The following is a 144,179-nucleotide window of genomic DNA, read 5'->3' as shown; positions in this document are numbered from 1 at the left end:
CAGCCGCAGCCAGTAAGCCCACAGCCTTCCAGCAAGCCCACAGACTGCCAGCCAGCAACAGTAATTAAGGTAAGAGGAGCCAACTTGGCCTAGGTATCAGCGAGCTATGTTGTGTTGCTATATTGTGAATAGGAACCAGAGTGTTGGAGAGACCCCCCTCCAGGCCCCATTAGACTCCATTGTAGTCTCTAATGGGACCTGGAGGAAATTCTTTCTAACACACTCTCTAAAGGACACTGAGATAGCGTCTGCTAGAATGCTCCCCCCCTCCATGGCCCATTAGCCCTCAATTGTAGTCTCTACTGGGGCCTGGAGGCGACTGTTTCCAGCAGGGACACTGAGATGGCCTCTGTTAGAAAGACCCCCTTCCAAGCCTATTAGACTCCATTGTAGTCTCTAATAGGGCCTGGAGGGGATTCTTTCTAACACACTCTCTAAAGGACACTGAGATAGCCTCTGCTAGAAAGACCCCCCTCCATGGCCCATTAGCACTCAATTGTAGTCTCTACTGGGGCCTTGAAGGGATTATTGCACTTTTGTTCCTTGTGTCTAAAGATTGTGTAGGGTGTGGCTGTAGGCGGTGCATGGAGGCGGGACATGGGTGGCGCTTGCTGCGGAGTATGGGTGGGGCCTGTAAGGGGGCCCTTGATTTATTTTGCCCGGGGGCCCTGAGGGTTCTCAGTCCGCCCCTGGATAATTGGGAAGTAATCCAATTATCTCCAAGGACAGAGGCAAAACTCCATTAACCACATGGTTACAGTAAAACAGTAAAATACAATAAAATACATAATATTACATTTGTCACATAAAATATAAACATATAACCCACCCCAGATAGCTGGGATCTGAGCGCACAAAAGTACCGAATAGCGCTTAGATCCTATGCACACAGTCCAATCGCCGTGGAGTTAAAGTGTTCACAAAGTCTGTTCTCCATACGAATAGACTCCACGGGATGGCAATCTGGGGAAATGCTGTTCATCCGGTTTAAACTACCGAATGAACAGGCATCTGGTTAAATGACCGACTGTAGAAGCAAGGAGGCTGACGGCTCAGCAGTGTTCGCGCAAATAAGTGTCCATTTCCAGTTCCATGGTTTGGGCGCTGAACACCGCTGGCCGTTCGGGACTTTAAAATGGCCGCCGCCATGTGTTCGGCAAACGAACAAAGGCCACCCAGTATTCGTCAATTAAGCTGCGGTTAACAGCAGCTTCTGGGGGGTCAATTGATGGCACACTCCAGCTCCCAGGTGGCCCAGTCATTCGTGCGTTAGTTTTAGATTGAATCTACCGACCGCCGGGCAGAAAGGCATGAACAAGCCTTTTCTGCAGGGGAAAAGAAGGCTTTTTAACATGGGGCCATAGTTCAGAGGCAACAGGCGGGCAACCAGGCTCCTCCAATGCAATGTGGCGAGATTGGTCTTGTCACAACATGGTGGGAAGGATGGGGGTGACATGGTGGGAAGGAGGGGCATAACATGGTGGGAAGGAGGAGGGTGACATGGTGGGACGAAGGGGCTTTGACATGTTGGAAAGGATGGGGGTGGCATGGAGAGAAGGAGGGGTGACATGGTGGGAAGGAGGGGGGGTGAAATGATGGGAAGGATGGGGTGACATGATGGGAAGGAGGGGGTGTGACATGATGTAAAGGAGGGGCTGGCATGGTGGATAGGGGGGGTTGAGATGGTGGAAATAAGAGGGGTGACATAATGGAAAGAAGGGGAGATGACATGATGGGAAGGAGGGGGATGACATGATGGGAAGGAGGGGGGTGATGGGATGGAGGGGGTTGTGCGACATGGTGTGAAGGAGGGTGGTGGCATGGTGGGAGAGATAGGGTGACATGGTGGGAAGGAGGGTGGGTGACATTGTGTGAAGGAGGGGGTGGCATGGTGGGAAGGAGGGGCATAACATGGTGGGAAGGAGGAGGGTGACATGGTGTGGAGTAGGGGGTGACATAGTGGGACGAAGGGGCTTTGACATGTTGGAAAGGATGGGGGTGGCATGGAGGGAAGGAGGGGGGTCAAATTATGGGAAGGATGGGGTGACATGATGGGAAGGAGGGGGGGTGACATGATGTAAAGGAGGGGCTGGTATGGTGGATAGGAGGGGGGTGAGATGGTGGAAATAAGGGGGGTGACATAATGGAAAGAAGGGGGGATGACATGATGGGAAGGAGGGGGATGACATGATGGGAAGGAGGGGGGGTGATGGGATGGAGGGGCTTGTGTGACATGGTGTGAAGGAGGGTGGAGGCATGGTGGGAAAGAGAGGGTGACATGTGGGAAGGAGGGTGGGTGACATGATGGGAATGAGGGGGGTGAAATGTTGGGAAGAAGGGGTGGCATAATGGAAACGGGGGGTGTGACATGGTGTGAAGTAAGGGGGTGTGACATGGTGGAAAGGAGGGGGTGCATGGTGGGAAGGAGGGGGTGACATGGTGTGAAGGAGGAGGGCGACATGGTGGGAAGAAGGGGGTGACATGATGGGAAGGAGGGGGGGTGACATGATGGGAAGGAGGGGGGTGACATGGTGTGGGGATCCTGTTCCTTCAAATACCTTTTTTTTCTTTTAATAAATTCCCTGGTGGTCCAGTGGATTATCTCCCCGGTGGGCTCCCTATCCGGTCTGCAGAGCTGCAGAGCTGCTGACCACATGGTAAGTTTTGCGAGATCTGGCCAGTCAGAGCATTGCCGTGGCAATGAGCTCTCCCCGAGCAGACTGTATGGAAGGGCCTCCCAGTGTTGGGTCTTCGGTCATGGACTTGTCAGTCTGCCGGATGGTGATTTAGACGGCCGCAAGGCCCCAGTCAGCACGAGGCCTTAGGCGGCCACCTAAATCGTCTAATTAGATAGCCGCCACTGCACGTAATATAAGCCCTACCCTGAAAATAAGCCCTAGTTGCCGATCACCAGTTTGCTAATCTACGTTCGGGGATTTTTCCCCGAACGTAGATTCGCGGGATTCCATTCGCGAGTAAGCTAATCTACATTCGGGAAAGATTTCCTGAACATAGATTCACTGGATTCCATGCACTATTGAACTGGTCTATGTTCGGGGGAATTCTCCCAAACGTAGACCTGCTTTCTAGTGAATGTTTGAAATAGTTTTCCCCCGAAATAAGACATCCCCTGAAAATAAACCCTAGTGTGTTTTTCAGGGGAAAAATTAACATAAGACCCTGTCTTATTTTCGGGGAAACACGGTAGTATTATACTATATGCTCTTTATGTTTTTGTTGTTTTGTTTTTTTATTGCATTTTATGACACTACCTGGTCAAGTACTATTAGTTGCTTATTGCACTTTACACGTATTTTATTTTGCATAATTAGCTTGCACATTATATGCACGGTCATATTTTTTGCACAAATACAAGTAAGCACTTTTTTTGGATGTATTTTGCTCAATACAATTTGTTGAATAAGCACTTTATCTTGTTTAATATATCTTTGTTATCCATATTCTTGCACATCATTTTTTAAAGGCACAGCACACCTTATTTTTGGGTTATAAAAAAGGAAAATCAAGACATAAGGAATATGAGGTAAAATGTACCCTTACTTGGGGGATATTCTGACACCTGGTTTATTAAACGAACAATAAAGAAACCCAGACCACTTCATCTCAATAAAATGACCTAGATACAGTGGACCTTTAGTTTTGTAGAAACTGAAATGGTCAAACACATTTAGTGTCTGTCTTCCTGGCAGTCACTAGATGAGCTTCCATGTGAGAACCAAGAAAAATTCTGTTCTTAATCAAATTCTGCCCTTAGAACAGCATTTGATTGGCGCACTAGGAATACTATAGTGTTCTAGGAATACTATAATGTTATGAATACATGTTTGTATTGCTAAAGCTATTATGTTCCTTTAACTTATTAATTATTTATTAGAAAAGCAGGAAGCAGTAACCTACACAGCCTGTATCACACCTCGCTAAAACCTGGGCACACCTATTTCTTAGGTTTTCTTTGTTGTTGTTAGGATTATAATTATTAATAATTAGCATATCAGAGCCAATTACTGAATGGATACATACTAAGCTGATCAGTTTTTGGCATGTAAGAGTTGCTTAGTGAATGAATCATTACGTTTCTGCACTAGCTTGATACAGTGAGGTACTTTTATCAAGACAAAAACATAAGCTATTCTTGGTTAAAGCTCAAAATAAGATCAGTGACCATGGAATCCAAATTAGAAACACTCAACATTTTGCACTTGGAATCAGTGGAGGAACTAAAGTAGAGAAGGTCCTGCTGCAAGAATTCCCTGCTCCCCCACCCCCCCAACCCCGACAGTTTTTTTTTTTTTTTTTTTTTTTTTTATATTTAAATTTTTATTGTTTTTTCATAATAGTCACAAATAACAATCATGAAAATAGAAAATGCAAACAGTACATACATAGATATTTTGATTGGAGAATTCGTACTTGAACAATTCTGTACTCTTTGTTTGGTGATTTCCATAATCCACGGTTTGATCAGATTAGGTTAAACAAAATGACAAGTTAAGTATAGAAATCTGGTATATAACATTATAAAACTTAATATGTAAAGTATAAAAGCGGTTGCACATTTAAGCAAGTTGCCTGCAAATACTTGTGAGGTCATAGAGGTATAGATAACTTTACCCCGACAGTTTTTTTTTGTTTTTTGTTTTTGTTTTTTTGTTTTTACATTTAGAGCACCAACCCACCCACTCCCCTATTTTCCTGTAGTGCCCCTACCTGCCGCTCATTGGTGGGGTCCAGGGGTGGGGTGGGGGGACGGACAATAGGTCCCCCCCCCCACATCGCAAGGATGGACAAAAGATAGATACCCATCTGCCATACAACTCCCACAATGCTTTGCCAGCTGGGGATCTACCATTTGTTAGCAGTGCACTAAGCATTGTCTGTTGTTTGAATGTAAGCAGGTTTTTGTATGGAGTATGTCAGTGTGAATGTAAGGGTGTACATGTGTGTAGTGTTGTGTGTTTTTATGTACAGTTGCCATTTGAAAGAAGTGGTTTACTTGTGTGTAGTGTTTTCCTTTTAAATGTTTGGGTGTGTCTGCATGTAGTGTTGGCTTTTTAATGCAGGAGTGTATTAATGTGTAGTGTTGGCATTTGTATGCTGAAATGTATGCACAGATACACATTGACACCCATGCAAAGACACAGGCACACACAGCGCTGTATTTAGTGTTCTTGTTCATTTTGAAGTCCTATGGGTGCGCTCTTCACTTTGAATATGTTATTGTGCTGGAGCATGCAACTACCAACAAGACTGGGCCAATACGTGCTCATTACATATATGTATATATTAATGACATTTATGTGTGTAATATGTATATATAAATGTATGTTAATATATGTGTAAATATTATAGGCATAATTATGTATGTTACTAATATACACATCAATATACATACATATATATATGTGTGTATTACTGTCAGGATCACATCAATTACGTCTATCTGTACATTGTGTTAGCAAGTTTGTTAGCAAAATGCATATATTGGAAGGAAAATCTATTTAATAAGAGGTCTTTCTCTCACCTGTCAATTAGCTCTTCTGCATAAACGCCCATGCTGAAGAACTGAGTTACAGGGAGAGCAGGAGACACAGGCGAAAATGCATCCCCCCCAAACACACAAAAAAAATGCATCTTCTATTGTGTTTGTTTTAACTCCCTTATGAATTTCTTGCCTTTTTTTTGTGTTTCTTATTCCCTCCTTTGATTTTCTTTTACCTCGTTTAGTGTATCTTGTCTCCAATTGTCTCCTTTTTGTCTCTTACAGCCACCCTAGTAATTCTCTTTTAGCTCCCCTTGTGTATCTTTTACTTCATCCCAGCCCCCGTGTCAGTGGCGTACATACCAGGGTCGCAGGGGTCGCGGCATACCAGGGTCGCAGGGTGTTGGGGATAAAATCAGCCCGGACCCTTTGTGGATGATGGATATTTGCCAACTCATTCAGAGCTCTGGAAATTGGAAATGAATAGCAGAGACTTGTTCAATAACCAATTCAAAGTTTATTATACAGTCATATGCATTTATACCCCATTTTCATGTCGGTGGGGGCCATGAGCATTAGTGACATCATTTGTTTTTCACAAGTTATAAACAGCTGTTTCTAGTTATAATCTTTCGTCATATAACGTATCACATATTTGATTAAAACCAGATATTTACAAATACCGATATATTGGACAATTAACAAGAACATTTCGAAATCAGTATTTTTCCAGCAAAAAGGATTTTATACAAATCCATTTTCCGAGAAATAAAGATGAAATGCCAAATTCATTCTTTGTTCAAATTAACTCTTATATGGACAGCTAGGATAGATATCAAAATGGATATTTGCATCTACAGTTCCCCTCTTAGATCATATCATGATCTATCTTACGGTAAATATCCATGGGAGGCCTGCGGCAGAGAAACAAGAGGAGGTATATTCAGACGTGCTAATCACGTCTGCGGGACTTTCATTATTTCTTCACCTCGATTTCCCCCATTTGCTCTGTGCCATAGGTTTTCCCTTAAAGAGGAGTTCGAGCTGTTGATTTCAGCTTTTTCAATTATCTGCTGATCTTTTAAGTGTACATCATGTTATCTGTATCTTGAGTCTTGGGTCAATATAGGCAAAGTGTATTTGTGAAGGCAAAGTGTTATTCCCAACAACGGGAATATTATTATTATTACAATTCAAAATGTAAGCTCGTATAGTCAAAACGGGAATAAGATCCATCCCCTCTTTGGACCAGGGTCCTGGATTACCATTCCACCCGGTGATCTGGGGCCAGGTCAAAAAACCCAGTGGCAAAAACTCATATTTGAGGAAAAAAGCACATCTGGGGAAACTCTGAGTGAGGGCCATCCCCTCACGTTGACAGCATTAGTGACTTATAAAACCCTGCATTTGTAAGTAAATAGCTGGGTATCGGGATTGGGAAACATTTCTTGATTCGTTTCAAAAGGCCCATTTACATATTAAATCATGAGATAACTTATAATCAGTTTGTAATTCTAACAATAATCCCAATCATGACCTTGCATCCTATGTCTCCTAATTACATCCCTATTTCGATGGTCCAGTCATATCCACACTTAAAAAATGGGAATCCATCCTTGGTACACTCAACATACATCAATGACACACATAGTACATCCATGCCTGAGTAAGTAAACACTTCCTCTCTCTCCGGCTAACTCTACAAAAATAAAAATAACAAAATAGTTCAATAGTCCAGCATAGTCCAGCATAGTCCTAAAAATAGTCTTTCAAGGAGAATAAAGAATGTTAGACACCATAAACTTTGTTCCATAATCTTAGACACCATAACATAGCTAAGGGTAGCAATATGGCTGACAACAAGACAATGTCAGCTTCCACATAGTTCTTAATTCTTCTGTTTGCTGGATGTTCACCACAATGCTCTTTGCAACACCCCAATTGTTGAAAGGGTTAATACAGACATAGCGGCATTAGACAGCACTGCACCTTCAGGACTTTCCAAGTCAGTCTATGTACTCATAAGTAAGCATTTTAGTTTCTTCGGCCAGCATGGATTTTGACCAAACAGATTTAATTGCAAAAAAAGGTAGGTAGGTAGGCAGGTAGGTCAGCCAGAGAGATTGGTGTGTAGTCCCAAATATCAGGCGGCACAAATACTCCAGTATGGTCTCTATAATCATACAAACACAAGGATCAGTACGACATCAATAACTTCATTATCTAGGCTAAACTCAAATTAGAGACTAAAGTTAAACCCTTAACTTGTGTAACATGTACTTCTCTTAGCTTTGCTTATATTTCATTGCATTGTCCTTTATACAATTGTAATACATAATTTCCCTTTAGAATGCCTTTGCATGGATGAGAGAAGCACTCATTCTATATAAATGCTTGTTGAGTACTAAAACACTAACATATACATATTGGAATAATTCCTAATAAAATACTGTTCTTAAACTTAAACCTTAATTTGATAATCCCAATTAATTACTTTAATAGAATTGGAATGCTGAATTCTGTCAAAAATGTTGTGGACCCAGGTAACATTTTTTTAAACCAAAGCCTTTTATATATCCCGATGTCCAAAAAGCCACCAATTCTGTATGTGTGTGATCATGTTTAATACATGCTGGAACCTCCATAGAGTTATCCCACTTAAACAATATTTTTTTTTCAGAACAACTAGGAATGAAATAGGAGAAACAAAATGAATTACTGTTGTTGCAAAGTGCTTTGTTTAATACAGAGTTGTCTTGCTTTGCTAAAATTGCAAGTGGCCTCTGATAAGGAAGGGGCAGCAAACTGTAGACATGTGTTATATTAAGTTGCCCTCACTTGTCAGGTCTTGTAAACTCACTTATTTTATTGCAGATGCCTCTATGATACCACGTTACAAATTGACTAAGCATACTTATTATTATCCTATTTTATTTTAGTTATTTCACATTGCGCAGCCTATGCAAACAATGTCTACATCTCAACTTCAGCTTGTACTTTCCCTAAGAGCCATTAATACGGTTTCCATAAGAGCCAGCATTAATACTGTTTTATCTATATATAAAACATTAAGAACATGAACCATCTGTGTATTAGGCTGAGGTTGTTGAGTGTGGGTATAGGTTTGAATCTGTGGTTGGTATTGAGGAACCTGCCAGGGTGGGTCCAGGAGCACCACAGGCACCAGGGAAGCCAGGGGCACCAGCAATACCAGGAGTACCAGTGGGGCCAGCTTGATCAGGTTCACCACGAGTACCTTGGGGTGAACCCCTGCTCTCCACAATTAAAACAATTAAAACAGTGCTGAAGTTGCCACCTCTACAAAAGTTAGACCCTTTGATAAAATTCTCTACCTCTGCCTCCAAAACTTGTCTGATTCAATCTCCTATCACCTCCCAAATGTCCTCGTCTCCCCTGCTTAAGATCACAATCCTTTGTGACCGATCCAACATACTTTTCCCTCTTTCTTTATATCAAAACAACCTGCTGTATCTTTCTCATGAAGCATATTCCATATGCAGGTCGAGATTACCTAACTCACCTAACTCACACCCCCTCTTTGTGTACACTTCTTAGTGTACCACACAGATATAATATTAATAAGCTTTTGAAGAATTAGTACATAAACAGTGAAAGCAGAGTCTTCCTACAGGGTTTGCAATACTGACAGTCTGGGTCATAGGTGTAATGCAGTTAGTTACTTTTCTATTGTTAGAATACATTGAAAACATATATTGCAAATATTAAAATCATATTGCATATCAAATATATTGCAAATATTGCAAATATTAAAATCATATTGCAGCCGTTTCCTACACCTATAAGGATATGGTTGTTATACTTCAATTGAGTTCAAATTGAGTATCAAAAGACTAACCACAAAAACTAAACTTTATATGCTTATCAAAAATGAGTTTAACCCCTTAGAGAGTTAATAGGGTGACCTCTTCCCATAGTATGGTTCCTTTTAGAATTATTATATTATTTATTCTCTTCTGGGTCTGCAAAATGCTTTCAATATACCAATACAAATATAATACAGTAGTTTAGAATTGCCTCAAAATAAATTGTCTGATCTCTATTAAAAATACCATTTCATCATTTTGCTATAATCAATGAGGCATATTAGATGAATCTTAATCTGGGAAAAAACGTATCCACTTCTGGTCATCCATTAATTTTGTACTTGTTAAATATATAATATAACAATTGTTTATGTTAAAGATAACGCTAAATACTCCCCTAATAATATGAAGAATGAGAGATCCACGATTTTGAAAAGCAGATTTTTTCCAGGGGCCCCTTTTTCGTGAGCTGATCAGCATTTAATCTGTTGTAAAAAGACACTAAAAGCTTGCGTTAATGACATGCAAATATTCTTTAAATAGTCTTCATACTCATTGTAATATCACACATGTCCTCTTATAACACAGAACACAACGAATGTAGCAGATATCCAGCAGACATCCCAACACAAAAACCCATTAATGGACAGGCAATTAACTCAATCCAAAATACATTATTAAATGTCACACCCAAAAGAAACACAGACATAATGTAGGTTTCCCTTGTTTGTGCATTCTGCAACTATGCAAGCAGTACTGCTTTAAGATCAGAAAACCTGGCAGCTGCACTGGAAAGTCGAATTTTGGCAAGAAGTCCATTATTACAACAGAATTTTGGAAAACAGCTAAAACTTAGCGTGTTTTTTTTTTTTTTTTTTCTTTAAGGATTACAACTCATATTGCTCTTGGACTAGTATTCAATAATAAATCAGTTATTTAATAGATTATTAGATTATTACGCTACCATTTCCAGCTGTATCAATACTGAGACAAATTTATTCAAATATAATTTAGAATAGCACAGCAAATTACCCATTAACATACATGACAATCAAACTGCATACTTTAAAATGAGTAACCAAAACACATTTATCACAATCACCATTTACACAGAATAAACTTTTAACAGCTGTATTCAGAACATATTATTGTATATTTTCTTTATTTTTATTTGATTTTATTATTTAGGAGTTCTGGTACCAATGGTTTTCTTATTAAAGAAGGGATCCCGTATGGCCATATAACGCGTTTAACTTAAACATTTGTATAACACTTGCATTAACCAGTTGCAACATATGTACCTTATCAATAGAATTTCTCTCCTATACGCTTATAGAACATTTGGACCAGATTACACAGACATGGTATCACCTGCATTTGTCAGAACTCTCAAACACTCAAAATATTTATACTACTCCATGTTAAAAGCATGGGTCAATTTGAGTTCCCAAAAGTCATAAAAACACAGGTAAAAACCTTTGTCCATGGTTTCTGATCCTACATTCTATGACCAAAATTTCAAACCCACTTCTGCACAGGGGGTCCACCATTTGGGTCACAATCAATAAAATCTCTGCATCCCCAGACAACAATTTACAGATTTTCACAATTCTACAGAATACATACAATTTAAAGCATTTACAACATGTCAGGTACCTGTAGCAAGCAAGTTAGTTTACAGCACGAAATGAAGCATGTGCTGAAAATATAAATTTCATATTAATTTATAATCATCTACATTTACAACATGAATTTGTAGACCCCCTTAATGAACCTCTATTTTTTTCTTTTATTTATCATCACCTTTACATGTACTTTTGACATTCCCTCAATTATTTTATTCCCTTAATTCTCATACCTGGTTTGGACACCCTCAGGGCTTCAGAGGAGCTGCCAATCCTTTCTTCCTGGGCAGGTGGTAAAAGGGAGCTTTATGGAGCAGTGGGAACCCCTTGTTCCTGCTTGGGTAGGTCTAACTTATCACAGCAAGGATAGCACCCAAATCATTATTGTCTTTAGGGGACAGGCTGGGTATAATCAGGAGGGAGTAATGGTTTGGAGTTGTTAAAAACAGCCTCATTCCCATTTTATTTATCTTAACCCCCTTATCACAGACTTCATGCTTAAAATCAAAGTTGCACAGTCAAATAAAACAGCACATAAAGTAGCAAGCTTGAGTAATGCCAAACATCCATCATACAGGGTTAAAACCACTTTTTTTTTTTTTTTTTTTTTTTTTTTTATCGTTAATAAACTTTCTTTGCAAAAGTGACATGTACATAAACATGTACATAAACTGTTTGCAAAAGTTACATGTACATATACAACAACTCAGTCTGCCAAGACTGAAAACCAGTTTTACAACCTACAAAAGGCAACCCTTACAAAGAGGGACCATGGGACGTCTCCCATACACACTTTTACCACCTGCCAAAGGTGAACCCCTAACAAAGAGGAAAAGTCCAGATAATTGTGCACAAAACCGCCTGCCAAAGGCACACCTCCTACCAAAGGAGTTAAACAAGTCTACCTGAGACTTAAAAAAACCATGTCTACTAAAGACATTATGCATCGAAAATCCCCTTTAAAAAATTAAAATAGTAAGAAACCCCAATAAATAACAAAGCAATGTGTGGGTGATAGGAGATGCAGGTAAAGAAGGTCTTCAAAGAACCCCTTACCTGACATCTCCGCTCCGACCAATTGCCCCCAAAACTTCTGACACCAGTTTGTTGGGGATAAAATCAGCCCGGACCCTTTGTGGATGATGGATATTTGCCAACTCATTCAGAGCTCTGGAAATTGGAAATGAATAGCAGAGACTTGTTCAATAACCAATTCAAAGTTTATTATACAGTCATATGCATTTATACCCCATTTTCATGTCGGTGGGGGCCATGAGCATTAGTGACATCATTTGTTTTTCACAAGTTATAAACAGCTGTTTCTAGTTATAATCTTTCGTCATATAACGTATCACATATTTGATTAAAACCAGATATTTACAAATACCGATATATTGGACAATTAACAAGAACATTTCGAAATCAGTATTTTTCCAGCAAAAAGGATTTTATACAAATCCATTTTCCGAGAAATAAAGATGAAATGCCAAATTCATTCTTTGTTCAAATTAACTCTTATATGGACAGCTAGGATAGATATCAAAATGGATATTTGCATCTACACAGGGGTCGCGGCCCACCAGGGGGCCTGGCCGCCCTGCGACCCAGGTATGTACCCACAGGGCCAGCCTCTTCTGCTGGGGGGCCCAGGAGCCGGCCACCTCCGGGCCCCCGAGGCTGGCCCTGCTGTCACCCGGCTGGCTGGCGGGCGCGCGAGGGAGCACTGTCCCCTGGGTGCTCCCTCTTCAGCTCCCACGCACCGCACTGAAACCGGAGCCGGAAGATGACGTCATCTTCCGGCTCCGGCATCAGTACGCGGCGCGCGAGGGAGCTGAAGAGGGAGCACCCAGGGGACAGTGCTCCCTCGCGCGCCCGCCAGCCAACTGGGTGACAGCAGGGCCAGCAACACCACTGGACCCCAGGGAATCCCCCCCAGATCTCCCACAGGTAAGGAGGCTGGGGGGATTAAATAAAAAAAAAACACGTTTGTGTGTGTTAGTGTTAGTGAGTGTGTTAGTGTTAGTGAGTGTGTTAGTGTTAGTGAGTGTGTTAGTGTTAGTGAGTGTATGTTAGTGAGTGTGTTAGTGTTAGTGAGTGTGTTAGTGTTAGTGAGTGTGTGTGTTAGTGAGTGTGTGTGTTAGTGAGTGTGTGTGTTAGTGTTAGTGAGTGTGTGTGTTAGTGAGTGTGTGTGTTAGTGTTAGTGAGTGTGTGTGTTAGTGTTAGTGAGTGTGTGTGTTAGTGAGTGTGTGTGTTAGTGAGTGTGTGTGTTAGTGAGTGTGTGTGTTAGTGAGTGTGTGTGTTAGAGTGTGTTAGTGTTAGAGTGTGTTAGTGTTAGTGTGTGTGTTAGTGAGTGTGTTAGTGTTAGTGAGTGTGTTAGTGTTAGTGAGTGTGTGTGTTAGTGTTAGTGAGTGTGTGTGTTAGTGTTAGTGAGTGTGTGTGTTAGTGTTAGAGTGTGTGTGTTAGTGTTAGAGTGTGTGTGTTAGTGAGTGTGTTAGTGTTAGTGAGTGTGTGTGTGTTAGTGTTAGTGAGTGTGTGTTAGTGTTAGTGAGTGTGTGGTAGTGAGTGTGTTAGTGTTAGTGAGTGTGTGTTAGTGAGTGTGCTAGTGAGTGTGTGTGTGTTAGTGAGTGTGTGTGTTAGTGTTAGTGAGTGTGTGTGTTAGTGAGTGTGTGTGTTAGTGAGTGTGTGTGTGTTAGTGAGTGTGTGTGTGTTAGTGAGTGTGTGTGTTAGTGTTAGAGTGTGTGTGTTAGTGTTAGTGAGTGTGTGTGTTGGTGAGTGTGTTAGTGTTAGAGTGTGTTAGTGTTAGTGAGTGTGTTAGTGTTAGTGAGTGTGTGTGTTAGTGTTAGAGTGTGTGTGTTAGTGTGTGTGTGTCTGTTACTGAGTATGTTTGTGTGCGTCTGTCACTGAGTGTGTGTCTGTCAGTAAATGTGTGCGTCTGTTCATGAGAGTGTGTGTGTGTGTGTCTTAAGCACTTACCTTTCTCCAGCGCCGGACTCCCTTAACGCTGGGGATCTCTCCGTCCCCATCCGCCTCTCAGCTCCGAATGCACATGCGTGGCAAGAGCCACGCGCGCATTCAAACCGCCCATAGGAAAGCATTACTCAATGCTTTCCTATGGACGTTCAGCGTCTTCTCACTGTGATTTTCACAGTGAGAATCGCAGAAAATCCTCTAGCGGCTGTCAATGAGACAGCCACTAGAGGCTGGATTAACCCTCAGTGAAACATAGCAGTTTCTCTGAAACTGCTATGTTTTCAGCTGCAGGGTTAAAACTAGAGAGACCTGGCACCCAGACCACTTCATTGAGCTGATGTGATCTGGGTGTCTGTAGTGGTCCTTTAAGTGTATGTGTTTATGCATGCACTGGCATACATACCGCAGTCGCACGGGTCACAGCCCTGCGACCAGGTGCCCGCCGCCATGTGTTGCGGCCCCAGCCTGCGCAGAGTAAGCGCTCGCGCGGGGGGGGAGGGGGGGCCCCGGATCAGTTTTCGCACCGGGGCCCCATGGGTTGTGTGTACGCCACTGCCCCGTGTGTTTCTTTTTACCCTTCTCCAGCCTCTGTATGTCTCTTTCCCCCCAGCCCCTTTTGTGTATGTGTTAGCCCCAGCCCCTTTGTCTCTTTCTTCCCTTCCAAATCCGACCTGTGTGTCTCTTTCTAACTCCAGATTCTGTGTGCCTCTTTCTCTTCTCCCAGCCACTCTTTGTCTCTTTTTTCCCCCAGCCCAGCTTTGCCTCCCACAAACCTTGTGTGTCACTTTGTTCCCCTTCCCTTCTGTATGTCTCTTTGTCCCCACAACAAACATCTGTGTATCTGTCTCCCCTCTCCTCCCTGTGTCTCTCTCTTACCCTTCTGTCTCTTTGTCCCCCTTTCCTTGTGTCTCTCTATTACCCCTCTGTCTCTTTGTCCCCCTTTCCCTGTGTCTCTCTATTACCCCTCTGTCTCTTTGTCCCCCCTTCCCTGGTGTCTCTCTATTACCCCTCTGTCTCTTTGTCTCCCCTTCCGCTGTGTTTCTCTATTACCCCTCTCTTTGTCCCCCCCATCCTCTGTGTCTCTCTATTACCACTCTGTCTCTTTGTCCCCCCTTTCATGGTGTCTCTATTTTACCCCTCTGTCTCTTTGTCCCCCTTTCCCCTGTGTCTCTCTATTACTCCTCTGTCTCTTTGTCCCCCTTCCCCTGTGTCTCTCTATTACCCCTCCATCTCTTTGCCCCCCTTGCCCTGTGTCTCTCTGCACCCCCTTCCCTGGTGTCTCTCTATTACCCCTCTGTCTATTTGTCCCATCTTCCCCTGTGTTTCTCTATTACCCCTCTCTTTGCCCCCCCCCCCTCCCCGGTGTCTCTCTATTACCCCTCTGTCTCTTTGTCACTGATACATTCAAAGCTCCCTCATACAGAGCTCCCTGCACTATACATACAGAGCTCCCTCATACAGAGTTCCCTGCACTATACATACAGAGCTCCCTCATACAGAGCTCCCTGCACTATAGAGCTTCCTCATACAGAGCTCCCTGCACCCTACATACAGAGCTCCCTGCACTATATATACAGAGCTCCATCATTCAGAGCTTCCTGTATTATACACAAAAAGCTCCTTGAAGTATATATACAGAGCTCCGTCATACAGCGCTCCCTTCACAATACATACAGAGCACCCTGCACTATACACACAGAGCTCCTTCATTCAGAGCTATCTGCACTGTACATACAGAGAGCTCCCTGCACTAAATATATATATATAGCTCCCTCATACAGTGTTCCCTTCACTATACATACAGAGCTCCCTGCACTATACATACAGAGTTCCCTGCACTATATATATATATACAGACCTTCCTCATACAGAGCTCCCTGCACCATACATACAGAGCTCCCTGCACTATACATACAGAGCTTCCTACTATATATAAGGCATGTCTCATTAACGGACACACGCATTCACTGACAGATACACATACACACTCACTGACAGATAAACACTCACTCAGTGTCAGATACACACACACACTTACTGACAGACACACACTGACAAACACACATACACACTCACTGACAGACACATATACACTCAGTGTAACAGACACACATTCACTAACAGACATAAACATTGACTGAAAGATACACACTCTCAGTGACAGACACACATACACACACTGCCAGACATACACATTCACTAACAGACATACACACTCTCACTGACACACACTTCTTGAAAGACACACATTCACTAACAGACAAACACACTCACCAACAGGCATACGCACACTAACACTCTCATTAATAGACCCAGACACTCTCGCTAACAGATACCCACTCTCACTAACAGACACACACTCTCACTAACAGACATACTAACACACTCACCAACAGACACACACACTAACTCTCACTAACAGACACACTCTCACTAACAGACATACTAACACACTCAAAAACAGACACACACACACTAACACACTAACAAACACACACACACACTCTGACTAACAGACATACTAATACTCACCAACAGACACACACACACTAACACATTAACCAACAGACTGTAACGAGAATATACCCCTACACGCAGGATCCAGCTAAACAGAAGGCAGAACAGAGGAGAGATACGTCTACCGGACCTTAGAATGGCCGGACTCGACGTATATAGGAGAAGTACAGAGTCAGGAACAATCCGAGGTCAAGGGCACAAAGAGACAGCGTAAACGAGGACAAGCCGGGGTCTGGTACACAGGAAACAGCAAGCCGGCAAACAGAACAGACAAGGATAAAGCGAAAACGAAGTCAGAATACAAAGCCAAGGTCAAGTACGGAGGAACACAACTGAACACAACAAGCGCTAAAGGGAACTGTAGCAGAAACCACGATAGGGCAAGGAACTAAGGGAAAAGGGTAAGTATAAATAGGTTCAAAACTAATGTGATTGGCTCCTGTCACTTCCACACCCCCAAAAGGTAAGTGTATGGGGTGTGTGGGATCACAGGGGCCAATGGGAGCCTTTTGGCAATTTAGGCTCCCACTGTCTCTTTAAGAGCGCGCCCGAGACTCGCGGCGCGCTCTTAGATTCAGGCGGCCCTTAGATTCACTGCCCGCCTTCCTGTCTGAAGCGTCGGATGAGCCGCGTGCGGCTCGTGCAGCCGCAGGACCGCGCGCGGCTTGAAGAGAGGACCGCGGCCGGCCCCTGGGAAAGGTGAGTACCGCTACACAGACACACTAACACACACACTCACTAACAAACACAGACACTCTCACTGATACACACACACACTCTCATTATCAGACACACACTAACACTTACACTAACAGACACACTAACAAACACACACACTAACACACTCACAATTATTATTTTCTTATTTTCTTACCTCTTGGTGGCAGTCCAGTGGGGCTGCTGCTGGCTGGGCTGGCAGGCACACCAGCAGGTGGTCGGGCAGGCAGACAGGCTCATAGTAAAGGGTGACATCATATTCCGGCTCAGGCATCACTGAGGTGCATGCGAGGGAGCTGAGCAGGGAAGATCTCAGAGTGCTCCCTCGCCGCCCGCCTCCCACATCAGCCCATGCCAGCCTCGGGGGGCCCAGAGGTGGCCACCCAGCCATCTCCTGAGCCCCAAGGACAAGACGCTGGCAAGACATTTGCCAGGGCAATTGGGGTTCGGATTTTTTTGCCGCCCCCCCCGTAAGTGCAGCCCAAGTGAGGGTGCTATGTGTGTGTGAGGGTGCAGTGTGTGTGTGAGAGTGAGGGTGCAGGTTGTAGAGTGTGTGTGAGAGTGAGAGTGCAGGTTGTAGAGTGTGTGTGAGAGTGAGAGTGAGGTTGTAGTGTGTGTGCATGTGTGTGAGTGAGGGTGCTGTGAGTGTCAGGGGTGCAGTGTATGTGTGTGAGTGAGGGTGCTGTGAGTGTCAGGGGTGCAGTGTGTGAGTGAGGGTGCTGTGAGTGTCAGGGGTGCAGTGTGTGTGTGTGAGGGTGGGTGCTGTGAGTGTCAGGGGTGCAGTGTGTGTGAGTGAGGGTGCTGTGAGTGTCAGGGGTGTAGTGTGTGTGTGAGTGAGGGTGCTGTGAGTGTCAGGGGTGCAGTGTGTGTGTGAGGGTGCTGTGAGTGTCAGGGGTACAGTGTGTGTGTGTGTGAGTGAGGGTGCTGTGAGTTTCAGGGGTGCAGTGGGTGTGTGTGAGTGAGGTGTGTGAGTGCCAGGGGTGCAGTGTGTGTGTGTGAGGGTGCTGTGAGTGTCAGGGGTGCAGTGTATGTGTGTGAGTGAGGGTGCTGTGAGTGTCAGGGGTGCAGTGTGTGTGAGTGAGGGTGCTGTGAGTGTCAGGGGTGCAGTGTGTGTGTGTGTGTGTGAGGGTGCTGTGAGTGTCAGGGGTGCAGTGTGTGTGTGTGTGTGTGTGAGTGAGGGTGCTGTGAGTGCCAGGGGTGCAGTGTATGTGTGTGTGTGTGAGGGTGCTGTGGGTGTCAGGGGTGCAGTGTGTGTGGGTGCTGTGAGTGTCAGGGGTGCAGTGTGTGTGTGTGTGAGTGAGGGTGCTGTGAGTGTCAGGGGTACAGTGTGTGTGTGTGTTTGTGTGTGTGAGTGAGGGTGCTCTGAGTGTCAGGGGTGCAGTGTGTGTGTGTGTTTGTGTGTGTGTGTGAGTGAGGGTGCTGTGAGCGTTGCCATGGCAATGCTCCGAATCTCGCAAGAGGAACCCGGGGGAGCTGCATGATAGAGCTCCTCCGAGGTCCTCTCCTGTCTCTCTCCCTTTCTCCCCTGCCGGCAGCTGCAATAAACTACATGTGGGCCGGTGAGGGAGATCTTTGATCTCCCCACCGGTCCGTCATGGAATGCAGCAGGGCCGGCGCTCGGACAGTGCTCGCCCTGCATAGATCGGTAGGGGAGATCCTGTGATCTTCCCTGTCGGCCTCGGTCCATGGCCACCGCGGCCCACCGGGAAATTGTGGGACGACTGCGGGGAGGGCTCCTGGGGCCCAGACCTTGAGCTATGTCAGAGGTGCCAAAATATATGATTGCCGCCCTGCACACAGCTTCTCCAGCAGCCTCGACAAACACAACATCAATGATAACCCAACTACAAACCACCACATGTCACATCCCAAGCACCCCCAACATACACACATCACACACCATACATATAACATAGAACCCACACACAATCCCACAGGCACTCCACATTCATACACATCATGAGTAAAAACCCACCTATGCATAACACACAATACCACAAACTGCTCTTGGACAGCCCATGTGCGTGCAAATAAAATCCCTACAACATCACTAAATTCCATTAATCTACTAACAGTGGTGCTTAAAAGATAAAACATGAGTTGTTGTACAGCTACAGCTCTCAGAATGCTACGTTTGTACAAATTCAGTTTAGTGCGGAATCCAGAATTATTTGGATGTGTTTATAGGGGATGTAGTGTGTGTTTGCGTGTAAGGAATGCATTGTGTTTCTGTGTGTGTGTGTGTGTGTAAGGGGTGCATGGTTTGTTTCTGTGTATGTAATTGAATGCAGTGTGTGTCTGTAAGGGGTGCATTAATTATGTAAGAGAACGTAAGGGATGCATAGTGTGTTTCGGGTGTGTCTGTGTGTGAGTAGGAATGCATTGTATGTTTCTGTGTGTGTGTGTGTGGGGGGTGCATTGTGTATGTGTGTAGTGTAAAAGAGAGGGCTCTTTATTTTTTTAAAAAAAAATTCATAGTGCTCTCCCCTCCGGTCAATTATTGATTTCCCCTTCCCTTCTGTCCCTCCGTGTTCTCCCCTTCTGTCACTTAGTGCTCTCCCTTGGCCCCCTGTCCCTCTGCAGTCCCCCTTTGGTGGTCTTCTCACTCCCCCTCCCCCCCTTAGTGGTTCTCCCTCTCCCAAACCCCTTAGTGGTCCTCCCTCTCCCAAACCCCTTAGTAGACCTTCCCCTACTCCCCCCACCCCCTTAGTGGTAATCTCCCCTCCCTTAGTGGTCCTTACCCTCCTCCCCTCTCCTTAGTAGACCTCCCTCCTTACCCCCCTTTGGTGGTCCTTCCCCCCCTTAGTGGTCCTCCCTCTCCCAAACCCCTAGTGGACCTCCCCACCCCTGTTCCCCCTGTGTTCCTTCACCCCCTCCCCCAGTGGCCCTGGCTCACCCCTCCCCTAGTGGTCCTTACCTTCCCCTCCCCTAGTGGTCCTTACTCCCCCCTTCCTCCCTCCCCTAGTGGTCCTTATCCCCCCTCCCTCCCTCCCTCCCTCCCTCCCCTAGTGGTCCTTATCCCCCTCCCCTAGTGGTCCTTATCCCCCCTCCCCTAGTGGTCCTTAACCCCCCCCCCTCCCTCCCCTAGTGGTCCTTAACCCCCCCTCCCCTAGTGGTCCTTAACCCCCCCTCCCTCCCCTAGTGGTCCTTAACCCCCCTCCCTCCCCAAATAGTGGCCCTTAACCCCCCTACCTCCCATAGTGGTCCTTAACCCCCCCCCTCCCATAGTGGTCCTTAACCCCCCCTCCCTCCCATAGTGGTCCTTAACCCCCCCTCCCTCCCCTAGTGGTCCTTAACCCCCCCTCTCTCCCCTAGTGGTCCTTAACCCCCCTCCCTCCCCTAGTGGTCCTTACCCCCCCCCCTCCCATAGTGGTCCTCCCTCTCCCAAACCCCTAGTGGACCTCCCCACCCCTGTTCCCCCTGTGTTCCTTCACCCCCTCCCCCAGTGGCCCTGACTCACCCCTCCCCTAGTGGTCCTTACCATCCCCTCCCCTAGTGGTCCTTACTTCCCCCTCCCCTCCCCTAGTGGTCCTTACCCTCCCCTCCCCTAGTGGTCCTTGCTCCCCCCTCCCCACCCCTACTGGTCCTTACCTTCCCCTCCCCTAGTGGTCCTTACTCCCCCCTCCCCTCCCCTAGTGGTCCTTGCTCCCCCTCCCCACCCCTACTGGTCCTTACCTTCCCCTCCCCTAGTGGTCCTTACTCCCCCCTTCCTCCCTCCCCTAGTGGTCCTTATCCCCCCTCCCTCCCTCCCCTAGTGGTCCTTATCCCCCTCCCCTAGTGGTCCTTATCCCCCTCCCCTAGTGGTCCTTAACCCCCCCCTCCCTCCCCTAGTGGTCCTTAACCCCCCCCTCCCCTAGTGGTCCTTAACCCCCTCCCTCCCCTAGTGGTCCTTAACCCCCCTCCCTCCCCCCATAGTGGTCCTTAACCCCCCTCCTTCCCATAGTGGTTCTTAACCCCCCCTCCCTCCCCTAGTGGTCCTTGCCCCCCTCCCTCCCATAGTGGTCCTTACCCCCCCTCCCTCCCATAGTGGTCATTATCCCCCTCCCTCCCCTAGTGGTCCTTATACCCCCCCCTCCCCTAGTGGTCCTTATACCCCCCTCCCTCCCCTAGTGGTCCTTATACCCCCCTCCCTCCCCTAGTGGTCCTTATACCCCCCCTCCCTCCCTCCCTCCCCTAGTGGTCCTTATACCCCCCTCCCTCCCCCTAGTGGTCCTTATACCCCCCCTCCCTCCCCTAGTGGTCCTTATACCCCCCCCCCTCCCTCCCCTAGTGGTCCTTATACCCCCCTCCCTCCCCTAGTGGTCCTTATACCCCCCTCCCCTCCCTCCCTCCCCCCCTAGTGGTCCTTACCCTCCCCTCCTGCACATGTGGTGTGGCCGGGCGGCGCGGAACGCGGGACAGGAACCTCTGTCTGTGTGTATGTGTGTCTGTCTGTGTGTATGTCTGTCTGTGTGTGTGTATGTCTGTCGGTATGTCTGTCTGTGTGTATGTATGTCTGTCTGTGTGTCTGTATGTCTGTCTGTATGTATGTCTGTCTGTGTATGTATGTCTGTCTGTGTGTATGTTTGTCTGTATGTATGTCTGTCTGTGTGTATGTATGTCTGTGTGTATGTCTGTCTGTGTGTATGTCTGTCTGTCTGTTTGTATGTATGTCTGTCTGTGTGTATGTATGTCTGTCTGTGTGTATGTCTGTCTGTCTGTGTGTATGTCTGTCTGTGTGTCTGTATGTCTGTCTGTGTGTATGTCTGTCTGTGTATGTATGTCTGTCTGTATGTTTGTCTGTATGTATGTATGTATGTCTGTCTGTGTGTATGTTTGTCTGTATGTCTGTCTGTGTATGTATGTCTGTCTGTATGTTTGTCTGTATGTATGTCTGTCTGTGTGTATGTCTGTCTGTGTATGTATGTCTGTCTGTATGTTTGTCTGTATGTATGTCTGTCTGTGTGTATGTATGTCTGTGTGTATGTCTGTCTGTGTGTATGTCTGTCTGTGTATGTATGTCTGTCTGTGTGTATGTTTGTCTGTATGTATGTCTGTCTGTGTGTATGTATGTCTGTCTGTGTGTATGTCTGTCTGTCTGTTTGTATGTATGTCTGTCTGTGTGTATGTATGTCTGTCTGTGTGTATGTATGTCTGTCTGTGTGTATGTCTGTCTGTCTGTGTGTATGTCTGTCTGTGTGTCTGTATGTCTGTCTGTGTGTATGTCTGTCTGTGTATGTATGTCTGTCTGTATGTTTGTCTGTATGTATGTCTGCATGTATGTATGTCTGTCTGTGTGTATGTTTGTCTGTATGTCTGTCTGTGTATGTATGTCTGTCTGTATGTTTGTCTGTATGTATGTCTGTCTGTGTGTATGTCTGTCTGTGTATGTATGTCTGTCTGTATGTTTGTCTGTATGTATGTCTGCATGTATGTATGTCTGTCTGTGTGTATGTCTGTATGTCTGTGTGTATGTCTGTCTGTGTGTCTGTATGTCTGCCTGTATGTCTGTGTGTATGTCTGTCTGTCTGTATGTCTGTCTGTGTGTATGTTTGTCTGTGTGTATGTTTGTCTGTATGTATGTCTGTCTGTGTGTGTGTATGTATGTATGTATGTCTGTGTGTCTGTCTGTCTGTATGTCTGTCTGTCTGTGTGTATGTCTGTCTGTGTGTATGTATGTCTGTCTGTGTGTATGTCTGTCTGTATGTATGTCTGTATGTATGTATGTCTGTCTGTGTGTATGTGTGTATGTCTGTCTGTATGTTTGTATGTCTGTCTGTATGTATGTCTGTCTGTGTGTATGTGTGTATGTCTGTCTGTATGTATGTCTGTCTGTGTGTATGTGTGTATGTCTGTCTGTGTGTGTGTGTGTGTATGGATGTCTGTGTGTGTGTCTGTCTGTGTGTATGTCTGTCTGTGTGTATGTATGCATGTCATTATGTGTGTATGAATGTCAGTGTATGTATGTCTACATGTCATTATGAATGTGTGTATGTCTGTTTGTATGAATGTATGTATGAATGTATGTATGTATGTCATTATGAATGTGTGTATGTCTGTTAGTATGAATGTATGTATGAATGTATGTCTGTATCTCATTATGAATGTGTGTATGTATGGATGTCAGTGGCTGTATGTATGTATGTCTGTATGCATGTATGTATGCATGTATGTCTATCTGTATGCATGTCATTATGTGTGTCTGTATGTATGTGTCTGTCACTATGTACGCCTGTGTGTCTGTATATGTGTGTATGTCTCAGTATGTGTGTGTCAGTATGTATGCCTATATGCGTATCAGTATGTGTGTCTGTTAGTATGTATCAGTGTGTGTGTGTGTGTATCTGTGTCCTTTTGTATCAGTGAATGTGTTTGTGTCTGTGTGTGTATTCCTGTGGGCGGGATTTGGAGGCGGTCTCTGTGGGCGGTTTTGGAGGCGGGCCCCCCTGGGGCCCAGACCCTGAGCTCAGTTAGGGGCCCCAAAATTTTTGGTGGCGGCCCTGGGTCTATATAAGAGTTACTGTGAGTACACCGCCTCAGTATAAGTATCCTCTATATGATATATATGAGTTTCTATTGAGACACAGCCTCAGTATATGTATCCACTATCCACTATATGCTCTATGTGTGAGTTTCTATGGGGATAGCCTCAGTATATGTATTTATTATAGGCACTATGTATGAGTTACTATGAGGACACAACCTATATTGTCTATGTATGAGTTGATCGTAAGTATTTGCCTCAGTTTGTGTTCTTTATTTGCTCTGAAAACAGAGCCTCAGTATATGTCCTCTACATGCTCTATATGTAAGTTGGTGTGGACATTGCTTCAGTGGATCTGTTCACTATATGCTTGATATATTAGTGGAAACACAATATATGTGAATGATATAAGACACATCCTCTACTACTGGGAATGTGCCCTACAGTGTGTCAAAATACTTTCATAGTGCAAGATAATTGCACATTTATAAATTCATACGTTTAAAAATTGCAGAAAACCTTATGTGCTAGTGAAGTCACTGTAATAGAATATAAATGAAAAAAGCGCTGCTGCTGCTGCCTATACAAACAGCACAGAGTGGAGATCATGAACCTCTGAATGACCTTAACACCAAAAAAAATCAAGGTGAAAGTGCGTTTTAATGAAGATTGTCCGTCACCGCAGCCCGTATTGTGCCGGTTGGAACATCAAGAGATTGGATGGAACGTTGTGTTGACATAGAATCCGATCTCATTGGCTGGCTATCTGACAGCGCCTTCTCTGATTGGCTGAACCTATCTCTTTGGCATCGGATAGGAGCGGCTGGTGTATTCCAGGCATGGAGACCGGTGGCAAGGCTGGCGGCGGAGGCTCGGCGGTCAGGAGAGCGAGGCATGTCACCCCGGGCTCCGCACCGCCAGGCGGACACAGTCACCGGGGCAAGCATCCCCCCGACAACGGCAGGAAGACCCCAAGCCGGGCTCTCACCTTTGGAGCCGCCGTACTGCCGGTGCTGGCGCTCTATGTGTTGGCTGTGCGGGGCTTAGTGCAGCTCTCACTGCGGCAACTAGTGACCCCCGGTACCCGGAGCATGGACTTCAATGACAGCACTGCCAGGTGACGAGAGAGAGAGAGAGAGAGAGAGAGAGAACCACAGATAGTAAATACTGTGTGCATGGACAGCGCTGCCACCGCAGATAGTAAATACTGTGTGCATGGACAGCGCTGCCAGCGCAGATAGTAAATACTGTGTGCATGGACAGCGCTGCCGCCGCAGATAGTAAATACTGTGTGCATGGACAGCGCTGCCGCCGCAGATAGTAAATACTGTGTGCATGGACAGCGCTGCCACCGCAGATAGTAAATACTGTGTGCATGGACAGCGCTGCCGCCGCAGATAGTAAATACTGTGTGCATGGACAGCGCTGCCGCCGCAGATAGTATATACTGTGTGCATGGACAGCGCTGCCGCCGCAGATAGTAAATACTGTGTGCATGGACAGCGCTGCCGCCGCAGATAGTAAATACTGTGTGCATGGACAGCGCTGCCAGCGCAGATAGTAAATACTGTGTGCATGGACAGCGCTGCCAGCGCAGATAGTAAATACTGTGTGCATGGACAGCGCTGCCAGCGCAGATAGTAAATACTGTGTGCATGGACAGCGCTGCCAGCGCAGATAGTAAATACTGTGTGCATGGACAGCGCTGCCAGCGCAGATAGTATATACTGTGTGCATGGACAGCGCTGCCAGCGCAGATAGTATATACTGTGTGCATGGACAGCGCTGCCAGCGCAGATAGTATATACTGTGTGCATGGACAGCGCTGCCACCGCAGATAGTATATACTGTGTGCATGGACAGCGCTGCCACCGCAGATAGTATATACTGTGTGCATGGACAGCGCTGCCACCGCAGATAGTATATACTGTGTGCATGGACAGCGCTGCCACCGCAGATAGTATATACTGTGTGCATGGACAGCGCTGCCACCGCAGATAGTATATACTGTGTGCATGGACAGCGCTGCCACCGCAGATAGTATATACTGTGTGCATGGACAGCGCTGCCACCGCAGATAGTATATACTGTGTGCATGGACAGCGCTGCCACCGCAGATAGTATATACTGTGTGCATGGACAGCGCTGCCACCGCAGATAGTAAATACTGTGTGCATGGACAGCGCTGCCACCGCAGATAGTAAATACTGTGTGCATGGACAGCGCTGCCACCGCAGATAGTATATACTGTGTGCATGGACAGCGCTGCCACCGCAGATAGTATATACTGTGTGCATGGACAGCGCTGCCACCGCAGATAGTAAATACTGTGTGCATGGACAGCGCTGCCAGCGCAGATAGTAAATACTGTGTGCATGGACAGCGCTGCCAGCGCAGATAGTAAATACTGTGTGCATGGACAGCGCTGCCAGCGCAGATAGTAAATACTGTGTGCATGGACAGCGCTGCCAGCGCAGATAGTAAATACTGTGTGCATGGACAGCGCTGCCAGCGCAGATAGTATATACTGTGTGCATGGACAGCGCTGCCACCGCAGATAGTATATACTGTGTGCATGGACAGCGCTGCCACCGCAGATAGTATATACTGTGTGCATGGACAGCGCTGCCACCGCAGATAGTATATACTGTGTGCATGGACAGCGCTGCCACCGCAGATAGTAAATACTATGTGCATGGACAGCGCTGCCACCGCAGATAGTATATACTGTGTGCATGGACAGCGCTGCCACCGCAGATAGTAAATACTGTGTGCATGGACAGCGCTGCCACCGCAGATAGTATATACTGTGTGCATGGACAGCGCTGCCACCGCAGATAGTATATACTGTGTGCATGGACAGCGCTGCCACCGCAGATAGTATATACTGTGTGCATGGACAGCGCTGCCACCGCAGATAGTATATACTGTGTGCATGGACAGCGCTGCCACCGCAGATAGTATATACTGTGTGCATGGACTGCGCTGCCACCGCAGATAGTATATACTGTGTGCATGGACAGCGCTGCCACCGCAGATAGTATATACTGTGTGCATGGACAGCGCTGCCACCGCAGATAGTATATACTGTGTGCATGGACAGCGCTGCCACCGCAGATAGTATATACTGTGTGCATGGACAGCGCTGCCACCGCAGATAGTATATACTGTGTGCATGGACAGCGCTGCCACCGCAGATAGTATATACTGTGTGCTGCCACCACAGATAGTGTATATACTGTGTGCTGCCACCACAGATAGTAGTATATACCGTGTGCAGGGACAGCGCTGCCAGGTGTGAGCCCTGGGGCAGAGACAACACTGCATGAGGAGCAGCTAAATAATGCATGTAATGTAACCCTATACTGTGTCAGGCATTCAATCAACCAGCTGCTCAATTCATGGATTATTTCCTAGAAAAGCAGCAACCTACACACTCTGTCACACAACCTAGTTAAAACCTGTGCACACCGATTTCTTAGAATTCCTTTGCAGTTTTTAAAATTATTAATATTAATAGTAGACTCCAATTTCAAATAACAAAACCACTATTTATCAGCAAAACATGCATACATGTATTTCTGCATTTTTATTTCCTTTGAGGTATATCTAATAACAGCTTGCAAAAACTGCAGATCTCTTGTGTTCAGCCTTCCCCCCCCCAGAAGAGACACTGTGTCAGGGTAATTACCTGTCGGATGCTTCTTAGTGAGAAGTCTCTGATTTTGAGTCGCGTGCAATTTATAAAAAAATCAGGAGACAGCAGACTGGAAGGACGCAGGGATACAATGAGGTGCTTGGTTGAGCATGCTCACAGGCCCAATGTGACTTCAGGGAGAATGCAGGTTCAGTCTAGCAGACGACACTTGCTACTTGCTTTAGCTCTGTGATACTAACCGAAGCTGAAGATAACCTCCCCGGCTGTCTGACAGACAGGGCGGTGTTTCTGCAATTATTTATAAAAGTGCCAACTTCAAATAGAAATCAGAACTTAAACTGCAGATCAAATAAGATCCTGGCCCATTACTGAAGTGGTCATCAGAACCAAATGACCGCTATATCCACTTGAGTCAGTTCATCTCAGTGAGGTGGCATGGATGCAGTGGCCTTGTCGTTTTAATCGTTCAGTGCAAAACATGGCCCATTTGTAGATACGACAATGTTTTCATTGCAGGGCTAAACACACCATTAGGGGCTGTCTTACTGACAACTAGTGGGTGCTTCCACTACTACAACCCAGTCAGATCCAGTTATGTGACTTTCAACATTGAGCACCCCCATTGCTCATCATAAGGCTTAAATACTTCCCTATGAGAAGCATTTGTTTGGACGAGCCTGGTGCTTGCTGCAAGTGCACTTTCTTCTAAGATTAGATTGGGTGAGAAGATGAAGAGCAGGTTTCCTGTGGGCCGACATCACCATAGGTGGAGCAACAGCTGTTTTTTTATTTCATTTAGTAGGGCCTCTGAATTTAAAAAGGGAGTAGAACACTATAGTAATCGTTATCAATGCTTTTCTATGAGCGCCTGTGTCATGTGACCACACTTTACTCTGTCAGTTTTACACTGCAGGGATAAAAGGACAGGGCTATTGCACCCAGACTACCTATTTAGGACCCTCCTCACCAAGCCTGTGAGGGTTTAGAAGGTGAGATTTACTTACCTTTCAGCTCATAAAACTGTAATGTTTTACATTGCAGGGTTAAAATCAAAAGGACCACTGCACCCAAAACACTACTTTGAGATGAAGTGTCCTAGGTGTCTTTAAGTCACCTGAACAACTTTAGCTTAATGAAGCAGTTTTGGTGTATAGAACATGCCCCTGCAGCCTCAGTGCTCAATCCTCTGCCATTTAGGAGTTAAATCCCTTTGTTTATGAACCTTAGTCACACCTCCCTGCATGTGACTTGCACAGCCTTCCATAAACACTTCCTGTAAAGAGAGCCCTATTTAGGCTTTCTTTATTGCAAGTTCTGTTTAATTAAGATTTTCTTATCCCCTGCTATGTTAATAGCTTGCTAGACCCTGCAAGAGCCTCCTGTATGTGATTAAAGTTCAATTTAGAGATTGAGATACAATTATTTAAGGTAAATTACATCTGTTTGAAAGTTAAACCAGTTTTTTTTTCATGCAGGCTGTCAATCATAGCCAGGGGAAGTGTGGCTAGGGCTGCATAAACAGAAACAAAGTGATTTAACTCCTAAATGACAGTGAATTGAGCAGTGAAATTGCAGGGGAATGATCTATACACTAAAACTGCTTTATTTAGCTAAAGTAATTTAGGTGACTATAGTGTTCCTTTAAACCTTTTAGGGGTAGATGTGAATACATTTTACCAGGCAAGTCTGACAAGACGCGAGACTTGCTCTTACTTGCTCTTGTGTTATGATGCTGAACGCTGACAATTCTTCTCACAGAGAAGCTTTGAGATAATGCAGACATTGACAAGCATTTGCTGTAGGTCCCTTTTTAGTTCTTTATGAAAAGCAGTGAATTGGCCTAAAAATCAGTGGGTGGAGTGGTGCTGTGGCTAAACAAACTCACAAAAGGTGAGTTAAACTTTTTTTACGTTGTCAACGGGGAGCCTAATAATCTGCTTTACATGAAGACATCCAGTGTCCACAAAATCCTGTTAGGAAAGCATTACAGCATGCGCTTTAGGTTTCCCCGATCGGCGTGACGTTGTGGGAGGAAATCGATCCAGGAAAGAGGTGTTATACTTTTATTTATTTATTATTTATTCATTGTGGGGGGACACTATAAAGTTAGGCATACAAAACTGTATTCCTAACACTATAGTTTTTCTTTAAAATAAATATTCTAAGATAATGAATTATTGTTATTAATAAAGTGAGTATTCTCCTATTTTGATACTCCAGGCTGGAGTAGTCCAATATTAAAGAGGAAAATCAAAAAAGACCGTGCCTATAATTGTCATTCCCTCCCCTCCTCCCCCCACACACACTTGACCAGCTTTTAGCTTGTGTGGTTATTGAGCACATTAATCATATTGTAGGCACTGCCCTTGTTAGATGTTCTTTGCTCCCTGATAACATACATACAGATAGATAACTAGGTGAAGGGTGTTCTTTTAGTAACATGAGTGATATGTGCAATACTTATTGTCTTTATTGCTATGTTACAGTAATAGTTCATAGTGCTATTACTAATTCACCTAAAAATATGAGCACAGAAAAAAAAAGATAAAACATTTCAGTTTATCAAAACTACATTTACTTTTATTGCTAAAGAACATTGAGAAATGCGTATTGTAGCGGAGTAGCAAGGGTTAAGGCACAAACTCTCCGCTGGTAACCAAAATTCAGCATGCAGAACACAGGTAGCATAGTATAATCCCTTTCCCAATGACTAGACGACCCATAGTCTGGGAGTCAACTTGATTTTGATTGAAAAGTCACCAAATGTATACTATTTTCCCTGCACAGGGTTTCCAGACTGAAATAGCAGGGGTTTTAATCAGGTGGACTGTGTGGGGAAACTGACCATGCAAGGTCGTTTCCCAGCATCCCCTGCTGTACAGGGACAGTGTTGACATCAGCAGGCACAGATAATTATATTAACAGTTAGTACAGAAAAATATAGGATTTTACATTAAAATCCCTAACTTGTACAATTTCCCACAGATTTTACTGAATGACCTCTCATTAGATTGCAGGGATCTGAATGTACAATCTCATGAATTACCGCTCAGATCCCTTCAGAAATAACCGAACTCCATACAGAATACTGTTTGAATTGAACCTGGTCTCAATGAGAGAGATTACACGAAATGGAGCATTTTGGCGAAAGAGCGGATCTCCCGAACGGCCTGGAAGTCCAGCGGTGTTTGGAAGCCAAGTGACCGATTTTAGTTACAGGCACTCGACAACCAAACCCCGCTGAACTTTTAGCGAACAAAGATGGCCGCCGCCATGTGTTCGGCATATGAACGGCGGCCCCCCACGAAAACCATTAACATCAATTGAAACAATGTTGCATTCCGTTAATAAGCGACACACGACCTCATCGGTGTGGTCTCTCATTCGGTAGTTAGGGAGTTTCCCGAACAGTGTTACAGATTACTGTTCGGGAAACGGATGCTATATCCCCATAGCTTAACAATAGGGGATATGGCCATTTTAAAGTCCCGAACACAGTTTATGATAAAGTCTTTTACAGTCCCAAGTGGTGAGGTTTGCCACACGTATATAATACAGAAATTGTTGTTTTTTTTAGTGAGTAAACCTCCAATTATTACGGGAAGAGAATATTAACGAAACACATAGTAGTTTAACTTAAGGACGGCCATGCAATTGTAATTAAAAAGGGACAATCCAGGCACCCAGACCACTTCTGCCCATTGGAGTAGTCTGGGTGCCAACTTCTATCACCCTTAAAGGACCACTATAGTGCCAGGAAAACATACCTTTCTCCAGCGCCGGGCGGGGAGCTCTCCTCCTCCTCTCCTCCCATTCGGCTGAATGCGCACGCGCGGCAAGAGCTACGCGCGCATTCAGCCGGTCTCATAGGAAAGCATTATCAATGCTTTCCTATGGACGCTTGCGTGCTCTCACTGTGATTTTCACAGTGAGAATCACGCAAGCGCCTCTAGCGGCTGTCAATGAGACAGCCAGTAGAGGCTTTGAGGGCTGGATTAACCCATTTATAAACACAGCAGTTTCTCTGAAAATGCTATGTTTATAAAAAAAAATGGGTTAACCCTAGCTGGACCTGGCACCCAGACCACTTCATTATGCTGAAGTGGTCTGGGTGCCTAGAGTGGTCCTTTAACCCTGCAAGTGTAATTATTGCAGTTTTTTATAAACTGCAATAATTACCTTGCAGGGTTAAGTCCTCCTCTAGTGGCTGTCTATCAGACAGCCCCTAGAGGGACTTCCAGGTTCCTAAAACACGAACAGTGTTTTAAACGACGCTGGACGTCCTCACGTAATGCATGAGACCTCCAGCGTCGCCTGGAATCCCCATAGGAAAGCATTAGATAATGCTTTCCTATGGGGAGGTCTAATGCGCGCGTGTGACCATTGCGGCGCATGCGCATTAGGTCTCCCACGCCGGCTGACGTTGGCGTGGGCGGAGCCTGACCCAGCGCCGAGGGATATTGGCGCTGGATTTAGGTAAGTGTCTGAAGGGGTTTTAACCCCTTCAGCAAAATGGGATGGGGTGAGAGGGAGGGGATCACTGCAGGATTCTGCAGTGCCAGGAAAACGGGTTTGTTTTCCTGGCACTGGAGAGTCCCTTTAATCCGTTTTCTAAAAGTGTTATCATGTAATTAATCAGTTTTATAATGTGAAATATCCTATATGTGATTTTAAAAAAATAATTGTTTTTCTGTTTTGTACTGTAATGCATATAATGCAGGGATTAAGCAAACAAATGTTTGAAATATTTAATGTGCATGTCCCCATTGTGCTATTATATAATATGAAAGGCTTTCAAGCACAGCATTGCTTTGTGAAATAGGCCCATACAGCATCGTAGGAGGAATGCCTAAGCACCTGAGCTTAAACAACATTATGTAAGAAGATAGCTGTGTAAAATCTTGGGAAGCTTTTTCTGTGTACGAGTCCATTTTATTCTAACCTCACACCTCACCCAAGTAGATACTATAGACACATTACATGTTTGCTGCTTGTATGAATTGCTTCCACTTGAATTGTTAAGATTATACTTTTACACAGTGTATAATAATATATTTGTATATCTTGTGCTGTATGTTCCAGGGGCTATTTAGAGGGCCTGACAGCTATCAACTCCAGGACAGTGGGAAGCCCTGCTAATGAAATCCTTGCTGTGAACTACATTTTGGAAAAGCTCAAGTTTGTTCAAGAGAAGAGAAATGCCGTTCACAACATAGTGGTGGACATACAACGGCCCACAGGATCATTTAGCATTGATTTTCTTGGAGGCTTCAGCAGTTACTATGATAACATAACTAACATTGCTGTGAAATTGGAGCCAGATCATGGAGCAGAGCATGCGGTGCTTGCAAACTGCCATTTTGACTCCGTAGCTAACACACCAGGTAAAACAGTGCTTTGTTTGAATGGGAACTTGGATTACGTTTCAGATGTATTTAATGCTTAATCAATTCTTATTGGGGGGGGGGGGGGGGGGGGGGGGGTTGGTTTAATGGTTGTCTAACCAGTTTCACAAGGTGTTCTAGTCAGAAAAAAATTATTTGTTTACAACATTCTTCACCAGGAGACAAAAGGGAGAAAACTTTCAAGACAAAACCGGTATTATTCATAGGCATTCTAACCAAAGGAAAGAAGAAGGTGGAGAAATGATAGAAACTAAAAACCTTTTTAAAAACGCACAAAACCACGTGAACATTTTGTTGCATGAACAGCTCCCAAAGTGGAAGATTATATTGCATTTTGGCTTCCATTATTTGTTTGTGACTATGTGCAGACCTTGTGTACGGCAGACTTATTTATAACACCCCAATTTTTTTCATATTTTTTGCTGTTCTATATTGTTTCTGTAGGTGCCAGTGATGACGCAGTAAGCTGTGCAGTCTTGCTTGAAATCCTGAGTGCCCTGTCCAGTTTGTCTAAGCCCTTGAACCATGCCATTATATTCCTCTTCAATGGTGCTGAAGAAAACATCCTACAGGTAAAATGATAACATACTACTGTATAATGTGCATGCTGTTACTACATACTGTGAAACAAAGGATGGCAACAAATAATGTCAAGGTATCGTGTGTTTGTTGGTTGAGTTTTCTCATACCACGTTGATTTTTTATTTATTTTTTAGAGGTAAGCTGTAATCCATCCTTCCATCTATATGTGTTGGCTTTAATAGGTAGCTTACATGTTACAGGATATGGATGTGCCCAGTGCCCTACTACTCCCCTAAGCTAAGAAGTAGATTTGCAGCTTTAGCAAATCTTCAGTTCCCATATTGCTTTGCTAGCCATATAATTTGTAAAACAATGTGGGAGTTATGGTACTGTAGCTGGGGATCTACGTTTTATCCCAAGTTGAAAAAAAAGTAAAAATACATTTAAAAAAATAAATATATTTTTTTTATCTTCATTGAAAATATATGTGTATATATATATATATGTTTATATATACATATATCCCCTCCCCCCCCCCCCCCCCCCACATACATACAGAGGATAAAAGGATAGCACCCTTCACCCGAATGTACTTAAACAAAAATGTCTTGTTTCTTGCTACCTTTACTATTTAAACAAACCTCTAAAAAGTGCAGTATACCTACAGTGCTGACCTACTGTACGGTTATCTATGTTATGCTTTCTCTTGTGACAATATGTGCCGTTGGGGACACCACGCACGGCTATGTTATTTCTCTGCAAGACAACAACAAAGATTTGCAAAGAAATAAAAATAAAAATTGAGACTTGCACGTCTCACATGTTACTTACATGTTCATGGAACCTGCGCATTCCACAGTTTCACATCTAATTGATACAGACCTGCGAGTTTAGTACTACTCTGTGATATGCTATATTCTATACAAAATTAACAAACGGATTCTCTTATCTAAATAAAAAGATATTCAACAAAAAAAAAATGATAGCAATTACATCAACTATCATATCATGCCATGCAACCTGCGCTATATAACTCTAAAATTTTATCCTCCCCAATCATACACACTTTCACCTGGGCCAACTGTTTACTTAATATACTTTATCAATGTACTAAAAGGAAAATTAAATACATGACTCACATTTTAAATCCATTAAATTATTAATTTTCATATTAAGAGTTCAAAAATACTTTCTTAACATAGCTTGCAACAATCTTCCATAATGCAGAATTTAGAGTATGGTTTCTGTGTTTTTTTGTTTTTTTTTCTCTTCATCTAGGGCAGCCATGGCTTTATTACCCAGCATCCATGGGCAAAGATGGTTCGAGCATTTATCAACTTGGAGGCTGCTGGCGTAGGAGGGAAAGAGCTGGTGTTTCAGACAGGTTTGAAATTTAAATAGTGTTTTCATACTTCAAGGGGAATATTTAACTTGTTTGTGCCAAAGCATTCAGAGTTTGTTACTAAACACTGGATTTTGCCCAAATGGCATTGATAATTCTCACATTTACTAAAGCCAAATGCGGTCAAGAGTCAATTTGTCCAACCAATTCTGTAACAGTGTTTTGGAGGATTTGGGAAAATCAGTGATTTTCGCATGAGAACCAGTCTACAGCACTGGAATTGGAGATTTAGTGGAGTGATTAGTGGATTGGGAACACCTAGTCACAGAAGGGGGTAACTGTTTTGGGGGATTGACAATGTCGTGTCCACCCCTCCTTTACTATAAGTATTAGCACCCACATGGGTGGGGACCAGGAGAAGGGGATACTAGGTTCCTCCCTGTTATAGCACTGGCCGGCTGGGGCCTTTTCTTTAGTGATGCAGCTGCAAAAACTGAAATTCTGGTCTTTCCTCCCTCAAGTGTTGCTACTCCTGTGTCTGTCTCACTCCAAGTCAACGGTGCTATCATCAGCTCCACCACGCAGGCTCGCTGCCTAGGTGTTCTTTTTGACTCCGACCTCTCCTTCACGCCTCATGTTCAGTCTATTGCCAAATCCTGCCGCTTCCATCTCAAAATCATTGCTTGCATCCGACCCTAATTAACGCCAGATGCGACTAAGGGCCTGGTCCATTCCACTGTTCTTTCTTGCCTTGACTACTGTAATCCACTTCTTTGTGGTCTTACGTGCTCCCAACTTGCCCTGTTACAGTCTATAATGAATGCGGCGGCAAGGCTCATCTTCCTGTCTGCCCGCACCTCCCATGCCTCACCCTTCTGTCAGTCCCTACATTGGCTTCATGTAAGATATAGGGCTCAATTTAAAATTCTGGTTCTTGCTTTCAAATCTCTACATAATGCTGCACCCACCTATCTATCCTCCCTAATACACAAGTATGTCCCGTCTAGGCCCTTACGCTCTGCTGAAGACTTGCGTCTATCTTCTGCCCTACTCCCACCTCTGATGCTCGCCTTCAAGACTTCTCGGAGGCTGCACCATTTCTGTGGAACTCACTTCCCTCCTCCGTTAGATGCTCACCCAGTCTCCGCTCATTTAAAAAATTATTAAAAACCCACTTCTTCATAAAAGCGTATCAATTAAACTGTTAATAGCTCCCAACTTATTCCTCTCTTGCAACTGTCATTAGTCTAATACTATCCTTACCTTTTGTGTCACTGTACCCCACTACCTCTAGCATGTAAGCTCCTTGAGCAGGACCCTCAACCCCTCTGTCCTGTATCTACAACTTGTCTAGTTACAACTACATGTTTGTTCATCCTCCCACTGTAAAGCGCTGCGGAAGTTGTAATTCGCCCTGCCAGCGCAGAGGGTTTTTAACTATTTGTCCAGCTCAGAGCTGAATTCTGTAAGCCTGGATTTGCTGCATTGGCCCCGGATTTCAGCCATCTGCCAGAGTTCGGCCTGGCTGAAATACAGACCATTTTCAGGTCCATTCTGGGCCTGTATTACAAAATCTGGGCATTAACGAATTCCATCATCAACATCCGGATTTTTCAGTCTGAATAGCCTGAATGCATCTGGATATATTTGCCACATTCGGTCCAGGGCATTTTGGACTCTAGTGAATAATCCTCATAAGATATTTACTTTTTGACTGTAATTTTTGCATTTTAAAGCTCTTAATCCCTACAAGGCCACCGATTGACTAACTGAAGCACAAAGCCATAGTAAATGGATGAGAGATAATGGTCTGTCTTTTATGCTAACGATGGTTCTGGCATCTACTAAGCGGAAAACTACAGAACCAACATCAAGGGAAAGGCAGTTGGCAAGCCATGAAACACTACAATGATCGTTGAAGCTACTGTCCTTACCTGAAAGAAATAAAAAAAATATATTTCATGATGACCAGGGGAAAAGGAACATGAATATCTGTATATTTCCCAATAATAGGCCCAGCAAATGGACCTGCTCTGAGATACAGGGAATATGTAGGCATTACTTGATTTAAAATATTTTTTTATTTAAAAATTTTCATGCCCCTGTTTTCCTGGAGAAAAGTTTGCTGCTGAGTATTGCCTGATGTTACATAGTTACATAGCTGAAAAGAGACTTGCGTCCATCAAGTTCAGCCTTCCTCACATATGCTTTTTTGCTGTTGATCCAAAAGAAGGCAAAAAAAAACCCAGTTTGAAGCACTTCCAATTTTGCAACAAGCTAGGAAATAAAATTCCTTCTTGACCCCAGAATGGCAGTCAGATTTATCCTTGGATGAAGCAGTTATTACCCTACATTGAAAGATTATATCCTTGAATATTCTGTTTTTGCAAGTATGCATCTAGTAGCTTGGAACAAAAAAAGGGAGAAAAGTCTGTCCTATAGGATATAGATCGCAGTGGATGCAATAGGTAATGAACAGTTAAAATACCCTTTAATAGAGTGGGGTAAATACAGTGAAACTAATATAACGAAAAAGGTAAAGAGTGAAGTGCAGAGACACACACAGAAAGTAAAAAGTAGTGTGTCAAAAAACAACTAAATACTACGTATACCTATTACCGGTGCCCTACTGTCATAAACTGGGCAAGTACTGTGAGTGCCGCAGTTAATCTATATGCTGGTAATTAGTACCATAGTGGTAACTATGATCGGTATGGTAACAGGTAACCCAACAGTAGATGAGGCAGATAACAGTAAGGGATATCAAATATCACGGGGTAGCGGTAGTAGTATACGTATATTTATTTTAAATAAAACAGTACCGATGTCCTACATGGAGTCAATACATCCCCAAAGATATCTCAATTGGAGAGTAGGAAAGCCATGTATTGACATGGAGAGTACCACCGACCAATCTAAAGCTCAAACCACCGGTCCCTAGCTGGAACCATATACTAGGGTATACAATCCTAGTGGGCAGTGTGAGAGAAGAGAGTAGCCGGGTATCGGTTTAGTGGAGGGGGTGAGCCGTATACCGACTAGAAAGATGTCGGATTACAGTGTGCCTCCCTCCGGGTTAAGCATGCATACCCATAACAATTATGGTCAATGAAAGAAAAGGTCGAGGTTATCACAGGTTAGTCGTGTTTCTTAGACTAACTTGTTTTGACCTATGGTTGCCAGTGTCGGACAAACCAAGGTGGTGACCCGATAATAAAATCGAGACAAGAAGTATCCTTACTCGACTACCTTACTATAGTTGGCTATCATTGCTGGTGTTTTATATACAATAGACGCTACCAAGTAGCCCTCTGTTAAGTGTACAAATGTCTGTATAATAAGCAGAAAGTTTAAGTACAGGGAGGGAAGAATGGTGCCTACCGTACAGACTCCCATTGCGAATTTCGCAATTAGCACTAGTTTGTGCTCCATGGACCACCGTATTTTGGCCCCTCCCTCTCTTATCTACAGCAACCAATCAGATTTGTGAGCGGGCTTTTTAAACCTGACGAATCAGGGAAGACTTTTCCCCCTGATGAGCCTCTTCACACAGGCGAAACGCGCGTCGGGCTGAAGTGTGGCACCTACTATCGGCCTCGGGTTTGACACTAACCCGTCCACCTCAAGGTTACCCTGACTCCTCGGACATTATCACGAAAATCTCTTGGTTGACCAAAACCTTGTACTCGAGCGATACTGTTACTATCATCCAGCATCCCGGTTTACTACCTCACACATACGGGTTGCCTAATTAAGCTCCGGATGAACAGTAACCTTCAGTATCAACCAGGATACTACTTTATTACAACTAAATTAACTTTACCTTTGAAAAAGAACTATTAGGGCAAACATTTATTACATACCCTTCCCTCTTCCTTGTCTCCTACCACTTTACTATACCTGGTACCCACGAAGGCACCATTCTTCCCTCCCTGTACTTAAACTTTCTGCTTATTATACAGACATTTGTACACTTAACAGAGGGCTACTTGGTAGCGTCTATTGTATATAAAACACCAGCAATGATAGCCAACTATAGTAAGGTAGTCGAGTAAGGATACTTCTTGTCTCGATTTTATTATCGGGTCACCACCTTGGTTTGTCCGACACTGGCAACCATAGGTCAAAACAAGTTAGTCTAAGAAACACGACTAACCTGTGATAACCTCGACCTTTTCTTTCATTGACCATAATTGTTATGGGTATGCATGCTTAACCCGGAGGGAGGCACACTGTAATCCGACATCTTTCTAGTCGGTATACGGCTCACCCCCTCCACTAAACCGATACCCGGCTACTCTCTTCTCTCACACTGCCCACTAGGATTGTATACCCTAGTATATGGTTCCAGCTAGGGACCGGTGGTTTGAGCTTTAGATTGGTCGGTGGTACTCTCCATGTCAATACATGGCTTTCCTACTCTCCAATTGAGATATCTTTGGGGATGTATTGACTCCATGTAGGACATCGGTACTGTTTTATTTAAAATAAATATACGTATACTACTACCGCTACCCCGTGATATTTGATATCCCTTACTGTTATCTGCCTCATCTACTGTTGGGTTACCTGTTACCATACCGATCATAGTTACCACTATGGTACTAATTACCAGCATATAGATTAACTGCGGCACTCACAGTACTTGCCCAGTTTATGACAGTAGGGCACCGGTAATAGGTATACGTAGTATTTAGTTGTTTTTTGACACACTACTTTTTACTTTCTGTGTGTGTCTCTGCACTTCACTCTTTACCTTTTTCGTTATATTAGTTTCACTGTATTTACCCCACTCTATTAAAGGGTATTTTAACTGTTCATTACCTATTGCATCCACTGCGATCTATATCCTATAGGACAGACTTTTCTCCCTTTTTTTGTTCCAATTTATTATTAGGGTTACCCCCTGCTCTGTCCGCATTATCGATTGGCCACTCCTATTTCTTTTCATGCATCTAGTAGCTGTTTGAACATCTGTATGGATTCTGATAAAACCACTTCTTCAGGCAGAGAATTCCACATCCTGATTGTTCTTACAGTAAAAAAACCTTTCCTTTGCCTTAGACAAAATCTTCTTTCTTCTAGTCTAAACGCATGACTTCGTGTCCTATGTAAAGTCCGGTTTGTGAATAGATTTCCACACAATGGTTTGCATTGGCCTCGAATATATTTGTATAATGTTATCATATCCCCTCTCAGGCGACGTTTTTCTAAACTAAATAGGTTTAAATTTGTAAACCTTTCTTCATAGCTGATTTGTTCCATTACTTTTATTAATTTTGTAGCCCGCCTCTGCACTTTTTCTAGTGCCATAATATCCTTCTTTAGAACAGGTGCCCAAAATTGCACAGCATATTCAATGTGTGGTCTTACCAGTGATTTATAAAGAGGCAAAATGATATTCTCGTCCCGAGAATGAATGCCCTTTTTCATGCATGACAATACCCTACTGGCCTTGGCCACTGCTGATTGACATTGCACATTGTTGCATAGTTTGTTGTCTATAACAATTCCCAAGTCCTTTTCGTGTGTTGTTATCCCTAATTCGCTTCCATTAAGGGTATACGTTGCTTGTGTATTCTTGACGCCGAAGTGCATAACTTTGCATTTTTCAACATTAAATTTCATCTGCCATTTGAGTGCCCAGTCCCCCAATCTATCCAAATCCCTCTGCAGCAAAGTAATATCTTGCTCACATTGTATTATTTTACAAAGTTTTGTGTCATCTGCAAACACTGAAACATGACTTTCAATGCTGTCTTCAAGATCATTTATAAACATGTTAAATAGAAGGGGTCCCAGAACAGACCCCTGAGGTACACCACTTGCCACCTCTGTCCAGCTTGAAAAGTTACCATTAACGACAACTCTTTGTACTCTGTTTTTAAGCCAATGTTCTACCCAAAAACAAGCATTTTCATCTAGACCGATTTCCTTGAGTTTGAACACTAATCTTCTGTGTGGAACTGTATCAAATGCCTTGGCAAAGTCCAAATAGATCACATCCACTGCAACACCCTGATCTATACTTCTACTTACTTCTTCGTAGAATGCAATCAAGTTAGTTTGACACGACCTGTGCTTCATAAAACCGTGCTGATTTTTGCTGATAACCATGTTCTTCTCAAGAAATTCTTGAATATAATCCCTTAATAACCTTTCAAATATTTTACCAGCCACAGAAGTTAAGCTCACAGGTCTATAATTTCCAGGCAAGGATTTTGAACCCTTTTTGAATATAGGAACCACATCTGCCTTCCTCCAATCCTCCGGAACACTTCCTGAAATAAAAGAATCTTGAAAGATTAAAAACAGAGGTTCACTTATTTCTACACTTAGTTCCTTAAGTACACGTGGATGGATACCGTCAGGCCCTGGAGCTTTGTTTATATTAACTTTCTTTAGTTGCTGCAGCACCTTGTCTTGAGTTAACCAATTACAATTATTCTGCAAGTTTTTAGTAGCAATCATTTGCACATCTATTGCCATGGGTTCTTCCTTAACATATACAAAGGAGAAATAGTTATTTAAAATTGCCTTTTCCTGGTCTTCATTGACTAACACCCCCGTTTCAGTTTTTAGTGTAGCTACACTTTCATTTTTGGGTTTTTTAGAATTTATGTACTTAAAAAAATGCTTTAGGGTTGGTTTTGCTCTCTTTAGCTATCATTTTTTCATTTTGAAGTTTAGCAAGTCTAATTGCCTGTTTGCACGCATTATTTGCTTCCTTATATCTTTTATAAGATGCATCTGATTTGTCCGATTTAAATGCTTTAAATGCCCTTTTATGTTGATGGTTTTTTTTTGTCATGGAGAACAAAAGAATGTCCTTTACTGATCTCTCATTGCTCCAATGGGGACATCCTTTGGAGAACTGCCTTTCAACCTTTAGTAGTGATTCAGCCTTGCTAGAGGTTTGTGGTGGTCCAGTAGAAGCAAACAATACATTTAAATAAAAATAATAAATATCTCCCAACTCTTTGCTGTATGGTTGAGTATAATGTGTGGCATTGGAAAAATGCATAGTAACCTATACCTGTGGTAAGATTGTTGTTTATTAACACAAATATTTCTCCTCTTTACCTTTAAAATAAGTATTACGTTGAGACAAATTTCTATAAAATAACAATGGCATGTTAGTTCATGTAAGTTTGAATAATTGTTTATTTTAAAGTAAAACTATTAGTTTTTTTTGTGGTGGTGGTGTATTATTGGTTTGGTTTTTGTTTTGTTTTTTTAAAATTTGATTTCCTCCTTGTGAAAGTTTTTAAAATTGCATATCGCCCCCAACTTTGGCAGTTGATGTTATTTGATTGTCCGTAAGGCAGATCACTTGATCGTGTCACTGGACACAAATCTGCACATGTTCTGATTAGAAAGCTTTATAGAGGCTGGAGTATAGACAGAAAAGAACATATTCCATGTATTGTTTGTAAACACAAGGGAAAATAAGAGAAGCTACAAATAATTTTGCTGGCAGGGCTTAAAATGTAAATTCCTCTGATACCAGCCAGAATTGCCACTTGTCTAGAAATTGCATGACATACTCACTATGGGTGATGTGATACATTTTCACTCACCAGTGGTTAATGTATGCCTCCCAATAGTCAAGCTTTCAGTAGGACAGTCAACAATTTCCAACTTTAGCTTGGTGTCCCACATCCAACAGGCAGCAATGCCTGCAATGTCCTGTTAGTAAGGGGCCAGCCAGAAAGGCTCTTTCGCCCCTTTAGTGGGATGTTTGATATTTGTAATTTTTTAATTTTTTTGTCATTGTATTTATTTAATATAACTGCTCTGACAGGTCCAGAAAACCCATGGTTAGTGCAGGCTTATGCTTCTGCTGCGGTACATCCATTCGCCTCGGTGGTGGCACAGGAAGTTTTCCAGAGTGGCATTATTCCTTCAGATACCGACTTTCGCATATACCGGGATTTTGGCAATATTCCAGGTTAGTTATGTCCGTACTAAAATCTATAAATCTACTATTGTTTTCAGATAACTAGGTGACGTTCCTTTTCACATGCTGTAATCTGTTTCTTTTCAATAATGAGATTTATTCTAGCACAATTTACAATTTGTGTTCTCTAAGAAGATAGGACTGATCCTATAATACTGATAATGTGTTCCATAAGGGAAAGTTCTAAAAACAATGTTTTGACATCATGTATATGCTTTATGCCCATATGAGGGACATTGATTACCAAACTTTTTACTGTTTTTGTTCTTTGTAGCTGTTTTTACCCAAGGAGTTTTAACCCCTTAAGACCGCAGCCAAATGTACAAGTTGTGAACCAAAAAAAATGTAAACAAACCACAGATTTTGACTATATGTCTGTTCAACAATAATTTACCTCTTTCATATTAAATGCACCCACACTTATTATATATCATTTTGTTCAGGGGAAACAGGGCTTTCATTTAACATCCAATATTTAGGTATGGAACATAACGTAATATGAATAAAATATAAAAAAATTAGAGAAAATATGATTTTTTTTAAATTTTCTTAGTTCTATGTGACATTCTAACTGTGAATGTCATAATACTGTTTGCTTTTACTGCAATAAAATACACATATTTGTATTCAGCGATGTCTCACGTGTAAAACAGTACCCCCTATGTACAGGTTTTATGGTGTTTTGGGAAGTTACAGGGTCAAATATAGCATGTTACACTTTTCAGTTTTTTCACATTGAAATTTGCCAGTTTGGTTATGTTGCCTTTGAGACTGTATGGTAGCCCAGGAATGAAAATTACCCCCATGATGGCATACCATTTGCAAAAGTAGACAACCCAAGGTATTGCAAATGGGGTATGTCCAGTCTTTTTTAGTAGCCACTTGGTCACAAACACTAGCCAAAGTTAACGTTAATATTTGTTTGTGTGTGAAAAATGCAAAAAACTAATTTGAAAGCCAATTTTGGCCAGTGTTTGTGACTAAGTGGCTACTAAAAAAGACTGAACATACCCCATTTGCAATACCTTGGGTTGTCTACTTTTGCAAATGGTATGCCATTATGGAGGTAATTCTTATTTCTGGGCTACTATACGGTCTCAAAGCCAACGTAACCAATCTGGCGAATTTCATTGTGAAAAAACTGAAACGCAAGCCTTATATTTGACTCTGTAACTTTTGAAAACACCATAAAACCTGTACATGAGGGGTACTGTTATACTCAGGAGACTTTGCTGAACACAAATATTTGTGTTTCAAAACAGTAAAAAGTATGACAGCAAAAATATCGTCAGTGTAAGTGCCGTTTGTGTGCGAAAAAGGCAATAAATTTCACTTTCCCTGACGATATCATTGTTGTAATAAATTTTACGGTTTTGAAACACAAATATTTGTATTCAGCGATGTCTCCCGAGTAAAACAGTACCCCCCATGTACAGGTTTTATAGTGTCTTGGAAAGTTATAGGGTTAAATATAGTGCTAGCAAATTAAATTCCCTATACTTTCGGCCTGGGTTGTTAGGCAGGTCCCGCTAATTGTAATTAATTAGGATACCTAATTATGTAAAATTATTACATAAATATATATGTAAAATTATTATATATACACGTGTGTGTATATATATATATATATATATATATATATGTATATATATGTATATAATTTTTTTACTATTATTTTTATTTATATATAGGTATACATATAGTGATGTATACGTATATACTTGGGTATATTATTTCGTTCTACGTGTATTTTGATCTATATATATATATATATATATATATATATATATATATATATATATATATATATATATATAGATAGATATATATATATATATATTATCAAAATACAGTTAGAACGAAATTACACACATATATATATTTTTAATTATTTATTTTTTTATTTTAATTTTTTTTACGTATTTACATGTTTTTTTATTATAATATATATATATATATATATATATAATTATGTATATATTTAATCAATATCCTTCTACGTGTATTTTGATATTAATATATATATATAATTATATATATAAATATTAAAATACACTTAGTGTATGTGTAAATGTGTGCTTATATATATATATATATTATATATAGATCATATATATAATATATATATAAATGATGTAAGTGTATTTTATTTTTAACTCTAATTTTTTTTTTTTTTTACATTAAGGGGTTAATAGGGGAGGAGAGGGGCAGAGACAGTGTCAGCCAGTGATTTTACATCACTGGCTGACACACAGGATCAGTGATCACAGTGACAGGCTGTCACTGTGATCACCTCCTGCAGATCGCGGTAATTGGCCACAGGGGGAGTGCCTGGGTGGCCAGGCATGCCCCCCACCGCGATCTGCAGGGGGATCCTGCCTGCAGTTACTATGTGTCAGCCAATAGGCTGACACATAGTAACTCTGATCGCAGTGACAGGCTGTCACTGCGATCAGATCGCAGGGAGAGGCTGTCTCTGCATTCAGATCGCAGAGACAGCCTCTCCCTGCGATCATACTCTGCAGATCGCGGTCACTGACCGCAGGGGGACTGCCTGGGGGGCCAGGCATGTCCCCTGACCGCGATCTGCTGCAGAGAATTCCGCCGGCTCCATGTGTCAGCCGATTTTAAAATCGGCTGACACATGGTAAATACCGATCGCAGTGACAGCCTGTCACTGCGATCGGAAGCTGCAGACCGCGGTCCCCAGGCACAGGGGGGCTGCCTGGGGGGCCAGGCATGCCCCCCGACCGCGATCTGCAGCGGCCATGTTCCGCCGGCCACGTGGGGCTGAAGACCGCCCAGGACGTACTATGCCGTCCTGCGGCGTTTAGAGCCACCAAAATAAGGACGGCATAGTACGTCCTGCGGTCTTAAGGGGTTAATAAACCTACAGAACATCGTACATGATTGATTTGTTTATTACTTGTGGCCTAGCCACCTATCTCTTATGCTTTCCCTTACGTTGGAATTGTGAACCCCATTTCCTATGCTCTCCCATGTTAATTTGTGTGTTTATCCCCTTTGCCGTTCGGGAGGTGGCCTACGAACAGAATCCATTAATCTCTCAAATGAGGAACACCCCTGTACCCCATTAGAACGTTGACACCAACCCTGTAAGTGCGAAACCGCAAGGGAAACAATCAATGAGTGCTTCCCCTGGGTGGCTTCCATTTCATAAAACCTAACACGTGGCAGAGAGAGAATGGAGGCCATCTTGTCTACCGAACTAGGACAGCGTTACTTGGTCGTCGAGTGCCTGGAATTCTTTTTGGCTAGGCACTTACACTGGTAAACCTTCAACCACTGCCCATTCCCAACCATCTACACAAACGGTGTTAAGGAAATATAAACTACCGAACAGGGGGAGCATTCGTATCCTGAAAACAAGAGATTCCCTTGCATGGTGTTTGCACTGGAACCCCACGAACAGAGACTGGCCAAGACAATTATTTCCCTGAAACCGTTTTGGGCTAGCGCCTCGTGTCTGGCCGCTGAAAACTTTACCTCTATGGCATTTCCGCTTCACCGAACCGATCTGAGTGACTTTTGGATATTTAGTACCCTCAGATCATGGCCATCGGGGAATGTACTTTTTGTGGAGTTCCTGTGGACGGTGGGGACACTTTTTGGGTACAGTCGATTTTGTGGGAGTTTCTGTACCTGAGAGATAATTAAATTAAATGAGTTTTCTCATGCTATTATCTCTCAGGCACAGAGAATTCTGGGCTTGGAATCCTCGTTTTCCTATTTTGTAAACCCCATGTAGGGGACTGGGCATAAAAGCCAGCTGTGACTTCATAAAAATCAGTTGACTCCCAGAACTGTGTGTCGTCCGGTTACGGGGGGAATTGGTTATATCTGCTGAACAATGCTTTCCTGCTATATAGAACACCAGTGGAGACTTGTGGATTTTATTATTCTAGCTCTGTTACATTACTTTTGTGTTTATGTATATTACTGTGTTATATAATAGCTATCTGTAGCATACACTCTTGTTTTAATATTCTTATAGTAAGTCTAGATCATGGCACATGGCTTGTTTTAGCCATTGACTGTGCAATAGTTCTATGTGTACTGATTTGTTGGATTATGAATCTAAAAATGGTCTGGTCCTCTTAAGAAGCTTTAGTTGTTTTCTGCCAGTCCTGATAAAGTTCTCTAAGATCTAGCCTTAATATATATATTTTCTTAGTTCTCAATAGCTTCACATACATTTACTTGTAAAATGTATACAACCTGCTATTTTAAAAAATTTTTTAAAAGTTTTTGCTGCTTGCATCTAAGGAGCTTTTGGTTTCCTGCAGCATAACTTTTTTTTATTTTTTTTTAACTGAAACTGGAGAACCATCACATCTCTGGAAATGACACTGTCTGTCTGAGTAACTTTTTTGATGGGTGTTTTTTTGAACAAACTTTGACAAACTTTGAAGAGTTCTATCTAGGACAGGGGTAGGTGACCTTTGGCACTCCAGATGTTGCATCAGGGGAGATGTAGATCAGAACATCTGGAGTGCCATAGGTTGCCAACAACTGATATAGGATAATGATTGGGAAGAGAAGAGGAAAGCAAAAATAGAAAAAAAAAAGTAAAAGGAAGGAAGAGAAAAGAGGGGAATGAGAAAAAGAGAGGGAAATAATATCAGGGAAAGGAGAGAGCAGAGAGGAAAAGAAAGAGAAACATTATCTTCACTCTTATTCTAATTGTATCTCTTCCCTACACACCTTTTCTTGTTGTTTTTATTTGAAGCTGTGGTTTGTTTTTATAAATAAAAAGTTTTGTATTGTTTGTGGTGTAATTATAACTTTTAAAATGAAAAACAAAATATGTGAATTCTAAAAAAATTTGCTTTGTGTATTGGTGTCTGGGTAATGTGTGATGTATACTATTGAAAGACTACTGAGTTATATTAATTTATAATGACTGACTGGTATGGTGTGTGTCAGTCTTTCTGTCTGTCTGGTTATTTTGGTGGCCATTGGGTTTTATGAATGCGCTGGGGGTGAATAATTCACATGTCAAAAGAAAGATCTACTTTGTAATGGAGCTAGTCTTCTATTATTTATTTTTTGCTGGCTCCTAGGCTTGCATTTCTAATTCGTGAAGAAGAACAAAATAAGTTTTTTTTTTTTTTTTTCTTGGTCTTCAGGATTCCAGTATTAACAGAGGGGACCTGCATTTGGCCATCCCTTAAAAATATCAAGCAGGGATCCTAAGGACTTATTGATGTCCACGGAGATCGTGATGTGACTGCCCGTTAATTGTATGCATGCAAGCAACAAACCTACACTGTTTTTGCTTTAAAATGCAATGCTTGACTCCTGCTTTGTTATTAAAGGACAACACCTAAATATAATAATCCTTTCATCAAGTTTTGAAAGGAAATAGATTTTTAATTTTCTTTTTTTAAATGAAGTACAGTATATGTAAAATAAATTTAAATCCCTCTAGTGTGGTTTGAAAACTGACAGTCTCTATGGTCTTTCCAGGTTAGTTGCCTGCATAGTAGTGACATCATCAGACCAATGATGTCCTCTACTAAAATAAGGGATGCATTTCTATCTAATTATTTTTGATGTTTTGACAGAAAAACAAGCCTCTTCCAGGCACTATTAGCCTGCCCATCCATCTAAGTTGTGTATGTGGAATTTACACTTCCGAATTACCACTACCAATTCTTTAAAATTACCCTACCCTTAGTGCTCTTAGCTCTGTCATCTTACAAATTAAGCTATCCTAAATTATTGTGTTTGAAGGAACTATTGCTACCTTCTCTTCTAATGCAATGTTTTTTTTGTATAATTTATAGGTATAGACTTGGCTTTTATTGAGAATGGCTACATTTATCATACAAAGTATGACACAGCAGACAGAATTCATACAGACTCCATACAGAGAGCAGGTTTGTATTATATTTTGATAAGAAGCTTTGTGCTTACTGTAGCAATATGTCATTTTACCAAGTAAATGCACTATGTCACTTTATTAATTGAAGACCACTCTTTCTTTTGGATTTATCTTAATCTTTAATTTTATTGTTTAAAACCGTTGTTAACAATAACAGAAATAAATTAATACTATTTTAATCTAAAAATGCAATTGTATGTTTGTCTGGACTTACCTTGGAAAGTTTCAAACCCTCATTAAAGGGTTCTAAAAACCAAAACAACTTTAGCTTAATTACCGTATATACTCGAGTATAAGCCGAGGCCCCTAATTTTACCCCAAAAAACTGGGAAAACTTATTGACTCGAGTATAAGACTAGGGTGGGAAATGCAGCAGCTACTGGTAAATTTCTAAATAAAATTAGATCCTAAAAAAAATATATTAATTGAATATTTATTTACAGTGTGTGTGTGTATATAATGAATGCAGCGTGTGTGTATGAGTGCAGCGTGTGTGTATGAGTGCAGCGTGTGTGTATGAGTGCAGTGTGTGTGTGAGTGCAGCGTGTGTAAGTGCAGCGTGTGTGTGTGAGTGCAGCGTGTGTGTGTGAGTGCAGCGTGTGTTATTAATATTTTATTTTGATTTTTTTTTTTTTTCCGGCCCCCCTCCCTGCTTGATACATGGCAGGGAGGGGGGCTCTCCTTCCCTGGTGGTCCAGTGGCATTGGTAGTTCAGTGGGGGGGGGGGCTGTGGGGGCTGCAGAGAGTTTACTTACCTCTCCTGCAGCTCCTGTCAGCGCTCTCCTCCTCCGCGCCGTCCGTGCAGCTCTTCTGTCAGCTCCCACTGTAAGTCTCGCGAGAGCCGCGGCTCTCGCGAGACTTACACTGGGAGCTGAGAGGAAGTGGGGTAGCCAGGAAGAAAAGTGTTTAATGAATAGGTTGTGTTGATAAATTATGGCAATTCTTAAGAGTGGGGTTAAATAGGAAGGCCGTGTGAATTTCAAACAAAGGAAAAGATAAGGCAGGGAAGATTGGTTGAAAGGTACACTGGGAGGAGAGAAGGGTGCCTATACCGCCTACTTTATAGTTGAGTCTGGGAGTGTGGGAGAATAGTAGGCCACTGAATCAAGAAGCAGGAGTTATCAGAATAGAACAGCCAGGTCTCAGTGAGTGCTAGTAGAGTGAGAGATTTTGAAATTAAGAGGTTGTGTACAGTTTTCGATATTTTGCTGCAGACGTTCCACAGTGTACACGGACCATTGGAAGATGATGAAAAACTACATGGTACTGGGATTATGTTTATGTGGTTTCTGGTATGCCTAGTGTGAGAAGAGGAGGTGATGGGTCCTGGGTTGGGAGAGACATCGCCAACTGCTAGAAGCAGGAGTAGAGACAATGACAAGAGGTCAGAGTGGGTTTCGTATAGATGAGGTCTTAGATGAGATTGTTTGGGAGTAGCAGAGAGAGAAGAGGAAAAAAAGAGTGCAGGACTTAAGATGAGAGAAGGGCTGAATTGTAGCAGAGAGGAGTAAAAGTGGAGGATGATGGAAGTGGGGTTGATTACTGATTTTGATACGATAGAAGGAGAGGGGAAAAGAACAGGAGGAAAAGATGGCGCATTGCTCAGATAAGCATGCAAACTATCAGGCTTGGAGGTGTTGGGGTAGGTCGAGTGGTGAGGAGAGGAGATAGAGGGCTGTACAATGTTTGGAAAAAAAGTATATAGGATTGGAATATACAACTAGGAGTAAGGACACTGTTACATTCATGACAGATTGCTAGATATAAATAGCGAGGCTTTATTGAACTAACCTATGGGGATTATGAAATTTCCTGTGAAAATTAAAAACAGAAATGAAAGTATAACCACTAAATGTGGCCAGCATTCGTGATAAAGTGACTACACCAAACAACTCAAAATAGCCCATAAAGAATATCCTGTATATTGTGGAAATTTTCATTCCTATGCTGCCATATTGTCTCAATAGCGACGTAGACCTAGTAAACCATTCGGTCAAATTTCCATGAATGAAAACTGAAATGGGCAGACCCCCAAATTTGTCCCTGAAAGGTCCAAAAAACAAGAACACCTGTACATGGAGGTATTGCTGTAATCACGAGACATCACTGAACAGAAATATGGATGTTTTGTTGTAGTAAAATGAATAAGGATGATGATCTAAACAGTGAACGTTGGGTTCTATATCTGGCACTGTAACTTTCAAAAAAACTGTATATTGTGTAATAGTTGTTCTCATGTGTCTTTGCAGAATAGAATTTTTTTTTTTGGGCAGTATTTTATTCTAATGATTTATTTATTTTTTAAATGTATTTCAGACTTGTACCTGCCTTGTATTATTTTTGCTGATGCTTCTATAATTCAGGCCTTGGTACTCTTGTCATCATAAATATCTCCTGGTTAATTTATTTAATTTTTCCACATTTCTTATTAAACTCCCCATATCCCACCCATATCCCACCCATATCCCACCCATATCCCACCCATATCCCACCCATATCCCACCCATATCCCACCCATATCCCACCCATATCCCACCCATATCCCACCCTAGCCTATTTATTAAATCCTATTGTGAGTTCCTATCTATCAATCTGCTTTCCCTGCTTACTTTTGGAGAGAGAGAGAGCACATCTTGCATCCATTATATTACAATAAATTGTTTTACTCTGTTTAGCTGCTCGTTTTGGGGAGTTCTATACGTTCATCCCATCTCCTCCTCTCCTCATCCCTGTCACGTCCCCTCTCTGAAACTGAATATCAGTTATGCCCAACTTGATTATTACATTCTAAGGTTAGGAGAGAGGAGAAATACGATATTACTTCCAGCTCCAGTTTGTAGTTATTTAACCCCATCCTCCCCCCCCCCCCCCCCAAAAAAATACTTTTTAGCTCTATGGGATTTTATCCATGTATCCCAGTCTTCTATTTGAGTATATCTATTTCCTAAGTTCACCAGGATACCCCTTTCCATTTTTTGCCTGCCACATGACTTGTGTAATTAGTTCTTGGGTGCATGGGATTGTCACCATTTTCCAATTTCGTGCTAAAAGTAATTTAGCTGCCGTAATAATATGTAGCGTTAACCTTGGTGTCATTTTTGGCCAGTTCAGGTTTAACAGGACCACTTCAGGCTTGAAGACTAATTTCATTTCTGTTATTTGGTATATTACATTGATTACATCTTTGCAGAATTTGTTTATGGGTGCACATTGCCACCATGTATGAATCAGACTGCCTTCATTAACATTACATTTCCAGCATCTGTCTGATGACACCGTTTCGGTGTTAGGTACCATCTGTTTGAGAGTTTGAATTGCGTTTCAGTAAGATTTAAGCAATGTATATATTTATATAATTTGTTTAGGGAACCTATCTACTCTTCTTCTGCTATATGTACTTGCAATTCTTTTTCCCATTTATTAATCAATTCTATTGGTTTGTCGTGTCTTCATCTGTATATGACTTTGGCGCATTTTGCCAACAGATGTTTGTAATTCTTCCGTTTGAGTAGGTGTGTGAGATTTATAATATTCTCCCCCTTGTTTTTAATGAGGTATTCTGCCATGGAGCCCTTAATTCGCAAATAATTAAAGGCTTCCCTGAGGGAAATATTAAATTCCTCCATAATTTGACTGAAGGACTTGACTTTATGTTCCCTTTTTGTCTATCTATTTTAATATTGCCTAGCATATCTGAGATGAAAATGGAAGCACATCTATTATTCTATATCAAAGTCCTTTGTTAGTTATAAATTTGTCCCCCCAGCTTGTTAATTCTTTAAGTATCTGTGATTTGGTTCATGCCTCTTCAATACATTTTTTTATTCACATCTAAGACCCAAAATAGTGAAGATAGGTTTCCTACCCCAGTTTTATCTTTTTCCATTTTGTACCATGTTTCTTGAGTTGCCGCATTGTTTTGTGTGAGCAGTATACGAAGAAGTCTACTAGCTATGTAACATTGCAAAATATCTGGGCATACCAATCCTCCATCCTGCCTTGATCTGACCAAAACTTTCATTTTAACCCTTGCTTTCTTGCCTCCCCATACAAACGTAAAAAAGGATGAGTGTCATAAAGATAACCGTTTTCTGGGAAATCTAGAGGGATCATTCTCCATAAATACAGCCATTTTGGTAGAATGTATAATTTTAAGATGTTGATCCTGCCCAACCAAGAAAAGCCCAGACCTTTAAATCCCTTAAATTTGTATTTATTTTTGTTGAGATAAGTTGGCTTCTATTCGGTCTTTCAGATCTGAAGTTAGGGTTATGCCTAGATACTTTAGCCTATCCTTATTTTTAGGGAGCCCGATATTTGTACAAGAAAGTTTGTTAACTTTTTTTTTAAATATTTTTAGCAATAAATATTGATTTCTCCAGAGTCATTTTGTATCCTGAAACTTTAAAGTATTTATTTATCTCTTTTAGAAGCTCTGGGACCGAAATGTTTGGTTCTTCTAATGTTAGTAAGATATTGTTTGCATAAATATTAAATTTTATTTGTCCTACCGCATTAGTCAAACATTTAAATTTTTTGGTTTTGTCTTATTGAAATTGCAAGGGGTTCTAGCACCATTATATACAATAAAGGGGAAAGAGGACACTATTGTCTAGTCCCGTTCTTAATATTGAAATTTTGTGATGTAAAACCTGACCCTGTTACCTTTGCTGATGGAGAGCTGTAGAGAGCGGACATGGTTTGTAATATTGGTCCAGTGATTCCAAATTGTTTTAAGGTAGCGTTAGAGGGGTTCCATTGTTCTGTTTCTTCTAGTATGTTTATTATTTTTGAGATTGATTGAGGACCTCCCTGGTATAAAACCTACTTGGTCATTATTAATTAACTGTGGTATAACTATTTTAATTCTGTCAGCAAGAATAAAGCATCAAAAGTGATTGAACTGCTAAATGGCAATAAATTGAGCAGTGAAATTTCAGAGGCATGGCCTATACACCAAAACTGCTTAATGAAGCTAAAGTTGTTTTGGTGACTATAGTATCCCTTTAACAAATTGATATATAATTAGCATGTGTGTGCACTTAATATGAAAGAGGTAAATTATGGTTGAGGAAACATGTAGCTCAAATTCTAGGTTTTCTTGTGGTTCAGACCTTGGACAATTGCCTCCGTCCTTAAGGAATTAAACTACTTTGCTTATGCAGCTCTAGCAAACCTCCCTTGGCTGAGACTCACATGACCTTCCTACACACTTCCTGAAAAAGAGTATACATTTTTCGGGCCTCTTACACAGTGTGTTTAATTTAGAATTGTTTTTGTCTCTTGTTCTATTAGCTGCCCACTAGAGCCTTCAAAAGCCTCATGTATGTTTAAAATTAATTTAGCAGAGCAGTAGATACAAACTTCTAAAGTAAACACGCTGTACTGTAAGATCTGATTGAAAATAAAAACATTTTTCTTCATGAAGGCTATGTGAGTCACAGCCAGGGGAAGTTAGGATTACATAAGCAGAAACAAAAGTGAATTAACTGCTTAACGGCAGAGAATTGAACCATGAGATTGCAATAGAATGATCTATAGACTCAAACTGCTTCATTAAGATAAAGTTGTTTTGGTGCTTACTAGGGATCGACCGATATTGATTTTTTAGAGCCGATACCGATAACCTGTGAATTTTCAGGCCGATAGCCGATAACTTACCGATATTCTGTACATTTACCATTTTGAAAAAATAAACTATTTCTAAAGGTAAATGCACAAAATATACATGCCACATGTAGTGGATGCAGTGTGTTTAGACAGGGTAGCTGTGTGTGGTTGTGTAGTGTGTGTGTATTTGTGTAGTGTGTATATAATGCATGCAGAGTGTGTGTGTTTGTGTAGTGTGTGTATAGTGAATGCAGTGTGTGCGTAAAGTGAATGAAGTGTGTGTGTGTGTATATATATGTGTGTGTGTGTGTGTTTGTGTATGTATATATATATATATATATATATATATGTGTGTGTGTATAGTGAATGCAGTGTGTTTGTGTAGTGTGTGTATATATATATATATATATATATATATATATACACTGAATGCAGAGTGTGTGTGTAGTGGTTGCAGTTTGTGTAGTGTGTGTGTGTATAGTAGGATAGCTGTGTGTGGTTGTGTAGTGTGTGTGTATTTGTGTAGTGTGTATAGTGAATGCAGTGTGTGTGTATATAATGAATTCAGACTGTGTGTATGTTTGTGTAGTGTGTGTGTATATATAATGAATTCAGAGTGTGTTTGTGTAGTGTGTTTCTATAAGGCAGTTTGTGTGTGTGTGTGTGTGTGTGTGTTTCTGAAGGTTTTTTAGTCCCCTCTCCCTGCTTCTTACTTGACCAGGGAGGGGGGATATGGCATTCCTTGGTGGTCCGGTGGCATGGTCTGTGCAGTGGGGACCCGCAGCAATCTCTGCGGATTGTGTTGTCAATAGCCCATCAAAATCTGTTATTTAAGAACAAAGCGGTACTTTAGACTGTTAGAAAAAAAACTGCAGATTGTGTTGTCAATAGCCCATAAAAATCTGTTATTTAAGAACAAAGCGGTACTTTAGATCATTTAATGCTCTGTATTGCACATGTCCAAAGTAGCTAACCTTTATTTGTGTGTAATCATAAGCAAGAGCAAGATTTTAGTTACTTGTATGTATGTCTCATAAGTGCAAAATTTCACATGATATTTTTCAACTATGTCATAACTTAATATAAGAATGTTATACTTAAAGGAACACTGTGCAAACCTATACTCCTAATGCTATAGTGCCGCTGTCCCCAGTTAGATATATAATATTAGATGTTAAATAATTTATTCACTCTGGCATCAAGACTCCCTCAGTGCTGTTCACCTCTCCTCCTTCCGCAACATGATGGAGGAGGCTATGGCCTCCTCTGTGATGGTCCGATCCAATGCACCTCTTAAAAGTGTATTGATGACCTAATGGGCATGCGTCATGAGTTCTGCATGCTTATTGGGTTCCTCACACAAAAGAGTTGTTTTCAATGCATTGCAATGGGTGTCCATGTCACATGATTGAGTTTTACTTGGTCAATATTGTGGAAATGCCTCTAGTGGCAGACAGTGTGACATTGAATGTTTTACCTTGCAGGGTTAAAAGGACAGGATTACAGCACTCAGACCACTTAATTGAAATTAAGTGGCTTTGGTGACTATAGATCCATGTAATTCACTTGTTAAAAGGTCATTATTTATTTTAAATTTGACAATTTTTATTGGAGACACGTACATCAAACACATTACATCATGGTGTACAGTGCAATACAACTGATGTTGTCCATATATCTTGGCAAACAATCAGTTTTGTATATGGGTATGTTAGCAATACATGGTACATGACATTACCAAGTATCCATTACGCTTTATCTCCATCTTTTTATTGAACAATAAGTGATAAACAAAACAAAGTAAGCATGATAAATGGGTGGAGGAAGAAGGTGGATGGTGGTGTTTTTGCTATTGATGAAATTAAAAGATTATTGTTACTGCTTTTGGTGGGTCTATGGTAAGTCCCTCTTTGGTCCCTCAGGCTATGCCCAGACCTTACATATGGTTAAAAAAAAAAAAGAAGTTACCTGTGCTCTCTTCTTAATCCCTATGTATTTTTAGACAAATGGAGGTCATTTAGTTACTCCTGGCAAAGATATCTCTAATGAGACAGAGAGGGGTAATTTTTATATGCACCCATATATACTTATTAACTCTTAATAGGGAACACATGGGATGGGCGGCAGCATTTTAATAAAGCTGTGTGATAAAAAAAAAAAAAGTTACCTGCGCTCTCTCCTTAATTCCTATGTATATTTAGACAAATGGAGGTCATTTAGTTACTCCTTACACCTTACATATGCCTCCAACCCTGCATGGGTGAGTAGAACATTTCTCTAGTGTTAATTATTAATTTGCTTTTCCCCTGTGCCTCCCTACCATCTGGTCCCACCCCTGCCATGTGACCATCATCTTACGTTTTCTCCCCTCTAGCTCGGAAAGTACCAGTTCGCATGTTTTCATTTTATGTACAGGGGAGATTATATCTGTTAATGTGCTTGGGTTTGTCCTTTTCCAATGCCTTGCCATTAAGGATAGGGTTGCCAGAAGGACGTGTATGATCACCACTTTATTGTCCCAGTGTATCTGGGTTGGCAAGCTCAACAATAGTAGGCCCAGGGGTTGTTTAGGGATATTCGTCCTCGCGACCTCACACACCAAACAGTGCACCTCCGTCCACATTTTTTTAAATAACTGGATATGTCCACCATATGTGGATCATTGTACAGTTTGTGTCCCGCATGTCCAGCATCTCGAGGAGCTCCCAGGAAATATGCGCACTAGCCTGGCTGGGACCATATACCACCTGAGCACTATTTTTCTGAGTAGTTTCAGATGTGAAGAACAGTGTGTGACCCCTTTTAGTGCCTGAAGGGTTCTGGCCCATAGGGAAACTGAAATGCTCTCCCCACAGTCTCGAGCCCATTCTGCTGTGTACCGGCGCCTCCCGAAGGGTTGGTGTTTGTTTAGTGCCATGTAGCACATTGAGAATTGCCCTCTAGCTGTTAGGGCACCCACACACATCTTCTCAAATGGAGACATGGTTTTATTTGAAAGATCATTATTTTTAATGATTTATTTCCTTTTTTTTCAGGTGACAATATATTGGGTGTGCTGAGATACCTGGCTACCTCTCACCTATTAGGTGACTCCTCGGAATTTCGCCATGGGAACATGATCTTTTTTGATGTTTGCGGACTGTTTGTCCTGTGTTACCCAGCCCGCATTGGAACAATGATAAACTACATTGTAGCAGCAATAACTTTTTTTTACCTGAGCAAAAAAATCAGAAAATACAAACTTATTGGTGAGTGGCATACATTACTTTATTTTAGATATGTATTGAGAGAGAATTCTATCTGACACGTACTTAAAATCATTTTATCTTTCTCTATCTCACATTTTGGCATTCTGGTAATTTTATATATGTCATGTATGGATTTATTATTGAGACCGATTTCTCAAAGCAATGCCGAGTGAAAATAATACCTCGGGCCAATTTCCCTTTCATTTGCTCCACACTGCATTCTAGCAGTCATTCAGCAGATACCTAGAATTGCAGATTATACTGCAGGTGTCATCTGAGAACTGCAGCAGCAACCAGCAATGCCCTGTTTAGTACAGATACTCTGTATAACTGTACATACCATATATGGGGAATTGTGGTCATATAAAAATAAAACTTTTCTTTTCTTTGTAATTTTAGTAGGCTGCATTCTTGGTAATGCCAATATTCTCCTGACTAATACTCATAAGCATTGTATTGAATGGTAGTTCTGCTTTTATGCTAACGTTTCAGACCCCAAAACACAATATAACTGTAGGAGTGCCGCAAATAGATGAGCTGCAAACACTTGCTCGATAGGTAACCCACTATCTTTCAACATCTATTAAACAAAACAAAAAACAATAAAAGAGCAATTGGTGCTAAAATTATCTATGGTTATCTAATTATTATAAATGGTATAAACCAATCCCAGCAAAAAAGGGGCAAAGTATGCTCACACTGAGACACAGAGCTGTACATTAGGTACAACAAGACAAACAACTCTAACAAAACACATTTGACATATAGGAATAGTAGGTGAAAAGGGCAAGAAACCAGGAAAATGAACCCCAGTAAAAACAGTTAAAAATATTATAGAAGTTCTTCATTCTTTATTTTACAATATGAAGTTATAAACATCCAAAAATAACCTCTAACCATGAACAAATACACCCTATAATGTCATAATTAATTGGAAACGATTGCTATGGTTATAGGTATCATTAAGAGAGTCACTATTGCTATATTAATGGGACACTACGCAGCCCAAATACAGTTGCAAGAAAAAGTATGTGAACCCTTTGGAATGATATGTATTTCTGCACAAATTGGTCATAAAATGTGATCTGATCATCATCTAAGTCACAACAATAGACAATAACAGTCTGGTTAAACTAATAACACACAAAGAATGAAATGTTGCCATGTTTTTATTGAACACACCATGTAAACATTCACAGTGAAGGTGGAAAAAGTATGTGAACCCCTAGACTAATGACATCTCCAAGAGCTAATTGGAGTGAGATGTCAGCCAACTGGAGTCCAATCAATGAGATGAAAGTGGAGGTGTTGGTTACAGCTGCCCTGCCCTATAAAAAACACACACCAGTTCTGGGTTTACTTTTCACAAGAAGCATTGCCTGATGTGAATGATGCCTCGCACAAAAGAGCGCTCAGAAGACCTACGATTAAGAATTGTTGACTTGCATAAAGCTGGAAAGGGTTATAAAAGTATCTCCAAAAGCCTTGCTGTTCATCAGTCCACGGTAAGACAAATTGTCTATAAATGGAGAAAGTTCAGCACTGCTGCTACTCTCCCTAGGAGTGGCCGTCCTGTAAAGATGACTGCAAGAGCACAGCGCAGACTGCTCAATGAGGTGAAGAAGAATCCTAGAGTGTCAGCTAAAGACTTACAAAAGTCACTGGCAATGCTAACATCCCTGTTAGCGAATCTACAACACGTAAAACACTAAACAAGAATGGATTTCATGGGAGGATACCACAGAGGAAGCCACTGCTGTACAAACAAAACATTGCTGCACGTTTACAGTTTGCACAAGAGCACCTGGATGTTCCACAGCAGTACTGGCAAAATATTCTGTGGACAGATGAAACCAAAGTTGAGTTGTTTGGAAGAAACACACAACACTATGTGTGGCGAAAAAGAGCCACAGCACACCAACATCAAAACCTCATCCCAACTGTAAAGTATGGTGGTGGGGGCATCATGGTTTCGGGCTGCTTTGCTGCGTCAGGGCCTGGACGGATTGCTATCATCGAAGGAAAAATGAATTTCCAAGTTTATCAAAACATTTTGCAGGAGAACTTAAGGCCATCTGTCTACCAGCTGAAGCTCAACAGAAGATGGGTGTTGCAACAGGACAATGACCCAAAGCATAGAAGTAAATCAACAACAGAATGGCTTAAACAGAAGAAAATACGCCTTCTGAAGTGGCCCAGTCAGAGTCCTGACCCCACCCCGATTGAGATGCTGTGGGATGACCTCAAGAAAGCGATTCACACCAGACATCACAAGAATATTGCTGAACTGAAACAGTTCTGTAAAGAGGAATGGTCAAGAATTACTCCTGACCGTTGTGCACGTTTGATCTGCAACTACAGGAAACGTTTGGTTTAAGTTATTGCTGCCAAAGGAGGTTCAACCAGTTATTAAATCCAAGGGTTCACATACTTTTTCCACCTGCACTGTGAATGTTTACATGGTGTGTTCAATAAAAAACATGGCAACATTTCATTCGTTGTGTGTTATTAGTTTAAGCAGACTGTGATTGTCTATTGTTGTGACTTAGATGATGATCAGATCACATTTTATGACCAATTTGTGCAGAAATCCATATCATTCCAAAGGGTTCACATACTTTTTCTTGCAACTGTGCAAATAAAAAAAAAAATCACAGTTCTGTAGATATACCCTCAATGAAAACATGAATGCATTTAATTATTGGGAGTCTATTTAAAAACAAACCTGCCTTTGCAAGCCACCCCCTTCTAACCCAGCCCAGACTTTCTGTGACTGTCCAATCAGACTTCCTAATGAGAAGTCTTTGCAAGGCAGGTGCTCTGGGTAATTGCTGCCTCTTGAGTTTAGCTCCACTGAGCTAAGCAGCCATGTGGTAACAGGACCGGTTGTCTTTACTGACCGTCGAGGGATGTAGCAAGGTTAATTTATAAAAATGCCAATTTCTAATTAAATCAGCATTTTTTTTTTTTTTTTTTTTTTTTTTGAGGACACGCTCTTCATACATAAAGTGCTTTAGGGCTCTGGAGTGTTCCTTTATATTTCAGCGTATGCCCCATCCTCCCCTCAATAAAAAAAAATGTATTTAATTTTTATTAGAAATTAGTCTCCTGGTCCTTATTGTTGTCTCCATATTCTATTAAAGTCACATTTTTAAATACATATTGCTAACTTTGATCTCCCTTAAATTATTTAGGTGTGCACTATTCATGGGACCTGATGTGTGGGCTGTTTATTACTATAGTGAGTTGGATCTCTGCTCTGGTATCTGTCCTCATAATAGCAGTGTTAATATCACTTGCTGGAAAAGCTCTGTCTTGGTACACACATTTCTATGTTTCTGTGTGTCTTTATGGATCTGCAGCTTTAGCCAAGATAATACTGGTGAATTATCTGGCCAAGAACCTCTATTATACAGTAAGTAGCAAACCAGTTTACAATTTCTGTTTAAATGGAAAGCACTTATTTGATTTACAGTGTTAGATATTTCATCAAATTGTTGCTGTGTCATACTAAGAAATATACCAGGGAAAAAAGGTTACTAAAATATAACAGAGTATATGTAAAAATATAAATTAATAGTATTATAATGGAAGCGTGAAAGGATATATAGGTTCCCAGGCTCAATATTTCAATATTGGAAATGTAACCCTGGTGAGTAGAAATTCACCCTTGGATCAGTATGCTGTTGACTCTCAAGGCTTTCACTAGCAAGTAACTTTTAAGGCCCGGCTAGTAGCGTAACACTTACATTTTTAAAGCAACACTATAGTGATACCGGAGAAACTGACGGAAGCCAAGCACAGAGAGATGGACACAGGTTTCTTCAGGAAGGAAGAGATTCTTTATTGGATCACCGATCGGGACTCAGAGGGACTAACGTCACCAAAATACAGCAAGTTCTGAGCCCCGGACAATAGTGCAGGCTCCTTATATAGGCACATAACTCCTCCCATATTAAGCTCCACCCGCACATTCTCTTAACCAATCAACACAAATAAGAATTAACTTCCTGTTTGACCGCATGGCTTGTCCAGCACAATGGAGGAGGGGGAATACTACATCCTGTATTCTTGCACATGCTCCGTACACTACTGATCGTATCTTGCCTCGTGCAACCAACTGATCGATACGTCAGCATATGCACGTACACATGCCACGTGGTAATCTCGGCCTACTAAATTTATTTTTACCGAGATTCCACCACATTCCCCCCTTTGATGCCTCTTGATATTTCACAATTACTTGAGGCATCACTTAACCTTGGTTTGCATACACCGCAAGTTACCTTGAACCAGACCAGACTTATCTTATGATGTGAATCTTTTAACACTCATCTTCCTGCATTGGTTCTCCCTGATCTAGAGCCTTATATTTATAAATCGCCATTATCTGTGCAGCAGCCTTCCTCTCTGCTATATTTCCTATCAGGCTTTGCACAGACCTAACTACTAAGGGTATAAGACACGGCAGGACTAGACACAACATTAAAATCAGTAGGACTCCACCTACCACTGCCTTAAGCCCTCCAAACCACTCATACCAGCTACCAAACCAACTACTTGGATTATACCCTTTCCATACCTGAGTAGGCACATGCGCTAGTTTAACCATATGGCTAGTAAGCTCAGCTATCGCTTGCCCTTCGTCATCTATTTGAAGACAGCAATTGCTCAGGTTAAACTTCCCACATACACCTCCCTCTACTGCCAAAAGGTAATCCAAGGCTAATCTATTTTGGTAGACTGCCGTCCTCATCCTGGTGTTATGCTTCGCTAGAAGATTGAGCGCTTGTGATGTCTCGTTGGTGATAATCTCAACCACCGCCTGTAATCTTATAATACGGTTGAGCATATAAATAGGGGTTCTGTAACCAAAGGTACCATCCTCAGCCCACGTGGCTGGCCCATAATAATCTATAATACGCTGGGGAGGCCATTCATCATCTTCCCAGGCGCCTATCTCTATGGGTCCCCTTTTCTTCCTATGATTCACATCATACACTTTAACACCTAAAGTCTCACCTGTTTCAATCGGTAACAAGAAGAAGGATGGTTTGAGCATACCCAACACACATGCCCCTTCCCAGTCCTGTGGCAACTCCGAATAGGCTTTCTTACCACAGATCCAGTACAAATTTGCTGGGGCTCTCCAGGTAGATGTGATGGATAAATCAAACCACACATCCTTTAAATTGGCGTATCTAGCAAACGGGTTAGATGGTTCTGAGACATTTGAAGCCGACCACCAAGTTGTATTCTTTGTATCATCATCATAAGCTTTTTGCCCTAGACAAGTTAATTCTCCTACAGAAGTATTATACATTATTCCTTTCCTTGCTATGCAAACATAACCTATGATGGAGGTCTTTAATCTCCACTCAGATTTACCTCTAACACTCATATGATAATCGGCTTGTGTAGATATTAGTTGGTCAACTGCCTCAGAACCGGACATTACCTCCTTTGCTTCCCAAGGCCATTGGTCTCCCATGTTAGTACCTCCACACACATAGCAGTTGGTAACATTAAGACTACCGGCAATACTTTCGGCTAAATCGATGAACAGGTTTTTAGCATTATGGGGGATCTTATTATCTATACTCATCTCTTCATAAAAGGAATGGTATACTTGATGAGTTTGGGAGGATACCGTATCAGTCTCTATCCCTATAAACAATAATGTCCCAGGATCTAAACCCGTCCCGTATATCTGAAACCCAAATAAATTGCCATATTTGTCTAAGAACTTATCGGGGTTATTTATAAATATATGGATGGGATTACATTCCATAGACTTACAATATGGGCTAGTCGGCAACTTAGTCACTATCATGTCTTTGTCTACTGTCTGTCCCCAAGTCGCCCACCCCACACAAGACCAATATGGGCAAAAGTTATAGTCTTTATTTGGGCATCTAGGACTCACATATTTATTTTTACTACTGGGACAAATATATTTATCATTAGACCCATACGTCCTCTCCCATCTAAGATCCCCACATACATTCCATGGCTTTCTACCACTCGATATCGCTTTACACGCATCAAATAGCAGAACACCCGAAGAATGTACGGATTCTAACACCGTCTTATTAATTAGGGTCCCCTGAGGATCTCCATTCCTGAGAGTCAACCAAATTGTACGAGGTTGATACTCTGGACTGAAGCACTTAGGTTCTCCTACTCCTAAATGGCACACACTATAGTCTATATTTAAGTATCTACATCTCGATACATCTCCTTTACACTCGTATTGTGAATGCCAAATTAGGGTTTGGGAAATATGGTTACCTGTTCTCGTAGTCTTAATGCATACCTCACAGCTAGGAGTGTCGGTACCTCTACCTTCCTGAATATAAAAACACATATAAATAAACACTATCAAAAGCACATCTTTCGCCGTCATCCTCAGTCTTCGTCCGTGCGAAGGCACCTCAGCTTCCAGGATGTGAGGGCTGCAGGGAATGGAGTTCTGCTCGTCTTCACAGGTGTCCCTTCGAGACTTTCCTGGCTTATATACTATGTGTTGGTAAGCGGACAGGCTTTATTATGGCCTTCTCACTCACGCACCAAATCCCTGTAACAATAAAATTTGTAATCCACACGATTCCTCGTTACTCCGACTGAGTAGTGCGTTTTAACCGGATCTTGCAGGGATTCTCTGTATTTGCTGTAACTTGCCAAGAATCGACTGCTGCTGGTTTAACCCTGGAGTGATGTATCCACGGAGTCACTTCGGCTACTTTTATCGCAGAACTCTGGGGTCTATATGCAGTATGAAGCCTCCACTTTATACCAAGCATATGAGTCAGTTGTTGTAGGCACTGATGAACAAAAGCTGGACCATTGTCCGATCCTATAGAACAGGGTAGTCCATATCGGGGTATTATTTCTCGTAGCAGGAATCTCACAACTTCTCCTGCTTTCTCTGTACGAGTAGGACATGCTTCTACCCAGCCTGAATAGGTGCACACAATTACCAACAGGTAACGATGTCCACCCGATTTAGGCATCACTGTAAAGTCTATTTGTAGATCGGACATGGGGAGTCCCCCCATAAACTGGACTCCTGGTGGCTTTACTGGTCCTTGTCTTGCATTATTTTTAGCACACGTTACACATCTTCGTACAATGGCCTGAGTCAAGTTGGACAATCTTGGTATGTAGAAATGTTTTCTGAGAGATTCTTCAGTACTGTCTCTCCCAGAATGTGTCCCGTTATGATAATTTTGGACAATTTCTACCGCTAGTGATGCTGGTATGACTATTCTTCCATCTTCTAGCTGATACCACTTGTTCTCTAAATACTTTCCCGGTTCAGTCTTTAACCACTCCTCTTCTTGAGCTGTATAAACTGGAGTCCATTGGGACAGTGGGGTTGGTATAAGAGCAGCTATATGCCCCACATATTCCTGTCTTCCTGATTCAGCAGCACGCTTAGCTGCACTATCTGCCATCCGATTTCCCTTGGTTACATCACCATCTCCTCTCAGATGCGCTCGACAATGTATGATACCGACTTCTTTCGGCTCCCACACTGCTTCCAATAGTTGTAGGATTTCAGCTGCGTATTTGATTTCTTTGCCTTCTGAATTCAGTAGTCCTCTTTCTTTATACAAAGCTCCATGGGCATGAGTGGTTAAAAACGCATACTTAGAGTCCGTATAGATATTCACTCTTAAACCTTCAGCCAATTGTAACGCTCGTGTTAGTGCTATTAATTCTGCCTTTTGTGCTGATGTTCCTTTCGCCAGTGGCCGAGCTTCTATCACCTTGTCTATTGTTGTCACTGCATATCCTGCATAGCGGATCCCTTCTTTCACATAACTACTGCCGTCGGTATAATATTGAACATCGGGGTTCTGGATGGGAAAATCACGAAGATCTGGTCTACTTGAGAATACTTCATCCATTACTTCCAAACAATCATGTTGACTTTCAGTAGGTTGTGGCAAAAGGGTAGCTGGATTTAAGGTGTTTACAGTCTCTAAATGCACTCTTGGGTTTTCACACAACATTGCTTGATACTTGGTCATACGGCTGTTACTAAACCAATGATTTCCTTTGTAATCCAACAACGTCTGTACTGCATGTGGGACTCGTACATAAAGTTCTTGACCCAGAGTGAGTTTATCGGCTTCAGCTACTAGCAGGGCGGCTGCAGCTACGGCTCTTAGACAAGGTGGAAGTCCGCTGGCCACTGCATCCAATTGCTTAGACATGTAGGCAACAGGTCTTTGCCATGATCCCAAGTACTGTGTCAATACTCCCACAGCCATTCTTCTTTGCTCGTGTACATACAGGTAGAATGGTCGTGTGTGATCAGGTAGACCTAATGCTGGGGCACTCATCAAAGCCTTCTTCACATCTTCAAATGCCGTTTGCTGTTCTTGGGTCCATAAGAAGGGGTCGTGCTCTGTACCTTTGATAGCTGCGTACAGAGGTTTTGCCAGTATCGCATAGCTGGGAATCCATATCCTACAGAAGCCTGCTGCCCCCAAGAATTCTCGCACTTGTCTTCTATTCTTGGGTATTGGTATTTGGCAGACAGCCTCTTTTCTCTCTGGCCCCATAATTCTTTGACCTTCAGAGATATGGAATCCCAGATATTTGACAGTTGGCAAACACAACTGAGCCTTCTTTCTAGACACCTTGTATCCTGCCTTCCAGAGAATGTGTAGTAGATCGTGCGTTGCTTGCTGACAGATTTCTTTTGTAACTGCTGCTATCAACAAGTCATCTACATATTGTAACAATACACACTCTCCTGGGATGGACTCGAAATCCAGTAGATCTTGACTTAGGGCTGAACCAAATAGGGTAGGTGAATTTTTAAACCCTTGGGGCAGTCTTGTCCAAGTCATCTGGCGTTTTGAGCCCGTTACAGCGTTCTCCCATTGGAAAGCGAAAATACATTGACTTTCTGCGGCAATTCGGAGGCAAAAGAAGGCATCTTTGAGGTCTAAGACTGTAAAGTAGGTAGCCCCGCCCGGAATTAAAGCAAGCAGGTTATATGGATTGGGTACAACTGGATGTATACTAACAACCGCATCATTGACTGCTCTTAAGTCCTGCACAGGTCGATACTCATCTGTACCGGGCTTTTGAACAGGCAGCAATGGGGTGTTCCAGGGGGAAGTACAGAATTTTAGGATACCATACCGTATGAACTTATCCAGATAGGATTGGATGTTCTTCTTAGCCTTCTGCGGAATGTGGTATTGTCTTAGGCTCACTGGATACACCCCAAGTTTTAGTTCAATTTTTATAGGTGGAATATTGCGGGCCAGTCCTGGTGGGTTGTTCTCTGCCCAAACTCCTGGTATGTTAAATAATGTCTCATCACTCCTAGGGTTTTGGCTAGTCAACGCTGTATAAAGTCGCCACTCTTCTTCCTTTGGTACGGATAATGTCATGATACCTGAAGGTCCATTAAACTTTAAAGATGTTGTTCCATTTGGTAGGAACGTAATCTGCGCTTGTAACTTAGATAGCATATCACGTCCCAGCAATTGGACTGGACATTCAGGCATATAAAGGAATTGATGTTTTATTACGTGGCCTCCCAATGTACAGAGTCGACTTTTAAGAACCGGTTTTTCAGCACTTCTTCCAGTTGCTCCTATCACAGTAATAGTCCTTCCAGATGGAGGAGCAACTAGATTAGTCACCACTGAATGTTCGGCACCAGTGTCGATCATGAACGCACTCCTTTTCCCCCCTATTGATACATCGACCATAGGCTCCGCTCGACCAAGGGGGATGGAGCCCGGTCGGTATCAATAGTCCTCCATGACCGTGTCAGCCAATCCTACGAAGTCCCTGCCTTCTCTATCGCGGGACCTTTGCGCTGCTGGAATATACCTGTCTTCCCTAACACTTCCTCTGTTCCCATTACTCCCTCTATTACCATTACTCCCTCCGGGGCCTCCTCTACCTCTCGCTCTGCCTCTAAAGTTTCCGTAGCCTGCCCTGGGTAGGTCTCTCTCGTACTGCTCTCTTTGCGGACATTCGTTCCTCCAATGCCCTTCTTCCTTGCAATACGCGCACTGATTCCTACTCAAAGGCTCCCTACTCCATCTACTATCGCCTCTATCTGGGCCCCGTCTATCTACGCCTGCGATCGCTACCGCTAGCATATCAGCCTTTTTACGCATCTTGCGCTCCTCCTCTTTCTTACTTTCTGTTTCCCTATTCATATAAACCTTATTCGCTACCTCCATTAGTTGGGTGATTGACATACCTGCAAACCCTTCTAACTTTTGTAGCTTGCGCTTAATATCTCCGTAAGCTTGGCTGACAAAGGCAGAGTTCACCATTCGGGAATTATCTGCGTCTTCCGGATTAAAGGGGGTATACAAGCGGTATGCCTCCAATAATCGGTCATAAAAGACACTGGGCGCTTCATCGCTTTTCTGAATCACCTCAACTGTCTTCGACATGTTAATAGCTTTCTTTCCTCCGGCTTTCATGCCAGCAATTATAGCGTCTCTATAGGCTCTGAGTTGAACCATATCAGCACCATTTACATTCCAATCGGGATCGGTGTTGGGATAGTGTGTTGCGGCCCATGCTGATGGATTGGCTTGGTTCAAAGTACGGGCTTTATCCTCTAGTGCCTTAATGGCTGCTTGATTTATTCTTGTCCTTTCCTCATTGTTGAATAAAGTCATTAATAACTGCTGGCAATCAGCCCATGTCGGGTTATGTGTCTGTACTATTGAGGTGAACAGATCAGTCATAGCTTGTGGTTTCTCAGTATACGAGGAATTGTGGGTCTTCCAATTTAAAAGATCGGTTGTCGTGAATGGGACATATACAAAGACTGGGTCAGCATGTGCCATTTGGCCTGCGGCATCGATATAGGCTGACCCAGGATTCAGACGAAGAGGCATCTGATAGTGTTTTAATTGTTGGGCACTGGTCAACTGTCGGGTCTGTATGGGGCTACGTGGAGGGGCGTCAGTCATAGGTTCCAGTCGGGGAGAAATAGGGTATGGGGATATGGGAGTTTGGTTTTGGGAAAAGGTTGTAAATAAAACACTTCGAGCCGAGCTAGATGAAGCTTGACCGGAAGTCTGAAGTGGTGCCAAAACAGGATATTCGTTTTTAATGGGGGTTGGTTCTGATTCCGGAAGGGGAGATTTAGTACGAGGGGGGGTGGATCCTGTACTGGAGGAGGAAGCGGAAGTGGATGGGGGTAATGAGGGGAGGGTTGCAGGACTTCCTGCATTTGCGTCACTTCCTCTTAACGGAAAGTAAGGGGGCGGCAAAGGGATCTCGGACTCAGGGGGCGTGTCCAAAATGGGCCTAACACCAGTCCTAGTGGACGAACAAGTCCTAGCTACCATGAGGCGACACTGCTCCTCGTGGCATGTCCGGAGCCATTTTGGCGAGTCATTTACGGCCTGTCTCCAACAATCAATATAAGGAAACTGGCCGTAAAGTTCAGGCCTACCTGATACAGCCACGTGTAAGCGCTGTACCAGAGTTGGATCCAAACTGCCACGTGGCGGCCATGCCGCAACCAAAGTAGGCCACTCCCTAGTACACAAAGTGACCAAACGTACAGGAGACATTTTAACCCCAAAATCACATGTTTTGAATCCCTTTTTAAAATGCTTCACCATACAACCTAAGGGATCCGGAATCGTTGACTGCGACGCACCCATACTTAACAATGGAACGTCGTCGATAACGAATACTATACACGTGTACTATTCAACAGTCACACCCGTTTCCTCTGGCAACAGCACCACGTGGTACGGTTACCAAGTGAAACGTACACAATAACAATAAACACTCAGGGAATTCCCGTACACACACAGCTGTTACACCAGTCACTATATAATCAATATTATGCCCTTTGGCGTAACTATACAGTCACCCACGCTATAATTCTCTATATACGAATTACCCATCTATAACACACCCCAGTAACATCGTCTTTTACAAATAGCGGTTACAGTACGGTTATCATAGGTCAAAGCACAAGTTAAGGTCACAATACAATTATTAGTGGTTATGGTGTTAAACATGCAATGGACGACAATGATTAGTACTTATATACAGTGTCAGTAAATATACAGGGTTATGGTACCGTGCACTATAATACAGTAACACACTATTAACACTCTCGCTAGACGGCTGAGCTCGCGCTATCTAACAAGATATACACTTTACTAAACAATCGTTAACACATTTACAATTCCCAACTAAACTATTGGCCAGTACCTTGAATGGACTACCTAAAACTATATACACCCGTTTTGGTTAGCCACACTGCCCAATCACCACATATAGCGAGCTAGAGAACCGAATTTACACAGGCGCCTCTTAGTCGCACTATCAAAAGTCTAGTGGGTTCCAAATTTACACGCCTTCCCACTTAGCCCAGATAGGTTGAGAGCTAGCGAACCGAATTTACACAGGCGCCGCTTAGTCTCCCGGTCCCTCCGACCTAGCGAACGTAATATACACCCTAGAACGCTAGTCTAGACAAGACACCGGTGTCCGGCTAGGGCTATTTACACCAGGACCCCGCCTGACTAACAAAATCAAACGGTCTGACTAAAGAGCGTTCGATCGAGCGGTGCGCCTTCGCTCCTTCCCTCCGACAGAGGGGGCAGATACAAAGATTCAAAACCCCTTTGGGCCTACCGCACAATCGGTATACCCCTAGTGGGTCCTGCCGTCTAAAACAGCAGTTGTCTTACCTCCTCGTTCCTGAACCTGAGTTCACACTCATCGACGGGGACACCCCAGCACTTCTCACGTAGAGGCCGATGATCTCCTGGACAACAGACCAGTGGCGCCGAGACGAAGGGAGGTCCACGCAGAAGTTCAGGGGTGCAGCCGTAGAGAACGTGGGCAAAGATAGACCGTCTCACGCCTCTGCCTCTCAGCTACCGTTGAACGATGAGTTTCCCGGCCAATGCACCAAATGATACCGGAGAAACTGACGGAAGCCAAGCACAGAGAGATGGACACAGGTTTCTTCAGGAAGGAAGAGATTCTTTATTGGATCACCGATCGGGACTCAGATGGACTAACGACACCAAAATACAGCAAGTTCTGAGCCCCGGACAATAGTGCAGGCTCCTTATATAGGCACATAACTCCTCCCATATTAAGCTCCACCCGCACATTCTCTTAACCAATCAACACAAATAAGAATTAACTTCCTGTTTGACCGCATGGCTTGTCCAGCACAATGGAGGAGGGGGAATACTACATCCTGTATTCTTGCACATGCTCCGTACACTACTGATCGTATCTTGCCTCGTGCAACCAACTGATCGATACGTCAGCATATGCACGTACACATGCCACGTGGTAATCTCGGCCTACTAAATTTATTTTTACCGAGATTCCACCACAATAGCATTACAATTCTGTATTACTAATGCTATAATACTCCTGTCCTTAATTGTAGGAAGAACACCCTCCCTCCCCCAGTGCAATAATTAATAATAATAATAATAATAATAATAATAATAAAATATTTTAATTAAAGCAAAACTATAGTCACCAAAACAACTTTTTTTTGTTGCCATTTAGGAGTTACTGCCATTTAGGAGTTAAAGGGACACTATAGTCACCTGAACAACTTTAGCTTAATGAAGCAGTTTTGGTGTATAGAACATGCCCCTGCAGCCTCACTGCTCAATCCTCTGCCATTTAGGAGTTAAATCCCTTTGTTTATGAACCCTAGTCACACCTCCCAGCATGTGACTTGCACAGCCTTCCATAAACACTTCCTGTAAAGAGAGCCCTATTTAGGCTTTCTTTATTGCAAGTTCTGTTTAATTAAGATTTTCTTATCCCCTGCTATGTTAATAGCTTGCTAGACCCTGCAAGAGCCTCCTGTATGTGATTCAAGTTCAATTTAGAGATTGAGATACAATTATTTAAGGTAAATTACATCTGAAAGTGAAACCAGTTTTTTTTTTTTCCATGCAGGCTCTGTCAATCATAGCCAGGGGAGGTGTGGCTAGGGCTGCATAAACAGAAACAAAGTGATTTAACTCCTAAATGACAGTGAATTGAGCAGTGAAATTGCAGGGGAATGATATATACACTAAAACTGCTTTATTTAGCTAAAGTAATTTAGGTGACTATAGTGTTCCTTTAACCCCTTAAGGACACATGACATGTGTGACATGTCATGATTCCCTTTTATTCCAGAAGTTTGGTCCTTAAGGGGTTAAATCACTTAGTTTATGCAGCTTTAGGCACACCTTCCTTCATGTGACTTCCTAAACCGTTCTTGTAAAGAGTCATCTTAAACTTCCTTTATTGCAAATTCTGTATACCGTATATACTCGAGTATAAGCCGACCCGAATATAAGCCGAGGCCCCTAATTTTACCCCAAAAAACTGGGAAAACTTATTGACTCGAGTATAAGACTAGGGTGGGAAATGCAGCAGGTAAATTTCTAAATAAAATTAGATCCTAAAAAAATTATATTAATTGAATATTTATTTACAGTGTGTGTATATAATGAGTGCAGTGTGTGCGTATGAGTGCAGTGCGCGTATGAGTGCAGTGCGCGTATGAGTGCAGTGCGCGTATGAATGCAGTGTGTGAGTGCAGTGTGTGTGTGTATGAGTGCAGTGTGTGTGCGTATATATTAATTGAATATTTATTTCCAGTGTGGGTATATAATGAATGCAGTGTGCGTATGAATGCAGTGTGTGTGTGAGTGCAGTGTGTGTATGAGTGCAGTGTGTGTATATAAATGCAGTGTGTGTGAGTGCAGTGTGTGTTTGTGTATGTGTTGGTGGGGGTGGGCATTTAATATATTATTAATTATTTTTTTTATTTTTTTTTATATTATTATTTTTTTTGTATTATTATTTATTATTTAATTATTATTATTATTATTATTTTTTAAATTATATATTTTTTTTCGTCCCCCCTCCCTGCTAGATACATAGCAGGGAGGGGGGCTCTCCTTCCCTGGTGGTCCAGTGGCATTGGTAGTTCAGTGGGGGGGCTGTGGGGGCTGGCAGACAGTTTACTTACCTGTCCTGCAGCTCCTGTCAGCTCCCTCCTCTTCCGCGCGGTCTGTGCAGCTCCCTCTGTCAGCTCACACTGTAAGTCTCGCGAGAGCCGTGGCTCTCGCGAGACTTACACAGGGAGCTGACCGAGGTGCTGAACGGACCGGCGCGGAGGAGGAGGGAGCTGACAGGAGCTGCAGGAGAGGTAAGTAACCGCTCTGCAGCCCCCACAGCCCCACTGTCTGTATTATGGCAATATAAATTGCCATAATACAGACTATTGACTCGAGTATAAGCCAAGTTGGGGTTTTTCAGCACAAAAATGTGCTGAAAAACTCGGCTTATACTCGAGTATATACGGTAATTTCGAATTGTTTATCTTCTTCTCTGATAAGAAGAATATAATTCCTGTATATAATTAAAGTTCAATTTACAGAGCAGGAGATAACTTTTGAAGTAAGTTACATCTAATTGAAAGTGAAACAATTTTTCAGCAAGCTGTGTGAGTCACAGCCAGTGGAGGTGTTGCTAGGGCTGTATAAACTGAAACAAAAGTGATTTAACTCCTAAATGGCAGAAAATTGAGCAGTGAGACTTCAGAGGCATGATCTAAATACTAAAATGCCTTAAATAAGCTAAAGTTGTTTTGGACCTCTCTGCTCCCCACAATGTCATGGCCTACTCCAATGTTCTTCAAAGGGGAACACCTGATATACATGTGCTGTGAGTGCCACGTGTATATTCGTGAATCTGTGCTTTCCTGTGGGGCTTTCACTTCACATGACCGAGCTTTACTCAGTCAGTGCAGCCAAAGCGCCTCTAGTGGCTGTCATACTTACATCCATGTTTTACGTTGCAGGGTTATGAGCAGTGGCGTACATACCGGGGTCGCGGCTGCGACCGGGCCCGGCCCACCAGGGGGCCCGGCCGCCCCTGCGACCCGGTATGTACCCACAGGGCCAGCCTCTTCTGCTGGGGGGGCCCAGGAGCCGGCCACCTCCGGGCCCCCGAGGCTGGCCCTGCTGTCACCCGGCTGGCGGGCGCGCGAGGGAGCACTGTCCCCTGGGTGCTCCCTCTTCAGCTCCCTCGCGCACCGCACTGAAACCGGAGCCGGAAGATGACGTCATCTTCCGGCTCCGGCATCAGTACGCGGCGCGCGAGGGTGCTGAAGAGGGAGCACCCAGGGGACAGTGCTCCCTCGCGCGCCCGCCAGCCGGGTGACCAGCAACACCACTGGACCCCAGGGAATCCCCCCAGCTCTCACACAGGTAAGGAGGCTGGGGGGATTAAATTAAAAAAAAAAAAACAGAAAAAACGTGTGTGTGTGAGTGTGTGTTAGTGTTAGTGAGTGTGTTAGTGTTAGTGAGTGTGTGTGTTAGTGAGTGTGTGTGTTAGTGAGTGTGTGTGTTAGTGAGTGAGTGTGTTAGTGAGTGTGTTAGTTAGTGAGTGTGTTAGTTAGTGAGTGTGTTAGTGTTAGTTTGTGTTAGTGTGTGTTAGTGAGAGAGTGTGTTAGTGTGAGTGTGTTAGTGTGAGTGTGTTAGTGTGAGTGTGTTAGTGTGAGTGTGTTAGTGTGAGTGTGTTAGTGTTAGTGTGAGTGTGTTAGTGAGTGTGTTAGTGTTAGTGAGTGTGTTAGTGTGTGTTAGTGAGTGTGTTAGTGTTACTTTGTTAGTGAGTGAGTGTGTTAGTGAGTGTGTGTTAGTGAGTGTGTGTTAGTGAGTGTGTGTTAGTGAGTGTGTGTTAGTGTGAGTGATTGTGTTAGTGAGTGTGTTAGTTTTAGAGTGTGTTAGTGTTAGTGTGTGTGTCTGTTACTGAGTATGTTTGTGTGCGTCTGTCACTGAGTGTGTGTCTGTCAGTAAATGTGTGCGTCTGTTCATGAGAGTGTGTGTGTGTGTCTAAAGCACTTACCTTTCTCCAGCGCCGGGCTCCCTTGGCGCTGGGGATCTCTCCGTCCCGATCCGCATCTCAGCTCCGAATGCACATGCGTGGCAAGAGCCACACGCGCATTCAAACCGCCCATATAGGAAAGCATTACTCAATGCTTTCCTATGGACGTTCAGCGTCTTCTCACTGTGATTTTCACAGTGAGAATCGCAGAAAATCCTCTAGCGGCTGTCAATGAGACAGCCACTAGAGATGGATTAACCCTCAGTGAAACATAGCAGTTTCTCTGAAACTGCTGTTTTCAGCTGCAGGGTTAAAACTAGAGAGACCTGGCACCCAGACCACTTCATTGAGCTGATTTTATCTGGGTGTCTGTAGTGGTCCTTTAAGTGTATGTGTTTATGCATGCACTGGCGTACATACCGCGGTCGCACGGGTCGCAGCCCTGCGACCAGGTGCCCGCCCGCCATGTGTTGCGGCCCCAGCCCGCGCAGAGTAAGCGGGGGGGGGCCCACAGATCAGTTTTCGCACCGGGGCCCCATGGGTTGTGTGTACGCCACTGGTTATGAGAACAGGAAAACTGTTCATTGAGATGAAATGGTCTTGGTGGTCTTTCTTAAGCCCAAGGTTCATTATTGTTATTTATCTGCTACGTTCCATGCTATTATAGATAGTATAAATGTGGTCATCCAATGTCCCCATACTAAATATATTGTTATGGTTATTTCAGTGCACGTTAGAGGGAGAGATTAGTCATAGATGTGTGAATGTTGAGGGTTAAAATTTGTAATAGGCTTTTCATTTAATCTTTAGCATTTGGGTTAGTCTAAGAATGCGTGTTTGTGTGCCTCACTTAATCCACCCTGCGTGCCCTGTGTCAGAATATCCACCTGAAATGACAAGCATACCAAGTTCAAGATTATCCTTATCCTGTAATAAAAACTATTTATGCTACTGAGTAATTTACAAGCAGCTAGTTCACTCTCAGATTTTTTGTTTTCCTTAAAGCTGCATTCTAAATACCAAAACCACCAATTCAGTTTATTGTAGTAGTTATGGTGCAATGACTATTTGAATGCTATCTCTCAACTTAGGCCTTGATCTAATTTTGTTGGATAGGCTAGTTAGATAAGCTGTATTAGCCTTCCAACTAGCCTGAGAGCACTCTCTGTGCTCTAAGCCTATCATTGCCGATTAACATTGTATGGATAATGCTTTACCTTTGCCTTGGCAGAAGGGCATCATTTAAGCTCCTGGAAAAGATTTTGTCATCCAACCACTCCAAAACCGTTTTTACACAAACCAGTGAGAAAGTACCTGAAGACTCATTACACCATTATCATTAAGCTACACTGTTTAAAAATATTTCTCTGATAATATTTTTCTCTTTATTTATTTTTTTTCAGGGTACAAATGTCCAGTATTTAGGGGACTTGTTTTTTGATGTGTCTTTAATCACATGGTGCATCCCATTGCTACTTGTTACGCATATAGGACTATGCTCATCTTACTTCTTCGCAGTGTGGGTTATTTTCCCATTGCTTACAAAATTAATAATTCAACAAGAATTCATTCATCGAGGTATGTGTTGTTTTTTTTCCTTATATTTTTATTAACTGCTGTTAACCTGTTTAGAACTAGATCAAACTTTTTTACTTACTTGAATTTTTTTCTTATGTCTCAATAAAGATCAGCAAAACATACAGTGCCTTGCAAAAGTATTCACCCCCTTGGCATTTTTCGTGTTTTGTTGCCTCACAACCTGGAATTAACATGGATTGTTTGAGTATTTGCATCATTTAATTTACAGAACATGCCCACAACTTTTTATTTTTTTTATTTTATTGTGAAGCAAACAACAAATAGGACAAAATAACAGAAAAGGTCAATGTGCACAACTATTCACCCCCCTAAAGTCAATACTCTGTAGAGCCACCTTTTGCGGCAATCACAGCTCCAAGTCGCTTTGGATAAGTCTCTATGAGCTTGCCACATCTTACCACTGGGATTTTTGCCCATTCCTCCTTGCAAAACTGCTCCATCTCCTTCAAGTTGGATGGTTTGCACTTGTGAACAGAAATCTTTAAGTCTGACCACAGATTTTCTTTTGGATTGAGGTCTGGGCTTTGACGAGGCCATTCCGACACATTTAAATGTTTCCCCTTAAACCACTCAAGTGTTGCTTTAGCAGTGTGTTTGGGGTCATTGTCCTGCTGGAAGGTGAACCTAGCCTCAAATCACGCACAGAGTGATACAGTTTTTTTCTCAAGAATATCCCTGTATTTTGCACCATCCATCCTTCCCTCAACTCTGACCAGTTTCCCAGTCCTGGCTGCTGAAAAACATGGTGGTGTTCGTTGGATGATGTGATGTGTTGGGTTTGCGCCAGACATAGCGTTTTCTTTGATGGCCGAAAAGTTCAATTTTAGTCTCATCAGACCAGAGCACCTTCCTCCACACAATTTGGCAATCTCCCACATGCCTTTTCGCAAACTCAAAATGTGCCATTTTGTTTTTTGCTGAAAGTAATGGCTTTCTTCTGGTCACTCTGCCATAAAGCCCAACTCTATGGAGCGTATGGCTTATTGTAGTCCTATGTACAGATACTCCAGTCTCTGCTGTGGAACTCTGCAGCTCCTCCAGGGTTACCTTAGGTCTCTGTGCTGCCTCTCTGATTAATGCCCTCCTTGCCTGGTCAGTGAGTTTTGGTGGGCTGCCGTATCTTGGCAGGTTTGCTGTTGTGCCATGTTCTTTCCATTTGGTTATGATAGATTTGATGGTGCTCCTGGGGATCATCAAAGATTTGGATATTTTTTCATAACCTAACCCTGATTTGTACTTCTCAACAACATTGTCCTATTGTCTGGGGCCTTTCAAAAAAGGTGTGTATATGTAATGACAGATCATGTGACACTTAGATTGCACACAGGTGGACATCATTTCACTAATTATGTGACTTCTGAAGGTAATTGGTTGCACCAGAGTTTTTTATGGGCTTCATAACAAAGGGGAAGAATACATACGAACATGCCAATTTTCTATTTCTAAAAAATAGTTTTAGGTATATATTTTTCTCATTTCACTTCACCAACTTAGACTATTGTGTTCTGATCCATCACATAAAATTCAGATTAATAAAACATTGAACTTAAGGCTGTAATGTAACAAAATAGGTGAAAAAATGAAGGGGGGGAGGGGGAATACTTTTGCAAGGCACTGTATAAAGGGATGGGAAAGTCTTATCAACTGATGAGGAATTTTTGTGAAAAAATGTGTGTATGAACTGTCCCACTATGAGACATATTAGAGTATTTTACCTAATACAGTTGTTTTGTTCCACACATTTACAGGATCTTCAGCTAAATTCCTTGGTTTCTATCTGCTTGGATTATTTGCCCCATACTTGCATACCATGTACCACGTGTGGGCAGTGTTTGAGATGTTTACACCTCTTCTCGGTCGCAGTGGCACAGAAATCCCACCAGATGTTGTATTGGCCTTCTTCATCGTTGCTTGTACTGTAATTCTCACCTCCTATTTTGTACGTATAACTAAATGCTTTGCTTTCTTTTTTTTTATTTTGTTTGCACACATTCTAGTATAAATTAAATAATTGTAGAAGTGTGATATATTCCAAATCTAAAGATGCTCACAGAGGGTTGAGGTGGGTAGAGAAGGTATTATTCACACTTACCACCACTTCCAAGTCCAGGAGCCAGCATGTTCCCATAATGCACTGGGCAAGTGCATGCACACTGACATGTACTTATAAAGTTTATATAAGCATATGCATGCTCAGGCTTTCGCTCACAGTTCGATACATAGAAATACACCTTCATGGACCCTGTGTATATGGCACACCATGGAGTCATTGTGAAATCTGGCTGTATCGGTATAGTCTGGCATGCAATTTAAAAACAAAAAGTAAGCAAACACTTTTTGGGGGTTTAGGGACGGTAAGGGATCTAAGTTTTGTTCTTTCATTTATCTATTGGGTTGCGCACAAACACTGTATGTGGCCGATCTACTCTAACTACATTTATACATGAATATAGACATATGTTGCCAGTAGAAAACAAGCTAAATGTATGATCAGGAACATGGGTTCAGAAGGCTTTCTTGAAATATTTCTTGACACCATTTTTTTTTTTTTAAACAATCGATAGGCAGCATGTTGATACTACTGCAGTTTTGCACAATTTTTCATGCAAGATAGTTTTTACTACATATATACAAACAATATTGTTGGAAACATAAGCACCTTCATATTATTTCTGCATAACCTTAAAATGAGAACAAAAGACAACAAATACAGGGTGCGCTAAATAAAATAAAGGGAGATGAAAAAGTCTTTAGGTACAATGTGGACCTTGAGTGAGTGTTCTTAGGTTCTTTCTTTGGGATCTCAGTAGTCGAATATGGAATACAAAAGCAGAGAGGGGAGACCAATAGTGCAAAACCGTAATGCGGAAAGGATCACGAACAACACAGACGTGGAGAAGTGCCAACTTACAATTTAAAGAGCTAAGCCCAGCTCTAGGTAAAACAGCATACAGTGGTATTTAGTACTCCCCACATGTAGGATATTGCTGGACAATTGGAGGTGTCTTCACAAGATTCTTTACACCATCCCAGACAGACGTCAGCATATCAGTACTGTAGCGCTGTCCCCCTCCCTTTCTATTTACTAACCTTAAAATAAACCTGTTAAATATAAAAATTATTTGTTACTGACTCTAATCAAATTGCAGCTGCAAATCTAATGTTTCCCTGTTCTGCCATTCTGAACATGTGCATTTGGAGAATGCAGGCTGTTGTCTGAGATTAAGAACCTGCTTCCCTTAGTGCTGCCTGCTGTCTACTCCATATCATTGCGCAAAGTAGTAAGTAGGCAACACCTTTAAAATCCCCCAAGTGCAGCATGATCCTCTCTCTGTCCATATTTATGTCACTGATTCCTGCCAAGCATGGCATATATTTTACATGGGAAATAAGGCGACAAAAAAGTGAATAGCTTGATTTCTGAAAAATGATGGTTTTTGGAAAAAATTACGTTCTTAAATGTATTATTGTTTTATTTTAATATGACTGATCTGTTTATTTTAATTTGTATTTTCTTTTTAGATCCACTTTCTTTATCTTGTGAAAAATATTAAGGGAATACTGTTAAGTTTGGCAATTGTATCTGTTGTCACATTTATTCTTGTCTGCAGTGGCCTGTTCTTCCCATACAGTTCCAGTATTGATAGTCCTAAACCCAAGAGGATCTTCCTTCAGGTAGAAATAATAAAGCAATTTAAAAATATGTGTATTTTTCAAACAAGAATACTCATTTGTGTAATAAATGTGCTAACTGTATTAGCTATGTAGTGATAAAAGTATGATATTAGCCATCTGAGGGGGGGCTTGCAAATGTACCATTAATGATAGTCTTGTGTTTCCATGCAGGGATGGTAGGATGTTTATATTTTTGTGTTTCGAAACACTGAATTTCCCAAAGGATGTGTGCTCCGCATATATTAGACTTATTCACTAATTTACTGGATTATGGTAGGGTGGATATAATTAAACTATGTAGGTCAAAATAGGTGCAACGGGGAAATTCTGCAATTTATCTGTTTTTCCAATATCACAGTTTTAACATTTTGCAATTAATCTTTCCTTTCAGTACAATTCGGAATTTAGTGAATAAAACCCAGTGTGTGTCTAAAATATAACTTACATGTTTATGCAATTCATATTGAATTAGGTTATTCCTTTAATACCTTTTTTTTTTTTTCCCCAATCTCAGCACACAGCTCGGACTTTCCATGATTTGAATGGAAAGGTGGTGAAACAAGATTCAGGAATATGGATCAATGGCTTTGATTATACTGGAATTTCTCACATCACCCCCCATATACCAGAGTTAAATGACTCTGTTAGAGCACCTTGTGATGATTCCCCTTTCTGTGGATTCCCATGGTATTTTCCTGTTCACAGCTTAATCAGGTTGGTAATTATCATCTACAAAATCATAGCAAATTGTTTGAACTGCTTAAATGCATGTAGCATACTTACCTCTTATAAGGTGTGGGGGTGAATTCAGTTCACAAGCTTGGTACAAATCAGCAAAGTATATGAAAATATCTTCTGGTGTCTAACATTTTTAAACAAATTGCCTATTTTGTAGATATCCATTCTTAACCATGGTCTTTTTTAGAGGTTAACAGATTTTTTTTTTTTACTGGGTAAAATTACAGTTACCACTAGTGATTGTTGAATATACATTCACACCTAGTGAGTATGCCATGAACTATCCAGGTTTGCAGTCGCGAGTAACTTTTAAGACTTAGTAGCATAAGACATAAAATTTCCTATTCAGGCATGTAGTGGTGTAGGACTTGCAATAAGATCTGATATGTGTAATACTATTTAAGGATTCCTATAGACCAGGGGTTCCCAACCCAGTCCTCGTGGAACCCCTACCAGTCCAGAATTCAGGGATTACCCAGTTGTATCTAAGGTGTTTTTAGAAAAAATAAATAAACACCTTGGACATAACAGAGTGATCCCTAAATCCTGGACTGGTTTGGGAACCACTGCTATAGACACATAAGCACTAAATCAATAAGTCAACCACCACAATTAACTAGACAGAATACTCCTAACACAACCCCTGCCTGAGGTTATGGGAGTCAAAAAGCTCCCGATTACGAACCTAAATACACCACTACACTCAACAAATACCACCAGACATAGCATACTCTCTCTAGGAAACTAGCAATGTAACACTAACACACTGGGCTTCATCATCTGAAATGTTTCTCATGTTTAAAGCTGTTATGTTCAAGCTATGCACCTGTTTCTCTTTTTGTCCACATACTTCGGAATGTTGAAATTATGCTACATACATTTCTGCAACCTGTAAGGAATTTACACTTCGCATACAACCTCATCTCTAACATATAGCATATTAGACCCCTCTCTCACTGCATAATATGTTAGAACTACGACTCTGTCTTCCACGACTATGTTCTGAGGTTTCTCTTCCCAACACAAAAAAAATAAAGTGTGTAAGGGATGTGAATGCCAAGACAATGGGCAATTATGTAAAATCGCATGTGCTAACATCTGTCAATGTGGCATCATCTGCTTGCATGTTATCTTGATTTTCACTACAAAAATAAAGATTAAAAAAAAAAAATCAATTCAGGATACCCAGAGGAATAGATCAACGTTTCGACCTACATTATCAAGATCATGTATCATACTATTGTTTTCAGAGAAATAGGACCAAACTGGAGTTATAAGTAAAAATGTTATATCGATAATATAATGGCAGCATTATTGCCAAAGGTTACTATAGTATTTCTCTTTGGAATAATGAGGCAAGTGTATGACGAAAGTAATGAAGAAGAGATGGCGATAAAGTATTTGTTAGCATGTGTTCAGATAAAAAAACTAATTAAATCTTCTGAATGGGGTCCAGTGTGTAGAATGAGAATCCAATTTACTTTGTTTTGAAGATGTAGGACAACTATAATTCCCTCCTCTGCGCAGGTATGAGATGTGATCAGTTGCCATGAACTTCATGGTGGACAGCTGATGACACATTGGTCACTGTGACTGTGTTTGGTCACAGATTTATCCAACCTAATACTGGATATGTGAACTTTGATCTTTTTTCCTAATGAGAAAATGGAATTGTTGCACAATACACGAAGTATAGGGAGTATATTTTATTGTACAAGAATACTTAGTGCTCCTAACAAATATTTTTTTTTTTTAATTTTTTTATCATTTTAAATCAACAGAAAAAATTGGTATTTCCCAGCCCCACCTCCACCTCTTTCAGAGTATGCAGAAATTAAACTTTTGTCAAAGAAAATAATGCCATGGGATACTACGCGACTATCATTTCAAGTTAAAGGTGAGTGTGGCTGATGATATTTATAAAGTCATGATGAAGTGCATTGTCATGCCAGTTCAACTATTCCTTGTCCTGACTGTGTGCATGGTATGGTAGAAAAGATGCTAAATGTAGAACATGGTGGTCACTTTGACCCTATCAGTATCATTGCATACTTCTTCTGTGCAGTTAACTGTGACTACTCATGCTCTGAACCTGCTATATTTTGAAAGAATTTACATTTGCTTTAAATTTGTTAAACATCTGTCCAGTATTACATAATTCTTCCTAGCCTAATAATGTTTTTGAAACAATAAATTAAATTGAAAAAAAAAATCTAAATTGGATTAGATAACATTAAACTTTAGTTTGAATCACTTCAAAGGTTACTCCAGCCAAAAAACTGTGTTTTGGTTTGAGTAACCATTTTTAGCTTGCTACCTGCCCCCCATCCACCACCACCACCAAAAAAAACAAACATACCTTACCCCTTGGATTCAGCAGTAAGGCCAAGCTCACTCTCACTAGAGGGAGGGCAGGAAATGGGTGGCATGTATGAAAAGGGCATGCCACTGTTGGCTGTCTGGCATCAGCATGCTGTGTCTGCTGGTGTCAGATGCCAGTTTTGCACAGAATTAAATGTAACCAGACTGGCTAATGAAGCCCAGTCATGCTGACAGGTGGATTTATAACTCTGGCGGCAGATGGGGTTAATCTCTGTATTTGTGTGCAGGGTTTAGCTATGAAACACTGCAAAGACTCCAGGCACAGTGCTCACTTCAAATCACTGAAGTCGTTATGCTTGGAACGACCCTTTAGATCAGGCTTCCCTAAACTCCGGCCCTCCAGATGTTGCTGAACTACAACTCCCATGATTCCATGAATGAAATAGGCTGAGAATCATAGGAGTTGTAGGTCAGCAACATCTAAAGGGCCGGAGTTTAGGGAAGCCTGCTTTAGATATTACACACATCATAAACAAGCAAAGCATAATTTTTGTTGTTGTTGTTGTTATTAAGGACCAAGTCACATGACCATGTATGTGCGTCCACATGACGGCTTTCAGTTATCAAGCTGGTCTCTTGGTGATGGGATGCCTGTATTCAGCAGTGATGGAGACTATTTTGTGTATTATTCCCATGGGCTACAGTCTCCACCATGGAAATTTTGGATAGAAATGAAGGTACAGTATATGTGTGTGTGTATAATGTATAAAATATATAATATCTCCACTAAATTGATATACGCAAAGAAATGTAGATTGACATAGGAAAGCATGTGAAAGTTTTTGGGTTTTTTTTGTTTTGTTTTTATAATAATGGAAAATGCATGATCGTTGATGCTTCAAAGGATACTGCTAAAAGGAACTGTCTTCTTCTTGACTGTTGTTTAACAGATCTAGGCAACAGGATATAGCTTGGAGATGTGGGGCTTGAAGAACTGTAAGAGATTGGTTGGTGATATAGGTGCAAGTTAAAAAGGGACTGTTGCTTCATCACAGTGGGCTGCATATTTATGTATGACTTGCATGTATTTATTTTAATTCTTTATGTTCAATCCACATAAATGATATATTACCAATCTACAAGAGTAAAGAGACAACTGCATAATGAAAGTACACTGGTACTTTAGCCAAAAATATTAAATGACCACTATAGTGCCAGGAAAACATACTCGTTTTCCTGGCACTATAGTGCCCTGAGGGTGCCCCCACCCTCAGGGTCCCACTCCTGTGGCGCTGAAGGGGTTAATCCCTTACCTTTTTTTCCAGTGCCGGGCTCCCTCGGCGCTGGGACTCTCCTCCCTTTTCTGACGTCATCGGCTGAATGCGCTTGCGCGGCAAGAGCCGCGCGCGCATTCAGCCAGTCTCATAGGAAAGCATTCTCAATGCTTTCCTATGGACGCTGGCATCTTCTCACTGTGAAAATAAGTGAGACAGCCACTAGAGGCTGGATTAACCCATAGGTAAACATAGTTTCTCTGAAACTGCTATGTTTACAGCAGAAAGGGTTAATCCCAGATGGACCAGGCACCCAGACCACTTGATTAAGCTGAAGTGGTCTGGGTGCCTATAGTGGTCCTTTAAATCAATTAATAAACTTATCTAAAAAATATTAAATCAAGAATATCAAACAACCTAACGTGTGTGTGTGTGTGTGTGTGTGTGTAAAGTGCATTGCGATTAATGGGATACTCAAGCTACTATGACAATTGAATCTTGTTGAATTGGTTATAGTGATTGATATCCCTTGGCATAGTTTTTCCTTTTCATAACACTGATCATTACACTCTCCCTGCAGATGGATGGTACCTGCCTCACCCCATCCTTTCAAACTCGCTGTCTATGTGTCATTATTTATTCTGGCCCCACCTTTGCACCTAATGTCCAGTCTGTTGCTAAAACATGTTGATACCACCTTAAAAACATTGCCTGCATACATCCCTTTGTTATGCAAGATGCTGTCAAGGAGCTTCTTCATGCTCTAGTAATCTCTTGCATGGATTACTGTTATTCTCTCCTAATTGGTCTTCCCCAGAATCCGTACTTCACCCCTACAATCTGTGCTGAATTCTGCTGCGAGGCTGATCTCTCTCCTGTCGCTCCTTTCACACCTCATCCCTCTGTCGATCCTTACACTGGCTTCTTGTATCCTACAGTTGTCCGTTCAAAATACTAGACCTTGCCTATAAAGCTCTAACGAACTCTAGCCCCACTTACATTTCTTCACTAATTCATAAGTAGGCCCCCCCCCCCACCCCCTTCTCAGTCTCTTCACTCTACTGGTGATCTGCTTCTGTCTGCTGCTCGCACCCTTACTACAAATTCACGCCTGCGGGACATCTCGTGGGCGGCTCCTTTCCTCTGGAACAGCTTACCTTCCATCCGACTCTCCCCTAGCCTTCAATCCTTTAAAAAGTCCCTCACAACCTATATTTTCAGGAATGCTTATGGCCTCCCAGAGTAACTTTTATCTCTCAAACATGCCTTGTGCTCTCTCATCTCCAGTTCTGCTACTTTCCCACCATGTCTATTTGCTGTCTCTCTCAATACCCTTCCTATTGTGTTTTATACCCCACCTCCTCTAGACTGTAAGCTTGTTTGAGCAGGGTCCTCATCAATCTATTGTTCCTGTTACACTTCGTTATTGTCTCATTTATTAAAGGACCACTATAGTTACCCAGACCACTTCAGCTCAATGAAGTGGTCTGGGTGCCAGGTCCCCCAAGTTTTAACCCTTCAGATGTAAACATAGCAGTTTCAGAGAAACAGCTATGTTTACATTGCAGGGTTAATCCAGCCTCTAGTGGCGGTCTTCCTGACAGTTGCTAGAGTCGCTTCTCCGACGCTCAATTTCTAAAATCGCATTGAGCACGCAGAACTTCCATAGGAAAGCATTAAGAAATGCTTTCCTATGGGCGTTTTTAATGCGCTCGTGGCTCTTGCCGCGCATGCGCATTCGGCTCCACTCAGGAGCTGACGTCTGAGGGGGAGGAGAGTTCACCAGCGCCGAGGGAGCCCGGCACTGGATTAAGGTAAGTGGCTGAAGGTATTTTAACCCCTTCAGCACAGCGGTGGGGGGGATCTACCGATTATATAGTGCCAGGAAAACAAGTTTGTTTTCCTGACACTATAGTGGTCCTTTAAATTCCCTTTTTATTGTAAAACTCTCCGGAATAAGCTGTCGCTATGTATATGCTAATAATAATAGTTCCTCCATTTAGAGGCAAACCATTTTTTGAGGGGTTTAAAACTAAATAAGGGTTCCTGGTCACCCACAGCCTGCCCTACACAGGTTTGGCTAAGGCAGAAATTACACACTTCCTTCTAGCCATCCTAGTTCACACCAGCAATGGGTGATGTGATAGGCTGAATGAGGTCTACTGACACTATCAGCCAATCGTTGCTGCCCATTGGTGCTCTGACCCATATTATTCTAATTATGTTTGAGTGAACAAGCTGTTTTATATTCTTGTTAGCATTACTTGTGGGAAGTGTTTCTTTGTGAATAAAGCTAATAATGCATTTGTCTTTTTTGTATTTCAGGGTATAGATGAAGGCTTTGGTCCAATGGTTACTGTTGCCTTTGCATCACACTATTTCCATGGGGAAAATCAGCATTCTCCCCATCTAGATTCCTTGGAACAAAAATTCCCAGACTGGAGTTTCCCCTCAAGCTGGGTGTGCACCTATGACCTCTTTGTCTACTAATGTCTTATTAAAGATGGAATGTCGTGCCTGGACATGTACTCAGCATTCTGAAGTATAGTTCATAAGCTGTTGCAAAGGACTAAAATCATATCCTTGTTAGCATTCTGGAACTTTTTTTGAACCTGTCCGATATTACATGAATGGACACAGGCTGTCCCTGCACTGCTTTACAAAACAAAACAAAAAACACAAACTCTCAGAAGAACTAGGCAGCCATGGCATGTTCTTAGGAGTATTACTGGATTTGCTATGAGCATTGTCTGCTGTTGGGGTATATATACACAAAAATAATGTACAATACTATGATTTTTTTATATATATATTTTTATTTGTCTCTCTAGGTATTGTTGTCTAGAAACATGTAATCAATACACTGGAAATAAAATAATCATGTGTTTTCCACTTGGAACACAATCTCAAACTAGGATAAGCTACAGTTCTCGAAGAGGGTGCTTGGCCTGCTTTGATGTTGAAAACATAATTGAAAATTAAAAAAAAACGTGTGGTATTCCTTCCCATAATACATGTTGGCCAGCTGGTATACAGATAAAAACTGTCTGGCAAATGTATCCAATAAAACTACAGTGAACTGCTGCCGTCGGATTCTCAAAAACTGAGATTATTTTTAGAAAATCTTTTCTATGCTGACCTCGAAACTACCAAAACAATGCTTTGTTTCAACCTTGCTGTACAAGAAAGAACTTGTACTATGGTGTTCTTGAAAAGTAAGATGGGACTCGTCGTTTTTTCAAAATGTAGGTTTATCGGTGTCATTTGTATGGGAAAAAAAACTGTTCCACTTCTAATTTTATCACATACATGCCAATCAAATCATTATAAAGACAACTCACATTTTAGTTTTTTTTTGTTTTGTTTTTTATGAAATTGTATTTTCAAGTAGCTAGATTGTTTCCACAAATATTGACTTGGAGAGTTTTGCCTCCCGGTAGAGTTGGGCCTTGATGAATATATTTTATACACCTCATATGAAGAATATTTACGACTAAGCCAGCACCAAAGCAATACTTGGGATAAAATACTTAGAGCATTTAAAAAGGGTTGATAGCAAAATATGGTTTAAAGCCAGTGGACCTACCCATTCTATGGTTTCATAGGCCAGCTCTCATATTAACATTCTGTCTAGCTGGATAGCTTTCAAAAAGCATAATATATTTGTAGTTCAGGGTAGTGTAATATAAATTAAATGTGTGTTATCTGTTCACATGTACCATTCTTATGTGGGATACTATATGTGGCTGGTTGGGATTTATAGACCGTTATGTTGAACCTATTTAGCGCACGTCATGCCACTAACAACTTATGCTCCTTGTATTGAGCAGTAGATTATATCTATACATTGTGCTAGCAGTTTTGCAAGCAAATGCATCGATTAGGAGAAAAATCTATTTAAAATAGTTTTTTAAAGTTTTTTTTTCAGTCAGTCAATGCTAAGGGAGAGCAGAAAAGACTTGCCACAGGAGGTCCGTCTGCTCTTCACCCATAGCAACCACAGCGCATGTGAAAATGTACATGCCAGGTTCACTTTAAGACAACATCCTCTGTGTGGGGGGCGTTTTTTCGTGACATTACTTTGTTTGATAATACCAATATTGAACATTTGACCTGCATCAACTCCTCTGAGTTTTATTACTATGAAGAGGGTTGGGTCAAAGTATTGATATAATAATATACTGCGCTGTAAAATTACCAATCTACTAAATTCTATGTATATGGAACAGAGATTATTTTTGTTTGTTTGTTTGTTTTCTTGTAATGTTCATGCATTTTTGCAGGAATACTCATGTCCCAAGTAATGTTTTGGATTGTGTGTGGGGGGATACCAGTAAATTTAATTTTCTGGCATCACTGTCTTGTGTCTGTGCATTATTTTAATTTACCTTTTTTGTCTTGTTCCATTTATTTACCTGAGGTGTGTTGTAGTCATTATGTTCTTCAATGATTTGCTAGGAGGGTCGGGGGATATCCTTTTCTCCTTCTTAATTTAAAATACTGTCACCTGTATTTTCTTTAAAGTAAGAGTATGAAAGTAGCCATATTGCAGTCACAATTGTTGGCTTTGCAGAGTTATTATTTCTGCTAATTTAATTTGTGTGCGTACCTACTTCACTGTTCTATACCTGAGTGAATATGCTGTGCATTGAGCGCTGAATGTTGCACACATCATATTAATGCAGATAAAACCTATCAAATGCATTAAAGTTGTATTGGGGCTCAGAGTGTCCCTTTAAGTGTACACCTTATTTACATTTGTACAGGCCAGACAGGGGAAAAACAACAACAAAAAAGCCTGATATGGTTCGCATCCTCTGGGGAATTTGATGTTTTTTTATTACAGTGCAATTTACGTCACATTGCTTTTTGGAGATGTGAATAGAAGGAATTTTCAGTTCATTTGTTTTTCTTTTTTTTTTTAACTTATTTACTGAATTTTTCAAGCATCAATCTCAATGGAAATTAATGAATCCTGTTTGTAAAACAGAATTAATGCAAATCGAAAGCAATAACAATTTTTTTTTTTTCTTCAGTTTATACACATTGTAATTTATCAGACTAGTTATGTTGACTTTGAGACCATATGGCAGCCCAGGAATGAGAATTACCCCCATGTTGCCCTACCATTTGCAAAAGTAGACAATCCAAGGCATTGCAAAATGGGTATGTCCAGTCTTTTTTAGTAGCCGCTTAGTAACAAACATTGGCCAAAGTTAGCGTTCATATTTTTTATTTTTATTTTTTGCATTTTTCACACAGACACTGCACATTTACTGCTATCATTGTCATGATAAATTTTAATGTTTTTTTTTTTGTTTTTTTTTAATTCTTTATTTTTGAGTGCAGTTATTGACAGAACATTTTGCCTAGCCACAACAGCCATGGCAAAAACTTTATATGATGCAAGCATGTGGCAATGGAACAAATGCACAATTTTTAAAGTTATAAAACAAGTGTAACGTTACAATATTATGTAGGGTCAGTTTGTCTAGGGCTATGTGTGGTCGGGTGGTAACTATGATGTCACTCAATGAGAGACCGTTGACTATGAATTATAGCGTGGCTTCCTCACAGGTCGAGCACTAGTGGTCTGTTGCTTAGTTGAGAGTGATGGGCGTGGGTGTCTAGTCTGGGTATATCTCTGAGTTGTCCGTAGTGTGATTTACATTTTAATGTTTTAAAACACTCATATTTATATTCAGCCAGGGGCGGACTGACCACTCGGGCAGATCGGTCATGGACCGAGGGCCCGAGACAGCCAGGGACCTGGCCGCACAGCCATGCTCTAGCTGGAGAGATTTGAGATCTCTCCAACTGGAGAGGCAAATTAATAAAAAAAAAATCTCTTCCCTCAATAGGTTGTGGGCCCCCTGATGGAGCGCAGGTCCCCAGCAACCTACCGCACTGCACATTAATGCCCTCTTCTCTCTCAATATGATACCTGGCAGGGGCAGAGCCGATGCCGAAGGATACAGCCACGTGAGTGCTGAGCTCCGTGTCGGCGGATTGAAAAAATAAGAGTAATTACCCGGTGCAATTTTACTTTTCCGAGCCCAACAGGGTCCAACAATATGTCACACCATCAAGGCAAGGGGACAAATCCTCAATTTTCGCCACAAAATTGCAGTCACAAATGCAACTGTCACAGGAGGGCCTGCAAGATGGCAACCGGGACTCAGTCGAGACTACAGCCCACAAGACAAGTGTGAAGGTACACTTACCCCTGCAATCCTGCAGAAATTGCCAAACATACAATCTGCACAACTTATTGCAAAGTTCCAATTCTCCATTAAAGAAGTGCAACAAGAACTCGAAGAACTTGGAGGCCGCACGGCCCACCTTGAGTTAAAAATGGACGGCTATGCGACAGCGCACAACTCCCTAACTGACTCGCTGCAACAAATAGAAAATAAACTGTTCAGGCATGAGATAAAACTCACCGACTTGGAGGACCGCTCACGCAGGAACAATCTGCGACTACACTGTATACCAGAGTCCATAGCTATGGGGGACCTGGTAACGTATGCTGCCACAATGTTCCGCGCTCTCTGTCCAGACATCCCATCAGAGATGTTTCTGCTGGACAGGATCCACAGAGTGGCGAAGGCCAGAGCTGCTCTGGCCACAGCGCCTAGAGACTTATTGCTACCACCACATTAAGGAGATGATTTTAAAAGCCAGCAGGACGGCAAAAGACCTGCCTGAGCGAATACGCATCCATCCAGATATTTGAGAATATCTCCTCCCTGACCCTGTCCCAGAAATGCAGCCTTGGCCCCATCACTGCCGCTCTGTGCAACAAACAAGTACCCTACAGGTAAATTACTGGTGGTTCGCAACGGTCAAACTATCTCCATCCAGTCCCTGGAAGAGGGCTTTGGCCAACTATGCAAATGGCACATTCCATTCGAGGACACTTCACGGGACACCACTGCTCAGAGATCTCTGGCTCCCAAATGGAAGCGTATGAAGAAGTAATGGTTGCGCTGCTCCTCACCCGGATGATGGACGATGTGGCCTCACACTGTCTCCAGCTGACAAAGAGATCCCGACCATCAGCAGAATTAATAGTCTGTTTCTAGGAAGCATGAAGACTTATTACGGTTATTTCTAAGACCCTGTGATAGTGCAATTTTCTTTTTTTTTTTTTTTTAACGGTGGTCCCACGCTATATGTCACTTGGTTGGGCTGCTGACACTCCACAAACACTACCTAATCGAACCCCACGGCCTCTCTCCCCTGTGACTTTCCAATGTGCCACCAGCTTGGATCTATCCAGATCCTGGGTGAGTTGCTCGGCAGGAGGCCTCAGCAAATCTTCTGGAAGATGCTAATTTGGAGATTTATAGAAAGTGACATCTTTATCTAGCATTGTGACAGTGCAATTTTTCATTCTCTCTGATGCGAGAGGAATTCGGATTGTTTCGCACCACCTGACCCTGCACATACAGGGGGACTCTCGACTCAGGTCCCCGCGGGAGGTTGGCTCACTCCCTCGCTGCAGTAGAGAAGGAACATCTATGTGAGCATGCCTTATTGTGCTATATTTCATGGCGCTTAGCCTGAAAGCTCTGGGGGAACCCCCGGGTATTTTCATGGCTTGGTTGGGGGCAGGGTCTGTTTGGGGGGGGGATTGGGCAGGGGAGTCTGCGAAGTCCCTTTAAAGTTGAGTGGGGGGCTTGGTAGTCTTGACCGCACCAGATGGTTGACCCTGCTGTGCGTTAAACTGGTAGGGACATGGGTGCCGCGAGGGGAGAATACCTTGTAAATATAGGGGTTACTATATCATAGTTTCATGTGTGTATTTTCCCTTCGTATTGTGGCAGTACTCACAAGTGGGATGTTCCTTCTGGTCTTGGACAAGAAACTCCCGTTTCTTTGAGATTTATAGCTGTGCTCCGCCTGCTGCCTCCATAAAACCTGTAAGCCCTGATAACACACCAGTTCTTCTTATCCCGGCAAACGGGACAGACAGGTTCCCCGGGTCTGGTGGAGAATGGTGCGATCAGCACAGGCTGCTGATCGGGGAGGTGAGTGCCCGATAGCTCCCCGGCGGGAACTGAGTGGCACAGTACTTCCAGTCTCGCGTTACGGAACGCGACCGGGTACTGCAATTTCTGTGGCTTCCTCGATGAGTTCCCAGGCGGTCCTCCTCGTCGGCATGCGCAAAGCGGTGGAACGCACGCCCGGGAGGCGTTGCGTTCCACCAAACACGGAATTGCGCTACTGCGCATGCGTGAGACGGTGTTTTGGCGCCAAATTCAAAAAATTTGAAAATAAAGCTGTGCAGAACCTTTCTGACTCCAAGGGTGGGTGTACAGTTCTGGTTCTCCGTGTCACCAGCCCTCCTACACGGACCATAGGTGGTTTAAGGTGAGGTTTAACTTGTTAAACTCTCCTTTTATTCACCTATACTTTTGCATGCTTCAATTTATCAATTTATTTATTATTTCACAGATATGTCCAGCCCTATATCTCCGGATAAGGCATATAAAGACAAGATGTCAACATCTGTCCCCCAAAAAGCCACAAGCAAGTCTAAGCACTTGTGTTGTCTGGAATGTGCTGTACCTCTACCTGACGGATGTCGCAAAAAGACATGTAATCAGTGCTCTTCAGAATTACTAGAGAAAGCACAACAGACGGATATGGCATCCTTCCTGGGCTGGTTTCAGGAAAATTTGTCCCAGACATTTGAGTCTTTTAAAAGATTCTGTGAAGAAAGAACCGGCTATTCAAGAGAAACTGCCTAAAAAACGTAGGAGGAATAGATCTCCTTCTGTGTCTGATGTCTCTTCAGGAGAATGCTCTTTTTCTTCACCTTCGGATATTTCCAGCCTGGCTTCAAGTGTGGAGGAGGGCTTTCCACCAGAAGAGCTGAAGAAATTTATTAAAGAAGTGACGACGGCTGTACAAGAAACTGAACCTACCAAGGGTAAGGTTAAAGGTTTCCCAATGTCTCCTAAAATTTTGGATCTCCTTCATAGAGAATGGAAGAATCCTGAAAGACGTGCGTTTATTTCAAAGCATTTTAAACTGCTGTTCAAGCTACAGTGTGAAGACAAATGGGAAGATCTTCCTAAAGTGTATATTCAGATTGCCCAGCTGTCAAAGAAAACCACTATACCCATTGGAGAAGTCTCAGGTCTTAAAGACCCAATGGACAAACGAGCCAAAACTTCATGTAGAAGAATATTCCAGGCCGCAGGATATCAATGCAGAGCTGAAATTGCAGGTTCAGCGGTTCTCAGAGCTCAGAGCGTTTGGCTACAAGCCCTGGAAGATTCCCTTATGGGAAAATCCGAGACAGATCCATCCCATCTCATGTTCCTACTGAAACTATCCAATGAATTCCTTTCGGATGCCTCTGAGGAGTTTCTTCGTTTATTAGCAAGAATTATGGGGTTGTCGTCAGTAGCCAGAAGAGCGCTTTGGCTACGAACATGGACAGCTGATTCGGCATCTAAGGCAGCCTTATGTGAATTACCCTTTGAGAGGAACAAACTTTTTGGTACTCCTTTAGAAGACATTATTAAACAGATGTCGGATACGAAGAAAGCCCTACCTCTGGAATCAAGAACCCAGGGATATAAAAGATTTCAGTACAAGGGTCAGCGGTCCTTTCGTTACCAAGGGCGGTTTCAAAAACATGCTTTCAAAAACATGGTGGGAACAACAGCCAGTGGTCTAGACACGAATCCAACAGGCAAGACAAAAAGAGGAAGTTTTGACGCCAAAAGAGTAGGACGACGCCTTCGGTTCTTCGCCCACGAATGGAAAAAGAGTACTTCAAATGGGTGGATCATAAGAACCATTTCAGAAGGTTACAGGATAAAGTTTTTGTCAAGACCACGTCCATCCCTTCTACTGTCAAGCTATCCTTCAAGGGTAAAAACAGAGGCTCTCCTAACAGAAGCGCTCCTTCTTTTAAGAAAAGATGTGGTAGAGAAGGTACCCAAACGTTGGGAATTTCAGGGAGTTTACTCACGCCTGTTCCTGGTTCAAAAACCAGATGGATCCTTTCGGCCGATCCTAGACCTGAAACAAGTCAACACCTGCATACCATACCAGAAGTTCCGTATGGAAAGTATTCTGTCTGTAACACACATTTTACAAAAGGGAGATTACATGGCAAAGTTAGATTTAAAAGATGCTTATCTCGGGGGGCGTGGCTAGCTGAGATACATAGCAGACGTGCATGGCAATAGCTCTGGCTCCAAAACCCAAAAAAGCAGCTTTTTAACAAATCGACCACCTCGGAAAAGAGCCCAAAATCGCCTCACTGCCTTCCAAAGTGCAATGGGGAGAAAACATAAGAAAAACGCCCGCCCACAGAGCGCAACTCACCCCGATATAAGACTCTCCTTTGACCGGTCACAGGCCCGCAACAAAATGGCGCCAAGCAGGCCATGTGGCTCCAGCGACTCCAGCGATTCCATAGATGAAGAGGACTTGCCCCGAACCTACCAGTGGAGTACACCTGCAGGCAGATTCGGACTCGGACGCCTCTCCCTCCACGAAAGAAGACATAAAGAAACTCCTCCAAGACCTAAGAGCAGTGTGGAAGGCAGACCTGGCAGGGGAGGAAGGGGGAGGTTGGCGGGCTGCGGCAGCGGATTACAGCAGCGGAATCCAGAGAGAAAACCCGGGAACAGCGCCAGACCGACACCCAATCCCAGGTGGAAGCCCTCGCACAACAGGTCCAAAACCTGTCACAGACGGTGGCATCGCTGGAGGCGAGACACCGTAGGAGGAATGTCCGGATCCGGGGAGCACCAGAAACAGTGACCCCAGACACCCTACTGGACTTCGCCCACAAGGTGACACAGGCAATGGGGGTCAAACGAGCAGGAGACTCACCGCTATTTGTGGCGGCCTTTAGGATAAGGAAGGCTCCGACCGCCCCAGCGGATGCACCTAGGGACATAATCGCAGTAACCCAGGACACAACAGTAAAATCGGCCATCATGGCCTGCTCCAGGAAGAGCCCCAGTGTACAAGTAGATGCCAACAAGATAACGGTATATGCGGACTTACCATTCTCAGTACTCTTGGCCAGACGCAAGTTCCTGCTCATCACCAGGCTCCTGAGGGAGCACGGCGTCAGGTACCGATGGGGAGTCCTGGGAACCCTGGTGGTGCCACGGGGAGAGGAGATCCACGTCCTATTGGCCACTGAGGACCCTGCAGACTTTCTGCAGCAACTTCAGCTGCCCCCTCAGCCCACTCAACCCTTAACACAACAGAGGGTCAGAGCCCAGAGACCCATGGGTCGGTCATAAAGGACTTCCACCTAACTTTTGATCCACTGGAGGGATTTGTCTGATTTTTGGAAGGGTTTGTTTAAAGTGTGCTGATTCTAAATATGTAGTTTTCATGAAGATTGGATACAGTTTTAAAGTTATAGCACATGTATAAAAACTGTAGTTTTCCTGGCTGTAATAATTATGTTAACTGGTTATCTGAGGGGAGGGAACCTGTGGGTTGCAACCGTTATGCTATTGGCTATTTTACCCCTCCCCTGTGGGCGGTCTTATATGTGTAAGATGGAAATAAAAGCAGACTGGGTGTGCTAGCACCTCAGATCATCTTGTACCTTCATGAAGTTTCAGCTCATGTTTGGGGGATTGGAGAACTACACTCTGGGGATTGCTATAATCACTATATTCCCCAGGGTATAATCGTTGAGCTCTGCTAAGAGCTTGTTCCTGTTCCTGCTCTCTGGAATTCGGAGAGGTCCACCTACTGGAAGCTGGACCTTGGTCTTGGGTCCAGAGTGGGTGGAGTCGGCGAGACCCCAACCAAGCTGCGGCGGTTCGTGGGGTCTGCAGTGGTTATGGTGTCAGGCAGAGTGCTTGGAGACCTCGGAAAGCACTAGGAGCATCCGTCAGCGGAGGGTACCCGGTCGGGGTGCCAGCGGTTCCGTTACAGGCGGACTACACGCCCTCTGCAGGTGAGGATACAGGAACACGTCAGAAATGTGAAAAATGGATTTGCAAAACATAATGTATCGCTTCATTTTAAAAACACACATAATAGTGATCCAAAAGGTATGCAATTTATGGGCATTCAGAAAGTTGTCACAGACTGGAGAGGTGATGATTTGGTGAGAAAAATGGGCAAGGCTGAGATGAAATGGATCTTTGAATTAGACACTCTACATCCTAGAGGTCCTAATTATGATTTTGAAATGTTTTTTTTTTTTCTCCTCCTTTCCTCTCAGCCTTTGCACATGGTTTTCACTGTGATGAAGCAAGATGCTTGTAATTTAATCTATCTATGCATTTTTCTAATAATTAATCCGTCATGTACCTCTTTAAGGTAATAACTTCATTAAAGATCAATTCGTATACTCATGTACCCCATACATATGGTTGATAGGGCAAGTTGCTCCATATGGACCATATGAACCTGAGTTTATCTCTAGATTTTGTAAAAGCATTAACTAGATGTGTGTCTCTTTAAGGGAGTAACGATATTGAAGACTCCTGTATGCATTCATGTACCTTACACATAAGGTGAATAGGACAAGTTGCCTTACATAGAGAATATTAACTGCTGTTCGTTATAATGACGTGATATTCCTTTGCTTCTGTTTATTTTGGAGTGATATTCCTTTGTTTCTATTTATTTATTTTGGATTTTAATGTCCATGCAGTTAAGATACTACATTGACCCCTCCTTTCCTTCTCTTCTATGTCCATATTTTGTATGCAATACCGAGCATACAAATGCTATGGAAGTACGCTTGAAGACTATGTTTGCCAACAATAAAAATGGCGGTTACGAACAAAACGGAAGTGACGTTGCGGCAAGTACGATACGTCACTTCCGGAATTACGAACATTCACAACAGATGATGGAAACACCCCTATCCTTATTTGGTGATCCGGAAGACAACAAGCACCAATAGGAAAGGACTTTCTGGCTATTTAAACCGGCGGGATTATACAAGCAGGATACCGATTGAAAAAGCCTTTCTATATGGCAAAACGCGTCTTGGACGAGGAATCATCTCTTCACCATTATTTTATGGGACTTTTATTTTGTATTTTATGTAAGTGTTTTACAATAAATTAATTTTATATTGTTTATATGAGCCTACGACCTGCATCTATTCTCCTGCAAACAAATAAGAGTAGTGCCCTCTTAAAGGCACATTACCTATCACACTGAGAGCCCAGTTTGGATTGGCTCTCTTAAAGGTGAGCAAGCACTTGTACTTGTTTTACTGCCACATTGGGTTGAAGATAACACACTAGGACTCTGGTCCATTGTTCCCTTTCTTTGAGGATTACCATACAGTTATTGAAGAAGCTTGGTATTTGCTTTAAAATACCTCTGCGTTTATGATCTGAGCCTATCCCGGTCAGGCTCTGAACCATGTGAGTTTGTTATATATACAGCTCTTCTCTCTAAGAACACCAAGTCCAGATATACTACACCATTGTTTCCATTATATTTTTTTCCCTTTAGATTTTCTCGTATTGCATACCCCTTAATATAAGGGTGAGTCAAGTTATTTAGATTAGCGCTCCACTGGGTCTTGTTTGCTGTGACCTTTCAGTTCCACTTTCATTACCCCATGTCCTGTTCCTTGTCCTCACTGATGTCATTGAAGGTCTCTCTTCCTCCACCCAGGAAGCGGGAGATGGAAAAAGATGCTTGGTCGGTCCTCCTACTTCAAATTTGGGGAACTGCGCGTGCAATCTAATGTGCCACCAGATAGGAGTGGTGTGTTAAGTAGTCCCCCTCATCAGGCCTTTTTTAGTCGAATGTATCGCCCACTGTCAGTCCCTTCGGGATCCATCCCTCATTCATCTTAATAAAGGTGAGGTAATCTAGACTTTTTTGACCTAGGCGACTTCTCTTTTCAGTGACAATACCTCCTGCTGCAGTGAAGGTCCTTTCTGACAGGACACTTGAAGCGGGGCAGGCCAGAAGTTCTATCGCAAATTGGGATAGCTCAGGCCACAGGTCAAGCCTGCACACCCAGTAGTCAAGGGGTTCATCGCACCTCAGAGTGTCGATATCTGCAGTTAAGGCGAGGTAGTCTGCTACCTGTCGGTCGAGTCGTTCTCTGAGGGTGGACCCCGAAGGGTTGTGGCGATGCGTAGGACTTAAAAAGCTCTGGATGTCCTCCATCAACAACACGTCTGTAAAGCGTCCTGTCCTTGCCGGCGTGGTCGTGGGAGGATTACTTTCACCTCTTCCCCTTTTAGATTCCCGTTGTGCTGTGACATCACCCTTATACGCTGTGTAAAGCATACTTTTTAATTGATTTTGGAACTGCTGCATCCTTTCCGACTTGCCGTAATTCGGTAACATTTCAGGCACTTTCTGCTTATACCGGGGGTCTAGTAGCGTGGACACCCAGTACAGGTCGTTCTCCTTCAGCCTTTTTATACGAGGGTCCCTCAACAGGCACGACAGCATGAAAGACCCCATTTGCACAAAGTTGGATGCCGAGCTACTCATGTCCTGTTCCTCGTCCTCAGTGATCTCTCTGAAGGTATGTTCTTCCCCCCAGCCACGTACAACACCACGGGTACCAGATAGGTGACAACGAGCACCCTGGGATGCCTATTGTGGTTGGTCTTCCTCCTCCTCCTCAAAGCCACCGTCCTCCTCTGACTCCTCTTCCTCACAATCCTCTTCCAGCGTTGCCGCAGGTCCAGCAAGCGATGCTGATAAGGCTGTTTCTGGTGGTGATGGTGACCACAACTCTTCCTCTTCACGCTCATCTACGGCCTGATCCAGCACTCTTCGCAGGGCACGCTCCAGGAAGAAAACAAATGGTATGATGTCGCTGATGGTGCCTTCGGTGCGACCGACTAGGTTTGTCACCTCCTCAAAAGGACGCATGAGCCTACAGGCATTGCGCATGAGCGTCCAGTAACGTGGCAAAAAACTTCCAAGCTCCGCAGAGGCTGTCCTAGCACCCCGGTCATACAAATACTCGTTAACGGCTTTTTCGTGTTGGAGCAGGCGGTCGAACATTAGGAGTGTTGAATTCCAACGTGTCGGGCTGTCGCAAATCAAGCGCCTCACTGGCATGTTGTTTGGCTGCTGGATATCGGAAAAGTGCGCCATGGCTGTGTAGGAATGCCTGAAATGGCCACACACCTTCCTGGCCTGCTTAAGGACGTCCTGTAAGCCTGGGTACTTATGCACAAAGCGTTGTACGATCAGATTACACACATGTGCCATGCACGGCACATGTGTCAACTTGCCCAAATGCAATGCCACCAACAAATTTTTTCCGTTGTCACAAACCACTTTGCCGATCTCCAGTTGGTGCGGAGTCAGCCACTGATCCACCTGTGCGTTCAGGGCAGACAGGAGTGCTGGTCCAGTGTGACTCTCTGCTTTCAGGCAAGTCAACCCCAAGACGGCGTGTCACTGCTGAATCCGGGATGTGGAACAGTACCTGGGGAGCTGGGGGGCTGCCATTGATGTGGAGCAAGACGCAGCAGCAGAAGAGGACTCAGCCGAGGAGGTTATGGAAGAGGATGGAGTAGGAGGAGTAGAGGAGGTGGCAGCAGGCCTGCCTGCAAGTCGTGGCAGTGTCACCAACTCCTCTGCAGAGCCACGCATTCCATGCTTGGCAGCCGTCAGCAGGTTTACCCAATGCGCAGTGTAGGTGATATACCTGCCCTGACCATGCTTTGCAGACCAGGTATCAGTGGTCAGATTGACCCTTGCCCCAACACTGTGTGCCAGACATGCCATTACTTCCTTTTGCACAATCGAGTACAGGTTGGGGATTGCCTTTTGTGCAAAGAAATTTCGTCCAGGTACCTTCCACTGCAGTGTCCCAATAGCTACAAATTTTTTGAACGCCTCAGACTCTACTAGCTTGTATGGTAAAAGCTGGCGGGCTAAGAGTTCAGTCAAGCCAGCTGTCAGACGCCGGGCAAGGGGGTGACTTTGTGACATTGGCTTCTTACGCTCAAACATGTCCTTGACAGACACCTGACTGTGGGCAGATGAGCAGGAACTGCTCAAGGTGAGAGACGGAGGGGCGGATGGTTGAGAGGGGGCAAGGAGGACAGCAGTGGTTGACGTGGCTGAAGATGCTGGACCAGGAGGAGGATGGCGGCTTTGAGTTTGTGTGCTTCTTGTACTCATGTGTTGATCCCATAGGCGTTTGTTTTGTGCGATCATGTGTCTTCGCAAAGCAGTTGTACCTAGGTGGGTGTTGGACTTCCCACAACTCAGTTTCTTTTGGCACAGGTTGCAAATGGCATCGCTGTTGTCAGAGGCAGACACACAAAAAAATGCCACACTGCTGAGCTCTGCAATGATGGCATTCTGGTTGTGGCAACAGCATGCGTTGATTGGCGACTGACCCCGGGTGCTGATGCATGCTGTCTGACTGTGCCACTAGCTCCTTGCGACGATCTCCCCCTGCTTCCAACTCGTCTCCTCCTCCTCTCTGTCTCCCCATCTGAACTTTCCCCCTGTTCTTCTTCTCTTCTAGCGGGCACCCACGTGACATCCACGGACGCATCGTCATCATCAACCGCTTCACTTGTATCTGACAACTCAGCAAAGGAAGCAGCAGTGGGTACAACATCATCATCATCACACCGTACGTGTGTAATGCTGCCTGACTGAGACATATCCCTGTTATCTACATCCTCTGGCAATAATAGTTGCGCATCACTCATTTCTTCCAACTGATGTGTAAATAACTCCTCTGACATACCAAGTGAAGCAGCTGTGGTGCTAGTGTTGGTGGTGGCGGCAGGCGGGCGAGTGGTAACTTGAGAGGTGCCCGAAGCTAAGCTGGAGGAGGATGGTGCGTCGAGGTTCCGAGCGAAAGCTGTAGAAGATTGGGTGTCCTCTGTTAGCCAATCAACTATGTCCTCAGAACTTTTCAAGTTCAGGGTACGTGGCCTCTGAACACTGGGCATTATTCTAGGGCCAAAGGGAATCACAGCACCACGACCATGACGGCCCCTGCGGGGTGGCCTGCCTCTGCCTGTCATTTTTTTTTCGATTAGTGGTACTATGCATGCAAGCTACTGTGACAACAGATATGAGTGGCACTTTGCACTGGCAGAAGTTTTTTTTTAAATGTACACTACTGTTACACCAGATATGAGTTGCACTGGTGTGACACTGTGCCCTGGCAGGCCCTGAAACGCACACTCGTGAAGGAAACTGACTGCTATTATATTACAGTCCAAAAAGTTTTTCTTTTTTTAAATGCAAGCTATTGTGACACCAGTGAGTGAGTGGTGGCACTGGGCAGGCCCTGAAACGTACACTAGTGAAGGAAACTGACTGCTATTATATTACAGTCCAAAAAGTTTTTTTTTGTTAAATGCAAGCTATTGTGACACCAGATATGAGAGGTGGCTCTGGGCAAGTAGGCACAGTATACGCTGCGAGCTGACACACACGTTGGCAGACAACTAACTGCTATTCAATCTATTCCAGTAAAAAAAAATTTTTTTTTTAAATGTACACTACTGTTACACCAGATATGAGTTGCATATGAGTCCAAAAAGTGTTTTTTTTTTTGTTGAATGCAAGCTATTGTGACACCGGTGAGTGAGTGGTGGCACTGGGCAAGTGGGCACAGTATATGCTGTGAGCCTGACACACAGGCTGGCAGGCAGGCAACTGCAATTACATTACACAGAGAAAAAAAAAGCAGACTGATGTTCTAGCCCTAAAAAGGGCTTTTGGGGGTGCTGTCCTTACAGCAGAGATCAGACTGTAGTGGACACTGAATACACTAGCCTAGCTATCAATTTCCCTATCAAATCAGCAGCAGCTACACTGTCCCTACTCTCACTAAGAATGCAGCTTCCCAATGAATGTAAAATGGATGCTGTCCAGGAGGTGGGAGGTTCTGGGAGGGAGGGTCTGCTGCTGATTGGCTGTAATGTGTCTGCTGACTGTGAGGTACAGGGTCAAAGTTTATTCAATGATGACGAATAGGGGGCGGACCGAACAGCGCATGTGTTTGCCATCCGTGGCGAACGCGAACAACCGATGTTCGCCAGGAACTATTCGCCAGCAAACATTTCGGGACATCACTATTGCTAATTCTTCAGGTTAGTAATCGAATGTTGGATTAGGTCAGATCTTAACCATTAAGTACATATTTGTTTCATCCTTATTAGTTTTTTTCCTTTTTAAGTGGTTATTGATTTATGTATTAAACTTTTTAAAGCACTTCTTCTACATGTTAAAGCAAATAGATATATTTGATTACCTTATATATTAACTTCATTTAATTTTAATTCATGAATTAAATGTTGGTTCAGGTCAGGTTTTATTTGGTCACTTTTTTATTGTTTCTTTTCCTCGTCGGGTCTGGTTTTGGATACACCAGGTGTAATTTATTTTTAAGATGAATTAATAAAGTTTATGACTTGTGTTTTATGTGAATCCATGTCGGGAATTACTAGAGCCCAAGTGTGCCCGAGGAACTGGGTATGAATAATGTTTGGGAGGGCTCTTTATCCCTGTCTTGAGAAAGTCTCTCAATAGAGACGAAACACGTAGATGTTTGGATTCTCCAATATCAAGATTTGGTCAGTGTATACTGTCCCCTTAAGGGAAAACAAATAAAAATATAAATGTAGGTTAGATGGTAGGATAGCAGGGAATTAGACTGATATTCTGGAGGCCCTGTTCCCACTTTTGCTTCCAATAATATTGTTAGGGGGTTTCTAAATTTAGAATCTTCGCCAACATTAATTGACAACCTATATAACGATAGGTAATATTCTATTTATTGATCTGTTTTATTTAATCATTTTAATTGTTCCTTCACAATTATGTGTAGATATAAGAGTGGATAGGATTTAGTAGATCTGTTATTTTATCTACAAGACTTTTTTTCATGGAATAGAGGGGGATGAGAAGGCCTTTTGTTGCAGATGTCACATAAAGCCAAGTAGGAGCAGGGAAAGACATGTGGGAATAGAGAATGTGAAGGATGATGGGGGAGGAATGATGTGACACATGACATGGGAGAGATGGCAGAGACACAATGTACATAGGAGAGATGGCAGAAAGTTATGGGAGATTTGGAGAGGATGGCAGACATATATTGAGGACATAGGATGGCAGAGAGCGATAGGAGTTAAGGGGAGGATGGCAGGCATGGTAAATCACTAAAGTAAGAATTCAGAGTGAATTTCTAGTTTAAAGGGACAGCTTAATGTAGTTGTTCTGGTGAGTATAGTCAGTCCCTGCAGGCTTTTTCCTGTATACACTGCCTTTTCAGAGAAAAGGCAGTGTTTACATTTCTTCCTAAGGACACCTCCAGTGGCAGTCACTCAGACGGCCACTAGAGGGGCTTCCTGGGTCAGTTCTACACAATGTGCAGCACTGACGTTCAGCGCATGGTGACACTGAACATTCCCCAGAGAGATTAATTGATTCAATTCATCTCTATGAGGAGGTGCTGATTGACCAGGGTAATGTTTGGCTCTGCCCCCATCCTGCCTCCTTGGCTAATATCATCAGACTTGATGATCTTAGCCAATCCAATGATTCCCATAGATGGACCCATGTAATGTTGGAATAAAGGTAAGTTTTTACTTTTTTTATGGTGAGCAAGGGTGGGGAGGGAAGCCACCTAAACTATGTTTTTAAAACTTTAGGGTCAGGAATATACATTTGTATTCCTGTCCCTGAAGTATTCATTTAATGTCAAAATAGCCATACTAGCTAAGTAAGCTATGCTTTCAGTCTGGTTACTCTGGCATTTGAAATGCACTTTGAATTCTCACTTTTGTATGTAACCCCATGTGAATGATGTTGTTTTTTTAGGAGAATGGCAGAGACATGTGGGGAACATGGGAAAGATGGCAGAGATTGATGGGGAGTATGGGGAGGAAGGCTTAAACTTATGGGTGGTGTGAGGAGGATATAAGAAAGTTACGGGGAGGGTGGCATTGACTCATGGGGAAAATGGGAAGGATGGCAGAGACACACAAGGAAAATGAGGAATGTCACAGATATACGCGGGTGGTATGCTCCCAATGACTTTGCTGGAGGTGGAGTTACACCTCTGGAAGCAAAGTGGACTCAACAGACAAAAAGACACCACATCCAGTGCTAAAACATTTAAAATTTATTTAACACTGAACAGCACCATGGGATTCCACTCATCATAACCTCTTCAAGTAAGTGGTTATGGTACATGAAGTAACTCTTTAAACACAGTTTTAAGTTGATAATAATTTACAACTTTGCTGGAATAATTGACAGAATATATAATTATTGGAATGTAATGGTGTTTAAACTCCCTTCCCTCCCACCCAAAAAACAAGCCAAAATGTCATGAACTGTTATCAAATAAGAACAAGTACAGGATAGTGATCCATGTCTGTCTTGTTAAGAGTAATCCCTTTTTTGTTTTTGTTCTATGTGTTTCAGCACAAGCTTTTGTCTAATAATTCTCTATTTTCTTTATATTCTAAGCTTGTTTCAGTAGAGCCCAACTTGTAGAAGTTACTAATGTGCCTGATCCACTCATTGTACAGTGCTACATACTTTGCAATTAAAATTGTATTTCTTGTGCTTTTTTACTCTTTAACAAGTTCACAATAGTTTTTACAAAAGCCAATTTAACTCTCAATTCATCAACTTATAGTTTTCTTTGACTCAACTTCTGTCTTTAAGTATCTGGCAAAGCTTAAAGTATAAAAGTGCTGTATATTCTGTGTCTGTGTGAGGGCTGCTGCTCCTGGTTCTTTTAGGAGATTCTAATCCTTAGAGCATTTTTTTGGTACAGAGGTTTAGAACATCTGTAAAACCAACAGAGGTGAAAACCAATGTGTAATCTAAATGCTGCCTGAACATTATAAGAGCTGGATTGGAATTACAGCCCCCTCACCATTCCCTACCTTGCCATCTGGGTAAGTAGTTGCCTACTCTTCCTTACTGCACAGTCGGCCACCTCCTGGTGGGCTCTTTGGCCCCCCTCACACGGAACACAGAGGGCCTTGTAACACTTGCGACTTCAGCAACCCGTGTGTAGCTCCACCATTGGTGGCCAGCTGGAGATGATGGCAGAGACACACGAGGGACATGTTGAAGAAGGTGGTAGGGACACATTCAGACCAATAGGGAGCATATGTTAAACCATGGTCGTATAGATGTATACACACACAAAAAAAAAATAATCAGTTATTCAATAAGGGTATTTCCAATTATATTTTTACATGTAGTTGAAATGTAATTGTTCTAAAAGTTATGTGGACTAGATAACCAACTCCTTTGAAATATATTTTGTTACTTTATTTTACCTTCCTTAAACCGTAAAAAATATGATTTTAAAAGCTACACCATCATGACTGAGGGGATCTTACTGCTTACTAGATTTTATGTGTCTCTACTTCCTGCACAAAGAAACTGACTGAATGTATTGCTTCTCTGTAAAGTAAAGTTTAATGGGGAACTATAACAACATAACTGAAAGATGACCACTCAGTCAATCAGAGGCACCACCCACGGTAATTTTGACCACACACATCTAATTTTTCCTCTTTTGCTCCACCACCGTTAGCTATGAAGCATTATCCCCGCAGACACTATATTTTAGCAGAGTAGGCACCTTCCATCCGGGTAAACTCTTCCTTAGTGCACAGTCGGCCCTCTATTGGGGGCCCTGAGATGACCAGCCGGCCAACTCTTGGGCATGCTCACACTCACGACCTCAGGATCCACTGTAATTCCTGGTGGCCAGTGGGGGAGGGTGGCAAAGATGCCTTAGGGACATGGGGAGGGTGGCAGAGACACATTTAGACTAATAAGGAGCATATGTTAAACCATGTAATTTTGTATAGGTAAAATGTTACACTGGGAAGGCTATTATTAGAATGGAATATAGATCTGTGTAAGCTGCCAGACTTTACATTTGAATATTTATAAATATACAATTTCTCACAAAAAACAAAAAATTATTAAATAAGTGTCTTTCCAATTATATTTGTGCATATAGTTAAAATATAATTGTTTTAAAAGCTATGTGGACTAAAAGATAACCAACTCCATTGTTTATTCTTGATTTTTTTTAAACAGTGAAACATCTCACTAGATTTTCTGGGGCAATATTTGCCCTGTAAACTAAAGAAGTAAAGTTTAGAGGGGCTCCATAGCAAACTAACTAAAAGTTGACCTCTCCAAGCCAAACAGCGGCACCACCTGCGACAGACCTAGGCTTCTGTTTTCAAGCATTCCAACAAGTGGTTGTAGGGGGCAGAGCGATCCTGCACTGGAGAGGAGACTTTGGGGTTAAACCCATTTGTGAACTCTTTAACCTCTAAAGGAAAGCCAAAGTCATAGACCTCCTGGCACCAAACAAAACTTCATTTAGAAAACTGTTGTTATGGTGCCCAGAGTGTCCCTAACAAACCTGCAAAATAAAATTGCTGATTAAAGGGGAGCTCTCTCTTTTTTTTTTTTTATTCTTTTTTTTTTTGCAAATTATTGCAATACTACATGGCATGAGAGCCATACAGGAACGGGCATGATACAATGGCAAAGACATTAAGATATCATAGCGTAAATCCACTCATTTTAAGTGTTTGTGGCTAGTCTTCCCTCCCTTGTCAATGCCCGATTAAGTGGTCTATATCTAAAAGGTTGCTGGTATGGGTCTGCAAGTGCAGACTTCAGGAGGGTAAAGTGGTTGTCTCACGCCCACCCCCTCTGAGTACAAATGGAGTAATTCCTGCAACAGTCCAGGATGGGCGAGCCGTCTGTAGAGTCTTCTCTGCCGGTATGCCTAGGGACTGGAGAAAAGCTAGTGCTTCAGAAAGGTGTGACATGAGATGTGTCTTGTCTGCCTTATCAGCCAGGATTTGGCGTTGGCCCTATTTGTAGGGGATGGAGTGCTCCTGCAGACAATAGCTCGGTAACTTGCTTGAGGGATCTTTGCCATACCAGGGTATGTCTGGAAAAATACCAGCTGTGCCCCCTCAAATGACACAGTGGGAGAGCCTCTCGCGGTCCCCATGATTACCCCATGGCCGGAGTCCTGAGTTAATTTCAGCAGAACATCCCTGGGTACATCTTGGGCTATGTTGGAAGCCTTGGTAATTAGGAAACAGGAGTCTACCACTAGTTGTTTTGCCTGCTTGGGCATTAGCAGTGTGGCAATAAGCCTCCGACAGTAGTGGGGGAGTTCGGTTCCTGCAATCGTTTCTGATACTTCCCAGAATCTCAAATTTTGTTCTGTGGCCCTATCCTCCACGGTGGCTATCTGCGCCTGTTGGTCTGTGCATTACTTCTGTAGCGCTCCTATAGTAGCATCAGTGGCTGATTGTGCTGAAGATGTCATCGTCAGACGACATTGAGATGTAGGCCTCGGCAGGTGCCATCTTGGCTGATTAAGGCCGCAGGGTCGTGCGTAGGAAGACCCCTATATCTTGGGATCCTGAGCCCGGGTTCACTCATTGCTTCTTGTTCTTTTTCCCCATATCGCTGGGCATCTGGCTGGTGCATTCTGAGCAATATAGCGGTGCCGATAACAGTTATTAGTCTAGAAAATTGGGATAAGCTCGCAGAGATGTCCATAATTACTTATTCACTTTTTTTTTCTCAGAAAAGCGAAATAGCATGCATTGAATGTTAAAATCCAAGCCACTGTATTTCAATCTATCCTGAAATTTGGCACCTCCATCTTGGCTCCCTGTATATCATTGCTATAAATTAAAAAAAAAAGTTTAACACAAGTTATAAGTGATTTCTAATGGTGCAATTTCCAGAGCAGTAACAGTTATCATTTAAGAAAATGATTTGTGGTTAAAATGTTATGCAAGAGCTCTCTTAGTGGGCATCATATTAAATACACAGTGTATGTATTTAATATATACTATTTTGACATGAAATCAGCTGAAAAAGTCTTGTGAATTAGATGGGCTGTCAGAGAAAATTGTAAAAGGACTGATTCATAATAAATGTGTAATTTTACTCTATGGAAGTCCCACAGCAGGCAGACATTATGAACTATGAATGATTATCTTTGGTTTATATTTGGATAGTTACAGCTATTTGTCTTTGAATACTTATGGCAGTGTTCCTATTCCGAAAAAAAAACATTTAAAACAATTAGGCTATAACTAACTGATCATTCTGAAATAAAAAATAAAATGAAAATATAAAAAACAAATAGAATAATTTTCTGTGTAAGATTTTACATGTTTACATACAAACTGTATTAATAGATATCCATTAAAGGATAAAAAGCCCAGGCCATTTACTGTGCCCATTTACCTTATAAGGTTACAGTGATGTCATCATGCATCTTACATCATAAACAGCTGAGGGCAGGTAACAAAGGCTTGCACCTTCTGAAGCCAGTCAGTGTTTAGCTAGGACTACATCGTAAACAGGTACTCATCAGATCTTATATCTATTATCAGAACAAACTGAAAATTTCAGGACAATATGGACAATGCTAATATTTCAATGTCTTTGATTTCCTAGCATGAAGTCTGTCAAGCAATATTACTGCCGCATGGACCTAAACAGGATCTGGAGGAGGATGGTAATGTATAAAAGGATGGAGTGATGATAAAGTAGTTAAATAATAGATCAATTTAATACAGATCCAGGGACAGATTTGCAGCCGATCGCCTTATTATGGGGTCAGGAAGGAATTTTTTGCTTGGACATATTTAATATTACTATTGGGATGTCCAAGTTTTTTCGCCTTCCTCTGGATCACTTATTCACTAAACTTTGAATTGTAGCAAATTAAAATCTGACAGGGTTGTTCACTAAACATCACATTTTATCTGGAAGTATTTTGTGTTCTTGAAACCCCTCACAGTATAATGTTTATAAAATGTAAAATTGCTTAAAATATATGTAAGCTAAATACAAATTTATTAAGATAAATTCACTAAATAAAATTAGAAAACTTTATTAGTTATATAGTTACTTTTTAATTACTATGGTTTACAATAATAAAAAGACAAAGGACCTCTTACAAATATAAATCCTTAAAAATACATTTAAAACAATAATAATAATTTGAGATTTTTGTAGCACTTTTCTCCCTGTGAGACTCAAAGCACTAAACAAATATATAAAGCAGACATAAAAGTTAAGCGTTTCTGACAGTCAGAATAGCTGACTGAATGCCTATCAAAAGGCCAATGTTAAAATATGTTTGCCATTTAATTGGAAGCCAATGCAGGGAGTGGAGAACAGGTGTTATGTGACATGATTGAGTTTGGTTGGTTAGTAGTCTGGCTGCTGCATTTTGTACTGTCTGTAGGCAAGGCATTAAAAACTCCTTCTGTCACTTACCTGATTCCAGCGCCGATGCCCCTACGCTTCTCCCCCGCCAAAATAAGCCGACATTAGGACCTACTGCACATGAGCGGAAATCTCTGTGCTTGCATTGGGACTTCCCCCATACAAAAGTGTTGCATAATACGTTCCTATGAGGTCTTTGGTGGCACTGGATGTCCTCATGCATAGTGTTGGGATATCCAGTGCCAGTTAGGCAACCAAAAGTCTCCTAACGACCGGAAGTTCCTCTAGTGGTTGTCTGGTAGACCACTACTGGAGGTGGGTTTAACCCTGGCAGGTACGTATTGCAGTTTTTGCAGGGTTAAGGAATCTCGGACACTGTACCCAGACCACTTCAATGAACTGAAGTGGTATGGGTACCTATAGTGTCCCTTTAAAGGTAGTTGTTCCGGTGAGTATAGTCAGTGCCTACTGGCTTTTTGTGTAAACACTGTCTTTTTAGAGAAAATGCAGTGTTTACATTACATCTCTAGTGGCCACTCCTCAGAGGTTCAGCTTCTCCATGCTCTGCACTGCACTCGAAAGTTCACATAGAAAGTTCAATCCTTAACTTCATATGCGCCTAATGTTTCTCCACTGCTGTGGCAGATAGTGTGCAGAACTGTGTTGGAGTTGCAGGTGGACTGCAATTCTCCGCTGTTGCGGTTGATGAAGTGCAGATCTCCATCGTCTTGGCTGATGGAACATACTGATGCAGCAGTGGAGTGCCGCTCTCTGCCATCGTGGCAGATGGAGAAGGGTCAAGCTCCTGTTGTTCTGCATCTTGGGTAAGTGTGTGAGTAGAGGAGAAAGATCCTGTTGGTGCATGTCACCACGAAGTAGTCTGCCACATATTTGATATAGTCCTCGTTGGATTTGCTTTTGAGGCAGCATCGAGGCAGTCACCAAGTGCCTCTCCAATGGGGCCCAAAAGTCCGAAAATATTGCCATTGAGGCTGTGTGCATCAACAAAGGTCTGTGTCAGGACCTGTGCCGTCGGTGAAGACTTTTCCGCCATCTTGGGAAGCTTAGGCGTTCACAAGTTAGTGGCAACAGCTGTCTGCTATGGAATGGGTAGCAGTGTAGGTCAGTCCAGCAGGACCCAGAATAACTCCCACCAGTCCAAAGAGGGGGATAGAAGTCAAGGTGGCCCGCACAGCAAGCTTGAGAGCGTGGAACTCTTCTGCCTTTCCCCAGCACAGTAGCCTGTAGGCCACGGCAAGTCTCAACAGGATCCCGAGTTAGGTATCGGTGGGTTAATCACAGCTACCCCACTTCAGTTTGCGTGCAATCGCCCATATTTTATTGCAGTGGCTAAAAATATCCCCCAAAATTCAGTAAGCAAAGCGGGAGCTCGCCCAGTGCACGTCTGATCAGCACGTATCTCAGGCTCCGCTCACCCTAGTTATTTTAACACTGTAGGATCAGGAATACACGTTTGTGTTTCTGACCCTATATTGTTCCTTTAATAAAAGGCCACATATAATTGACACTAAAATATATATTCCCCTGTAAGTATGTATGCATAAATATAATGCCAAGACCCAATTGCAGGGCAATTAAAATAATAATAATAATAATAATAATAATATGGAAAAGATATCTGAATGAAAAAAGAGAAAAAAAGGAAAAGAAAAGAATGAAAGAAAAACAAAAATTAACAAAAAAAATCAAAATATGAAACTAACAAAAAAAAAATGAAAAAAGTTAATGAAAAAAATCTAAAAATTCAACAACAACAACAAAAAAATATTTATATACATACTGATATGGAAAAGATAGCTGAATGATAAAAGAAAGAAAAGAATAATAGAAAACTTTAAAAAGAGCAAGAATAAAGATATGAGAAAATAAATTAAAAAAATCATTGAATAAAACTGAAAATATAAATAAAAAAGCAAAAAATATATAAAACAAATATGAGAATAAAAAAAGTAGAAATTGAAAATGATTTATTTAATATCTAAAAGAGCAATAATTTATTGAAAAATATATTAATGAATACATCTCAGAGGAATAATTGCTGAAAAAAAAAAAAAAGCCTGAAGTCAATGTCTATATTTAATTCCGTGGCTGAAGGTTTTTTGTTTTTGTTTGTTTGTTTTTGTTTTTTAAAGGAACACTAAAACATTTGGATTCAAACTTGTATTCCTAAATTGTTAGTGTTCCTGACCTTAGTTATATAGGTCAGGTCGGGTTTTTGCTCTTCTGGCACTGATTACCTCTCTTCCTCCGCAATTTTATAGCCTCCTCTGGCGTAGTCCAATTCAATGCTCCTCGTAGGTGAACACATGCACAGCGAACATCATACGCGTATCCAAGCTTCCCCATTTCCTATGGGGGCTTCCATATCACGTGACCGATCAGCGCAGTGGAGACTCCTCCAGTGGCTGTTTAACCCTTTCAGGTAAACATTGCTATTTCTGCAAAATGGCAGTGTTTTACCTTGTAGGGTTAAATTGACAGAACCACTGCACCCAGGCCACTTCATTGAGATTAAGGTTAAATACCTAATAATGTGAGATATATATACACATATATATTTTATTTATTTACTTTATTTGCAAAAGGTTACAATGTAAATTAACTACATGTTTCTAATTTATTTAATTTATGCTCAGATTACCTTGTTCTTATTAATCTCCAACATGTAGGTTCCAATGCATTGTTTACCCAAGGGCTAACAAGGTCACATCCTGTAAATTATTGGGAGAATCTTTCACCCTCAGGAAGTGGATATTGTCCAACTCCCAAAGAAGGTGCCATCCCCCAATAACCCAAGATATCTAGGGGTACCAAGCCTATTAAATAGATATTAGATATATATAACCATCAGTGAGGGCTAGTAAATAAATCAGGGGTGGTTAACAGGTGGGCTTTGGGTGGGGTGTGTTAACTAAATAAAGAGCTGTAAGCATGACATTGTTCACCCCCACAAATGAGAGTACAATGCCCTGCATTAATCCCAGGCGTCCTAATGTCCACACGCCCCTTGCAATGCCCTCAGTTATGAAATTTCTATCTGCCTCTTCACCCTAATAACATTGAGGGTAGGCACAGTATATCTAATACCTGTAAATACTTACCTCATTTTGGAGAATGGACAATGGTGTGTCCACTCCATACTTCATGTATAAATACCCTGGTCATAGCCATGTGTAGGGGGTGATAAATGGCATGTCCATTTATTTATTTATTTATTTATTTATTTGAACACTATGCCCAAAGGCATCTAGTGCTGCCAGCGGGCAAATAGTTGTATAGTGAATATAACCAGTCCCTGTTGGCTTTTTGCTGTAAACGCGGTCTTTTCAGAGAAAAGGAAGTGTTTACATTACAGCCTAGGAACACTTCTAGTGGCCACTCCTCAGACTGCCACTAGAGGTGCTTCCTGGGTCAGTGCTGTACAATGTGCAGCACTAACGTTCAGCTTCTCTACGCTCTGCATTGAGACACTGAAATCTCCGCACAGAGATGTATTGATTCAATGCATTTCTATGAGGAGATGCTAAATGGCCAGCGAAGTGTTTGGCTCCGCTCCCACCCCTTCTCCTTGGATGAGATCACTAAAATTGACAATCTTAGCCAATCCAATGCTTTACTATCTGAAAGCATTGTGATTGTCTGAGATAATCAATTCTGATGATGTCAGCCAAGGAGATTCAGGGTTGGAACGAGTGCCGTCGGATCTACCCGGCACTGACATAAAGTGGAAATTTTTCAATGTTTAAGGGAGTCAAGGGGGGGCAGGGGACCTAAATAGTTATTTTAACACTATAGTATCAGGTATACACGTTTGTGTTCCTGACCCTCTAGTGTTCCTTTAATAAACTGCAGTATATAAAATTGACACTAAAATATATACTCCTCATTCCCCTTTAAGTATGTATTCATAAATATAATGCCAAACCCAATTGCAGAGCAATTTCTAAATAAAAAAATAAAACAAAACAAAAACTAATATGGAAAAGATATCTGAATGAAAAAAAAAAGGAAAAACAAAAGAATGAAATAAAAACAAAAATGAACAAAAAAATTAAATATGAGGATAACAAAAGAAATGAAAAAGTTTATGAAAAAATATGAAAATACATGGAAAAGATAGCTGGATGAAAAAAGAAAAAAGAAAGAAAACATAAAAAAGAGCAAAAATCAAAAAGTGAGAACAAAATATTTGAAAAAATACAATAAAAAAAATAAAAAAAATCATTGAATAAAACTGAAAATATAAATAAAAAAAGAAATAAAAAATATAAACAAATATGAGAATAACAAAAATAGAAATTGAAAATGATTTATTGAATATCTAAAAGAGCAATAAATTATTGAAAAATATATTAATGAATACATCTCAGAGGAATGATTGTTGATTTAAAAAAAGAAAAAAAAAAAAAAGCCTGAAGTCAATGTCTATATTTAATTCCATGACTGAAGGGTTTTTTTTGTTGGTATTTTTTTTAAAGGAACACTAAAACAATTGTATACAAACCTGTATCCATAAATTGTTAGTGTTTCTGACCTTAATTATGCAGGTCAGTTCGGGTTTTTGCTCTTCTGGCAACGATTACTTTGAGATTAAGTGGCCTGGGTGACACTATTGATCCTTTCATTTATTAATCCAAAAGGTTTCCATTTGATCTAGTTTTTTTATTATTATTATTATTAGTAGTAGTAGTAGTAGTAGTAGTAGTAGTATAATTATTATTATTATTTCCTCCTCTTTATTGTGCTTGAACTTGTTAAATACCTAATAATGTGAGCTATATATACACATATATATCTTCTTATTTATTTACTTTATTTGCAAAAGGTTACAATGTAAATTAACTACATGTTTCTAATTTATTTAATTTATGCTCAAATTACCTTGTTTTTTAATTTCCAACATGTAGGTTCCAATGCATTGTTTGCCCAAGGGCTAACAAGGTCACATCCTGTAAATTATTGGGAGAGTCTTTCACCCTCAGGAAGTGGATATTGTCCAACTCACAAAGAGGGTGCCATCCCCCAATAACCCAAATATCTAGGGGTTCCAAGCCTATTAAATAGATATTATATATATATATCCGTCAGTGAGGGCTAGTAAATAAATCAGGGGTGGTTGACAGGTCATGGGCTTTGGGTGGGGTGTGTTAACTAAATAAAGAGATGTAAACATGACATTATTCACCCCCACAAATGAGAGTGCAATGCCCTGCATTAACCCCAGGTGTTTTACTGTCCATCCGCCCCTAGCCATCCCCTCAGTTATGAAATCCCTACCTGCCTCCTAATAACAGTAAGGGTAGGCACAATAAATCTAATACCTGTAAATACTTACCTCATTTAGGAGAATGGACAATGGTGTGTCCACTCCATACTTTATGTATAAATACCCTGGTAAAAGCCATGTGTAGGGGTGGAAAATGCAATGTCGAATTTTTTTTTTTTTTAAATGTATTTATTTATGTTTTATGTCTGCCTAGCGGGGAAATAGATCACAGATTTAAAATATGAGCCTGGATTTTAAAGGAGCGCTATAGGGTTAGGAATGCAAATGTGTATTCCTGACCCTATAGTGCTAAAATCATAATTTAGGTCACCAGCCCTCACTTGCCCTCTTAAATAAGGGGATTTCTTTTTTTTTTTTTAATTTAAAAATAAAGAAATAAATACATTTACCTTTACTCCAGTACTACAAAGGGTCTGCTGGCATTGGCTCCGTCCCCAATATGCCTCCCTGGCTGAGATCATCAGAACTGACAATCTCAGCCAATCCGATGCTTTCCTACAGGTGGAGTGAAGCCAAACGCCGTGCTGGCAAATCAGCATCTCCTAATAGAGATGCATTGAATCAAGATATCTATATGAGGAAAGTTCAGTGACTTCTTGCAGAGCATTGTGCAGCACTAATCCAGGAAACACCTCTAGTGACTGCAACCTGGAAGGTATCAACCATTTTGATCGCATGCAATTTGGTCGCATGCATTTTGGTCGTGACAAATTGGTCGAATTACACTGTTTGTGCATTTCGATCGCATGCAATTTGGTCGCCATTCATTTTGGCCGCATTTTGATATAAGGTGTCATTTGGGTAATATAAGGTGTCACTATCTTAGGGTAAGGGTTAGGGTTAGGGTTAGGGTTAGGGTTAGGGTTAGCTTTTTCCCATGAGTGGGGATCGTCTCTGTGCACTACCTAAGATGGCTACAGAGTCCCAAAGTCCCACTGCTGGATGCAGCAATTGAGGTCCGCTCCCATAATTTCTCCTGTTTGTTGGGTGAGTATGGGTACGGTACCTGTTGTGCTTCCGTATCAGGGTGCGATCTGTCGCGTTGTGCAGTTGGGCCATGGGGGTGGGGTCACTGGGTGTCCTCCAGGTACAGGTCCTTGGTGCAGGCTTCAAGGTAGTTAGTGGGTCATACTCGACCGGAGTGCGTCTTGCGCCTGTTTCCTGGGAGTGCCACAGCTGTGCGGGTATGCGTGAATATGCAGGCTTCTGTGGTGCTTGTGTGTCTTGCGGTCAAAAATCCATGCAATCACAATGCCATGCGACCAAAATGCATGGCGACCAGATTGCCTCGACCAAAATGCATGCGACCAAAATGCATGCGACCAAAATGCCCTAAACCCAACTGGAGGTGTTCCCAGGCAACTGGAGGTGTTCTGAAAAGGCAGTTTTTACAGCAAAATGCCTGAAGGTACGGACTATACTTACCAGAACAGCTACATTAAGCTGTAGTTCTTCTGGTGAATATAGTGTCCTTTTACGTGTCCGATGCACACATTTTATGTATTTTAGCTTTCTGGCTGAAATCCAGGCAAACTTCGGACTTCTTATGAAGAAAGTCTTTATTTTGCAGTCAGAATATACACAGAATATACACAGTCATATGGTTTTGTAAGGGGCCAATGAGACTTTAATGAATAACCCTGTCAATGGTCAAATTCAGCCAAAAACAGCCAAGTTATGACTATGACATCGAATGACTATAATTACTTTTGCCTACATTTTGCCATCAGATTTTAATTTGCTACGATTTAGAGTTTAGCGAATAAACTGTTCATGAAGATTTTTTCCTTTTTGTATAAAAGGTTTCTTTTCTTCATTATAAATAAATAAATAAAAACATTTTAAAATATTTTCTTCTGTCATGCTCTTTTATTGCAACACAACTCCAGGGCTGATTTACTAAATATTTAAAGGAAGACCTCAAAACATCAGCATTCTGTAGAAGCTTTGGTGCCAGGATCAGCTTACTCTCTCAGCCAATGAGCTAGCCATGCAGCAGAAGTTCTGGCTCTCTGTTGAATGTAGTGATTGAATGCAGCATGCAGTAGTGGTTATGGTTGAACATATGAGTTTTGAACATAGATATTAAATAGGGGGCAACTATACAAACCATGTCAGTTACACAGGACCCTTGCTAATCACAGATTTTTTATTATTATAGCTTGGCTATATGAGAACAGTATACAACTGGGAATATTGATGGAATTGTCTAATGTAAAAATGTTGAGAGGTGACAGAGTTAATTAAAGGGTTACTGAAAACATCATAACCACTTTATCCCAATGTAGTGGTTATGATGTATGGAGTTCCCTGGTCCACATACAGACCCCAGGCTCCATGGTGCTTTAAGTCCGTTGCTGGTAGTCATAAATGGACGGTCCTTCATTTAAAGGTAGAATGTGGAGGCCACAAAGTGTGCTTTATGTTTTCTAAAGTAATGTGCAGAATATGAGGCACAGGATAGGACCAGCACAGGAAGCAAATAGCAACACAGACTTGTTGGTAGAGATACAAAGAGGCAAATAAAAAGTAAAAAATGCCAAAGTCTAATTCCTCCCTCAATTCCCATTTCCTTTTTCCAGTAGTAACACTTCTCTTCTCACTAATAACTTCAGTGATTAATATCCCACCTGATGACCAGCTATACCTTACTGGATATTCCATTGACTAACAGGAATAGAACGCACTCACACTCACACACACCCACACACACACACACACAAGTCTTATATTTGTGTATTATCCTATACATAGCTCGGATGCCCAGTCCATTATCTGCAACCCATTTATGTAAATTACTTGGACAGTGCATCCTGCAAGCTTTGTACATCAATAAAGGGAAATACTAAATATATAAGGGTGACTAAGTATATAAGGGCAACTCATGCAGCAACCCACAACACTGAGCGTCTTGTATATGAAAATCGAAATCAAAATATCACTGTGTGTGCGCTCCAAATATTCTCAAACTCAGCTAGTTAAATAATAAAAAGCTTTATACAAATAAACACAGTAAAGTTAACTGTACACGGTCTCCAGTATAAAACTAATAAAGCAGTGAATTGATTGCAAACGTAGAAAAACATAATAATGTATCAATGCATGGAAAAATCGACTTAAAAAATAAAAAAAAGTATCAAATCCAATAAATCAGCAAATAGCAACTCAAACTGAAGTGTTATCAGAAGAATGAATGCGCAGTAGGAATCTAATTTGAATGGCATTCAAGTGGTGAATGTAAATATCTCTTCCAGTTTGAGACCCCCATTCACATACTATCCACAAGCAGATAAAGGTAATTTTATACAGATATTTTGTGATCTGGTGTTGAAAGATTTGAAAATAAGAATAAGGGGTATGTAACAGCTTGGACAAAAAGGGAATTAAATGCCATAAAAGGTTTTAAGAATAATATATATATCATCATTAATGGGGGCTAATATGGGAGGTGGTATCATACTTGATAGGCTTGAATATCTGAAAGTAGCCAATTAAATCTTGGGAAATAGGGAATATTACCTGGTGCTGAGGTTTGACCCTACTACTAAGTTTGTGAAAGAGCTATGTGAATTGGTAGTGATACCGGAGAAACTGACGGAAGCCAAGCACAGAGAGATGGACACAGGTTTCTTCAGGAAGGAAGAGATTCTTTATTCGGTTCACCAATCGGGACTCAGAGGGACTAATGTCACCAAAAACAGCAAAGATCTGAGCACTGAATACATAGAGTACATTCCTTATATAGCACTGTAGCTCCTCCCATAATTAACTACGCCCACACATACCCTTAACCTATTCAATGAATAGAGTCTAAACTCATCCATCCGGTCTAACCACGTGGCTCATCTGAAAACAAAGGAGAGGGACGCGTAATTCCAGTTTCTACATTCCTGCACATGCTCAGTACAATGATGACAGTATCTTAGCTACGTGTAACTAACTAACTGATACTACAAACACATGTACATACATATGCCTTGTGGCAATCTTAGCCTGCTAAACTTGTATTTTACTGGAATTACATCACAGTAGACTATGTTTATTTTTTGTCAGCTCCTGGTGATATCCCTATATTCTATTATCTAGCCAAAATCCACAAGTCACTTCAAAACCCTCCTGGGCGTCCTACAGTTTTCTCAGTTGGGTCCCTTATGGCTCCAATGTTAAGAGGGTGTATTCTCATTTACAGTGATATGTCATTCATTTACCTTCCTTTATTAGGGATACCGGACATGTGTTATATTTGATTAATTAAATTGCATGGTTAGAGAATTATAGTTTGGTGTCAATTGATGTGGCTGTCCTATATTCTAATACTGACTATCGGTTGGGATTACAGGCTCTTGAACACTACCTCTCCTCTGATCCTATATTGCCAGAAAAAACAGCTTATTCCATGTCCCCTGCATGGAGCCGCTGAACTTTCCTCATATAGATGCGCTGATTCAATACATCTCTATGAGGAGATGCTGATTGGCCAGCACGGCATTTGGATCCACCCCATGTCCCCTCTCATGTTGTTCATTCTAGATATCTTGAGGATACTTTACAGCTTTTGGTCTCGTCATGAGAAGTGAATAAGAGAAAGACTTCCAAATACTATATTAGTGCACTCTTCTCTACAGTATTCAGTCCAGCTTTTGACAAGATTATTAGTGGATTTTATAAACATAAAAGTTGGACCCATGTCTGTAATTTTGGATTTCAGATAACCCTAGGGTTACATTTAGGAAGAATCAAAATCTTAATGCATTAGTTCCTTCCAAACTTAAGTCATTAAATCATCCTTCTAATATTGAAGAAATGATGGTAGGACATTTTTGCTGTGGTCATGTTAGGTGCACTACCTGTGGATACATGTGCCATAGATCAGCCTATTTTGGATCGAACATAGGTGGGGAGAACATCGTCTGACCATCTTGCACAAAGTAAGGAGGTCTTTGGTGGTACGGCATATTGAATCTGCGCATAGTGACCCTTCTTTTATTTCAGTAATTGGGATCAAATTAATACCCGCTAGGGGTAATACAGAAAACGAAATGAACTCTCATTGTGACCCAATCCAAATCGATATATAAACTTAACATTCTAAGACCTAACAGTGTTAATAAAGAGCTAAATCAGACCCAAGTTTGAGTTCGGGTAGGATTATGTATGTAGGTGTATTCTTTCTTTCCCTTCACTCAAAAGGTTTACATTGGAGGAGGGTTATAGATTATGCCCACATATCGATCTATATTTTTTTTTAATTCTTCAGGTTAGTAATCGAATGTTGGATTAGGTCAGGTCTTAAACATTAAGTACATATTTGTTTCATCCTTATTAGTTTTTTTCCTTTTTATTTTAAGTGGTTATTGATTTATGTACTAAACTTTTTTTAAAAGCACTTCTGCGTGTTAAAGCAAATAGATATATTTGATTACCTTATATTAACTTCATTTAATTTTAGTTTATTAACCCCTTCCCGACCGGTGACGGAAATTTTCCGTCAACCTTGTCCTTCAGTTAAGGACCTTTGACGGAAAATTTCTGTCATTTACTAAAGTTAACCCCAGATCGCTGCAATTGCGGCGATCGCGGGGTTAACGGTGCTCCGGTCTGCCTCTGTATTAGAGGCAGACCGGGAGCACCCGATCGGGTTTCCCCAGCACCGGTGCTCGCTCTGACAGCATGTCAGAGCGAGCACATGTGCTCAATGTACTTACCTTCCGCCTCCCTGCACTTCCGGGGTCTGTGTGAAGTGCAGGGAGACGGATCTTCACTGATCCTGCCCCATGGTGGAAAAAAAAAAAATTAAAGTTAAATCCCACCCCCCCTTTCCCCTGTTTTAATAAAATTAACCCCTTCCCTGCCAATTGATCACTGACTACAGTGATCAATTGGCAGGGTATACATTTTAATGTCATCTGATGTTTTTTAACCCCTGAGGGTTAATTATTATTTTTTTAACCCTCAGGGGTTAAATTTATTGTATTAATTAGTGTAAATATTTAAAAATTATATATTTAGCTAGCTGGGATGGGTGGAAGTTAGTGGGGAATTGGGGAATTTGGTGTTAGGCTAACTAGGGGTTAACATTAAAAAAAAATTAAAATAAGCTTTAAAATGGTTAAAAAATAATTTTTTGTATCTGTTTTAGTAACGTTTAAGTAAAAAAAAAAAAATACCACCCCCCTTTACCCAGTCTAAATAAAAATAAACCCCTTCCCTGCCAGTTGATCACTGCCTACACTGGAGAGGAGACTTTGGGGTTAAACCCATTTGTGAACTCTTTAACCTCTAAAGGAAAGCCAAAGTCATAGACCTCCTGGCACCAAACAAAACTTCATTTAGAAAACTGTTGTTATGGTGCCCAGAGTGTCCCTAACAAATCTGCAAAATAAAATTGCTGATTAAAGGGGAGCTCTCACTCTTTTTTTTTTTTATTCTTTTTTTTTGTGCAAATTATTGCAATACTACATGGCATGAGAGCCATACAGGAACGGGCATGATACAATGGCAAAGATATTAAGATCTTATAGCGTAAATCCAATCATTTTAAGTGTTTGTGGCTAGTCTTTCCTCCCATGTCAATGCCCGATTAAGTGGTCTATATCTAAAAGGTTGCTGGTATGGGTCTGCAAGTGCAGACTTCAGGAGGGTAAAGTGGTTGTCTCACGCCCACCCCCTCTGAGTACAAATGGAGTAATTCCTGCAACAGTCCAGGATGGGCGAGCCGTCTGTAGAGTCTTCTCTGCCGGTATGCCTAGGGACTGGAGAAAAGCTAGTGCTTCAGAAAGGTGTGACATGAGATGTGTCTTGTCTGTCTTATCAGCCAGGATTTGGCGTTGGCCCCATTTGTAGGGGATGGAGTGCTCCTGCAGACAGTAGCTTGGTAACTTGCTTGAGGGATCTTTGCCATACCAGGTGTTACGGTTGCCTCGAGGCTGGCTGGAAGTTGGACCGTAGCAAAGGATGCTCCTAGCGCTTTCCAAAGGACCATCAGCACCGTAGCCACCATAAGCACTGAGAACTCCACGAACCACCGCTGCTGGGCTGGTATCTCGCCGTCTGCTCTGCGCCCTGGACCTACGACCAGGCTCCAGGTTCCAATAGGTGAACCTCTTCCTTCTGTAGAGCGAAGCAGGATCAGGAACAAGAGCTCTTACAAGAGCTCAAAAGCTAAGGGAGTATGAAGAGCATAGCAATCCCTGTAGTGATTATAGCTGTCCCCTACAAACATGAGTCGAGGCTACAAGTTAGAGGGTTAGAAGAGGTCTGAGATGCTGGAACACCCAGCCTGGCTTTTATTGAGGTTACATGCAAATAGGATACTCCCAGGGGGAGGCATAAAATCACCAATCACACATCTGGTGCAGCCCACACATTCCCTCCCCTCAGATAAACAGTTAAACCAATTATTACATACAATAAAAATACAGTTTTTACACACACACTGTAACTTTAAAACCATACATTCAATTTCAATAAAAGTTGCATATTCAGACTCAGCATACATCAAATATAAACACTTCAAAAAAACAGCCAAATCCCTCCAGTGGATCAAAAGTTAGCTGGAAGTCCTTTATGACCGACCGCAAGCACAATTTCCTGCCCAAAACAGTTCCATAGATTTGGGCTGTGCGGTCGGTCAATTTCATGCCGAAAAAACGACTAAGTCCCATTTCGAACGGGACTTAGTCTCTGGAGCTGCAAGTTCTGTATGGGAGAAGGTAAGGGTCAGCGGTGTTCGGCAAAATGTGTAGCCGATTTTAGTTCCACAGAATCTTTAGCATACACCGCTGACCGCATTCGAGTAAACCAAGATGGCCGCCGCCACGTGCAATTAACCGGCAGTAACCTCACAGCCTGGGAGGTAAATTGCCTGCACACTTTAGCTTCTGGGTGGTCCGCCTGTGTGGTACTCGGTTCAGTAAGCCCTATTTACTGAACCAAGTGGGGGAAAGCCAGGAACAAGTTATTTTACAGGTCTGGGGACATAGTCTTAAAGGGGCATTGTTCACCAAAGTCACAATATGTCCCCAGACGGTTCTTAAAGGGCCATACACACCAATAAAAGTTAATACATTTTCAGGGGCACAATCTTCCAGGGGCCATAGTCATGAAGCAGGAGGCTGGCCATTAGGCTCCTCCACAATCCAGGGAAGCAGGGCAATGTTCCATTTAAAGGGCCAGTTACAAATAACGATTTGTAACACCAGGGTATGTCTGGAAAAATACCAGCTGTGCCCCCTCAAATGACACAGTGGGAGAGCCTCTCGCGGCCCCCATGATTACCCCATGGTCGGAGTCCTGAGTTAATTTCAGCAGAACATCCGTGGGTACATCTTGGGCTATGTTGAAAGCCTTGGTAATTAGGAAACAGGAGTCTACCACTAGTTATTTTGCCTGCATGGGCATTAGCAGTGTGGCAATAAGCCTCCGACAGTAGTGGGGGAGTTCGGTTCCTGCAATCGTTTCTGATACTTCCCAGAATCTCAAATTTTGTTCTGTGGCCCTGTCCTCCACGGTGGCTATCTGCGCCTGTTGGTCTGTGCATTGCTTCTGTAGCGCTCCTATAGTAGCATCAGTGGCTGATTGTGCTGAAGATGTCATCGTCAGACGACATTGAGATGTAGGCCTCGGCAGGTGCCATCTTGGCTGATTAAGGCTATGGGGTCGTGCGTAGGAAGACCCCTATATCTTGGGATCCTGAGCCCGGGTTCACTCATTGCTTCTTGTTCTTTTTCCCCATATCGCTGGGCATCTGGCTGGTGCACTCTGAGCAATATAGCGGTGCCGATGACAGTTATTAGTCTAGAACATTGGGATAAGCTCGCAGAGATGTCCATAATTACTTATTCACTTTTTTTTTTTTTTTCAGAAAAGCGAAATAGCATTGAATGTTAAAATCCAAGCCACTGTATTTAAATCTATCCTGAAATTTGGCACCTCCATCTTGGCTCCCTGTATATCATTGCTATAAATTTAAAAAAAAAAGTTTAACACAAGTTATAAGTGATTTCTAATGGTGCAATTTCCAGAGCAGTAACAGTTATCATTTAAGAAAATGATTTGTGGTTAAAATGTTATGCAAGAGCTCTCTTAGTGGGCATCATATTAAATACACAGTGTATGTATTTAATAAATACTATTTTGACATGAAATCAGCTGAAAAAGTCTCGTGAATTAGATGGGCTGTCAGAGAAAATTGTAGAAGGACTGATTCATAATAAATGTGTATTTTTACTCTATGGAAGTCCCACAGCAGGCAGACATTATGAACTATGAATGATTATCTTTGGTTTGTATTTGGATAGTTACAGCTATTTGTCTTTGAATACTTATGGCAGTGTTCCTATTCCAAAAAAAAAAATAACATTTAAAACAATTAGGGAATAACTAACTGATCATTCTGAAATAAAAAATAAAATGAAAATATAAAAAACAAATAGAATAATTTTCTGTGTAAGATTTTACATGTTTACGTACAAACTGTATTAATAGATAAAAAGCCCAGGCCATTTACTGTGCCCATTTACCTTATAAGGTTACAGTGATGTCATCATGCATCTTACATCATAAACAGCTGAGGGCAGGTAACAAAGGCTTGCACCTTCTGAAGCCAGTCAGTGTTTAGCTAGGAGTACATCGTAAACAGGTACTCATCAGATCTTATATCTTTTATCAGAACAAACTGAACATTTCAGGACAATATGGACAATGCTAATATTTCAATGTCTTTGATTTCCTAGCATGAAGTCTGTCAAGCAATATTACTGCCGCATGGACCTAAATAGGATCTGGAGGAGGATGGTAATGTATAAAAGGATGGAGTGATGATAAAGTAGTTAAATAATAGATCAATTTAATACAGATCCAGGGACAGATTTGCAGCCGATCGCCTTATTATGGGGTCAGGAAGGAATTTTTTGCTTGGACATATTTAATATAACTATTGGTATATCCAAGTTTTTTCGCCTTCCTCTGGATCACTTATTCACTAAACTTTGAATTGTAGCAAATTAAAATCTGACAGGGTTGTTCACTAAACATCACATTTTATCTGGAAGTAATTTGGGTTCTTGAAACCCCTCACAGTATAATGTTTATAAAATGTAAAATTGTTTAAAATATATGTAAGCTAAATACAAATGTATTAAAGATAAATTCACTAAATAAAATTAGAAAACTTTATTAGTTATATAGTTACTTTTTAATTACTATGGTTTACAATAATAAAAAGACAAAGGACCTCTTACAAATACATTTAAAACAATAATAATAATTTGCGATTTTTGTAGCACTTTTCTCCCTGTAAGACTCAAAGCACTATACAAATATATAAAGCAGACATAAAAGTTAAGCGTTTCTGACAGTCAGAAGAGCTGACTGAATGCCTATCAAAAGGCCAAAGTTAAAATATGTTTGCCATTTAACTGGAAGCCAATGCAGGGAGTGGAGAACAGGTGTTATGTGACATGATCGAGTTTGGTTGGTTAGTAGTCTGGCTGCTGCATTTTGTACTGTCTGTAGGCAAGGCATTAAAAACTCCTTCTGTCACTTACCTGATTCCAGCGCCGATGCCACTCCGCTTCTCCCCCGCCAAAATAAGCCGACATTAAGACCTACTGCACATGAGCGGAAATCTCGGTGCTTGCATTGGGACTTCCCCCATACAAAAGTGTTGAATAATACGTTCCTATGAGGTCTTGGGTGGCACTGGATGTCCTCATGCATAGTGTTAGGATATCCAGTGCCAGTTAGGCAACCAAAAGTCCCCTAACGACCGGAAGTTCCTCTAGTGGTTGTCTGGTAGATCGCTACTGGAGGTGGGTTTAACCCTGGCAGGTACGTATTGCAGTTTTTGCAGGGTTAAGGGATCTCGGACACTGTACCCAGACCACTTCAATGAACTGAAGTGGTATGGGTACCTATAGTGTCCCTTTAAAGGTAGTTGTTCCGGTCAGTATAGTCAGTGCCTACTGGCTTTTTGTGTAAACACTGTCTTTTTAGAGAAAATGCAGTGTTTACATTACATCTCTAATGGCCACTCCTCAGAGGTTCAGCTTCTCCATGCTCTGCACTGCACTCGAAAGTTCACATAGAAAGTTCAATCCTTAACTTCATATGCGCCTAATGTTTCTCCACTGCTGTGGCAGATAGTGTGCAGAACTGTGTTGGAGTTGCAGGTGGACTGCAATTCTCCGCTGTTGCGGTTGATGAAGTGTAGATCTCCATCGTCTTGGCTGATGGAACATAATGATGCAGTGGAGTGGAGTGCCGCTCTCTGCCATCGTGGCAGATGGAGAAGGGTCAAGCTCCTGTTGTTCTGCATCTTGGGTAAGTGTGTGAGTAGAGGAGCAGGATCCTGTTGGTGCATGTCACCACAAAGTAGTCTGCCACATATTTGATATAGTCCTCGTTGGATTTGCTTTTGAGGCAGCATCGAGGCAGTCAACAAGTGCCTCTCCAATGGGGCCCAAAAGTCCGAAAATATTGCTATTGAGGCTGTGTGCATCAACAAAGGTCTGTGTCAGGACCTGTGCCGTCGGTGAAGACTTTTCCGCCATCTTGGGAAGCTTAGGTGTTCACAAGTTAGTGGCAACAGCTGTCTGATATGGAATGGGTAGCAGTGTAGGTCAGTCCAGCAGGACCCAGAATAACTCCCACCAGTCCAAAGAGGGGGATAGAAGTCAAGGTGGCCCACACAGCAAGCTTGAGAGAGTGGAACTCTTCTGCCTTTCCCCAGCACAGCAGCCTGTAGGCCACGGCAAGTCTCAACAGGATCCCGAGTTAGGTATCGGTGGGTTAATCACAGCTACCCCACTTCAGTTTGCGTGCAATCACCCATATTTTATTGCAGTGGCTAAAAATATCCCCCAAAATTCAGTAAGCAAAGCGGGAGCTCGCCCAGTGCACGTCTGATCAGCACGTATCTCAGGCTCCGCTCACCCTAGTTATTTTAACACTGTAGGATCAGGAATACAAATTTGTGTTTCTGACCCTATATTGTTCCTTTTATAAAAGGCCACATATAATTGACACTAAAATATATACTCCTCATTCCCCTGTAAGTATGTATTCATTAATATAATGCCAAGACCCAATTGCAGGGCAATTTTAATAATAATAATAATAATAATAATAATAATAATAATAATAATAATAATATGGAAAAGATATCTGAATGAAAAAAAGAGATAAAAAAGGAAAAGAAAAGAATTAAAGAAAAACAAAAATTAACAAAACAAATCAAAATATGAGACTAACAAAAAAAATGAAAAAAGTTAATGAAAAAAATCTAAAAATTCAACAACAACAAATATATATATATATATATATATATATATACTGATATGGAAAAGATAGCTGAATGAAAAAAAGAAAAAAGAAAAGAATAATAGAAAGAAAACTTTAAAAAGAGCAAGAATAAAGATATGAGAAAATAAATAAAAAAATCATTGAATAAAACTGAAAATATAAATAAAAAGAAAAAAATATATAAAACAAATATGAGAATAAAAAAAGTAGAAATTGAAAATGATTTATTTAATATCTAAATGAGCAATAATTTATTGAAAAATATATTAATGAATACATCTCAGAGGAATAATTGTTGATTAAAAAAAAAAAAAGCCTGAAGTCAATGTCTATATTTAATTCCGTGGCTGAAGGTTTTTTTTTTTTTTTTAAAGGAACACTAAAACATTTGGATACAAACCTGTATTCCTAAATTGTTAGTGTTCCTGACCTTAGTTATATAGGTCAGGTCGGGTTTTTGCTCTTCTGGCACCGATTACCTCTCTTCCTCCGCAATTTTATAGCCTCCTCTGGCGTAGTCCAATCCAATGCTCCTCGTAGGGGAACACTTGCACATAATCTCCAACATGTAGGTTCCAATGCATTGTTTGCCCAAGAGCTAACAAGGTCACATCCTGTAAATTATTGGGAGAGTCTTTCACCCTCAGGAAGTGGATATTGTCCAACTCCCAAAGAGGGTGCCATCCCCCAATAACCCAAGATATCTAGGGGTACCAAGCCTATTAAATAGATATTAGATATATATAACCATCAGTGAGGGCTAGTAAATACATCAGGGGTGGTTAACAGGTCATGGGCTTTGGGTGGGGTGTGTTAACTAAATAAAGAGCTGTAAACATGACATTGTTCACCCCCACAAATGAGAGTACAATGCCCTGCATTAACCCCAGGCGTCCTATTGTCCACACGCCCCTTGCAATGCCCTCAGTTATGACATTTCTATCTGCCTCTTCACCCTAATAACAGTGAGGGTAGGCACAGTATTTCTAATACCTGTAAATACTTACCTCATTTAGGAGAATGGACAATGGTGTGTCCACTCCATACTTCATGTATAAATACCCTGGTCATAACCATGTGTAGGGGGTGATAAATGGCATGTCCATTTATTTATTTGAACACTATGCCCAAAGGCATCTAGTGCTGCCAGCGGGCAAATAGTTGTATAGTGAATATAACCAGTCCCTGTTGGCTTCTTGCTGTAAACGCGGTCTTTTCAGAGAAAAGGAAGTGTTTACATTACAGCCTAGGAACACTTCTAATGGCCACTCCTCAGACTGCCACTAGAGGTGCTTCCTGGGTCAGTGCTGCACAATGTGCAGCACTAACGTTCAGCTTCCCTACGCTCTGCATTGAGACACTGAAATCTCCGCACAGAGATGCATTGATTCAATGCATTTCTATGAGGAGATGCTAAATGGCCAGGGCGGTGTTTGGCTCCGCTCCCACCCCTTCTCCTTGGATGAGATAACTAAAATTGACAATCTTAGCCAATCCAATGCTTTACTATGGGAAAGCATTGTGATTGTATGAGATAATACAATTCTGATTATGTCAGCCAAGGAGATTCAGGGTTGGAACGAGTGCCGTCGGATCTACCCGGCACTGACATAAAGTGGCATTTTTCAATGTTTAAGGGAGTCAAGGGGGGGGGGGGGCAGGGGACCTAAATAGTTATTTTAACACTGCAGTATATAAAATTGACACTAAAATATATACTCCTCATTCCACTGTAAGTATGTATTCATAAATATAATGCCAAGACCCAATTGCAGAGCAATTTTTAAATAAAAAAATAAAACAAATCAAAAACTAATATGGAAAAGATATCTGAATGGAAAAAAAAGGAAAAACAAAAGAATGAAATAAAAACAAAAATGAACAAAAAAAATTAAATATGAGGATAACAAAAAAAATGAAAAAGTTTATGAAAAAAATATGAAAATACAAGAAAATAAAAAAATATATATACTGATATGGAAAAGATAGCTGGATGGAAAAAAGAAAAAAGAAAGAAAACATAAAAAAGAGCAAAAATAAAAAAGTGAGAACAAAATAAATGAAAAAATCATTGAATAAAACTGAAAATATAAATAAAAAAAGAAATAAAAAATATAAACAAATATGAGAATAACGAAAATAGAAATTTAAAATGATTTATTGAATATCTAAGAGAGCAATAAAGTATTGAAAAATATATTAATGGATACATCTCAGAGGAATGATTGTTGATTTAAAAAAGCCTGAAGTCAATGTCTATATTTAATTCCATGACTGAAGGGTTTTTTTTTGTTGGTGTTTTTTTAAAGGAACACTAAAACAATTGGATACAAACCTGACCTGTTAATTATGTAGGTCAGTTTGGGTTTTTGCTCTTCTGGCAACGATTACTTTGAGATTAAGTGGCCTGGGTGACACTATTGATCCGTTCATTTATTAATCCAAAAGGTTTCCATTTGATCTAGTATTTATTATTATTATTATTATTAGTAGTAGTAGTATAATTATTATTATTATTATTATTATTAGTAGTAGTATAATTATTATTATTATTATTATTTCCTCCTCTTTATTGTGCTTAAACTTGTTAAATACCTAATAATGTGAGATATATATACATATATATATTTTATTTATTTACTTTATTTGCAAAAGGTTACAATGTAAATTAACTACATGTTTCTAATTTATTTTATTTATGCTCAAATTACCTTGTTTTTTTAATCTCCAACATGTAGGTTCCAATGCATTGTTTGCCCAAGGGCTAACAAGGTCACATCCTGTAAATTATTGGGAGAGTCTTTCACCCTCAGGAAGTGGATATTGTCCAACTCACAAAGAGGGTGCCATCCCCCAATAACCCAAAATATCTAGGGGTTCCAAGCCTATTAAATAGATAATATATATATATATATATATATATATATATATATATATCCGTCAGTGAGGGCTAGTAAATAAATCAGGGGTGGTTGACAGGTCATGGGCTTTGGGTGGGGTGTGTTAACTAAAAAAAGAGATGTAAACATGACATTATTCACCCCCACAAATGAGAGTGCAATGCCCTGCATTAACCCCAGGTGTTTTACTGTCCATCCGCCCCTAGCCATCCCCTCAGTTATGAAATCCCTACCTGCCTCCTAATAACAGCAAGGGTAGGCACAATAAATCTAATACCTGTAAATACTTACCTCATTTAGGAGAATGGACAATGGTGTGTCCACTCCATACTTTATGTATAAATACCCTGGTAAAAGCCATGTGTAGGGGTGGAAAATGCAATGTCGAATGTTTTTTTTTTTTTAAATGTATTTATTTATGTTTTATGTCTGCCTAGCGGGGAAATAGTTCACAGATTTAAAATATGAGCCTGGATTTTAAAGGAGCGCTATAGGGGTAGGAATGCAAATGTGTATTCCTGACCCTATAGTGTTAAAATCATCATTTAGGTCACCAGCCCTCACCTGCCCCCTTAAATAAGGGGATTTCTTTTTTTTTTATTTAAAAATAAAGAAATAAATATATTTACCTTTACTCCAGTACTACAAAGGGTCTGCTGGCATTGGCTCCATCCCCAATATGCCTCCCTGGCTGAGATCATCAGAACTGACAATCTCAGCCAATCCAATGCTTTCCTACAGGTGGGGTGAAGCCAAACGCCGTGCTGGCAAATCAGCATCTCCTCATAGAGATGCATTGAATCAAGGTATCTATATGAGGAAAGTTCAGTGACTTCCTGCAGAGCATTGTGCAGCACTAATCCAGGAAACACCTCTAGTGACTGCAACTGGAGGTGTTCCCAGGCAACTGGAGGTGTTCTGAAAAGGCAGTTTTTACAGCAAAAAGCCTGAAGGTACGGACTATACTTACCAGAACAGCTACATTAAGCTGTAGTTCTTCTGGTGAATATAGTGTCCTTTTACGTGTCCGATGCCCACATTTTATGCATTTTAGGTTTCTGGCTGAAATCCAGGCAAACTTCGGACTTCTTATGAAGAAAGTCTTTATTTTGCAGTCAGAATATACACAGAATATACACAGTCATATGGTTTTGTAAGGGGCCAATGAGACTTTAATGAATAACCCTGTCAATAGTCAAATTCAGCCAAAAACAGCCAAGTTATGACTATGACATCGAATGACTATAATTACTTTTGCCTACATTTTGCCATCAGATTTTAATTTGCTATGATTTAGAGTTTAGCGAATAAACTGTTCATGAAGATTTTTTCCATTTTGTATAAAAGGTTTTTTTTTCTTCATTATAAATAAATAAATAAAAACATTTAAAAATATTTTCTTCTGTCATGCTCTTTTATTGCAACACAACTCCAGGGCTGATTTACTAAATATTTAACCCCTTAAGGACACATGACATGTGTGACATGTCATGATTCCCTTTTATTCCAGAAGTTTGGTCCTTAAGGGGTTAAAGGAAGACCTCAATTAATCAGCATTCTGTAGAAGCTTTGGTGCCAGGAGTGCCGTGGCTTTAACCTAACCTAAGAACGGTTTTAGAACGGGTTGACTACCCATCTGGGGTTCGCTGGTCACTGTCACTCGCCAATAGTACAGCTGACAGAGAGGCTGGAAGTTCTCTGTCTGTTCTAATCATGGCAGTGCAGAGCTCAGCTGATTGGCTGACAGTGATCACCTTACTCTCTCAGCCAATGAGCTAGCCATGCAGCAGAAGTTCTGGCTCTCTGTTGAATGTAGTGATTGAATGCAGCATGCAGTAGTGGTTATGGTTGAACATATGAGTCTTGAACATAGCTATTAAATATAAACTATACAAACCATGTCAGTTACACAGGACCCTTGCTAATCACAGATTTTTTTTTATTATTATAGCTTGGCTATATGAGAACAGTATACAACTGGGAATATTGATGGAATTGTCTAATGTAAAGATGTTGAGAGGTGACAGAGTTAATTAAAGGGTTACTGAAAACATCATAACCACTTTATGATGTATGGAGTTCCCTGGTCCACATACAGACTCCAGGCTCCATGGTGCTTTAAGTCCGTTGCTGGTAGTCATAAATGGACGGTCCTTCATTTAAAGGTAGAATGTGGAGGCCACAAAGTGTGCTTTATGTTTTTTAAAGTAATGTGCAGAATATGAGGCACAGGATAGGACCAGCACAGGAAGCAAATAGCAACACAGACTTGTTGGTAGAGATACAAAGAGGCAAATAAAAAGTAAAAAATGCCAAAGTCTAATTCCTCCCTCAATTCCCATTTCCTTTTTCCAGTAGTAACACTTCTCTTCTCACTAATAACTTCAGTGATTAATATCCCACCTGATGACCAGCTACATAGCTACATAGCTCGGATGCTCATTCCATTATCTGCAACCCATTTATGTAAATTACTTGGACAGTGCATCCTGCAAGCTTTGTACATCAATAAAGGGAAATACTAAATATATAAGGGTGACTAAATATATAAGGGCAACTCATGCAGCAACCCACAAAACTGAGCGTCTTGTATATGAAAATCGAATCAAAATATCACTGTGTGTGCGCTCCAAATATTCTCAAACTCAGCTAGAGTTAAATAATAAAAAGCTTTATACAAATAAACACAGTAAAGGTAACTGTACACGTTCTCCAGTATAAAACTAATAAAGCAGTGAATTGATTGAAAACATGTAGAAAAACATAATAATGTATCAATGCATGGAAAAATCTACTTACAAAATAAAAAAAAAAGTATAAAATCCAATAAAACAGCAAATAGCAACTCAAACTGAAGTGTTATCAGAAGAATGAATGCGCAGTAGGAATCTAATTTGAATGTAGGTGGCATTCAAGTGGTGAATGTAAATATCTCTTCCAGTTTGAGACCCCCATTCACATACTATCCGCAAGCAGATAAAGGTAATTTTATACAGATCTTTTGTGATCTGGTGTTGAAAGATTTGAAAATAAGAATAAGGAATTTGTATGTAACAGCTTGGACAAAAAAGGGAATTAAATGCCATAAAAGGTTTTAAGAATAATTATTATTATTATTATTATTGCAATTTATATAGCGCCAACAGATTCCGTAGCGCTTTACAATATTATGAGAGGGGATTTAACTATAAATAGGTCAATTACAAATAAACTTACAGGAACAATAGGTTGAAGAGGACCCTGCTCAATTGAGCTTACATTCTATATGAGGTGGGGTGTAAAACACATTAGGACAGGAATTTGCAATCAAATAAGGTGGACTGCCCTTTAGGAGAGGGCAAGAGACAGGTATGTGAGGTATTGGTTAGTCTTGGAGGCCATAAGCTTTCCTAAAGAGATGGGTTTTAAGGCATTTCTTAAAAGATGCAAGACTAGGGGAGAGTCTGATGGCGGTAGGCAGGCTATTCCATAGGAAGGGAGCCGCCCGTGAGAAGTCCTGCAAGCGCGAGTTGGCCGTACGAGTGCGGACAACGGACAGGAGGTGGTCACGGGCAGAGCGGAGAGACCAAGAAGGGACATACCTATGGATCTGTGAGGAGATGTAAGAGGGGCTAAAGTTGTTCAGTGCTTTATAGGTGTGAGTTAGTACCTTGAGTTGACTCCTATAGCATACAGGAAGCCAATGTAAGGACTGGCAGAGGGGTGAGGTGTGAGAGAAACGACTAGAGAGGAAAATCAGTCTAGCAGCAGCGTTCATTACGGACTGTAGGGGTGCAGTACGGCTTTTGGGAAGACCAATCAGGAGAGGGTTACAGTAATCCATGCGGGAAATTACTAGAGCATGGACAAGCTCCTTGGTAGTATCTGGTGCAAGAAAGGGGCGGATGCGGGCTATGTTTTTAAGATGGAATCTACAGGATTTGGCAACATGCTGGATGTGAGGCTCAAAGGTGAGACCAGAGTCAAGTATGACGCCAAGACAGCGCGCTTGCAAGGATGGACTGATGTTGGTACCACAAACTTGAAGGGAGCGCGAAAGAGGAGGATCAGTATTAGGAGGAGGAAAGACAAGGAGCTCAGTTTTTGAGAGATTGAGTTTCAGAAAGCGGGAGGACATCCAGTCAGAGATGGAAGAAAGGCAAGCAGTGACACGTTGCAGGACGGCAGGGGACAGGTCTGGGGAGGAGAGATATAGCTGGGTGTCATCAGCGTACAGGTGGTAGTGGAATCCAAAAGAGGTAATAAGTTTGCCAAGAGAGGCAGTATAAAGAGAAAATAGAAGGGGACCAAGGACGGAGCCTTGGGGGACTCCAACCGAGACAGGGCGAGGGGAGGAGGTATCATTAGAAAAGGAGACACTGAATGAGCGTTGGGAGAGATAAGAGGAAAACCATGAGAGGACAGAGTCACAGAGACCAAGCGATTGAAGAGTTTGAAGAAGGAGAGCATGATCAACGGTGTCAAAGGCCGCTGAGAGGTCAAGAAAAATTAGTATGGAGTAGTGGCCTTTGGATTTAGCTGCAATTAGGTCGTTAGTGACTTTGATAAGGGCAGTCTCTGTAGAGTGGAGAGGGCGGAAGCCAGATTGAAGGGGGTCAAGGAGAGAGTTGGAATTGAGGAAATGAGACACATGGGTAAAGACAAGTCTTTCCAGAAGCTTTGAGGAAAAAGGGAGCAGGGATATGGGACGGTAGTTAGAGAGGGTGGATGGGTCGAGGGATGGTTTTTTTAGTATAGGTACTACAGTGGCATGTTTAAGGTCAGCAGGGACGATGCCAGAAGAAAGCGAGCAGTTGAAGATGTGTGTTAGAGAAGGCACGAGACAAGTGGAGAGAGATCTGATAAGGTGAGATGGGACAGGATCGAGCGGGCAAGTGGTGGGGCGAGAGGAGCAAAGAAGAGCAGCCACCTCTTGGTCAGTAGCTGGGGAGAATGTCTGAAGGGTAGGAAAGGCATGATCTATGTGTGATTGAGACACAGAAAGGCAAGGAGGGGAGAATTCTTTCCTTAGCTGTTCAATCTTGTCAGTGAAGTAACATGCAAAGTTATCAGAAGTAAGGTTAGTTTTGGGGGTGGCCACCGCAGGGCGAAGAAGAGAATTAAAGGTGTCAAAGAGACGCCTGGGGTTGCGGGAACATGAACTAATGAGAGAGGAAAAATAGGACTGTTTGGCAAGGGCAAGGGCTGCACTGTATGAACACAATATGAATCTATAATGGAGAAAGTCTGATTGGGTACGAGACTTCCTCCAGGAACGTTCAGCACAACGGGAGCATCTTTGCAGGTAGCGCGTTGATTTAGTATGCCATGGTTGGGGGCGGGTCCTCCTTGAGGTGCTTGTTTGGAGTGGCGCTGCAGTGTTCAAGGCAGATGTAAGAGTAGAGTTAAATATGGAGATGGCCAGTGAAGGACAGGAGAGGGAAGGGATGGACAGCAGTTGTGAATCAATGTCAGCTGACAACTGTTGGAGATCAAGAGAATTAAGGTCCCTCCTGAGTTGAGGGGGGTTAGGCTGAGGTTGTTGGGTGGTACGCAAGAGCAAATGATAAGAGGTGGTGATCAGAGAGTGGATATGGAGTGTTGCAGATATTAGTTACTGTACATGCATAAGTGAAGATTAGGTCAAGGGTATTGCCAGCTACATGGGTGGGAGAATTTGCCCACTGCGATAGCCCGAGGGAGGAAGTCATTGAAAGTAGTTTAGTGGCTGCAGAGGTCAAAGGTGGGTTTATAGGAATATTGAAGTCCCCGAGAATTAGGGATGGAATGTTAGAAGAGAGGAAATAGGGTAGCCAGGCAGCAAAGTGGTCAAGGAAGAGAAGAGGGGAACCAGGGGGACGGTAAATAACAGCAATGTTAGCAGAGAAGGGTTTGAAAAGGCGAATTGAGTGTATTTCAAATGAGGGGAAAGAGAGGGAAGGGGGGGGGGGTGGGAAGAGGTTTAAAAGAGCAGTGAGGGGAGAGGAGAAACCCAACACCACCACCTTTACATTCAGAGTTTCTTGGGTTGTGGGTAAGTTGGAGACCACCGAATGACAAAGATGCAGGGGTGGCAGTGTCAGAGGGGGAGAGCCAGGTTTCTGTTAAGGCTAGTAAATCTATTGAACGAGAGATAAAGAAGTCATGGACAGCAGTGGATTTAGTTATATTGCAAACAGAGCGTGCGTTCCAGAGGGAAGTATTGAAGGAGGATCTAGAGGAACATGAGATGGGTATGAGATTAGTGTGGGTCCTTGGGTTAGTATGTGCTGTGTTTGTTGAGAGGGGACCGGGGTTTGGAGAGACATCACCAGCTGCTAGGAGCAGAAGGATAGAAAGGAAGTGAAGGTGAGAGTAGGATTTGAAAGTTTTGTAGGAGGGTATGTATGTAGAGGATTTGGGAGGAGTTGGTGGAGATAGGCTGGAACGGTATGTGTAGAGTTCATGGGATGAATAGAGAGGGGAGGGGAGTAAGGTGGAAGTAATGATGATTGTGTTGACAGGGACAGGTGAGTGAAAGGATAGGGATATTTTAGTGATCAGAGAAGTTAGTGTTAAAGTGAAAAATAGAAGGGAGAACATTAGAGAAAATGTGTATTATATAGATATGAAGATCATATATACAAACACACATAAATATCAATGAGTGTTAAACCAGTGTAAGGATGCAGTGTGTTAAATGAATTTAGGTGAGGAGAGGTTTAGTGACTTGATTGGTGTGTTAAGGAAACCAGCTGATGTGCACTATCTATAAGTAAGTTGTTGACCGTGGGGAGGGTAGGGTGGGCAATCTTCCAGAGATGATACCTCTGCTCAGAAGATTCTGCAGGACTTGGATGCTTGGGAGTGCTGGGTGTTAATGCTGTTTTAAGGGGCCCAGTCTGAAATATAAGGTCTGAGGTTAGAAAAAAAAAAAGAAATAAAACACACTTGTGAGGAACTGACTCTGCTGGGTTTCGAACCCTGGTTTACATGCTGCTAAACCTCTTCCTTACCACTACACCACCCTGCCTTTTGCAAATGTACCTGAGATCTGGTAACCTTGACTCTATAAGCATTGGTATCAGTGACAAGTCTCTTCAGCTGTGTCTGGTCATGTGTCTGGTTCTTGGCCTATAAAAGCCACTTCCTGTCTCTGTACCTTTGCCAGATTATTGTGGTTCCTGTACTCTCTAATCAAGCTTGTTCCTGTTTCTCCTACCTGTTGCTGATTTTGGACCGTTTTGACTTTGCTGCTTCTCCTTCCCACTGACCTCGGCTTGCCTCACTACGATTATCATCTCTCTGTTCCAGTCTCCCATCTCTGCTTAAGACCAGAAGGCCACTCAAGGCTCAGGGGCTCAACCACCTGGGTAACGAGTGGCTACCTCTGGCAGAAAACATTGCTGATCTGGCTACTGGACTCCAAAACTTTGTAACATCAATATCATTACAGAATAATCTGGCCCATTCATGAAGACCGTCGGATCAGATTCTGCATTGGCCCAGCAGGTTGCTTTTAATGCACAGACCATTCAAGTGCTGCAGGATCAGGTAGCTGAACTGCAAAATGAAGTTCGATCAATGCATGGTGAGCTTACCAGCTACAGGGCACATGATGTTGCGGCTGCTGCTGCTACTACTGTTACACCTGCACAAGATGCCCGCTTGCCTCTACCAGAAAAATTTGGAGGAGACCGCAAAAAATTTAGGGGTTTCCTAAATCAATGCCGTTTGCATTTTATGATGTTACCTAACCGTTTTCCATCTGAAAGAGAGAAGGTGGGATTTATTTTCTCCCTATTCAAAGATGAAGCCCTGGCTTGGGGCTCCCCTTTTCTGGAACAGGACAGTCCAGTCTTGGGAAATTTAAAAGACTTTCTTGAGGCCATGTGCCTAGTTTTTGATGACCCCAATCGCTGTGCTACAGCAGAAGCCACTCTCCTTCATTTACATCAAGGGAGGCGCTCTGTGGCTGAATATGCTGCTGAATTCAGACAGTGGGTTGCTGATACTACTTGGAACCAATCAGCCCAGAGGTTCCACTTCAGAAGGGGTCTCTCAGAAGCTATAAAAGATGAGTTAGCTCGTGTTGATCTTCCTGTTGAGTTTGATGCATTTGTGCGGTTGGCTATCCGTATTGATCGGAGACTTTCAGAAAGAAGATTGGAAAGACAGGGCTCTTTTAAACCAAGTGCTACTCCTACTTTCTATTCAAGAATTTCTACTCCGACCCCACAAACACCTACAGAATCTGAACCTGAGGCTATGCAGGTAGATCTAATAAGAGGGTCATTATCCAATGAAGAAAAACAGTGGCGACGCACTCACAATTTATGCCTGTATTGTGGTAGTGCAGGGCATTATGCCATCAATTGCCCTAGCAAGTCTAAAAGAACAATAGCTATGACTGCTGAGGGTGCACAGATTCAACACCAATCCCAGATTTCAGACCAACTGGATTCTGTCACACAACCCTTGTTTTCTCTGGCTCAGGGTGAAGAGGGTATGATGACTCAACATCCTCATTTGGTGGTGCCTATCACTTTGCAATATGGTGATAATAAAATTTCAACTACAGCTATGATAGATTCTGGAGCAGGCGGAAACTTTATGGATATCAAATTTGCAGCAGGAAATAAAATTCAGTCTATCCCTAAATCTTCACCTGTGTTAATGGAAACAGTAGACGGTTCTCCACTCACGTCAGGCCCGGTTACACATGAGACTGTGCCCTTAAAATTGATGCTGGAAGTGAATCACCATGAGTCTATATCTTTCCACCTAATTTCCTCAACACAGTTTCCAGTGATTTTGGGTATACCCTGGCTTGCTCTGCATAACCCACAGATTGATTGGAAGACTAGAACTTTGTCCTTTCCTTCAGAACACTGCTTAATAAATTGTCAACCCTCTAAGGCAACAACTGTTGCCACAACAATTAATGAAATGGTTGATACAAACTTAACTAAGCTTCCTCTACAATATCGGGATTTTGCAGATGTCTGTGATAAGAAGAATGCTGATCAGCTTCCACCTCACAGGCCTTATGATTGCCCCATAGAGCTGCTACCTGGAGCTGCTATCCCATTTGGCCGTATATACTCCCTTTCTGAGCCTGAATTGAAAGCACTTCGTGAATACATACAAGAAAATCTTGCCAAAGGCTTTATTCGACCATCTACTTCTCCAGCAGGAGCTCCTATATTCTTTGTAGAAAAGAAAGATGGCAGTCTACGGCCATGTGTCGATTACAGGGACATTAATAAAATCACTGTTAAAAACCGCTATTCCTTGCCTCTCATTCCTGAACTTCTGGAGAGACTTTGTTCAGCTAAAATATTTACGAAGCTTGATCTACGGGGGGGCATATAATCTGGTTCGCATAAGACCAAATGATGAATGGAAAGCAGCTTTCAGAACTAGGTACGGACATTACGAATATCTAGTAATGCCATTTGGGCTTTGTAATGCCCCTGCAACTTTTCAGCATCTAATCAATGATGTACTACGGGATCTCCTGGATCAGTTTGTTGTGGCATATTTGGATGATATCCTGATATTTTCTGATAATCTTGAAAATCACAGAAAACAGGTCTGCATTGTTCTTGAGCGCCTTCGTACCCACCACCTATACATTAAACTGGAAAAATGTGAGTTTGAACAAACAGAAATTCAATTCCTGGGATATGTAATAACTCCTAAAGGTTTAAGTATGGACGCAAGTAAAATTAAAGCTGTGCTGGACTGGCCCATCCCCAAGAATGAAAAAGATATTCAGAGATTTGTGGGGTTTGCCAATTTTTACAGGCGTTTCATTAAGAATTTCTCTGCCGTTATTACACCGATCACTGAACTTACACGTAAAGGGACTTCTTTTCAGTGGTCCAATAAGGCTGACACTGCATTTTCCAGATTAAAGACTCTGTTTACATCTGCCCCTATCCTGGTACATCCTCAGCCAGAATTGCCATTTACTGTAGAGGTAGATGCTTCTGATTCAGCTGTTGGGGCTATACTGTCTCAAAGGACTGGACCTAAGATGTTGTTACATCCATGTGCCTTCTATTCCCGCCAGATGTTACCAGCAGAAAGAAATTATGACATAGGGAATAAAGAACTTTTGGCTATAAAAGCTGCCTTTGCCGAATGGAGACATCTCTTGGAGGGAGCCACCCATCCAATTACTGTCCTCACAGATCACAAAAATCTGGAATGTATTCAATCAGCTAAGAGACTGTCAGCCAGACAAGCACGCTGGTCCCTATTTTTCTCAAGGTTTAATTTTTTGATTTCATACCGCCCTGGTTCCAGAAATGGCAAGGCAGATGCCTTGTCTAGGATAGCTGACCCCCTCCATACTACAGTAACCAAAGCCACCATCTTGCCTGAGAGTAGATTTTTAGGAGTTACCTTTCCTTCTGATCTAATGTCTCGCATTAAAAAGGGCTACGCTGATGATCCAGTTTTTCGTGATCCTCCTCGTGATCTTCATATGACCATGCTTAATGGGTTTTGGATTTTTCAACAACGTCTGTTTGTTCCAGAATCAGTGCGACTGGACGTTTTACGTCTCTACCATGACTCAAAACCAGCAGGTCATCCAGGAATCCGAAAGACACAAGAACTACTTACCCGATCCTTTTGGTGGCCTAAATATTATGAGGATGTTAAGAAGTATGTGTCCTCTTGTGATGTATGTGCCAGACATAAGACTCCTCGCTCATCCCCTGTTGGCATGCTTCAGCCTCTTCCTATTCCTCATCGTCCCTGGGGATCTATTTCCATGGACTTTATTGTGGAACTACCTCCCTCTAAGGAACACACTACCATTCTTGTTGTTGTGGACCGGTTAACTAAGATGAGTCATTTCATACCAGCTCGTGGTCTCCCTTCAGCTAAACAGACTGCTGACCTAGTTATTCGGGAAATATTTCGCTTGCATGGAGTGCCTGATGAAGTAATTTCTGACAGGGGAGTGCAATTTACATCTCATTTTTGGAAATATTTTTGTTCTATTCTAGGTATTAATGTAAATCTGTCGTCAGCTTTTCATCCACAAAGTAATGGACAGACTGAGCGAACCAACCAGACGTTAGAACAATATTTGTGGTGCTATATTAGTTACCTGCAGGATGACTGGCTGGATTTTCTACCCACGGCGGAATTTGCCTATAACAATGCCCAACACTGCTCCACTTCTCTGAGCCCATTTTTTGCTAATTATGGTTACCATCCAACCTTTCTAGTGAGTCTCCCAATTACTACTTCCATTCCTGCAGTCACTGACCGGCTAACCGCCTTACGAGATTCCCAAGAACTGTTGAAGAAGACTCTTTCGGAGGCTCAGGAATGTTACAAAAGAGCTGCTGATAGGCATAGAAAGGAGGCCCCAGTTTATCATGTTGGTGACATGTTTGGCTGTCAACAAAGAATCTTAAACTTAGGATTCCTTCTCATAAATTGGGTCAAAAGTTCATGGGACCTTTTGAGATCATCGCTCAGATCAATGCTGTCACCTTCCGTCTGCAACTTCCAGATTCCATGAAAATACATCCAGTGTTTCACGTTGCACTGCTTAAACCTTTTCATGAAAATACTTTCCCTGGTCGAGCCCTGCCTGCCCCACCACCAGTCCTCGTGGATGGTGAAGATGAATACGAGGTGGAAAAAATTCTTGACTCCAGGATATTCCGCAACAAGCTTCAATATTTGGTTCTTTGGAAAGGCTATGGTGAAGAGGATAGATCATGGGAACCAGTGGACAATATTCATGCTCCTGAATCTTCTTCAGTCTTTCCATGCACAGTACCCTGCTAAACCAGGAAATAGGGCATCCAGAGGCTGTGCCTGTAGAGGTGGGAGTAATGTGAGAAACTGACTCTGCTGGGTTTCGAACCCTGGTTTACATGCTGCTAAACCTCTTCCTTACCACTACACCACCCTGCCTTTTGCAAATGTACCTGAGATCTGGTAACCTTGACTCTATAAGCATTGGTATCAGTGACAAGTCTCTTCAGCTGTGTCTGGTCATGTGTCTGGTTCTTGGCCTATAAAAGCCACTTCCTGTCTCTGTACCTTTGCCAGATTATTGTGGTTCCTGTACTCTCTAATCAAGCTTGTTCCTGTTTCTCCTACCTGTTGCTGATTTTGGACCGTTTTGACTTTGCTGCTTCTCCTTCCCACTGACCTCGGCTTGCCTCACTACGATTATCATCTCTCTGTTCCAGTCTCCCATCTCTGCTTAAGACCAGAAGGCCACTCAAGGCTCAGGGGCTCAACCACCTGGGTAACGAGTGGCTACCTCTGGCAGAAAACATTGCTGATCTGGCTACTGGACTCCAAAACTTTGTAACATCAATATCATTACAACACTATTATGGGTCGGGAGACATGGGGCTATTGAGGTAATTAATTAGAGATGAAAAACTAAAAGGAGAGAACATTTGGGATAAAAAGATAGGAAGGATCAGATAGGTGAAAGTCATAAACCATGAACATAAATTTACTAGTTTATCAGTGAGAGTAGTAACACTAGCTAAACAAACAATTAACAACGAGTCTTAGGGAATGAACATAAAAATTACATGATCATACCAGCTTTATAATATACATATCATAATTAATGGGGGCTAATATGGGTGGTGGTCTCATACTTGATAGGCTTGAATATCTAAAAAGTAGCCAATAAAATCTTGGGAAATAGGGAATATTACCAGGTGCTGAGGTTTGACCCTACTACTAAGTTTGTGAAAGAGCTATGTGAATTGGTAGACTATGTTTATTTTAGAAATACATTCAGAAAATGTTTGTTTTTTTGTCAGCTCCTGGTGATATCCCTATATTCTATTATCTAGCCAAAATCCACAAGTCACTTCAAAACCCTCCTGGGCGTCCTACAGTTTTCTCAGTTGGGTCCCTTATGGCTCCAATGTTAAGAGGGTGTATTCTCATTTACAGTGATATGTCATTCATTTACCTTCCTTTATTAGGGATACCGGACATGTGTTATATTTGATTAATGAGATGGCATGGTTAGAGAATTATAGTTTGGTGTCAATTGATGTGGCTGTCCTATATTCTAATACTGACTATCGGTTGGGATTACAGGCTCTTGAACACTACCTCTCCTCTGATCCTATATTGCCAGAAAAACAAGCTTATTCCATGTCCCCTGCATGGAGCCGCTGAACTTTCCTCATATAGATGCGCTGATCCAATACATCTCTATGAGGAGATGCTGATTGGCCAGCATGGCATTTGGATCCACCCCATGTCCCCTCTCATGTTGTTCATTCTAGATATCTTGAGGATACTTTACAGCTTTTGGTCTCGTCATGAGAAGTGAATAAGAGAAAGACTTCCAAATACTATATTAGTGCACTCTTCTCTACAGTATTCAGTCCAGCTTTTGACAAGATTATTAGTGTATTTTATAAACACAAAAGTTGGACCCATGTCTGTAATTTTGTATTTCAAATAACCCTAGGGTTACATTTAGGAAGAATCAAAATCTGAATGCATTAGTTCCTTCCAAACTTAAGTCATTAAATCATCCTTCTAATATTGAAGAACTGACGGTAGGACATTTTTGCTGTGGTCATGTTAGGTGCACTACCTGTGGATACATGTGCCATAGATCAGCCTATTTTGGATCGAACATAGGTGGGGAGAACATCGTCTGACCATCTTGCACAAAGTAAGGAGGTCTTTGGTGGTACGGCATATTGAATCTGCGCATAGTGACCCTTCTTTTATTTCAGTAATTGGGATTGAATTAATAACGCTAGGGGTGATACAGAAAACGAAATGAACTCTCATTGTGACCCAATCCAAATTGATATTTAAACTTAACATTCTAAGACCTAACAGTGTTAATAAACCCAAGTTTGAGTTCGGGTAGGATTATGTATGTAGGTGTATTCTTTATTTCCCTTCACTCAAAAGGTTTACATTGGAGGAGGGTTATAGATTATGCCCACATATCGATCTATATATATTTTTAATTCTTCAGGTTAGTAATCGAATATTGGATTAGGTCAGTTCTTAACCATTAAGTACATATTTGTTTCATCCTTATTAGTTTTTTTTCCTTTTTATTTTAAGTGGTTATTGATTTATGTACTAAACTTTTTTTAAAAGCACTTCTGCGTGTTAAAGCAAATAGATATATTTGATTACCTTATATTAACTTCATTTTATGTACATAGGAGAGATGGCAGAAAGTTATGGGAGATTTGGAGAGGATGGCAGACATATATTTAGGACATAGGATGGCAGAGAGCGATAGGAGTTAAGGGGAGGATGGCAGGCATGGTAAATCACTAAAGTAAGAATTCAGAGTGAATTTCTAGTTTAAAGGGACAGCTTAATGTAGTTGTTCTGGTGAGTATAGTCAGTCCCTGCAGGCTTTTTCCTGTATACAGAGAAAAGGCAGTGTTTACATTTCTTCCTAAGGACACCTCCAATGGCAGTCACTCAGACGGCCACTAGAGGGGCTTCCTGGGTCAGTTCTACACAATGTGCAGCACTGACGTTCAGCGCATGGAGACACTGAACATTCCCCAGAAAGATTAATTGATTCAATTCATCTCTACAGGGGTGGACTGAGAACCCTCAGGGCCCCCGGGCAAAATAAATCAAGGGCCCCCTTACAGGCCCCACCCATGCTCCACAGCAA

General features: G+C 41.8%; 1 protein-coding gene across 1 annotated transcript; it reads left to right on the top strand.

The window, feature by feature from the left end:
* The first annotated feature begins 24,408 nt into the window (after positions 1-24,408).
* On the top strand, positions 24,409-86,565 carry ERMP1 (endoplasmic reticulum metallopeptidase 1). The gene is made up of 15 exons (XM_063455109.1): positions 24,409-24,754; positions 32,378-32,679; positions 33,145-33,272; positions 34,501-34,606; positions 42,369-42,515; positions 48,335-48,427; positions 57,078-57,290; positions 60,485-60,705; positions 75,581-75,755; positions 77,525-77,715; positions 79,299-79,451; positions 79,966-80,165; positions 81,971-82,086; positions 83,085-83,248; positions 86,111-86,565. The coding sequence occupies exons 1-15, from the start codon at positions 24,477-24,479 to the stop codon at positions 86,273-86,275; spliced, it is 2,652 nt and encodes an 883-aa protein (XP_063311179.1). The 5' UTR covers positions 24,409-24,476; the 3' UTR covers positions 86,276-86,565.
* The last annotated feature ends 57,614 nt before the right edge of the window (positions 86,566-144,179 follow it).

The sequence above is a fragment of the Pelobates fuscus genome, chromosome 5 (assembly GCF_036172605.1).
Source record: "Pelobates fuscus isolate aPelFus1 chromosome 5, aPelFus1.pri, whole genome shotgun sequence".
Lineage (NCBI taxonomy): Eukaryota > Metazoa > Chordata > Amphibia > Anura > Pelobatidae > Pelobates > Pelobates fuscus.
Note: the sequence above shows the minus strand (reverse complement) of the source record. Positions and strands in the feature narration are given on the sequence as shown.

Coding starts and splice junctions, on each gene's coding strand:
- ERMP1 (XM_063455109.1), top strand. CDS start 24,477: ATGGAGACCGGTGGCAAGGCTGGCGGCGGAGGCTCGGCGGTCAGGAGA. Junction 34,607..42,368: donor AGAGCTGGTGTTTCAGACAG/GTTTGAAATTTA, acceptor CTGCTCTGACAG/GTCCAGAAAACCCATGGTTA. Junction 80,166..81,970: donor CCTGTTCACAGCTTAATCAG/GTTGGTAATTAT, acceptor TTAAATCAACAG/AAAAAATTGGTATTTCCCAG.